This window comes from Labeo rohita, chromosome 6, assembly GCF_022985175.1.
Source record: "Labeo rohita strain BAU-BD-2019 chromosome 6, IGBB_LRoh.1.0, whole genome shotgun sequence".
Taxonomy (NCBI): Eukaryota; Metazoa; Chordata; class Actinopteri; order Cypriniformes; family Cyprinidae; genus Labeo; species Labeo rohita.
Window position 1 is genome coordinate 20,717,746 of NC_066874.1, and position 117,807 is coordinate 20,835,552.

Consider the following 117,807-nt stretch of genomic DNA (forward strand, 5'->3'; position numbering starts at 1 on the left):
TGGGCTATATTTCAACCTCAAATGCGCATGATTACTTAGAGCGAAGTTTGCACACAAGCCCTCTATTATTGTTGAATTATATCCGCGTTTAATCTCTTGACATCTACCTGTAGTGGTCGGAAGCCTATTATCATCACAATGTTGTAATGCAAAACAATAGGCAACTGTTTATACAGAGTATGCTACAGATTTATTATGTCATAAAAAGTTAAAACAACCATTCTTGCTCTACTGACGACGGCCGTCATATATTTGAAGTTAACAGTTTTATGTCATTCATCATCCCGGTCATTAAGACAAATATATATGTATATATAAAAAACTTTCTTGAGATGATCTTAGTTATTTTTGATATCCATGTCTAACCGGTTTTCTACATACCTTCGTTTACTTTGAAATACAAAATTCACATAATCAGAGCTTCTGTTAATTGCTTTCGAATTTGGTGCATAGAATATTAGCAGCAATTAAAGTCCTTGTGTTTATATGCACTTTAGATCGACTAACTATGTCCACCATAACAGCAATTCGATTAACACAGAGGAAAAGAAATGTTATAGAAATCCCAATTCTTCGAATCGTAGTGCAGTAAGCTTCCTTTGAAATTGTACATATTCAATAGGATGAGAATATCTTTGTCATTTGCATGCTACTACATACAAACATCGTATTAAGACGTTTTAAATAATCAAGCAAAAAGGACTTTAAAAAGTTAAATTAACACACCATTTGACCTCTACATATGTACAAGTGGGAATAAATAACTCTGGCTCAGTTCGGTGGGTTTTTTTTTCCTTTGTTCTTATTCAGTACTTCTAAACAATAGAAAAAGAAATGCAAGGACGGATTTCATGTGATTTCGCAGGTACGCATGAGTTCCTTCACATACACGGTTTGTGTCGAGCAGAAGAAACGAAAAAAAGAGAGAAGAGAGAGTGATTAAGGGCCATGCTTTTCATCCAAGTGCTGTATGAGGAAGAGAGAAAAAGGACCTGGCGCGTTTGGAGTACCATACATGTCCCGCATGCAGGATTGGTGGGGTAATGCAGACTTGAGCAATGCTTGAGGGCCCTCAAAGTTCACAAGTCCCCTCAACCTCAGTTCATGACTGAGAAAAGTCAAGGATGTATTGCTATCTCCCTTTCTTGCTTATAAGTGTTTTAATATTAGAATTGTTCCTTACAAAGTCCCTTCACAAGCTGAAGTTTCGTTTCCAGTATGTTCTCATCGCAATTAAGACTCGTCATTCCGTTAAGACGAAAAAAACAAAACAAAACAACAACAACAACAACAACAACAACAAAAAAGGAAGCGGCTGTCTTTAAACATGTCTGACTTTTCAGTTAGCCTACAACTAAAAAAAAGAAAAAAGAAAAAACACAAATTTACAGAATCCAAAACAGATGGGTTTTTGGTGGTTATGCGTGATCCCATATTTAGATCGGAGGTCTTATGAAGTAGAAGGGTCCGTGCAGTATCTGTGGAAGATAATCCTAACATTACACTAACCTTAAGACTTTTATGGTACAGTAATATACACAAATAATGAGTGAAGACTTTAAACATGTAGCTGTAATGTTAGACTCTACACTCTTAAAAATAAAGATTTCTGAATGTTTCCTTTCAGCACTTTAAGGACTTGCTTGTCAAAAACTATTTTGGCGGGTAGTTCTTTGGGAAAGAAAAAGTGCTGGATGTTATGGGTTCTATAGATTTGCATATTGGGTTTTGGGTTCTTTGAAGCACCAGTACAAGGATGTTTCTCTAGAGTTCTTGAGAGTAAATTATCTAAAAAGGTTCTCCCACGGCATCAGATCTTTATTTTTAAGAGTGTATGTTCTAAAATGGACACTGAGTGTTTAAGGTAAGAACTGCAAATTAAGTTCACACTGAAAATCATAAAAATGAAGGTTTAAAAAACGAATACGTTGGTGCGGAAAAAGTCTTTAACAAGAATCACTCTCACATGAAGAATTCCGTGGAAGTGGTTTTGCCGTGAGTGCCGCTGGACGGGTCCCGAGTGTTGCCGCCTCCGCTGCCGCCGCCGCCGTTAAAGGTTCGGCTCGCGAGCTTCTCGTACTTCTCCTTGTACAGGTCCCGCTCTTTGATCAGACGCGCCACGTCTTGCTTGAGTTGCTCCACCTGACTCTGAAGCGTGCACTTTTCGCTCTCGAGCATGTGGCGCTGCTGTACGCGCTTGTAGCGGCACGACTGCGCATAGCCGCGGTTCTTCAGGGTTCGCCGTTTCTGCTTGAGACGGATCACCTCTTCTTTGCTGAAGCCTCTCAGTTGCCGGTTGAGTTCGCGCACTGTCATGCTCACCAGCTGCTCGTCCGAGAAGCGGTCCTCGAGGCGCGCGTGCGCGTGGTGGCCGTGGTGATGATGGTGGTGGTGGTGCACCGGGTGATGGTGCCCGTTCGTGGCCGTCGAGAGGTCTTCTCCGACGTATTGCTGACCGCGGAATCCCTCGTAGGGCTGGTGGTGATGGTGGTGGTGGTGCGCGTTACCGATAAGCGCCTCCACCGCGTCCTCGGGCGTCAGGTTGAGGGCCTCTGGACTGATGTGATGCTGGTAGTTGGGAATCCAGTAGAGATCTTCCAGCTGCGGCTTGCCCGAGGAGCCTTGGTTGTTGTTGTTGCCACTGTTGTTGTTGTTGTTGACGCCATTTCCGAGGTTCTGGCCAGGCTGCGATCCGGGACTGGGGGCGCAGAAACTGGGTGAGGAAGGCACCGAGGAGCAGGGTGTGCTGATTGGGGTGGAGGATAGCGAGCCCGGGGGCAGACGGTGGCAATAGCGGTCGGCCTCCGGGGGCTCTTTCTTGACTTCAAACTTCATGAGATCGAAGTCGTTGACATATTCAATAGCCAGGGGGCTGTTGGGCAAATCTGCGCTCATGGCGAGATCGGTGGCCATGTCAGTCCATGCGACGACACCTACCCTAACAGCCAAAGCGACACGCGTGGGTTTCACTGGGATTATGATGAAAAGGGCTGAAGATGAGTGCCCAGGGTTTAATACATAAGCACGAGTTTCTATTTATAGTGCAGCAAGATATACGTATGCCCATGCATGTAAATGTACTTATACACCTGCCAGTTTGCCTCTTGTTGACAACTTATCCCAGGTCAAATTCACGCGTTAATATCACTGGCCAGGGCGGCAGAAACTTGAGACTCGTGAATTCAAAACCACCAACCTGACTCGTCCTCGCTTCACCGTGACATGTGGTTTCAGAGAAATCGTCCTTTGAGTAAGACTCTTCAAATATCCTTCTTCACCTCCGTGTCTGAAGTTCCGGAGGCAATAAACTTTAAGCTTCTACGTGAAGAAAGCGAGAACTTTCCTCACATGTCGCAGAAAAGTCCGCCACACAACAAGTTCAGAAAGCGTCAGACTTTACCTCGAAGTCCAAAGGAATGATGCTGCTTCTTTTCACACAGTCACCAGCGAATGCGAACCGCAACAATATGCGTGACAAATCTCAGTAGGTATGTAAGTTCCTCTGGTGGGACGCTCCGACGCAGCCCGACGAAGGATGCGGAATTCTGGCTACTAGTAAATTCACCTCCCTCCGCTGCCACTTTTAAAGTTAGCCTATATGGACTGCTGTCACCGTTGCTTTTCGTTAGCTAGAGCTTATTTTTGCACTGTTGTCCACCGCTGACACACAGTATCACTGAAGCACTGAAAGGGGCAATGTACCACTTTATACACATCTGAGCGTCCAGCCCTGAGCACGGAAAGGACCAATGGGAGGAGGCGTAGCAGTAGACATGCATATTTCTATAGCAACGCCTCTGTGGCAGCTGAGCCGAACGCGCAGCAGCTGACAGGGCGCTTTAAACAGATGCCCCCTAGCGACGCCTTCCCTGCAACCGCACGTGGAAGGTGAGCAAGAGGAAAGGCAATCGCCCAGCTTGTCTTACTTAGAAAATGTTTATTTAGAACAGAGCAAACACTTCTTAAATGTTATATGTAATTCAAATGCTTTAGGGATGATTTAAAAACAGATTTAGAAAACGGATTGCACGCGTAATTTTCATGACCAATTTGATTCTACAGTTGATAGACATACATTCATGTATTTTTAAATCATCATATAATTACACTAATTTACGCAGCTCATTTTTCTCAGTTCAAAACAAAGTCAGTCTCACTAGAAATTGCAATGAAAGCAAAAATAATAAAAATCGACAGCTGAATTCACTGTTAGGAAGACAAATATGACGCAATAACACAATGTTTGCACTGTTAACACTTTGCTTAGTCTCTCATTTTAAAATCTCAGTGTGCTTCACTAAACTAGTGCCACGACAATTAAAAGCAATATTAAACTAATTATGCGTATTCCACGCAGCATCACATTTTCTCTCACAACAATGATTTATTAACAATGAATAATTTGTTCTTGTTTATTTGTTAATTTATCAAAAGCGAGCTTTTGTTTAGAATCCATATAGGAGAATTATTCTAAAAAGCCCTAGACAGACCGTTTAAAGTTTAAATTGATTAGATAATTATGTATTAAACTGCATATTTCCTCAATGTGCCGTAACCCCGTGAACAGTCATTCAGTGTATTGATCTGATAGGATAACACACACGCAACTTTCCTCCCCACTTATGACCTATAGGCGGTGATGAACTCAATAACGCGTGATCCAGCAATAAAATCAATCCACATTTCCGCCGGATAGGGAAAAATGCGCAATTTGTGCGGGTGAGTTAATTATGATCCGCCTCGCCAGTGCCAGCCACGCTCCGGATTTCTTTCGCAATTAACCTCTAATTGCATCTCGACTCATCTGCGCGGATCGACAAATAATTAAGCCCCACGCAGAGCGCGCCTTCATCACCACAGCATATGTCTTAATCAGGCGAGCCAGTCTCGCTTTGAAGGAAGTACCCAAAGATGAGGGTCAGTCTAACAACCCTATGCGAGGTCCTTATTGCAGTGTAAGGATACAGAGGAATGTAGATCAATATAAAATGTTTGAAATACTATCATAGTACTTTGTTAAAAATAAAAGAGACAGAAGGATATAATGAAGAGAGACACTTAAAGGAATAGTTCAACCAAAAATGAAATGTGCTGAAAATGTACTCTCAGGCCATCTGAGATGTAGATGGGTTTTTCTTTATCAGAACAGATTTGAGAAATTTAGCACAACATCACTTACTCGCCAATGGATCCTCTGCAGTGAAAACACCATCAGAAACAGCTGATATATGCATCATTTCAGTCCAACAATTAATGTCTTATGAAGCAAAAGTTGTGTGTTCGTAATTAACAAATCCAAAAAAGAAACTTAAGACTGTTGCTTTTGGCTAAAATATAAGTCCTCTATTCATAATATTGGTTTCTCCAGTGAAAAAGTTGTCTCATCTGAATCAGGAGAGAAATATGCACAGATCAAGAACTGTTTATAAGCCAAAACAGTTCAAAACAAATCTGTCTAATGTGAGAGAACAACAGGATCCACTGCAGTGAATGGGTGCCGTCAGAAATCACTGATAAATGCATGACTTCAATCTATTAATTGTTTTGTGAAGAAAAAGCAGTGTGTTTGTAATAAACAAATCCATAAAAAAAAGAAAGAAAAAAGACAGACAGACAGACAGACAGACAGAAAGAAAGAAAGAAACTGTTGCTTTCGGCTAAAATATGAGTTGTCTATCCATAACATTGCTTTCTCCAGTGAAAAAGTTGTCTTATTTGAATCAGGAGAGAAATATGCACAAATTAAGCTCTATCTGCAAGCCAAAACAATTCAAAATTTTTAAATACATTTTAAATACATCAAAAAACAGCTGATAGATACACGACTCCAATCTATCAATTAATGTTCTGTGAAGCAAAAGCTTGTGTTTGTAATAAACAAATTCATAAAAGAAAGAAAGAAAGAAAGAAAAAAGGTTTGAACTTCAAACTGCTGGTTTTGGCTAAAATGTAAGTCCTCTATTCATAACACTGGTTTCTCCAGTGAAAAAGTTGTCTCATCTGAATCAGGAAAGAAATATGCACAGATCAATTTATGTTTACAAGCCAAAGCAGTCCAAAACAGTTTTAAACAAATCTGTTTAATTTCGATTTGAGAGAACAACAGGACCCACGACAGTGAATGGGTGCCGTCAGAAACAGCTGATAAATACATCAAGTCAAGTGTATCAATTAATGTTTTGTGAAGCAAAAGCAGTGTGTTTATAATAAACAAATCCATAAAAGAAAGAAAGAAAGAAAGAAAAGTGTTTAAATTCAAACTGTTGCTTTTGGCTAAAATATAAGTTCTCTATACATTTTATTGGTTTCTCCAGTAAAAAAAGTTGTCTTATCTGAATCAGGAGACAAATATGCACAGATCAAGCACTATTTACAAGCCAAAACTGTTCAAAACTGTTCTAAACAAATGTCTCATTTTGATGTGAGAGAACAACATGATCCACTGTAGTGAATGGGTGCCGTCAGAAACAGCTGATAAATGCACAACTCCAGTCTATCAGTTAATGTTTTGTGAAGAGAAAAAGAAAGAAAGAAAGAAAGAAAGAAAGAAAGAAAGAAAGAAAATGAAAGAAAGAAAGAAAGAAAGAAAAAGAAAGGAAGAAACTTCAAACTGTTGCTTTCAGCTAAAGTCCCTCTATCCATAATATTGGTTTCTCCAGTGAAAAATTTGTCTTATCTGAATCAGGAAATAATTATGATATAAGATCAAGTACTGTTTACAAGCCAAAAGAGTTCTAAATAAATGTTTAATTTTGATGTGGGAGAACAACAGGGGATGCACTTTTTCACTGGATTTCACAGGATTATGAACTGTTATTTTGGTAAAAAAAATGACAGTTTAAAGTTAAAATGCCTTAACAATGGATTTGCTTTTTACAAACACCCCGCATTTTAATTCATAAAACATTAATTGATGGACTAGAGACGCGTGGACTTACTTGAGGATTATTGTGATGCTTTCATTAACTCTCATTCTGACGGCACCCATTTGCTGCAAACAATCCATTGGTGAGGAAGTGATAAAATGCTACATTTCTCCAAATCTGTTCTGGTTAAGAAACATTTCTGTTCTGGTTAAGAGTACATTTTCAGCAAATTATGAATTTTTAGATAAATTATTCTCTTAATTAGTGTGTTTGATAGGTCTTTACATTCATATGCAGTAATTCCTTACTCTCTTAATGCTTAATACTTGTCAATTTGTATTAATGTACAGTGTACATATTTTTTGGGCTTCAATCACAATATCAAAATAAAATCTGCTGTTTAACTTACTACATCTGAGACCTCTGCTAACTTTATGTAACATGCTAAGACTTTCTTTCCAGGTGCCAATGAGTGAAATACAGACACGCTTGAGGCTCAAATCTGCCAACGGAGGGGAAAAAAGAAAAGCCTAAGAGGACGGGACAAATCATATCAAGGTATTTGAAGTTGAAGGTGCGCTAAGTCATTATGGAGGTTTTATCAAATAAGCACGAGTGGACCTCAAAGTCCAAGCTAAGCAGTCCGCTTTGAAAATGCCACATTTAAGAAGATCTGCCATCGTCCATTCAGTGAGCGGAGGTAGGTGGGTGTGGATGTGGCCGAGGGCTTGAGACATAAATTTTGAAGTCAGGGCTTTCATTGTGCCTTTGCATATTGGGAGTTAGCTGCTGGTGCAGTTCTACCGATTTAAGCAAAATGGACATCAGCACGTCCGAGGAGAAAAAAAAAGAAAAAAGTATGAGTATGATAGTGTGAAAGAGAGAAGGGGGGTTTGGACTAGACGTCTGTGGAAATGACTGAGACGGATTTGTCCGGTTAACCCCTCTTTAGCCAAAATAGTTGAGAGGTGCGAGGTGGAGTAGGGGGTTATCGGAAGCAGGTTTGGAAAGGAGGTTTTTGTGGGCCTCGGAATCTCACAAATGCCCGTTCAAAGACTCAGCAGTAATCGTTTGACTACATTCAAACTAACAAGTATACAAAGTTCAATGAAGTTCTCAGCGAAAAAGTGAGTTAGAAAGAGCAAGATGACAGAAAAGAGCATGTTTGGACACAGGAGGAGATTTTACAAAATTTGTACTAAAACTGGGAGCTTTAAAAATGGCAAAAAGATAAACAGAAATAAAGCAAAAGCAGAAAGATGGGGAAAAAGAGCAGTATGAAAAAAGGACAGAGGACAGATATTCTAATGACTAACTACTTGCAGTGGAAGTATGATCTTTATTGATGTGCTGGAGTCTTTGCTGAGCTGTAACAAGTTTGTCTTTTTTATGCCTAGGCGATCTATTGAGGTAGAGAAAAATTACACTTGACCTTTCATTCGTTCCTTTTCTCATTCAAGTGAGATTGTCGTGGAAAAAATGTGAATGTGTTTTCCTCCTTTCTCTCTCGCTCTCCTTCGTTCTCTTTCACATGCGCTTTTACTAAAAATTGAAATATTGATCTTAATTAGAGTTTGCCGAGCTCAGCAGCTCGCGTTGAGCTTTGAGACAAGCGGCAGCAGACATCTGTCTAAGGCACTTACATCCTCGCCGTCAGAGCGAGAGAACGAGAGGGAAGGGGAGGGTGAGAAAAGAAAGAGTGATTGCTCCATGAATTTCTCTTTCTCTTCCCATGCAGATAACAGAAACTGGTGAGTGACCATAGTTGAAGAGCATCATGAATACGAATATGTGCATCACACCTCACATCTTTTTCTGCCCTTCCAAACATTTGAGGGTTATAACTTTACTGTATAAACTCTGAAGTTCTATCTTAATTAATTTAGGGTTTTTTTTTGTCTGACAAAAAAATATTAAATCACATCAACTTATTTTGGCAACTTTAATAGATTTTTTTTGGGGTAAACACATTAAAAACTCTAAAAATTGAAGTTATGGTGAGGCATGATGGATGTAAAATTTAAAAATTTAAAACTAGAGATAAGAAGCTTATCATTTTTTTTAAAAAAAGCCTTTACATTAACTTTGAACTTGTGTATTATTTGAGCTGTAACACTGTTTGAACGGTCATTTTAATGGTTATTTTAGTGTTTAGGGAGCAAAGTTGTAAAACTGAACATAACTTTACACAGCAAAGGTTAGTAAGTGATTAACAGAAGTGAATAAGGCCAATTTTTGGAGGATTTAAAAGTGGAAATACGAATCTTATAATTTTTAAAAAGCATTTACACCTACTCATGTTAAACTGTATACATTATTTGAGTAGTAAGTTTGTTTGAATTGTCATTTTAATAGTTATTTATCATTTTACACATTATGTTCAGGAAACAAAGTTTTAAAACTGGTCAACTTGCAAGTTATTCTGTCAAACTGAAATCATGTTAATAGTGTTGAACATATTCATTCATTTTACAATGATACTTCCTTAAAAAACATTACAAATCTTACTGTTCAAAAACTTTTGACTGGTAGTATATGTGAATTTTTTCATACATACACTGACCAAAATTATAAATGCAACACTTTTTTTGCCCCCATTTTTCATGAGGTGAACTCAAAGATTTAAGACTTTTTCTGTGTACACAGAAGGCCTATTTCTCTCAAATATTGTTCACAAATCTGTCTAAATCTGTGTTAGTGAGCACTTCTCCTTTGCCAAGATAATCCATTCACCTCACAGGTGTGGCATATCAAGATGCTGATTAGACAGCATGATTATTGCACAGGTGTGCCTTAGGCTGGCCACAATAAAAGGCCACTCTAAAATGTGCAGTTTTATCACTCAGCACAATGCTACAGATGTCGCAAGTTTTGAGGGAGCGTGCATTTGGCATGCTGACTGCAGGAATGTCCACCAGAGTTGTTGCCCGTGAATTGAATGTTCATTTCTCTACCATAAGCTGTCTCCAAAGGCGTTTCAGAGAATTTGGCAGTACATCCAACCAGACTCACAACCACAGACAACGTGTAACCACACCAGTCCAGGACCTCCACATCCAGCATCTTCACCTCCAAGATCGTCTGAGACCAGCCACGCAGACAGCTGCTGCAACAATCAGTTTGCATAACCAAAGAATTTCTGCACAAACTATCAGAAACCGTCTCAGGGAAGCTCATCTACATGCTCATCATCCTCATTGGGGTCTCATCCAGACTGCAGTTCGTCGTCGTAACTGACTTGAGTGGCAAATGCTCACATTTGATGGCGTCTAGCACTTTGGAGAGGTGTTCTCTTAACGGACGAATCCCGGTTTTCCCTGTACAGGGCAGATGGCAGACAGCGTCTATGACGTTCTGTGGGTGAGCGGTTTGCTGATGTCAGCATTGTGGATCGAGTGGCCTATGGTGGCGGTTGGGTTATGGTATGGGCAGGCGTATGTTATGGACAACGAACACAGATGCATTTTATTGATGGCATTTTGAATGCACAGAGATACCGTAACAAGATCCTGAGGCCCATTGTTGTGCCATTCATCCACGACCATCACCTCATGTTGCAGGATGATAATGCACGGCTCCATATTGCAAGGATCTGTACACAATCCCTGGAAGCTGAAAACATCCCAGTTATTGCATGGCCAGCATACTCACTGGACATGTCACCCACTGAGCATGTTTGGGATGCTCTGGATCGGCATATACGACAGCGTGTTTCAGTTCCTGCCAATTTCCAGCAACTTCGCACAGCCATTAAAGAGGAGTGGACCAACATTCCACAGGCCACAATCAACAACCTGACCAACTCTATGCTATGTGTCCCTGCAGAGTTTAGCTCCGACCCTGAAAAAAAAAACAAAACAAAAAAAAAAACAACAACCTATATCCTGAAGACCTTGACTAGCTTGTTCAGGTGTGTTTGATTAGGGTTGGAGCTAAACTCTGCAGGGACACCAGCCCTCCAGGATCAATGTTCCCCACCCCTGCTATAAAATAAAAAAAAAAAATCAGAAAGCAAGAGCTGCAATGCAAAAAAGACAAATAAGCTAAGAGGGGTTAGGTGATGTATGACAACTTTAGTTGATTTTACAATACCCATATCAACATGCATTCCTGTGAAGTATTTCTGTCCTGCATGAACGATTAAATAGAAGAGAAAGATAGACAGAGAAGTCAGATGAGGGAGTGTTTTCCCTCCCTCCATCCCTCTATGTCACCATAAACGTGGCTCGCATCATGGGCACGGCCTTTATCTCGTTAACACGGCAGCAGGCTTGTCAGTGCCAGCGAGTGTGTCGTGTTCCGCAGCGAGACCCTCGCCACGGTGTATTAATGCCCCCTGTCGTTGCTGCCGGCGACGGTTAACCAGGTTTCCCGTCGCGACCGGCAGTCGTTTGTCACAGAGCACGGAGCACGAGGCCTTGGTTCAGCGGAGCATTAATAGTCTGAGTATCAGCAGTCTCCGCACAGTGAGGGGCGTTCAAGGGATTACAGCTCCCATCATCCTCTCTGTACCACTGTTTAACACTCAACATACTAATTACATTACCCAACGGAGAAGAGGGAAAAGAGGAGGAGGAACGCAAGAGGCGAATGGATCCTCAATCAAAAGCGCATTTTAGGAAAAGACAGGGAGAAGAAAAGGAAAATGACATTGTCAGAAATTAGTTGTGATGGATTTGGTCAGACAGCAGTTAGAGAGGAAAAAGTGAGAGGTGAAGAAAAATGAGTTTTGAGCAGTGTGAGGGAAGCGTAACATTTTTTTACTTTCCTATAGATTCCTTAAGACTCAATTACAGTGACAGACATGCAGCCATGAGCGATGTTCTCCACATCCACCTGCCTCATAACAAGTGTAGAGATGCCGATACTTTTTACGTTAAATTATGTCATTCAGAAAACAACCTGGGAGTGATGTTATATGGCTTAATAACTGAAAAATTGGTTAAATATGGTTAAAGAACTTAAAGGAGAAGTCCACTTCCAAAACAACAATTCACACATAATTTACTCACCCCCTTGTCATCCAAGATGTTCATGTCTTTCTGTCTTCAGTCGTGAAGAAATTATGGTTTTTGAGGAAAGCATTTCAGGATTTTTCTCCATATAATGGACTTCATTGGTGCCCTGATTTTAAACTTCCAAAATATAGTTTAACAACAGTTTTGCACATTTCCTACCATAAATATATCAAAACTTAAGTTTAGATTAGTAAGATGCATTGCTAAGAATTTCATTTGGACAACTTTAATGGCGATTTTCTCCATGCTTTGATTTTTTTTTCACCCTCAGATTCCAGATTGTATCTCGGCAACATGTTGTCCTATCCTAACAAAATATACATAAATGGAAAGCTTTTTTATTCAGCTTTCAGATGATGTATAAATCTCAATTTCTCAATTTTGTGGTCCAGGGTCACATATGCAAACACGCTCGCAAATAAAGATGCAGTAGTGCAAATCACAAAGCAATTTTATTTAGTAATTCTCATTTTTTGAAAATACATACAAGCTTACATTTGAAATGATAAAATTTCTCTGCATAACAAACCACTACAGAAATGCCATTTTAAAAATACCTGAGAATTACATATGCATTTGCATTTTGAAACTAACTCCAAAAACTCAGAATGTGAACATCTGCATTTTTGTCAGAGCAGTATTTGATTATAAAGCACAAACTCAGTTCTGTAATAGTGAATATTTATGAACAAATTCTTAGAAATCTTTAAATCAATTCTTAGAATTGCATTTCGAAACTCCTGAAGCCAAACATGTGACTTCATGCCAAAAACCAGCTGTGAACGTCTCAAGCAAACCATATTGTAACAGGAGAATTCTTATTTTTAAAGTAAAAGTTAAGTTAAAAAATGTTTAATGGTTTATCACAGATTAAAACACCCACCATCAGCCCTCCTTTGGCAAACTTTCCGTCTGTGTTGTAGACAAGAATCGTGGCTTGATATGTAGTTTCTTTCCTGTAAAAGAAAGAAGAAAGGAGAGGAAAAATTCCACAAGGAAACAGTGCAGTTTTCATGTTTTTGAGCAAGTGAATTATGATTTGGTTACACTTTAGCTAAAAGTGAAAATAGAGGAAACTTTGATTTGTAAAAACAAGACAGACAGACAAGAAATAAATAGCACCTGCTATATAATGACAGGAGTAGCTACCGCTCTGTTTTTACTGATAGAGGAGTGACACAGTAAAGTGTGATTGTTTCAGGGTGAGTGATAACACAGAGACGGAGGGAGAAAGAGAAGACGCAGCCGGTGATGCATAGAGTCTGGGCTAATTTATGCAAAGCAGAGAGAAGTTTGTCTGGACCGCCACAATCTTTAGAGTGAGAGTTAAACTGTCATTAGTAACAATTAACTGCTCTTGGTGTGACTGTGGTTGTACCAGGAGAATGCAACAGTATAACCTCACCAGGGTGGGGAAGAATATATCAAGGGCGTTTCCTCTGAGGAGGCAGTGCTTCCTCAAAATATTGGATTTGTAGTACAAAAATAAAACAATGGCAATATTACCAAATATAACATTAAAAAGTGTACAAATCACTTGTTTTTCTAAAGAAACATTGTCCAACAGCAGGTGAAATTACACAGAAGTCCGCGTTGAGTTTTAATAGACCTGCTAAAGTGTGAAGTGGGTTTGGTGGGGGGTAACTGAGAATGAATGGATGGGGAAAAGTCATGTGAGACAAGCAATGCCTCCATTGCGACATGATGGCATATGACTGGTTATGACTGGCTGTAAATCCTGCTAAAATCTGTAGTCTTTGATTGCTGGTTTGATATGTTCACCGACAGGTGCAACAATTGCTGTTGCGATCAAATTTGAACTCTGACAAAATTCTGGCAGTGTCATTAAAAATTGGCGCACAGTTCTGCAGTGTAACTTCTTCTACGACAAACATCAAACTCAGTTTTTCAAGACATTCCATGAGCAGAATTAACGCTACAGAGTTCTTTGCATAAACTCCAATGCTCCCGTCTGCCTTGCACAGAAATCATATGATTTGTTGCCTTTGCTATGATGAACTCTGGTTGCGCTGCTGTTTCCATTTGGGTGTGTAGTGCTGCCTACACTATTCTTAAATATGCCGCTTTTGCTGCCATTCATAAACTTAATGATAGCCAACATTTGAGCCCTGCATGTAATGCAGCTTACAGTCATTGAACATGTATGTGTTGATAATGTAAAACTCCGGACAGGTTTTCTTATGCGCACCTGTTTTTAAAGCGTCTTGACTGTCGTACAGTCTGACATTAATGACAACTGAGATCCCACAGTGTGACATGATCATCATGTTCGTAACAGTCTGACAAGCAACAATCGTAAAAGACAATTAAAAAACGCACAGTGTGAGCCCGGAATATAAAAGAATAGCTGGAAATAAGTTCACATATAATAAATATTGTTTAAAAATGCCTTGAGTAGTCAAAATACTAACTTGATGAGATTCATACTTGGCTTTAATAAATAAAATATTGATTATATTGTTAATGTAAACTCAACCTGATCTCATGATGAAAATGCACCTGTGGTAACTTTATTGCAAGATGCAAAATATGTACTGCCATGTATGTTTTGTGACGTATTTGCTGTAAAATGTCCACTGAGTGACGCTAAAAGAGGGTTTGGTTGTTTCCTCAGAACAGATGAACGTACATATGGTACGTTTTATGTGACGTTGGATTTGTACGTGTCACCGCAGTTCTGACTTGAAATGTCTGTTGAGTGGCGCTATACCTGTAATGCTCCATGACGTTTTAAAATAACGTACCATCTTCGCTACACCTAAACTTATCCGATAGTATAAACAAAAGTGAATATAACATAAAAACGCAATTGCAAGCATGCCATTTTAGCTTGTTTTTCAATATCTCATCTTTCAGCTCTTTCATAGGGAGTCATGTCTTCTGCTGGATTCATACCCAAGGATTCCACATCCTAAGTCCAATTTTCTGTTGGCTGAGCTACCGAGCAAAGTTGTTATGTCTGGAAAGCAAAACATATGGAGCTGTAATCATAACTGTGTACGAAACAATTACAAGTGGTCACTGTTTTACCATCTCTATTGTTAATTTCGATTGGAAACTGCAGTGATATATACTTATTGCTACATATTTCGCGTCCTGCGAAAAAGTTACCACAGTTACGTTTTCACCATGAGATCAGATAGGTAAAAATATACAATAGAATTTTTCTTCTTTTTTCTGCTAGTGTAAGTTTTATTTAAGCAAGAAATTGTGACTGGGACATAAATTTATATTTGTTTTACAAAAAAAAAAAAAAAAAAAAAAAAAAAAAAAAAAACTTTAAGGACTTTGTCGATCAATAAATAAATCCTGGCTGAAGGACCCTACTGTTGACATTTTTTTTTATTACTGTTTTATTGAAATCTGAAACTATCTCATACTTTGAAGGACAATAAATGTTGTAAAATTGTTTTCAAAACATTATCCATTTTTTTTTCTCAAAATAACCGAAATAATAATTAATAGAACTGTTAAGGAATCCAAATCGAATCAGAATCCTCAAATTCGCTAAACTTTATGCTACAAAGAGATGAATTTGAGAGCAGCACTTTTCCAGTCCGTACACAGCAGATGATTTCAGACAAGAGGATGAGAAAGTGACATGTGAAAAGCCATGGTGGTCTGGTGGGCACCTGTGCTATTCTGAGACGCAGGGCTGCCATCAATGATCCCGAAGGGGAACTGATCTGGAACTTGGCATGAGACAAATAGGAAGTTGGCAGAGGGATGTGTGTGTATGTATAACAAGCATAAATTTGTCTAAATATGCAGACACGATGCAGAAATAAACTTGCAATCACTCAAGAAAGTTTTGGAAGTAGAAGGAAACCCTGCATGCATGAACATGAGCTAAAACAGAATCAGAAACACAGAAGTATACATGTTTCATGTTTACGTACAGAGAAGAGCGTATACCACACTTATGACCATACACTGTTAGGGTGTAAATTCAAAGGTTAATGACAGCAGTTTCTGTTCTGCAGTAACTAATTTAAGGAAGGAAGCAAGAAAGCATTAAAAAGGAGAAGACTGGACAGTCAAAAAGTGTCAGATGAATTCTAAAAAGTTAGTTTCACAGAACCTTTAGGAGAAGTTGATAATTTCTTGCTGGAAATTGTCATGTGTGTGAGTGCAGTATATCAGGTTTGTCTTATTGAGTATAGAGAGAGTAAGACACTGTTCCATAGGGTGCAGCTGTGTGTGTGTGTGTGTGTGTGAGGATATAGGGGCCCCTCTCCTTTAATCCTCTATCGGTGAGACTGACATGCCAGCTTCAGCTGTGCCTGTCCTTAACAACAAACCTAAATATTAGTAACCCCACAGTAAGTATTATATACCTCATGTAGGCCCTCTCTTAAATAATATCAACCCCCTTGATATTATTAACCCCATCACTGCGTACTAAGTAACTCCATAAATATTTATTACCTCCTTACTGTTTATATATAGTGACCCCAAAAAGTATTTGGACTCTTAAGCCACACTTAACAAGCCTATTTTAAATTTTTATGAATATAGTATTGCAATCAATCAAAACATCAATCAGTGTCATCTGCAAACAAATTTTGCAAGACCTTTTCTAAGAGCTAATATTATTTTTCTTAGAAATATTACTTCAATTTTTGGTGTGCATCTTAAGGAATTTCCTCAACTTTTAAACAGGGGTCCCAGCAGAGTAACAACAAGTGAACTTGTCATTACATGAAAGTGCCCAAAAACATTTTGATCTAATTTTTAAATCAATTATATGGAAGCCTGTTTCTCGCAATTTTTACTTTTTTTCAGAATTGTGAAATATAACCTCGCAATTGCGTGTTATAAAGTCAGAACTGCGAAATAAAAACTCACAATTCTGAGTTTCTAACTGGCAATTCTGACTTTTTTTCCTTGCGATTCTGAATTTATCTCACAATTTTGAATTTTTCTCTGAATAGCGATATAAACTCTAAACTGTGAGATATAAAGTCAAAAAACAAACAAACTCACAATTCTGACTTTTTCCCTTGCAAAAGTTTATATCTTGCAATTCTGACTTTTTTTTTTTATTGAATTGCAAGTTGTAACCATGAGTCCAATTCTGATGGGGGGAAAATTTGTTCTCAGAATTGCGAGTTTATATCTCACAATTCTGACTTAATAACGATTATCAGATCAATTGTCAGAGGTAAAAAAGGTTTTTTGTTTTTTTATTCAGTGGCGGAAACTGACTTCCATATAATTATCATTTAAAACCTAGCAAATGTAAATGAAATATTTGTGACCCTGGACCACAAAACCAGTCATAAGTTTTTTTTTTTTTTTTTTTTAATTGAGATTCCATTGATGCATGGTTTGTTAGGATAGGATTTGAAAATCTATTTGAAAATCTGTTATATTGAGAAAACCACTTTTAAAGTTGTCCAAATTAAATATTCAGCAACACATACTACTAATCAAAAATTAAGTTTTGATATATTTATTGTAATAATTTTCAAAATATCTTTATGGAAAATGATCTTTACCTAATATACTACTGATTTTTGGCATAAAAGAAAAAAATAATTTTAACCCATACAGTGTATTATTGGCTATTGCTACAAATACACTCATGCTACTTATGACTTAATTTGTGGTCAAGGGTCACATTTTATCTTTCTTTGAAGTAGTAAATTTATATTTTACTAATGCAATAACATTTATATATTAAGTGTAGCTTGAAGTGTTCATATACCCTGCAAAGCCAACATATGCATTTTCTGTGTGTTATAATTATTATTATTTATTACTGAATCTGTTAAATCTGAAGTCCTGTAGGCATATAGGTGTGTAGATATACACACCTTTGGCCTGTGGGCCTGCAACAGGAGGGACCTTTGGAGTATCAGGGTTCTCTGATATGTCAAGAGAGCTGGACAAAGAAATGAAGGAAGGCAGCTTCTCAGGACTCGAGGTGGACAAGCTCTCATCTGCCTGTGTGGACTCTGTAGATTGTGTCTGAACTTCCTCTGAACTGAAAAGGCAAAAAACAATTATTAAAATAATGATAATAAGTTTTTTTAACAGTATAGAAGTTTAAAAAAGAACAGTAATTGTGTATCTCTGACAAATAAGAACCATAAAAGCTAATGTTAGATTAGTCCCTGATCCAACCTCTTTAAAATGTCTCTAGTACGGGCTTTCTTGGCTGGTCCAGAGCTTGCGTTAGAGCCAGAGCGTTTCAAGCTCTGTCTGTGGTGCAGCTTGCATTTGGATCCACGTGGACACACGCCGGTACTTGAGAAGTCTGGACACACCAGTGTGTGTTTCTTCTTACACTGTGAAGAGAGCAGAACATTCTTAAAGCTTTATTTCTTTATATTCAGATTCATGGGTTGGCAATGAACTTGTGGGACAGATTAAAAGGAAGTTGAGATTTCATGAGTGCCACACTCTGTAGGAGTGCAGTGAAGTTAGCAAAAGTAAGTGTTTGCGTGTGATCACACATCAGTAGGTGCATGTATCTGATATGTGAGAGAAGGTGAGCATGTGTTTGTGTGTGTAAGTGAGAGTAGGTGAGAGTGTCTGTGTGCCTGTGTAATTTGGGCGTAAATTGGTAGCTTCATTCTTCGGGAGACCCGATCCCTCCCACCTGTCAGAGGAGCTAATTATACCCCACTATGGGGTGAGGAGCGCGAGACGCGTGTATAAGTGAGAGAGAGAGAGACTGGGCGAGCGTGGAGCATGTTGCTCCAGAAATAAACAGAGAGAGAAAGAGAGAGAGTGTCTGTAAGTGTGTGTGGGAGGGAAGGGTGGCTGAGGTATCGTGTGTCCGGGAACAGTGTGGACTCCCTTTCACCCCTTGGGGCAGACCGCCCAGAGACACTTTTCCCAACAGGGATCAGGTCAGAGCCACAAGCGGACTAAAAATTACCAAATTTACAGTTATCAGTTATTATCTTGTGGTGCTTAGAAATGAGATGCAGAAACCAGACACATTTTGTTAAACTAAACACTCAGGGACTGTTAACACTGGAAACATATTTTTGTAATCCAGCTGTGCTAATTTTTTAATTGTTGCACAGATGTGTCAGACTGCTGTTTTTTTCAGTGTCTAGCACCACAGGCACCACATTTTTAGTTTATCAAAATGCTTATCAAGACCCCAAGTAAAGCCTTACGGTAAATGCATCCTGTGTGAACAGCATCTTAGGCACAAGCCATATATAAAGCAAATAAGAAACAAAAAAACAAAAAAACAAAAACAAAACAAAACAAAATACCAAACCAAAAACAAAACACACGAGACAAAACACCAAGCAAAAGACAAAAAACAAAACAAAGACAAAAAAAGCAAACAGCAAAAGACAAAAAGTACTAATTAAACAAACAAACAACAAACAAAAATTAAAATAAAACTATTCAGATCAAAACAAAATACCAAACAAAGAAACAAAACCAAACAAAACAGACACAAGACAAAACATTAAGCAAAAGACAAAATAACAGAATAAAACAAGCCAAAACAGCAAACAGCAAAAAAACAAAATAAAAGTACTAATTAAACAAACAAAAATAAAACTTTATTCAGATCAAAACAAAACATCAAACCAAGGGAAAAAAAACCAGACAAGACAAAACACTACGCAAAATACAAAACAACATATTAAATAAATAAATAAACAAACAAACAAAAAATAAAATAAAACTTTAATCCAAACCAAACAAAACAGACACAAAGCAAAACACCAAGCAAAAGCAAAACAAAACCAAAACAGCAAAATACAAAAAGTACTAACCAAACAAACAAAAAATGAAATAAAATGGCATTCAGATCAAAACAAAACACCAAACCAAGAAACAAAACCAAACCAAAGGAAAACAGACACAAAACCAAAAACAAGCAAACAAACAAACAAACAAAAAAACAAAGTGCTAAATAAATAAATAAATAAAAACATTATTCAGATCAAAACAAAACACTAAACCAAGGAACATAACCAAACAAAACAGACAGGACAAAACACCAAGCAAAACAAAAAACATCAAAATACAAAACCAAACAAATGCAGACAAGACAAAACAAAACAGAAACAAAACACCAAACCAAAAACAAAGCAAAACAAAAACAGACACAAGACAAAACACCAAGCAAAACAAAAAAAAACATAAAAATACAAAACTAAACGAAAGCAAACAAAACTAGATAAAGTGCTAAATAGACAAACAAACAAACAAATAAAATAAATAATCATATTTTCAGTTCACCAAAATGCTTATTAAAATGCAAAACCCCTAGTAAAGCCTTACGGTAAATGCATCCTTGGTGAACAGGACTAGGTCAAAAGTACAAGCCAGATATGAACAAATAAATAAAACTAAAAATAAAAAATAAAAAAAATGACATAACTTTATTATTAAAAAAATACATACATAAAAAACACACACATTCAAGTCTGTGTCATAGACTCTGTCACTAACCGCAAAATGACATGCATAGTGTGGCTATGGCATCTTTAAGTCCAAGATGATAGCTTTTGCTTTATTTAATGTTATACAAAAACACGAAAACTATATATTTTATCTATACACAGTCTAGTGTAACTGGATTATCGTACCCAATGAATCTGGATTTCTAATGCCCCCTAAATCATCCTATAGACAACATCATCACTCACCACACTCATGGCTAATTGGCCCAATTTGCTAAATCCCCTGCCACTTGAATTCAGTCGATTCCAATTCCACCCCATTTCAGAAGAGCATTTGGGACCTTTCTTTTTTTAAACACCCATTTGTTTCTTGTTTGACTGATAACATCCATGTCGAGCTTTAATCATTCAAAGGTCCAGCGCAGGCAGATAGAACCAATGTGTAAATTGTGAGAAATTACAAGCGTTGTGAAGTGGTACAATCTGACCATACTGCATCTGGAATTTTAACTACTCTGATTTCATTATTTATAATATATCCGATCCTGATTATTATTATATAAATGCGTTTCTAGGAAAAATGTCGTTATAATCCCTTTTTTAACCTAAAAAGTCAACATTTATTGAATATTTCCTCCTTTTTATGATATGAGATTATGCAGTTATAGACTGTTAGACAAAGATGCTAACTGGTAACTCACTAATGATTCAGCCAATGATTCAGGTATTGATAATCAGACATCAGATAACTGAAATGGTTAGAAAATGGTTCAGTTGTTTTTAAAAATCTTCTGTGCTGGCCTCTGCTATGTTAAGCCCCTGTGTCATCACCAATATGGTGTATAGGATGGGCCCGGGCTGTTTTGCTGTGAAATTTACCTACTATCACACTGGCATCTCCGGGGCATTTATAATTCAACAACATTGACTCCATCCACTGAGTCTACTCACAGCCGCCAACAAAGTATTTGATGCATATTGACCACTAAGATGGCCAGAGCTGGTTGAATCCACCAATGACTTGTTGGTTGGCTTCTATGCTACACCTTGAATTTATGGTGCAAAGTTTTTAACCAGTCTTTCTTAGGAAGAAAAAGGGTATTGTCTATTAGTTATCAAGCTGCTACAGTGGCCTGCTACAGTTACTATTTCCCAGAGCTTTGTCTAATGTAAATAAACTTTGGAACTCCATATTGCTGTCTGTATAAACTTTTGTAGAGTCTTCTGCTGTATTAAAAGAGCTGACATTTTGTTGCACAGCAGTATATTATTGTGGAAGCACTGACAGATTTACCTGCCTTTTTTTATCCCTTTTCGAGGTGGGAGGAGTTCTTGGCAAGTAAAATCCAACGTCTGGTTTATAAGACCAACTTGAATCAGATCAGCATGATTAGTTCAGCCAAAAAATAATACTGTCATTTACTCAACCTCATGTTATTCCAAACCAGGGTTGGAAATCAATGAGGACTTGTGGCAAAAATGTCACCAAAATGAACCAAAACACCCCAATTTCAAGACAAAGGTGCAAAAAATGCCCTTGCACAATTAAACAACGCATTACGGCTGTCGCGATTAAAATGAAATGTGAAAATGAATAAAAAGTGTCAATTCACAGAATTCAATTTACATTAGCTCACAATGCATCAGATTGCTTTTATGTGCTTTTGTGCAGCGTTGTGCCTTATAACCAATCAAACGCATTGTCAGAGACGCTTAGATTAGTCAGCACTGAAAACATCAGAGTTGTTGTTGTGCGCACGCTCACAAATTCCTTCATCACAAACAATGCAGTGCAGATACGATGTAAATAAAAGGTTTAAACGTCATAGCTTCAGTGATTGTAACAGGAGTTTTTGCATAACTTGTGCTAGACTTGGCTACCATCATGGCCCGATGTGTTTGTCTATCTAGCCAGAATTCGACGTGCCAAAAATGAAACTAAAATGTTTTATATTGTTTTCTATATTGATATTACTAATCATTTATATATTACAATATAAAGAGCAATAATCTACAATATAGATTTGTGTCATAATATTGAGCGCCTGTTTTTTCCATGTATAAGTTAGATACAATTTTAAACAGTCTATTGTTATTGACAACAGTTTAAAATATTGATTTAAGCAATTGGGATTTACATTAAAGACAACATATGGTTTTTATAATCATAATGTGATTACAAAAATTGCCCTCACAAAGGGTAAAAAATGCCCCTGGAAATTAATAACAGGAGGCAAACATTGCCCCTTAATGGAAAAGTTAATTTCTGACCCTGTTCCAAACCTTTCTTTCATCAGCAGAACACAAAAGAATATATTTAAAAAAAATGTTTCAGTGTTTTTTTGTAAAATAAAAGTTAGTTGGGTCCAATATTGTTTTGGATCCCACTGACTTTCATTTTATGGACAAAAACACTTTAAAATATAAAGAGCCTGGGGTTTAACCAAATCAAACATTTCTGGAAAAACCTGAAAATGTGCATCTGCCACCATCTAACCTGACAGAGTTTGAGAGGTGAAGCGGTGAGATGAAGAATGGCAGGTGCTTTAGCAAAGTACTGAGTTAAGGGTATGAATACTTATGCAATGTACTTATTTCAGTTTTTTTTTTTTTTTACCTTTAATAACAAAATTAATTACTAATTAATTTACTAAAATTAATTAATTTACAAAGTTGTGACAATTCTGTTTTTGCTTTGTCATTATGATGTATGGAGTGTAGATTGATGTGGACAAAAAGTAATTTAAAGCAGTTTAACATAAGGCGGCAACATAAAACGTGAAAAAGAGGAAGGGGTATGAATACTTTTGCAAGGCACTGGAATATAGATTTTTTTTTCACTACTAATTTTTCTTGATACTTTTCTTATAATGATCCAGAATAAAGTCCACACACTTCTACCAACATCTAATATTTATAATGAGCGAGAAAATAGCTCTAATCTGATGCCTAACATTCAATTTCTACAAATTAGTGGAAGCTCTAATATCAAATGGGTGACATAAATCTTAGCTAACTTATAAGCTGATTGGCTATTTGGAATCATATCTAATTAAAAGAAACTCCCACTGATGGGAGGTGGATGCAGTACTGAGAAGGCTCATTAACTTTGATGTTCACGGCTGTGATCTGGGCAAAGAAAACACAAAAGCCAGAGTCCTCCCCGACCACGCTCTCTCATACATTTTAATTTACATAAAAGCAGCAAAATAGAGGGAAAAGAGAAGAGTGTGAGAGAAAAAAAAGAGAAGTGGATGGAACATCTTTATATCAGTGCAAGTTAACAATTTTCCACTTGATTTAAGAAAGGCTGGGAAGTCTCTGGGGCCTATTAGAAGAGCTTTCTACTGGCCACAAAGCAGAAAGAGTCAGCACATTTTACATTACTGAGACAGAGAGCAAGAAAGAGAGAGAGACAGAAAGAATGTATGGTGGTGTGAGCTATGATAAAGAGCTAGGAAATGAGAATAGTGACAGAGTGATAGAGGGATGAGAGGAAGAGAAGGAGAACCAAAGGAAGAGTGATCAGGACGAGGTGTGAATGGATGCGCCCGGCAAACAAAAGAAAAAAAACACGTGAAACGGCAGACAGAAAAGAGTGAGCCAGAGAAGGGGAAAAAGAACAGAGGAGGGAGAAATAAAGAGGATGAGAGTGTGCTTTAACCCTTGCTCCGCTGGCGTATCCATTGCTGGCCTCTCGTCTGTTCTGCTGTCATCAGCACTTTTTCACGTCCATAATTATGGTGTGCTATCCATCATATCTAAGACAGTGCTTTTGGGACGGCGCAAAATTACAGACCTAAGCACTTCAGCTAATAGAATAAATATTAATATCTCTCTTCTTATATATTCTCATTCTCACCCCAAATATTTAAATGAGCCCTGACAGCGAGAGAATGCATTTGTTACGATGAAGGGAAAGCAAAGAAGAACAAATGGAGGAAAAAAAAAACAGACCGAGAGACAGACAGAGACAAAGAGAGAAGACGGGAGAAGCAGAAAACACTGCGGAGAAACAATTCATTAGAATGAGACAAATCCAAAGAGGAAGAAACTGATAGGGGCGGCGATGAAAGTTTCTGCGGAAAAAAACCATGAAGGGAGGCGTACTGTCAGTTTAAAATAATAAATCACTTTTGCTCTGGCATATATGAATTATGTTATCATCTCAAAAGCCTCCCGCTTAAAATCTATAGCAAAATAGCACTACAAGTAAAAAAGAGGCACTCAGTTATTTTTTGATTGGTGGATATAGCATTGTCTTGGAAATTGTTTGATAATACAGGTCATGTGATCTCACTTTTTGCCATTACTTGGTAATGAACTGAATCTTAATGTAAAAAAATTTCATAAAGAAAATAAATCATGTTTTCTGAGGAAAACATTTCATCAGGATTTCTCTCCATATAGTGGACTTCTATGGTGTCCGCGAGTTTGAACTTTCAAAATGCAGTTTAAATGCAGCTTCAAAGGGCACTAAACGATCCCAGCTGAGGAAGAAGAGTCTTATCAATGAAACGATTGTTTATTTTAAAAAAAAAATTGTCAATTTATATACATTTTAACCTCAAATGCTCGTCTTGTCTAGCTCTGCATGAACTCTGTGCACTTCGGGTCAAGACAGTTAGGGTAGGGCGAAAATTCCCATCTCATTTTCTCCTCCAACTTCGAAATCGTCCTACATAGCCGCAGAAGTACCGACCCAGTGTTTACAAAGTGAACGTGCAAAGAAGATCAAACACTCTTTAAAAAACAAAGATGAAGGACAATTTTGAAACTGGAGAAGAAAAAATGAGTTTTTCGATCTACCCTAACTGTCATGAACCGGAATACACAGAATTCACGCAGAGCTAGACAAGACGATCTGTTATTTTTACATTTTTTTCAGTAGATAAGACCCTTTATCCTTGGCTGGGATCATTTAGAGCACTTTCAAGCTGTAATTAAACTGCATTTTGGAAGTTCAAACTCAGGGGCACCATAGAAGTCACTATATGAAGAGAAATCTTGAAATCTTTTCCTCAAAAAACAATTTCTGTACAACTGAAGAAAGACAGACATGAACAGTAAATTATCTGAAAATTTAGAACTTCTTTAAGGTTTAACCACTGATGCCACATGGACTATTTTAATGATGTCCCTATGATGTCCAACCTTAATAGTTGCGTTGCTGTCTCTCGGATTTCATCAACAAATATTGAGGGTGAGTGTTAATGACAGAGTTTTCATTTTTGGGGGAACTATCCCTTAAAGCTAACGCTTCTACAATATAATATAGCAAAGAACGTGACTAGCCCAAGTCATGTATTCAAATTGGATACAACATGACTGTGGCTACACCTGTCTCACGCAAGCGAAGGTTTGTATGCTCCTGTACAGCTTAATGAGACTGAGGGACAGGTGTGATGGGGGACAACAGAAGCATGTGTGTGTATGTGTGGGGCAGCTGGGGTGAGGATAGAGGTCACGGATGGGTTAGAACCTGCTAGATTAAGGACATACGAGGACACTTGGTAAATGTGGGTCATGTTGTCCTCTCTTGTTACTGCCCTCAATATGTCACTCTTTCACAAACATGAAGGAAACCAAATGCAAATGTCATAAGCACCCTGATGAAGGTTCAGATTAACATTAGGAACACAGTCAACTTCTAAGAGCTCTATTTAAAACTCTTGCAAAAAGTCATCACCAATAAATGGCATTCATTCATTAAGACCTATAAAACTGTCATCAACTGCAAAGCACTTTAATCTAACAAATGTTATGAATGTCAAACTACATAGACACCAACATAATTATGACCTTAACAGCATCTATGTGGATGCAAATAAAAGGGAGATAAATATTGTTGACAGTGATGACCTGAAAGTTGAACCAAATGTGTTTATTAACCCTTGGAGCCGTGTGAAGTAGTTTTTATGATGGATGGATGCTTTATTAGACATGAAAGTCTCAATGCCCATTCACTGCCATTAGAAAGCTTGAAAGAGCCACAACATTTTTAATGCAACTCTGATTGTACTTGTCTGAAAGAAGAAAGACATATACACTTAGGATGGCTTGAGGGCGAGTAGATCATGGGGTAATTTTCATTTTTGAGTGAACTATTCTTTCAATTGAATTCTTAACACCTATTTACATAGAAATTATCAAACTGTCTTACCTTATCTCCCTGAGGGCAGTAGCCTCGGATGAAATCTTTGCACACATCGGCTTTGCGAGACACATAAACATGGCTGTAGGGACAGTTACTGTTATTACAGATCCCCTTCAGAAAGTACGAGCACACTGGCATCTATAAAGAAAAACAAACAGCGATTTAGAGCTTGAAAATGACTTCAGGGATCTATGCAAACCATTTAAAACCTCAGATAACCACAAACATTAAACCAATCTCCAGCACTAAACAACAGAGTGATTGTGGATGAATATGGTTAGTTTGTAAAACCAAAGAACTTTTGAAAGGATAAGAGCAGTTACAATACAGCTCAGGCTTTAAATTCACTTTCTACCAGATGTGTGTTGATATAAAGTAAATGACGGAAAACGTAAGTGAGTTACACACATATGGCACCAGTATTATATCACATATCTATTGAAGTCCCTGTCAAAACACACATTTATCACACATTGTCTAATCAGTAATTATGTGCATGTGTCAATGACACAGATTTGCACTGACTCCTCGTGAATATAATCTGCATGTATGAATAATCTGAATGTGACGGAGAGCTCTCCGGTCTTAAAATAGAATGTGAGGATCGCGCGCAGGATGAGCGAGAGGGGGGCCACTGACCTCTTAAGTGGAATCTCATTTCCATGGGGGTCATATCATTTCTGCTTAATTAACTGCAACAGAAATATTGACCCAAGAGGGGCGTCGTACCACCTGCATGATGTGTTTATGTGCAGGGGAGGGGAATGGACGCTAGTCACGACTGGGGTGAAGGGGTTTGGGGGTTGGGTTGGGGGTCTTGTTTCTCAGTTATTTGGAGGGGGAACTGGATCGTTTCAATTGCAGGCGTGAACTCAAGCCATGCTTCATGGCATATACACGGATGACACAGGGTGCGGGGTTAAATTGAGCCCCAAGGCTGTGGAGGAACAGGAGAAGAGGGACTTATGGGGTTGGGACTAGCAGGTGGGCCTGTGCTGCGATGAGGTGGCTCTGCTCCTTTAAAACAACCGGACAGCTGGTCTCGTGGTGGACTGGAGGGGTAGAGGGTGACGACTGTCACAGGTGCAGTGATTCGGTGTGTTTGTATGTGTGAGGGACTATTAGTTGAGTAGGGCTTTGGACAGAATACAAGCAGAAGTCTGAACAAGTGTTAGAATATTGAAGGGAGGGAGAGAGTGGAGCAGAGAGAAAGTATGTGTGTTTTAAAGAAAGTGAACACTCAGAGGGGCTTTCTGGGTGTCAAACAAACAATGAAAACAGGTGTCTCACTGTGAGAAGGAAGTGTGGGGAAAGTTTCAGACAGTTTCTTACTGAACCTGGAATGACACTTTAAATTGTCATTTAAACACTCCTGCTGTTATAGAAATAATGTATTATTTCTGTTACTTTCGCAAGGGCTTTAAAGCCCCAGTATATTCACAGCTAAGTTTTTTGTTAAGTACGTTTTTTGTTTTGCTAAGACTTTTTTGTTTCTTGCTTAGGGGTTCAGAAAAAAAACAAAAACAAATTAAAAGTTAAGAAAGCATCCGATCATAGCAATGTGGATATGGTTGCACGAGCTTTGCAATTTGCACTCTGGTCAAGTCACGTTATGTTTATTTATACAGCACTTAATATAATATATTGCTTTACAGCAAGCAGCTTTACAGTATTAAACTGAGAGCTATGGCATTAGAAGGGTTGGATTGAACTATGTAGGTAGTTATTTAAGAAGCAGGCAACAATTTGTTGAAATTTGTGAACATACATTTACATACATGATAACTTGTGGTGTACCGCAGGGATTGGTCTTAGGTCCTAAAGTGTTTCTAATTTATATCAATCGCAAGTGCAGAGTATCAGACATACTAAAATTTGCAAGCGAGCTTCATTTTTAGGACATAATTTAAACTGAACTGTATATGGATTATAGATATTTAATTGGCTTTTTCAGGCTTGATAAACAATAATAATTCCATAATCTTGGAAACTCTGAGGAAAACTTTGCAAATGTAGTGGACCATGTTATTAAAAGTAATTTTCTACTGAAATAAACATATACTGATTATGAAGAATATTTAAAGGGGTCATCGGTTGCCCATTTTCCACAAGTTGATATGATGAAGTGTCTATAACATGGTTTGGTTAAAATTTCTCAATGGTAGAAAAAAAAACACCCTTTTTACCTTGTCTAGCACATTATTAGGAAAGGCGATTTGCAAAAAATCATAAAAGAACCTTACACTCCTTCTGTAGGTGAACCTGGATCATGAATGATTCACGCAAACATAGACACATTTATGTGGATCGGGGGGCGCATTCCCTTCAAAAACAAACATAATCCACTGCGACTTCAGCGGCTCATATGTGGGGAATAAATGACAACTGCTATCTTCATTATTACAACCAACAACAGAACACCTCAATCGCTCATTCAGGGCGGTCTTAGGTAAAACAGCCATGTCAATCAACAATTGTGGGAGCGTCCTTGGTCTGTGTGACATCATACAGCCAAGAAGCTGGGAATGGCTTGATTTGAGAAAGGGGATATTATTTATAGGAATTAAAAAAGCACTGGGATTTTTATCATTATAGGGTATATGTGTACACATACTGCCAACACATATTTATGATCAAACAACATGTAAAAGTGAATTTTGCATCCCCTTTAAAATGAATTGGTGCTAATAGCCTTGTGGGCAGCACACCGACATACAGCGCTGTTGCACTACAGGTATCCCGAGTTCGAATTTGACTCGAGGACCTTTCCTGATTCCGCCCACTATCTCTCTTCCACTTCGCTTCCTGTCAGTTCTGATCTGTCCTATCTTAATAAAGGCAAAAATGCCAAAAAATAAAAATCTTACATGAGACACTTACATGAGATACAGGTTGACTATTTTATTCATGTGGAGTCTACATACAGATGGTCCTCCTTCATGTTTGCTGCCATATTGAGACTGAGATATATCTTGGCAACCCTGCTATTGTCAAAATCTTTGGTTGCAAAATGCATTGCATATCTACAATGCATTTTGCACCCAAAAAGTATCTGACAGCAGTTCTGCAAATATTTCTATAACGGTATTGAAAACTAAATGGGCTAACAAGGTGAGGCGGCACACTTTGAGACCAAAGAATCACGACCATGAAAAATATGACCATGCACATATGTGTGTGTCTGTCTGAGGTAAGTAATGAGATCGTAATGTGCACTTCGGGAGAATCTAGACTATATGATGGGTCACATGTTGCGTCAATACTGATCCCATCTCCACCTGTCTCCATGACGGCAAAGCCTAGGCAAAGACCTCGAAGTATGTAACTCTGGAATCTAGTGGGATTGCCTCACAGATATTGAAACTTTAGCACACCATCATAACCTGAGAGAGGAAGCTAAGAACCTGCTATAGTATCTTTAATTATCACCCCACAGGCCAGCAAGCCCTGACAGTAACCTGATAGCACCACATACGGCCAGTCATGACTTATGTTAAGATTCTTATGGCTTTATGCATAAATCCAACTGTCAATACTGCCCTACGAAGATAAAATACAGTAGCTGCACATTTTATGTTTGAGTTATGACTGAAATTGGGTCTCTTAGTTTATGATCCGCCCTTTGACTGCTTCAACTATTTTTAAATTCAGAGAAAACAATTAAAAAATGTATATCAAATCAAACAAAATTCAAAAATGTGTTTTTGTTTTCTTTGTGCACAAAAAGCATTCTTGTAACTTCGTAACATTACATTTGAACCACTGGTGCCACATGGATTATTTTAACAATGTCCTTACTACCTTTCCGGGCCTTGAACGTGTCAGTTGCGTTGCTGTATATGCAGGGTTAGAAATCTCTCGGAATTCATCAAAAACATCTTAATTTGTGTTCCGAAGATAAACAAAGGAATTATGGGTTTGGAATGACATGAGAGGGAGTAATCAATGACAGAATTTTCATTTCTGGGTGAACTATTTCTTCAGTCATTTTTATGCTTTTGGTGGAAGAACATATAAAAGTTACTCCGTACCTTCTCTTTGGCTACTTTATGCGAGAAAGGACATGTCCCATCTGTCTTCTTACATGTGCCTCGGAGAAACCTGCCAACCAAACAACATTTTAATTTGAAGCCGACTTACAAAGTATTCGCAATTTTGTATAATGTGAAAATGTGCACAGAAACTCTGTACCTGGTGCAGACGGCCACTTTGTCAGGGTCATGGATGTAGGGGCAAGCGTCGCCATGGTTACACTTGCCGAATCGGTTATAGTACATGCAGTACTGCTTGGCCTTCTGTTTCTTCTGTTTAGCCTGTCGTATTATAGCTAAACTCTTCTGCACAGCACGACTGATGTGCATAGAAAAAAATAAAAAAATAAACAAAACCAATAAACAAACTGACATTCATATGTATTGCTATGCTGTGAAATTTAGGGGATAGTTCAACCAAAAATGAAAGTTCTGTCATTAATTACTCACCTTCATGTCATTCGAAACCTGTGAGAACTTCGTTCATCTTCTGAACACAAATGAAGATATTTTTGATGAAATCCAAGAGCTTTCTGACCCTGAATAGACAGCTGAAATGTTCAAACGGCCCAGAAAGTCAGTATGGACATCCTTGAAATAGTCCATGTGACATCAGTGGCTCAATCTGAATTTTATGAAGCTTTGAGAATATTTTTTGTGCACAAAGTACCATGCACGTATATTGGTAGTGATGGAGGCCAGCTTCATAAAATTACAGTTGAACCACTGATGTCATATGGACTATTTTAACAATGTTCTTACTAATTTTCTGGGTCTTGAACATGTCAGTTGTCTTGCTGTCTAAGTAGGGTCAGAAAGCATTTGGATTTTATGAAAAATGTCTTCATTTGTGTTCCAAAGATGAACCAATGTCTTACGGATTTGGAACGACATGAGGCTGAGTAATTATTAACTAAATTTTCATTTTTGGGTGAACTATCCCTTTAGCCATCTATCACAACACTAACCTGGCTACATAACGTGTGGCTGATGTTCTTCCCTGATTACCAGTCGAGGAAACATATGGATTGTACCACTCTCCTGTAGTATGGAAAGAGAAAGAAAAGAAAAGTTTAAGGATTAAGCACCATTTTATGAAGGTGTTAGGTTTAGAAGTAAAAAACCAACATAAATTTCCATTTGTTTGCCAAACAAAACGTATTTCCAAGTCTGATCGACTATTTTCATAATGGATTTGTAATATTTTTATAGCACTTTCATGCCATTCTTGGAACTTGACAGTCCCTGGTCACTTAATACTTTCGATGTATGAATGAAAAGAGCAGCATGAACATTCCACTGAACATCTCTTTTTTTATAGAAGAAGGAAAATCTTAGTTTTTTTGTTTGGTTTGGATTGAAATGAAGGTGAAGAAATAATGACCTAATTATTATTGTTAGATAAACAATTCCTTTAAAAATATCACCTTCACCTAAAAAAAGCAAATATAAAGTAATGTATTAAGTATTAAGTGGCTTTAACTGAGCTGTAGACCAGTGCTTGTTTGTTCCTCATCTCATCTGAGCTTGTGCACAAGCATATTTATTTATAACAAGCCAGACTAATAGCATTTAATTAAAGGTCATTACGTTCATTGGTAGTGACGGAGGCCAGCAAGTACAACCAAGACAAGATGCCATGCTGTTTATTTATATGTTAGGGTCCATCAACCACAGCCAAATGGCAATCGGAGAGAGTAGATATAAACACTGTACTCTATGCTGCACCGAGTGATAGAGCAATGAGGCCAGAGCGCAAGGAATTTAGGATCCGAGTGCATGTGAGAAATGGCTGGCTGGTTATGTGGAATTCAATTGTGAAGTCCATGTGAAAAAGTGAATGAGAGACTGAGTCTGTGTCTATTAACTGTACCAAACTTGAGTGTGGTGAGACCACAGTTGGGGAGATCATAAATAGATGAAATGTGTGTTTGTGTGGAACTCCCGTCACAGAGCAGGAATTGATCTTTAATTCCACTCCAGATTATGGCTTTAGGGTTTAATCTAGGCCATTCACCATCTCTCTTGTTCTCTCTGTGTCCCTCTCTCAACCTGTAGCCAGTGACAGATGACAGCTTTATTATTTCAGAAGGCGACCTGTAGACCCCTTCCACTGGAGTGATAATCTGGACTGTGTACTTATAGACAAGCGATATTTACTGACCCTTGAAAACCCAAAACTGCAATACCTCCAAGGCACGTATTTATGTAAACCAAAAAAGTGGGCAACACATTTCAAATCTCATTTTAGTGCATATACAATGTATATTTAAAAAAGGCATTGATCTCTGCAAAATGGTTACCTTGTCTACTGTTAGGTGTGCAGGTGGTATGAGTGCGAGAGAGCTTATTGGCTGAAACTCTGTATAGCGCTCCGCCTATCCATCTCATGCTTCGTCCCCTCCACTGCCTGTCTGAAGTAGTCCTCAGTCGATTCTGCAAGAGAATTCTGAAAAAAAGACAAAGACAAATTATAGTAACATATACGGGCCATTCTCTAGAATTGGTCCAAACTGCTGTCCCACAACAAAAAAAAAAAAAAACACATCATCTTAGATGTTTACTAAGATCCATCTATTATCTATTGAGACCCACAATAATATTTAAAATATCAGTATATAAAATCATAATTTATTGGGTACTTTCAATTGGGAGGTAGTTGTCCTGAACCCTAGCCCCTAAATTTCAATTTATGAAAATGATATTGAAATAATTTTTGTATTTTATAACGTTGTTTTTTAAAGTATCTTTTTGATTCCGTTAAAAAAATAAAAAAAAACTTCTGAAAGTCTGTGAAATTTAAGGACCGTTACTACTGAACACCTTTTTTCTGCAATTAAGCATACTTTCCTGCGAGTTATTCCATAACATTTAGTGTAAAACTGTTCAGAATTGTGCTAGCTAAACCATGTGCTGATTAGCATTTTTGAGCTGGGTTCAAAAGTGTCTAAAATTGTCACTACCGTGACTAAAACAGTAACAACCGAAACAATTGGTAGTGTTTAAATGACATCTTTGTTTTTTTTAGGCTGTTATCCCAAAAATTGCCACTACCAAACGTCACATCCGAAACATGTCATCGTTTTGGTAGTGACAAAAGGGAACACAAAATCCTCATATCTGAGGGAAATGATCAAAATTTTAGTATGTTTTAGTATGCAAATAATAATTCTGTAATGTGATATGGTCGCTACCAAAGCATTACTGTCATTACTGAAAATGTGCAGTCACTACCAAAACATGGGATGTTTTGTCAAAAATAAAGTATACTGAATTATCAACGAGATGTTATGATAGTTTTTGATTCAGTGTAGTATATTCAAACTAATGAATCCTTAACTTTGAAATCAGTATGATCAACTTTTTGCCTTTTACAAAGAAAAATTGGATTCAAAATACAACAAATCTCATAAATTACACTTGAAATATTGTTAAAATGTAATTGTTATTGATTTATCTCTGAAAAAAAATTTTTTTTTACAATGTATATGTAAGCAAAATCTTAATAGGTCAATATAACCCTTCTAATTAAATTATTATTACTGTGTCTCAAAATAATACAAATATTCCAAAACTTTCTGAAAATATAATATGAGTTAACTGCACAATTATTAGAAATGTGTACCTTGGACATTATACAATTTGCATACATACTTTTTTTTTTTTTTTGTAAAAACACATTTTTCAAGACGTTTCCAACTTTGGACCAATTGGACCAACTTTGGACCAATTCTGTACAATGGCCCATATACAACAGATCATTCTGTTGTACATGGGCCAAATCTGACTTTTTGAGAGGACTGTAATATTCTAGTGATATCAGAACTCCAACCGTTTTACCGTTTATATCACGTTTACAGTATTTTTCACAGCGAGTGTCATAGAGGATGCCCAAATTTACCATAATTTTATAAAGTATACTGTTTTTGTATCACAGAATGTAGTTTTAAGACTTTTTGTGGGGGACTCAAATTCATTGAGGAAGGAAGCATTTTGCAAAAAAGTGGGTCTTTAAAGGCACTCCGTTGTACATTTGTGCTTACGAACAGTTGTGTAAACACAATATCACACTAAAACACTTTTATTCCAAAATAAGACCTGCCTTCTTAATGAAGCTTTTTATTACATTTATTTGGTGTGCATCACCACACAATTCTGAATGAGGGCAGCAAGGCAGTTATTTTTTTTTCCCCCTCTTACTGTCCCTTTTTCAACACCCCTTTCCAATCTCATCCTCACCTTCCCAAACATACCCACACTCTCACGCTCTCTCTATCTCTCTCTTTTTCTCCTGGCTCCTGTGTCACAGCACTCTGGTAAATTGCCCCTTTAATGGAGGGGACGGCCGTGTGGAAATGGAGAGAATTGAAAAGAGGAGGAAATCATTGAGATAATTGCCAGGGCATGAGGCCAGAGCAGAGAGACTGCCCCCCAAACATACTCCTTGATGCTTCCTCTCCCTCCTAAGCACACACACACACACGCACACAAAGGACACATCTCTCACATTATCATTTATTACAAAATTTACATGCAAAATGAACAGAAATAAATTTAAATGCTTAAAACCTATAAATGCAAAGTGCGTTTTCTTGCGTAGTAAAAATTCAATAAGATATATTCACTGCTACATGGATAACAACACTTCCGTCAATTATCATACTCAGTATTACAGACCCAATGCCATATAGTCTCTCCCACCTTTCAAAGTATATATTTAAGACTGATTGTGGGGGAAGTTGTGTGTGAAGTGTATGAGAGTAGCTACTCTGTATTAGGAGACATGAACTTTAGTACAAAACGTTTCGAGAGCCCCACAGCAAATCACCTCCAACATCAATCTACACCCAGTACAAGAGCTTCAACTACACAATCTATTGCCTCGGCCAATATGTCCAACCCCAGCCCACACATACAGCACAGCATCAACATTGAGCCTGAGCACTCCTACACACACAGAAAGTATCACTGGCTTCAATACAAACACACATTGATAACCAAAATGCCCCTTGAACTGCCATGTAATGGTACTCTTAATAGATGCTAATTAGATTTTTAAATAAATTCCTAAATGTGCATAAACAAATAAATATAGTCTGGCAATAAGTCTGACAGTTTAGAAATTAAAATAATAATAGCAAACCTCTTCTCAACAAGCCACATGATTTGAGGTATCATTCAATGTAGTGAGATGAGGAGCCAAAATTTGGTATTTTAAAGGGATATTTCACCCAAATATAAAAATGCTTTCATCTATTATTAGGGCCGAGCACCGATGTGCACAATTTTTTCTTCTTCTCCAAAATGAACCATATTTTTGAGGGCATAAACATGCTTAAAAACTCATGAAACAGCACTTGTGGCAAAAGTGGTGAAAATTTACATCTGATATGGGTTTCAGAAGTGGATGTGGCAAAATGGCTCGATAGCACCACCTATAAGTGCCCCTCAAGCTACATTTAACATACATTTACAAAATTCAGTAGACACATGTAACACACCAATACCTACAAAAAAGTTCCTTGGTATGAATTCTGAAACCCAACAGGAAGTCTGTTTTTTTGAATATTCTCAACAAGTTTTGTGCCGTTTTTGCCATTTTCAGGCGTTGTATTTATACAAAGTCCTCCTAGATATTTAAACAGGTCAACACCAGATTTGGTCAGTGTATTCTAAAGCACTTTGTGACATTAAATTGCGAAGATTTTGAGTTTTCATTGAAGGACGTCTCTGTGGCGACCTGACAAACTTCAATGTTTCGCAATGAAACATTGTGATTCCATGTCCGATCTGCACCAAAATTCACATGTTTGATAAGAGTTACAATCATAGCGCCACCTGTTGGCAACAGGATATGTCATGTTTTATACTAACTCAAACATATCATGTTCAATCTGCACCAAACTTCGTATGTTTGGTCAAAGTCCTGGCTTGAAGACATCTACATGCCAATATTCAGATATGCCATAGCATTACCAGTTGGCAGCAGGAAGTTTGGCACATATAAATGACTTTGACATATTACTCCAATATTTACCACTTTAAATGCATATTGCTCACCGTTCGCTGTTTTCCTGAAGCCACCGGGTGGCGGTGAGCCAGAGTGCGAAGGCCCCTTCAAGGCTGCTTGCAGCTTTAATTCACTCTTGTGTTTCTCTAAAACCCATAAGACTTTCATGCATCTTTAAAACCCAGATGAAGATATTTTTAATGAATCCTGTAATTTCACTTAACTGAAAATACATTCTACCAAAACATTGCTCGGGTGCGGTGCAGAACTTCCGATTATCATATTTGATGACAGATTTTTAAGTTTTGGGTGAATTAATAATCCATTTAACTTAAATGTATATCACAAAATGAAAAAAAGTATATGTTGATTCTTCATTTTATTGCGTCTTTAACAAATTCACAGAGAAGACCAAAGTGCCGAACAACCTGTGCATCTACATCCTTTTAGCTATAAGAGCATATGTCGTACATACATCATAACCCACAAAGGTCCAGAATGGCTCAGAGACGGCAGCCCGGGGAGCCATAATGAGGCGTAATGGGAGAACAGTTGCTGCCCTCCCTGGAGCTCAGGCAGGGCACCCAAGAGCCATAATGGAGCCTAATGTAGCCATGACATGGACATGGAACATGCGAGGCAGTTAACCTCAGTCGTAGTGAGCCCGTGTGACAAATGGATAAAATATATGAAGCCTAAACTCGGAAGCAGAGCATGTGTAATAGCATGCAAATGTTCCTCCACTGGGCTTTGTCTAAGAAGCAGCGAGAGGAAAGCTGTAAACACAAGATGCCTTGTGACCTCTTGGGTCTCTCGTTTTAACTCTGGAAAGAATGGAAATAAAAGTAAGACAGGAAGCAAAGAGGAGAGCTCCATCATCCTTAGAGTTCTCAGCCAGTCGTCCTTGACCCTTAAACGCCGATACCTTATCTTCAGCCAACCGGCACTCTTTAAATCACAGGTCGCCACAATATACGTACTTTCAGTTGCTGTTCTGGTATCAGTTATGTTTGTGTTTCCCGTTACCGCAGTAACTCAGGCTGGAGGGCGTAAGAGCTGATCCGATATCAGAGGCAGAGGGAAACGGCAGTGTTAATACACGGGGTCTGGAGGGACATATCACGTCGACCCATGTATCACTTGAATGGCAGTAGGGAATTATTTTTATGGGACACACGATGGGTTGTAATTGCACTGTTAGAGTAGGACGTGATTTAGCATTTAGGGGCTCTGACCCTGAGGCTATGATATAAAAAGGTCTTTGTGCTCTTCCTGAGGGTCTGCTGGGGGATATGAGAGAGGAGAAGTTTTTAAGGAAATCATTCGGATGAAACTTTGAGGACAGGTGCAATATATAATTTATTTTATGAGTTGTATTTTATATGAGTTGAAAATGCTAAGAAATACTAGGCAATGTGTTTTATTTGGGAAAGAAAGCATTAAAAATAAATAAAAAGACAACAGAATTCACCCAAATGTTGTCAAACAGTTGTATGAACAAAGACTCATTGCTTAAATGTTAAGGTTTAGTGAGTTCCCAGCATGCTTTGCATCATGGATGAATTAATCCTATTTGAAGTTATCCTAACAGGAGTAGAAGGGCAGTTTTTTAAACATATTTCATAAATTAACTGTATTCTGAAGCACGTTATAAACAATTTAAATGAGATATTTGAAAAAAGAACTCTGATCAAAATTAGAGAACACTTAGAGATACCTCGAAGAACTGGTGTTAATCTGGAACCTGGTGCTAATTTCCTTAATTATATGACCAACCCTATTTAACAGGCAGCGTTCCTCTAATTTTCACCAAAACTGCAAGATGGCAGGCTGCTCTAAAGTGACTAAACCCTGCGAAAGGAGGTTGTCCAGATTAAGGCCAAAGGGATGACCCTTTCAGCCACTGCAAGAGAAGTTAGAAATTCCAAATCTGTAATTCCGCAAATATTGTAGGTTTACAATGACAGTAATTCATTCAATTCCCACCAAAAAGGATGGTCATCCACATAAGACAAATGTACGAGAAGACAGGATAACGCAGAGACTCTCAATGGGGAATCGGTTCAGCACTGCAGCTGGAATTGCTTGCCAGTTCAGTGCTGATCAGGTATAGATCTATTTTGGCGCGCTTAAGAAAAGTCGATCTGAAAACGCACTTTGCAGTGATCAAGTGTCTCATCAGCAGAAAGAATCAAAAGGCTAAGCTCACCTTTGCTGAGGCGCATGTTGTGTGGACAGAGAACAAGTCCAAGGTTAACTTTAGTGATGAGAGCAAGTTTAATATATTTGGGTCTGATGGGAAACATTATGTTTGGTGTCAAATTGGGGAAAGACTGAACACCAAGTGCGTAAAGAAGTCAGTAGAAGTGAGCAGAACCCAATTGATAAACAGTAATCTGTAGATGCCATAAATAGTTTAGCATAAACAGACAAATTCAAATTGCTAAATTAAAGTACTGTTACGTAGGCCAATTTTTAAGACAATAGCTAAGAAGATAAAAATCCTAATGCATTTTTTTTTCTTTTTATATTGTGCTCACGTTATGGATGCATGAAATGCAAAGATGTACTGAATATGCTGATGATGACCCATCCCTCGAGGGGCCGTAGCGAATCTGTGTTTTTGTCCCTTTAATTCATTCTGTCAAAATAAACGCTTTTACAGCAAACATCTCTGAGGCATCATGATTTTTATCACTCCCACTAGACACAAATCTCTTTTTTGCTAGTATGTGGCATATTTAGGGGGCACGGTAAGCAACCATCAGCAAGGATGAGCGCGGGGGACTTACACCTGTGTCAAGACAAAAACACATCAGTGCTGGTGCATGTGATGGTCGGGGGAAGAACGCATATTAGTGTGTATGCAAGTTAAAACCTCTTAAAAAAGTTCCACTCAGAAAAGTTAGCCACGATCACCTGCCGTTTTCGATTATACAAACTATTCTGCATTCTCACATGTACAAGCATGTATGTGTGTCTTGTTGCGTTTCGACCGCAGGACGAGCGCAGATGAAGGAGAGGACGAATCAGCACTCCGGCAGGGTGATTAACGATGTGACTTTTGTTTTGGTGACGGGGAGGAATTCACAGGCCGCACGGGCATTCGCAATAATGCTTGTCTTGTCTATTTGGCTGCAGAGAAAGCATTAGTAAGCTCATCCTGAAGAATAGACAAAAAGAGTTACCCTTGAAATGAGCTAGCTGGTTTCACTTAACCAATTTTCCTTGTGTAAATGACTTTTTGCTTGTAGCAAAGTAGATAATGAGAGAAACGTAAGTGATAACCGTATTAAAGACTATTAGAGAGAGAAAACATCTCAAATGTTTGAAGAAATCAACAGCTCAAGGGCAGACAAGTGAGCAAGAGATGAAATAAATGAAAGAGGAGAAGACTGAGGGACAGATGACACGAGGTAAACTAGACAGTTGTCATTAGGGTGGGAAATTAACACTTGCCACTGGCCAAATGTGTCTATTTTTTGCATTGGCGGGCATTTTGGCTTATAATACCAGACACGTGGCACGTTTCAGATTGGCCTGTGACAATAAAGGCTCTTTCTTAGTAGGTCTGTGGTCAGATATTTTCTAAAGAAATTAATACTTTTATTTTAAAAAAATCTGCATTAAATTGATTTTTAAAAATGACATAGTACAAAATAGTTTCTTGAGTACAAAATCAGCATATTAGAATTATTTATTAAGGATAATTCTAGAGAATAATCACTGAAGGGCAAAAACACTGAAGACTGGAGTAATGGCTATTGAAAATTCAGCTTTTCCATCACAGGAATAAATTACATTTTACAATTTACTAAAATAGAAAGCTGTTATTTTAAATTGTAATGATATTTCACAATATTATTTTATTTTTTTTTAAATGTAATTTATTTCTTACTTGAAAATGATTAATTTATATTACATTATTTAAACCAATGATTAAAATGCACATTAAAATAAAATACTTTTGATAATAATATTGCAATCACACATAATAATTTTATATTATTTTATTAGTATTAATATTGTTGATATTAATAATGATTCATGTAATATTAGCAATATTAATTCATACTATATTATTAAAATTAATTAATAAAAAGTACATTAAAATTGTAATAAATCCTGGTTATAATGAACTAATTTATTGCTGTTTTTAAAATAAATCTTCATCCATTCATTCATTTGAGCGAAAACAAAAAATAATAATGTAAAAATACAATTTTTGCATTTATTTTGATTTATTTTACTATTCAAATAAATCAAATAAATGCAGCCTTGGTGAACATGAGATATTTCTTTTAAATACACACACAAAGAAAACCAGACCCAAATGGTAGTGTATATTTATAGGAAAAAAAGAAATAAATAAAATAAATAAATAAATAACTAAAATAAAATGGCAGACGAGTAAAAACATTTAGGGTATTTCCACCTCCATTCTCTGTTTTATATCTCATAAAGCATTATATTTCAACACTGTATTATCAGTCAAACATTTCTGGCTGTTAATACCTAACTCTTATGCTCTACTGCTCTACCTTGTCCTTCAGCACTCTCAATTCACCTCTCTTGTTCCTCCCGTTCTCCCTTGTGCTCCCCTCCCTTCTCTGCCAGGATGGGTGCATGAGATGAATGGAGAGGTGGTGAAGAAGAAGAGAGGAGAGGGGAGCAGTGCTGCAGCATATCCTGTGCTGATCAATACCAGAGCACTAAACCTGATGAGGGCCACGCGGGCCGCTCCACCCACACTGAGAGAGTGCATGACCGCACATGTGAGAGTGCGTCGACCAGAGAAAATAAAAGGTGAAGATTATGATTGTTTTTTGTTGTTTCTTAGACATGAACGGTGTTAAGAGTTCAAGGAAACAGAAGGAAGAAATCTGGCTTTACACATAGCACTATAAAGCACCACAATAAATGTGTCAAAATAATCAAGATTACAACTATGGCTGCTTTGATTAACTGTGTCATTGCTCGCTTTCTGTGCATTATTATTATTATTATTTCAAAATTTGAAAACTGATATATTGCCGTATAAAACAGCAACAAATTAATTTAGCTTAAGTAATTAATAATAAATATTTAAATGTGCATTTATTGATCAATTTGGAAACACTTTACAAAAAGGTTCATTAGTTAACATTAGTTAACTTTATTAGTTAACATGAACTAAGAATGAACTACTTCTACAACATTTATTAATCTTAGTCAATATTAATTTCAGTGTTTACTAATGCATTACAATCACAAGTTTTTTTTTTTACATTAATTAATGCACTGTTAACTAACATGAACAATGAACAAATGTATTTTAATTAACTAACATCAACAAAGATTAATAAACAGTGTAATAAATGTATTGTTCATTGTTAGTTTGTGTTAGTTAATACATTAACTAATGTACATTAAACAAATGACACCTTACTGTAGTTGTGTAATCATTAATTTAAATAATATAATATTAATGTTGATATTGCTAATATTAAATTGTAATAATATTTCACAATATTGTATTTTTACATTCTTATTTTTTGTTTTTGCTAATTCAAATAGTATAAATAATAAATAAATAAATAAATAAAAAGTTATTTTTTATTTTTAAAGTCATAGTAATCAATTAATTCAGTTTTTATTAAGAATTTTAATGTACATATTATTTAATTTCAATAATATAGTATGAATTAACTTTTTTAAATTCATATTTTTAATATTATAAAAAAATCACTATTAATATAAAAAAATAATATAATAAAATTAACATTTATGATTAGAAGAAATATCAATATCAGAAGTATTTTGTTTCAATCTATATTTAATTAAAAATAAAAAAAAAACTAAAATTATATACGCGTATCGATATTAACAATATTATATAAATAAATTATTAATTTATGTGCTGGGCAACGATTAATCGCAAAAAAATGCATCCAAAATAAAAGTTTTTTGTGTACATATATGTGTACAGTGTATAATTATTATGTGTGTGTGTATATATATATATATATATATATATATATATATATATATGTATACACTACCGTTCAAAAGTTTGGGGTCAGTACATTTTTATTGTTTCTTTCTTTCTTTTTTTTTTTTTTTTTTTTAAGAAATTAATACTTTTATTCACCAAGGATGTATTAAGTTAATAATTAAAAGTTTATTAAAAGTTAATAATAAATAATTTACATTGTTATAAAATATTTATATTTTGAATAAACACTGTACTTTTTAAACTTGTTATTCATGAAAGAATCCTGAACAAAAAAAAAAAAAAAAAAAAAAATATTGGCAGCACAACTGTTGATATTATCCAAGATTGATCATTCCAATAATAAATCCGCATATTAGAATGATTTCTGAAGGATCATGTGACACTTAAGACTGGAGTAACAGCTGATAAAAATTCAGCTTTTCATCACAGGAATAAATTCTATGTATATAGTACATAAATATATACACACACACATGCATGTACATATTTAAGAAAAATATGTTATGTTTATACATTCAATATATTTATATATAATATAAATGATTTAAATATAAATATATACATGTAAATATTTTCTAAATATATACTGTAATATGTGTGTCTTTATACATACACAATAAATATACACAGTACACACATATATATATATTATATAAACAAAAACCTTTTTTTCGGATAAGATTAATTGTTGCCCAGCACTATTAATAATATAAATTAATTAATATTCCTGTTTGAAACATCAAATAAGAGATGATCTTAAAAGGTGGTCTGGGGAGTCAAGACCAAGAAGAAAAACAAACTCTGCATTCACAATAACAAATGAGAAAATCTAAAAGAAAGAACAAAACGGAGAGTGTGCAGTGGGAGGAGGGCAGTTTGTATGCGTGTGTATGTATGTGTGTGTGTGCGCGCACAGACTCGTGTAATTTATGCCCAGGCGTCCATGCTTTACGGCTTTCTTAATTCAACTCCTGCTACTATTAATGTAGTTAATGTTGAGATTATATCTATTTTCTGGTGGCTGCCGGGGATTTACGAGGGCCTTTCCTCCCCCACCCGGTCCCCTCGAACACTCAATCACCAGACACAGCCGCACTGCTGACTACACACTCCCACCGCTCTCCAGCTCGCTGCGCCGGACACCGGGTCACTGCACGGAAGGGTGAGGGGCTAAAGAGCCCCGCGTCTGTCTGCTCATGTGTGAGACGGAGAGGGGCTCCGCGCTTCTTCTGCTTGAGCTCTTGGGTGGTGGACTGTGATCGGCCATCTGTGTGTGTTTGCTAACTAACTAATACTTAGATTGTGGCTTTTTTTTTTTTCAAAGCATGCTGTGCAGCCGTGTTTTAGCTTCACATAACAAGTTCGATTCCTAGGAAGTGCATGTATTGGTAAAAGCATATCTTGAATGCATTGTAAGTCGCTTCGGATAAAAGCTTAAATGTAATCTCTGCCAAATGTGTAAATATAATACCAATGTGGCAGATGGCCATACTCTAAAATACTCTAAAAATAAGCATCTCCAACAAATGAATGAATGAAAGAGATGGATCGTTAAAAATCGTCCCTTATCTTCTCTCCCCCCCAATGCTATCTCTCTCTCTTTCTCATTTCCCTCTCTCTTGTAATATTTCACAATGCGTCACAGAGGTTCAAATTGAAAATCCCTTGATGAATCAATATTTATTGCAGGCAGCTAAATGAATGGCGGTAAGTCACCACAGCTCAAAGGCAGTCTGAAGCCAAGCACGCGTCTCACAAAATCTGCATTACACAAATGAAGCCCCACAAACACACACTCGCTTATCCATTAAAAATCTGAGAGCATTGCCCTAGCAAATCTAAATCGCATGAATGAAGCATCACTGACCTGCACACAAAGTTGCAAACATCAGTAGCACTTTATGTGCACGTTTCATAATATTAAACATTTTAGGTTTCAGTGTAAAATTTGGACCCGTGCAAAAAGTGTGCAGTCTTTTGTACACTTACAATGCTGTAATTGGTCCAAATTTTCTGATTAGTCAGTTATCAGCATTTTAGCCACCTTTTAGAGAGAGAATACACATAAACTTTTGTATGTTTGAAAATAAATTGAACTGCAAATAGACCTGCAGAGTGAATAAGTCTGTTATAAGTCTGCTTTCATTATAATTACAAAAATGGTAACAATACATTCATTTTACTATTTATTAATTTTTTTAAATGTTAGTTAATAAAAACAGTCATTCATTGTTTGTTCATGGTAGTTCACAGTGCATTAACTAACGTAAGAATAATAAATTCTGTAGAAGTATTGTTCATTCTTAGTTCATGTTAACTAATATAGTTAACTAATGTTAACTAATGAACCTTATTGTAAAGTGTTACGACAAAAATAAATATGCATATATACATGTACATTCATCCATGCACACACACACAATAATAAAATAAAAATGTTTTTAGTAGCTATCCCACAAAGCAATTGAGCAATTCTGAGTACATAACGGTATTTTTATCATTATAGTTCCCGAGTTGCTGGTTCGAACAAGATAAAATATTACTGCTCCATTTATTCAGAAACAAAAATGCTATTTATGTATTTAAATTTTCATTTTATTGGTCTATTGCAAATGTTAATACCCTCAGTGCTATTTATTGGCGCTGTCAACACTGCACTCTGACAGCTGACAGAAGAGCTGCAGATATTCAAGGCACTTTGATTTCCTCATCCATTTGACACAAAATTATATTATATATAATTCAACTGTATATATGTGACCATGGATCAGGAAAAACAATATTTGGTCAGGATACAACTATTTGAAAATATTTAATAAAATATTTAGAACAATATTTAGAAAATTGCCTTTAAAGTTGTCCAAATGAAGTTCTTAGCAATGCATATTACTAATCAAAAATTAAGTTTTGATATATTTATGGCAGGAAATTTACAAAATATCTTAAATGGAACATGATCTTTATTTAATATCCTAATGATTTTTGGCATAAAAGAAAAATGCTACATACTTGTGTTACATAAGACTGGTTTTGTGGTTCACATTCATATATAAAATGATTTTATTGTGGTAACACTTTACAATAAGGTTTTTATTTACAGGTGTCACTGTGATTTTTCTGATATATATATTTTTTTATTTCCTTTGAAGAATAGCTATTTGCTATATTTGTTTATTGGTTATGAAGAAAATTCGTTATGAAGCATAGCCTATTATGAAGTTGATTTAAATATTCTCCTTAACGAATTTTAAGATAAAGTTAAAAGTTCAGAAAAAACAGAATTAGCCTGTAGTCTATAGATTAGAACTTAGAGGCTAATTCTATTTTTCCCCTTAACTTTTATTGGGCCGCAGATTAAAATAAAATTATTTTTGATAATATCTTTAAAATGAGAGAACGACATTCTTAATTTGTTTTGCTTTCTTTATACTTCACAGTATAACTGAAAGCGATCAATTAAAACACTTACTAGACTTTAAAAAATAACTTCTAATTTAAGTGAACTTAAAACAATCTTCACATAAACCCTAGCTCTGTCCTTGCGTTAATATTTTTAACGCCGTTAAACTGGAAAAATTAAACACCTGCATAAACACATCTCCACTGCATATAGCCACATATACAATCACTGGCGTCAGTCGCAAATATCAAACGTAAAAAAAATCTTTGTAAAAACCACAATGGCTGTTTTTTCAACTCTAAAATTATAATCTTTACACACCACACACTATATTAAATTATATTCATATTCCACCTGACAGTCATGCAGTGTGTTTTTGGCTTTAGGCTACACTTTCTGTGTAATATGCATTACTTACTTATTTAGTATGTGTCATGTAAAGCACTGTCTCAAATTAATTACACATGAATCTGAATGAAGCTAGAAACTCAATTGCAAAAAAACCTATACATAAACAGTGTTGAATACTTGTGTGCAGGCCACTGAGGTCAAAATGTCAGCATCTCTTCAGTAATGAGCTCAGATGAGAGTCTGACCTGTAGACCTGTTAATCATCTATTTCAAGAGCAGCTGTTGCATGTCTGTCGGCCAAAATGTTCTCAACCGCCACGTGATGACTACATATACCAGTAGTTTTACTAAATCGGGCATAGCATTATGTTTCCTTGCTATGTAAAATTCAAAAACATATGTTTAAGTAAATATATATATATATATGCATACAGTTCAGGTCAAAAGTTCCCCTCTTTTAGCTGGGGGGTGAAAACTTTCTGAATTTTAAGATCTGGGTAAATTTTACTTTTTTGTCTTCTGGGAAACATGTAACTGTCGTCTGTAGCTTCTGAAGGTAAGTACTAAATGAAAAAATATGACATTTAGGCAAAATAAGGAAAATGTACACATCCCCATTCTGTCCAAAAGTTTTCACCCCCCCGGCTCTTAATGCATGTTTTTTCCTTCTGGACAATCAGTGAGCGTTTGAACCTGTAACAGTTGCATATGAGTCCCTCAGTCGTCCTCAGTGTGAAAAAATGGATCTCAAAATCATACAGTCATTGTTGGAAAGGGTTCAAATAGACAAAAATGCTGGAAAACCAAAGAATTTGTGGAACCTGAAGGATTTTTTTTTTTTTTGAAGAACAGCAGGCACTTTAACTATTCTGGAAAACAAGGGACTCTATCACTAAACTATCACTTTATCATTTATGTGAAATATCTAATTCAGGTCAGTACTAAATAAACAATAACATGCATTTTGTATGATCCCTCTTATTTTGGTCAAATAATGAACATTTTGCACATTCTGAAAGGAGGATGTAAACTTTTGACCTCAACTGTATACATATACATGTCCATCCTAAATGAGAACAATGAGCTAAGATAAACACTATTAGAACTCGTCCCTAAGAAACTATTATCAGCTCATACGATATGAACAAGGATCACTACATTACTAGATTTAAACCCAAAGACATGAACAGATCAGCTCCCTCAACTTACTCTCTCTCCATGAAGACAGTTACAGCTGCTTAAGCAGCCAATCAGATATTCACAGTGATATCATGCACCGACCCTGCTTGAAAAGAGTAGAAAGAAGTGATTTTGTTAAGCGCTATCCACTCAAGGCAGTGTAAAGCAATCCTCACTAAGGCAGAAAAGCCCAGAAAGACAGTAAAAGAGAGCAAGAGAGATAAAACAGAAGGTTATTTTGTTTAATGTGGCACCCTTCTTAACATATAACACCTATAATCCACACTCTCTTTTTTTATACATGGCTAAGCCAGGCCCACACAGCAGGGGGATTTATGAAGATCATTTTAACTCTGTAGATAAGAGGGGGAATAAAAAATTTACACCCATACGCATGAGTGCTTCATTTACACCCTTAAGTGAATAGGATTTCTCAGTGGCCTCCTATCAGACTAAAGCTAATGCCATACAGACACAGCAGTGACCCCTCTTCCGTCTCTGTCAACCTTTGCTTTTCAACCTCTCTTAATTTTGCTTTTTCCCCACTTACCTGTGTCTCACGTTTTTAAATTCAAATACAAGCTTTATGTGAATGGCGCCTTATACTTACAAAACACTTAAAGGAGAAGTCCACTTCCAAAACAAAGATTCACATATAATGTACTCACCCTCCTTGTCATCCAAGTTGTTCATGTCATTTTTTCTTCAGTTGTAAAGAAATTATGTTTTTGAGACAAACATTTCTGCCTTTTTACTCCATAAAATGGACTTCTACAGTGCCCCGATTTTGAACTTCCAAAACGTAGTTTAAATGCAGCTTCAAACGATCCCAAATGCGGTTGTAAACAATCCCATCTGAGAAAGAAGGGTCTTATCTAGCGAAACAATCGGTTATTTTCATTAAAAAAAGAACAATTTAAATACTTTTTAATGCCTTTCTCTCCCTGAACTCTGTGTATTCTGACTAAGACAGTTAGGGTATGTCAAAAAACTTCAAAAATCATTTCAAAATCATCCTACATTACTGCAGAAGTACCGACACAGTCTTTGCAAAGTTAACATGCAAAGAAGATCAAACACCCTTAACAAAAAAAAAAAGGTAAAACACTGATATATGGCGATTGCGAAGTTGAGGGAGAACATGAGATGGGAGTTTTTTTTTGCGTACCCTAACTGCCTGGACTGTTTTTTTTCCGGTTCATGGCAGAGTAAGACAAGACGAGCTTTTGGCATTAGAAAGTATATAAATTGTATTATTTCGATTAAAATAACCATTGTTATGCTAGATAAGACCCTTCTTTCTCGGCTGGGATTGTTTACAACGCATTTGGGATCGTTTGAAGCCGCATTTAAACTGCATTTTGGAAATTCAAACTCGGGGCACCATAGAAGTCCATTACATGCAGAAAAATGTTGAAATGTTTTCCTCAAAAACATAATTTCTTTACGACTGAAGAAAGAAAGACATCATGGATGTCATCTTGGATGACAAGGGGGTAAGTACATTATATGTGAATCTTTGTTTTGGAAGTGGACTTCTCCTTTAATGTTGTTATATAAAAAAACTATTTCAACTGGCAATTACAAGCTTCTGTCTCAGTGGCTACCCTTATGTCCACGCGAGCATGTGGGCCATCCCGTTGAACATCTTTATGGTGTAATATTATGGTTCCAGTAATAGATTACCATGACGAGCGGCACCTTCTCTCTGTCATTATCAGTGGTGATGAGGCAGTTAGTTATGGTTCTATGTGGCGTTATTAAGGGCCAGGCGGTTATTTAATGTTTTATTAGGCACGGAGACACTGATAAAAACATTGAATGTCAACAGAGAGGCTTTAATCAGTCTGGTAATTGGTTGTGCCGGGCTGAGATTGTGAGCGGGATGCACGCACACATGCAAACGCACAATTTATGATAGAATAAAGCCATTGAAATGAGCTTTGTTCAAGTGGAGACAAACAGGAAGTGGATTAAGTGCTGGTTATTTCCACCTCCACCAGAAAAGCACTCATCACTTACCTGGCAGAATGCACTCTCTTGACCCTGTAGGAAAGAGCAGGGTTGTGGTGGATAGTATGCGCTCTGCGTGTGTCGATCTTGTATCGTGTTTTGATGACCCTGTGCGATGCCGGGCTTCGCACTAACGAAGAGGAGGGGCCTGCAAAGCAACAGACAAATCACGGAAGGGAATTAATGGTTGACATGTCACTTCACTGATCAATAACGCTTAATCACCTAATGATGCCCGCATGAGCTATAACTGAGTTGTTAGTTGGTCAGCCTATGTTTTGCATAAACTCCAGTTAGAGATAGATACTGTTTGTACTACATGTATTTGGTATCATTAGGTAACGGTATTTACATAGAAGTTGCTTTATTTTGACAGATAAAAAATATCTTGGTTTCAGTGATTCAATCGCCGTGTCTTGGGTGCAATTATCCTTGGCTTTTAATGTGGTTAAGTGTTATCGATTGTGATTTGATCACTGAAAACTCTTGATATTAATGCCAGATCTAAACAGAGCCGTTGCTAGACATAAAAACACAGCAGTGAACACAGACAGAGGCAGAGAGGGTGTCATCTAAACTGGCTCTGTGAGGTCTGAGTCTTCCTACTCTACGGGACACACACATTTAGACATACACCCACTGGCGCACACAAACTCTTCCTCTGGCAGGTGCGCTCCTTAATAAGCTGCACATGGAAAAATGACTGAATAACAAAGGCTGAATTTTTATCAGCCTAATAAATCATATCCGTCTCTCCACCCCGGCCCTTTCTTTCGCTCTCCCTCTAAGTCTTATTCCTTATATCATTTCACAGATCCATCAGAGAGGCGGAGGAAAGGATGTGCGGGAGAGAATAAGTGTGGCTTTTATTTATTTCTTTCTGTATTCATTTATCCATCATGTTGCTTTATGAGTGGCTGGGCTGAAGTGACACATGCATGCATGCGGGCTGAGTAAAAGATGGACTCGGCATGGCGGCTTTCGCTCGTTGCCGCTGTACACCAGAGCTAAAAACCCCAAAGATTTATTCTCAGCAGCTACAATTTAGCATGTTAGACAAGCCAACGGGAGAATGGAATTACTTAAAGATCTTAAGAAAATCAGAGAGGGTTAGTGGAGGAAAGAGACAGAGCACAGAAAGGCTTTGGCTGAAACTTTATTTTAATAAGTCATTTACAACCGTTTATGAAAAGGTTGTATTTGTAGGTAGATGGTAGTTATTTTTTAAAACTAATTATAGATGACACCGATTTGGCAAGAGTTAAATCAAACTTAAACTCTTGGTTGAGCTTCTCTAAAATGTAACAATTTCATTAAATGAATTAAAAGAATCGTTTGAATAAAGGAAGGAAGGAAGGAAAGAACATATTAACAAAAGCAAAGTAGGGGAAGGAAAAAGACAGAACATGAATGAATGAATGGATGAATGAATGAAGGAAGGAAGAAAGGATGAAAGGAAGGAAAAAGAAAAGACTGGAAGGTGGGAATGAATGAATGAATGAATGAAAAAAAAAAAAAGAATGGAAGCAAACAAGGAAGAAAGGATTGGAAAGGTGGGAATGAATGAATGAATGAATGAATGAATGAATGAATGAATAAATGAATGGGGAAAGGAAAAAAGGATGAAAGAAGGAAGAATGGATGAAAGGAAGGAAAAAGAAAAGACTGGAAGGTGGGATTGAATGAATGAATGAATGAATGAATGAATGAATGAAAAAGAAAAAGGAAAAAAGAATGGAAGGAAACAATGAAGAATGGATGAAAGGAAAGGAAAAAAGTACTGGAAGGTGGGAATGAATAAATGAATGAATGAATGAATGAATGAACAGGGAAAATGAAAAAAGAATGGAAAGAAAAAAAGGAAGGAAGGATGAAAGGTAGGAAAAGGAAAGGACTGGAAGGTGGGAATGAATGAATGAAAGGGGAAAGGAAAAAAGAATGGACGGAAATAAGGAAGAAAGGAGGAAAAAAGGAAGGACTGGGAAGTGGGAATGAATGAATGAATGAATGAATGAATGAATGAATGAAAAGAGAAAGGAACGAACGAAGGAAGGAATAAACGAACATTAACAAAAGTGAAGTGGGGAAGGAAAAAAATAGGAATAAATGAATGAATGAATGAATGAATAGGGAAAGGAAAAAAGAATGGAAGGAAACAAGGAAGAAAGGATTGGAAAGGTGGGAATGAATAAATGAATGAATGAATGAATGGGAAAAGGAAAAAAGGATGAAAGAAGGAAAAATGGATGAAAGGAAGGAAAAAGAAAAGACTGGAAGGTGGGATTGAATGAATGAATGAATGAAAGAAAAAGGAAAAAAGAATGGAAGGAAACAATGAAGAATGGATGAAAGGAAAGGAAAAAAGTACTGGAAGGTGGGAATGAATGAATGAATGAATGAATGAACAGGGAAATGAAAAAAAGAATGGAAAGAAAAAAAGGAAGGAAGGATGAAAGGTAGGAAAAGGAAAGGACTGGAAGGTGGGAATGAATGAATGAAAGTGGAAAGGAAAAAAGAATGGACGGAAATAAGGAAAAAAGAAAAGGAAGGAATGAAAAAAGGAAGGACTGGGAAGTGGGAATGAATGAATGAATGAATGAATGAATGAAAAAAAAAGAAAGGAGGAAAAAAAGGAAGGAAGGAATGAAAACGAACATTAAAAAAAAAGTGAAGTGGGGGAGCAAAAAAATAGGAATAAATGAATGAATGAATGAATAGGGAAAGGAAAAAAGAATGGAAGGAAACAAGGAAGATAGGACGAAAGGAAGGAAAATGAAAAGACTGGAAAGCAGGAATGAATGAATGAATAGGGTAAAGGAAAAATAATAGAAGGACAAAAAGTGAAGTAGCAAAGTAAAAGATAAATAAAAGAAAGGAAACAAAGGAACGGGAAACAGGGAAAGAAGGGAGAAAAAAAAGGAAGGAATAGGAAAGGACTAGAAGGTGAGAATGAATGAATGAATGAATGAATGAAAGAAAGAAAGAAAGAAAGAAAGAAAGAAAGAAAGAAAGAAAGGACTACATCAATCAACAAGAAGAATAAAAAAAGGCAAACAAAATCAAATACAAAAATATGTGTTGTGGTAATACTGCTTTTCCTGGTTATCTGAACAGCCACTCTTCTCAGGGTGCTTTTAATGGCCATTCCATAATGTTCTAAAAGAAACTTACATTTCCTGTCGCAATAGAAAACCTTCCTCCTCCTATTTTTCCCTGTCTTCTACTCCAGGGCGCCCTTCTCCATTTATCACTGGACCCATTCACGCACACACACTTCAGTATCAGCCGGGGAATTCATCTTCGACAAACATTTACCAATGATCAAATCTCAGCCCAGTACAGCACACAACGGAGGGATGTGTCCGACTGTACGACCGTGTGTAATACAGAGGACCCTTTATGAGTGTTTATGTGTGCTTTATGTGATGGAGTGTTTGAGCTGTGAAGTGTATGACCAGACTGCATAAGCGAGGGAGCAAACACACTTGTGTGTGGGCCTGCAACAAGGGGTCGTGTATGTGAGGCTGCGAGATTAGTTGTCTGGCTCAAAGTCACTTTTTCACACACCTCTCATCTGTACCGCAGATGTCGGACCTGCCTGCGTCCCAGCGGATGACAAATATGGCTTGTCAGAGAGCTTGTGTCTTACACAGCCAGCCGTATACTACGCACTTCGCTGTATTGTTCCACCTTACCTATTGTTTAATGATAGCGCCACAGAATTGATGCCACCCGTGTCTTTGTGCGCGTGTGTGCGGCCGGTTTAGTGTAGCACTGCATGCTAGGTACCAAAGCTGAGGCTGTGGTCCCTGTCAGGACACTTTTATTGATGTGTGTACTCGCAAGTGTGTGTATATGTGTGTGGTAAAGGCCTGTCAGTGGCCTATTAGAGGGAAGATTGAGACTCCACTCGGCACAGACTCACTCAACCAACACAACCTGCTGGGCTTTACAATCAGGCCTGGGGACTCATCCATCGCCTGCTGACACACCAGCCCCGCACCCGCGGCTCCTCAGACGGCCGATTATTTACTCAACTCACTTCGGCTTCAGCGCTGCGAGCTCACACCTTTATCTATCCCTCTCTGTCAAACACACAGACTCATTTTTCTGACAGGTTCCCATGTTATTTTTCTGTCTACTCTCTGGACTTTACGTTGGGGTGCTTGGGATAACTGAGAGGTGATGTTAATGTTAAAAGGAAAAGCTTTTTTGGAAAAGCACACCTACAAAATGCAGTCCATGGGAGGTCTTGGAAATTACACGATTGTCTCCTATTTTATGCTGGCTGTTTTTACAATGCTTTTTACATGATAAAAAATAAGACTACAAAACTAAAAAAGAATAAAAAAAATGGCATAAAGCAGGTAATTCCTGGCAGGAAGGAAGGAATGTAGGTACAGATGAAACCAAAAGTTTACATACACCTTGCAGAATCTGCAAAATGTTGATTATTTTACCAAAATAGGAGGGATCATATAAAATGCATGCTATTTTTTATTTAGTACTGAACTGAATAAGATATTTCACATAAAAGGCATTTAGATATAGTCAACAAGAGAAAATAATAGTTAAATTTATAAAAATTACTCTGTTTAGAAGTTTATATATGATTCTTAATACTGTTGTTACCTGAATGATCCACAGCTGTGTTGTTTTTTTTTTTTTTTTTTTTTTTGTTTTTTTTTTAGTGATAGCTGTTCATGAGTCCCTTGTTGTGTTCTTCAGGTCCCACAAATTCTTTGGTTTTTCAGCATTTGTGTGTATTTGAACCCTTTCCAACAATGACTGTATGATTTTGAGATCCATCTTTTCACACTGAGGACAACTGAGGGACTATCACTAAACTATCACTAAACAAAATAAACAAAGAAAGAAAGAAACAAAAAACACAGCTGTGGATCATTCAGGTACCAACACAGTATTAAAAATCAAGCGTATGAAAACTTTTGAACGGGGTACTTTTTAAACTCAACTGTTATTTTCTTTTGTCCACTATATGCAAATGCCTTTTCTGTGAAATATCTTATTCGGGTCAGTCCTAAACAAAAAATAACATGCATCCCTCTTATTTTGGTAAAATCATTTTGCAGATTATGCAGGGTTTATGTAAACTTTTGACTTCAACTGAAGGTAGGAAAAAATGAAAGATGGAATGCTAAGTAAGGTAGATAAATAGGCAAGAGGAAATTAAGCGAAGGAAGGCTAAGTAAGGTAGGTAGATGGGTAGGAAAGGAAGGGAGGGAGGGAGGTATGTAGATAGGTAGGAAAAAGGGAAAGATAGAACACTAAGTAAGGTAGATAAATAGGCAAGAGGAAATGAAAGGAAGGCAAAATAAGATAGGTAGCTATAGGTAGGAAAGAAGGGAAGGAGGGAAGGCAGGAAGAAAGGAAAGAAAGGCAAAATAGGTAGATAGATAAGAAAGAAAAAAGGAAAGGAAGGAATGGTAAAGTATAGATAGGAAGGAAGAAAAATGAAGAAAGAAAGGATGGAAGGCAAAGTAAGGTAGGTAGATGGAGAAAGAAGGAAAAAAGAAGGTAAAAAATGAATAAATGTAACAGGTAGATAGGCAGTGAGGAAAAAACAGTACGTAAGGTGTGCAGAAAGAAAGGGTGGAAGACAAAGTGAGGTAGGAAAGACAATTAGGAAAGGAATGAAAGAAGGAAGATAAAAAATAAATGAGGTAATGAAGGTATGTAGGAAAGAATGAAAGGAATGATGTAAGGAATAAACAGAAATAAAGAAATGATAGAGGGTAGAAAGGAAGAAAGGTATTTAAAGCAAAAATAAAAGGCCATTTTAAAGACCAGAAGGAAGGATGAAAGGAAAGGAAAGAAGTATGGAAAAAATTAATCTGAGAGGAAGTAGTGAAAGGGAAAAAACAGGAAAGAAGGCAGAAAGGTAGGAAAGAGTCATAACCAACAGGCTTGGCGACTGCACTCCGACAGGTAGTGCAGTTGCTCTTCGGCCATCGTAAGTTTGAGTCTTGTGGTTATAGGGTCCCCTTCTCTTTCCCACTTCACTTTCTCTCAACTGTCTCAACTGTCCTGTCCAGGTAATAAAGGCAAAAATGTCAAAAACACATGTTTAAAAAAGGACATGAAGGAAGAAAGGAAGGAAGATCGGAACAAACGGAAATACATTCAAGTTATCAAGTGTACTCCTTGTCCTAACGTGTTTTCTGTAACTGAAATGGGGATGTTCATAGTGTGACAACTGATATAGTATTTATTTTACACTTTCTGGAATGTTCCCTGCACTCCTCATCAATGTTATGACAGGGCAGCAGTGACACCCTGCATCCTCTTAGGGATTATCAAGCCGTGTCATCTCATGTTCTCTGATCCCGTCTCCAAATTTGACAACTAATTCCGTTTAACAGCAGTCCGATTCTCCACCGTTCCATCTCTGTCACATCATTAATCTCATTATTGACAGCGAGAGATACCCCTCCTGCTTCCGCAGCAATCCCCCAGGGGCTCATCCTCTGATTCCCAGTGGGACGGCACAGCTGCCATTAAATGCTTCTCCGGTAAACCAGCAACACTTAACACCGCTATCAAACTAGTGTTAAGGCAGCGCAGAATCTCAAGGGACAAAACAAGTGTGCCAGAAATGGAGTGTGGCATATCTCCGGAACGCTCTCTTGGCAGGGACTGAATCAAAGGGATTTGTAAGTTGTGGACTATTGTCTGGTTGAACTCTGCATGCCTAACTTTCTTTAAACAATTCTGTCAATGATTCTAAGTGCCAGTGCTTTGGGCCAGCTGTTTAATAGGCATTCTTGAAGCCATATGTGACCCTGGACCACAAAACCAGTCTTATGTTGCATGGGTATAATTGTAGCAATAGACAAAAATACATTGGATGGGTCAAATTTATCAATTTTATATTGTCCTTTCCTAACAATCCATGCATTAATGGAAAGCTTATTTATTCAGCTTTCAGATGATGTATACATCTAATTTTTAAGAAATAGTATACTAGTATAACAGAATTAGAATACTTCAGTCAGCTCAGGCCCACAAACAGTCAGTGTGACGTAATTTGATGTCCACGCACTAAATCCAAAGTTCTGTCATGAAGCTCGAGATGGCGCAGTCCGATTTTATCTCAATCTGACATAATGACATTATTATTCACATGGTGCAGGTGATTGGTTTCTTTTCGTATCAGCAGCCAATGATCATGCTGTCCAAAATTAAATTACTCATCTAGTGTTTGCTGTAGCAGTTGCAGCACGCTTCAGAAACCCGGCTCCACCTGTATAGGTACAGCATGAGCAGCATGTCTGTGGATGGATTGGCAGGAGAAAGTCTCGCTACTTGCACATCAGTGAGGTGTGTGTTCACACACCATAAACACACCCAGAGAAGTGGCAGGCTTGGAAGTGCCAGGATAAATTTTTAATATAACTCCAACTGCACTCATCTGAAAGAAGGAAGTCATATACACCTTGCCCTACGCCTTAGGGCATCCTAAGTGTATATAGGGCTAATATTCATTTTTGGGTGAACTAACCCTTTAAGATCAAATGCGTGCAACTCTGTAACAAGCCATAATAGGCACTGGTCTCAGCCTCGGACGTCATGCCCACGAACCGTTGGCTGAATGTCTGATGCATACATCACAGAAAAGTATAATTGTATAATAAGGAATTATACAATTTTGACAATTGTGAATTTACAACTGTGACGATGAGCAGGATCAGGATCAACTACATGCTGGACTTTTAAAAGTATGTGAAATATTTGAAGTTTGTGGCACAAAAAGAGTTTTACACACCGGTCTGTTGTTTTTGGGACATTTCCATACCCCTAAACATGACGTGGCACAAAATGAAATGTGATTGGTTGCTTTACCTGTCAGTCATATTGACTCTTGGGTCAAAGCCTTGGCCATTCAAAGCGGCCAGGGTTCCCATACCTTCTGTCGTCAGACTGAGGGTCTGGCTACACGAGACTAAACAGGCATAGGCCTATGCGAGCGAATTGAGAGCTCGAAAATAAGTTCAACTAGCTAGTGCTCATGTGCCAAAACCTTTTGCGTACACTTTCAAAGGAGTGTACTTTGAATAGGCGCTGGAGCTCAATTGTGTGTTAGACAAAGCAGAACATGGAAAATTAAGTATACCTGGATCTTGCGGTTTAAGTTTTGGGAAAACATTGTGTGAGAAGTGACCTTAGGTGAGCTGTATTTAAAAATGTATAAGGGTAGAAATAAAATTCAAACTCAGACTTTATCTGGGAGTGTCCCTACATCTGTTATACTAGTAAACAAAGCTGCTCCCTTAAGTTGAGTATGAGGAATTAATAGGAACAGTTAGTGTATGACTGGGAAAAGGCCACTGTACCCCAACCCAAAATTACCGAGATGCCTCTTTTCAATCCTGGCACAAACTACAGAGCTGATCTGAATGTACGTGTCTGTGGCTTTTAGGTGAAGTGTGCCAACAAAGATCTCTGCCCACCTCTGAGACCTGTTGTTCAGCCAAGTGTTTGTGCATGTGGAATGGACAGGATGTGACCTTGGGAAGTTTTAAAGTGCAGAAACATAAGAAGAGCCCTCTGAGTCTCAGAGGATCTGCTAATGCAGACAGACACATAGCAAGATGGGCAGCAAGACTGTTGATGTACTTCGGAGAGATCCGATGAGAGACAGGGTACAAGAAGAACCTCATCACCATGAACCACGGACCAGCGGACAGCTCCGTGGTGCCATACCAGTCAAAATCAGGCAAGGCTCAAGTGTCGCCCACAAGGCCAGGCCTCATCAGTCATTGGTGTGATGCTATCGTCACAGAAACCAACACCACATTAACACACATAAATACTCACCCTGATTCTACATCATCTGATGGCTTGACCCAAGATGGCTAGGAATAATGAGAGCAACACGATCTCCACTGAGCATCCCTGACTGCTTATAAAGCCAGAAATGGAGGTTGACAGTCGTAATTCACACGTCTGCTGCAATTTAACTTTGTGTTAACATTTAAGTTACTTTTAGATTCATGCTAGAAGCCTTTCATAGGTCGTCAACACCATGGAAATGTTTCCATATTGCTAATGTTTAGACCTTTGGGATTCCAGCATTGCTTTCTCTCCACATGCATGATGTTGTGTGTCACTGTTGGTTGGAGATCCAACAGGAAAAACTTGAATGCGTAATGACACCAGCTTCCTTACATACAGTACTGCTGTTTTCATGCAGTTATGGCATTGAAGCCATGAATAAGAGATGAGATGAAAGCATTATGACCTTGCCCTTAGCCTGAGAGGACTGGACTCATATCAAAACTGGGCAATAAACCATATGTTTGACAGGATACTGCACTAATTTAAAGGGATAGTTTATTAGTTCAAAAGGAAAATTTTGTCATTAATTAATCACCCTCATATCATTCCAAAAAGACAAACAACATATGCTGACCAAAGGCTACAATCTGATACAAAAAAATAAAAAAAATGCACAGATGAACCCAATGAACTTGTAGGTGACCGACTGCATGATTTGTTTCTTTAAGTTATATTTTTGGGCTTTTTTATGCCTTTATTCAGACATGACAGTGGAGAACAGATAGGAAAGCACTGGGTGGAGAGAGGGGAGTGTGATCGGCAAAGGACCACGAGACGGGATTCGAACTCGGGTCGCCGCGAACACATTTGCGCTGCATGTCAGTACACTAACCGTAAGGATACTGGCAGCAACGACTGTATGATTTTTTTATGATTTTATTTTATTTTAAATTTCTTAATGGATTAACAGATCCAAACAAAGAAATATAGCAACTTGTCATTGCCTCATATCCTTATGTAGTAAAGTCACATTAAATCCCATGAGATTTAAATTCAAAGGAAGTGCCTCAGGGCTGTGACTAAGGTCAAAAGCAACAAATGTTGAGACGAAGATTCAAGAAGTTACACCTTTATGGCATGTGCCTATAGCACAGGGGCACTTATGAAGGTTAAGTGCCCCGGGGCCTAGCACACAATAAAGCACTGGGGATCTGAAACTCTGCCCGTCACAGCTGAGAGCTGTATATCTTTTGAGTGATAGAGGCATGTTTATAAAAACATGGAAGAATGAGATTCTAAAAGAGACAAAAATAGTGATAGCAAATTTAGCAGACAGAAGGTTATACTAGATATCCAAGGGTGTGCTTATGCCATGTGTTGACATTAGAACTACATATATTCACAGAATGAACATGGGTAGCATACATGTGTGCATTTGTGTCGTGTACACGTCCTGTGTGGTGACAGAGCGAATAAACTTGACTGATGCATTCTGGGTTAAGTGAGTATGTCCGCTGAGAGCAGAAGACGCTCTCACAAACATACACTTCACCTGTCAGCCACCTGTCCGCCACCAAGGGCACCTAAGAGTCTGGACAAAACCCTGGGCGGCAATCTCCTTGCAGGGCCTCATTAATCACTGGGTGTGAATAAGTGTGTTGCTAAAAGGAGCTGGTGTTTGGCTGTCCATGCTCAATCAAGTCTGAGCATTCGACTGACTAAAAAACTTGGGTTCCACTCACTGAGTGAGACATTGAGCGCGACCGAGCAGTCACTAACCCTGCGCTTGCGAGTGTCGATGGCTCCCTGAGTGACTTATGGAGGTTGTGAAAGTGTCATTGTGGTAAACACTCACCTAGTAGGAGGGGCAGAAGCTTGAGATGGTCTTGTTGAGGGCTGAGTTTCAACTAAGCAGCACCGTAAATTATGGCAATTGGACCCTATGTGACCTGTAATGCAATGATATCTGTCCTTCTTTGGAGTTTAAAACATTCACTCTGTGTCACACCAAGTTTGATATTAATTTATTATTTTTTTGTGCGACTAGTCAACTAAACAATACTGCTGCTAGGTTTCATTATATATGCATTATTTATATTTTTGGAGAAAATGAAATCTTTCATTATAGTGCATTTTACAAGCGTTTGCTCTGTGTCACTTGATTCAGAGACATTTTTACTCTGAAGATGAGGAAGGTGAAGGAGAATTTTATTTGGAACAAATAGACTCAGTTAAACAATAGGTTTGTTATACTACAAGGTTATGAGTGACAACACTAGTATAAAATTTTATTTCAGCGGCATTCAGTACAGGTTACGACTGTTTGATTCCTAGATAAAATAGGCTATAAATAGGCTATTTCAAATATATAACTAGACTGTTTTTTGACTGTCTTTAGATGTAGACTACACTCTAAGAAAAGTTTGTGGAAATACAGCCCTATTGCATTGCATTGCGTTTTAGGGTTGAAGGAAATGTCTTTAATTTTAACAAAAAAAACATACTTTTTTGTACTTTTTGCCAGGACATTATTCCTTTTTCTACAGAATTTTTTTCTTGTGTAGTTGACTAGCCGGTTACAAAATTTCCATGTAATGGGAGACACTGCAGGCAAAAATGCATGTACCTGTCAAGTATGAGATTATGGGCTTTTTTTTTTGTTTTGTTTTTTTTAAGAATAGTGGAAAGAAAACATACAAAAAACACTTAAGTGTTTCTTTTATAGCACTTTATCTATTTGTGTCAATAGATTTCAATTACAAAACATATTTTTAAAGGCCATTTTCTTAAAATGAGTTTTAATATATAAATTTTAAAATGAGATTTGTTCATATATAATTTGCTTGATTATATACAACACTTTATTCCACAAAAAAAGTGAAAATATTGTTTTCTGAATTATGGAGTGACAAAAATGTAAAAACATTTGATACTAATGTCAAATAAATAAATAAAATTTTATAACTGACTTAAACCAGTGTTTCGATTTTTGCACTAGAAATTTGTGCAAATTAGCACATATTTCATAAAATAATGCCTCATTTGCATACTGAAACCTAACATTTTAGAAAACTTGTAATACAAAATAAGGTTTGCAATTATCAATGTAATCAATAAACTGGGTAAGGCAATAATTAGTTAATTTTTTTTCTTTGTTTACCTTCAAGTCAAAAGTCACAGCACATTCCTATTACTAATCAGAAATATTTTAATGGTAGTTTTTAAAAATTTAAATATATGTAATCTAAAATACAGAAAAATTAAAGAATAAACTGCACTGTAAAAAAATTCTGTATAATTTACGGTAAAAAACTGGCAGCTTTAACTTACATTTTTATTTGAATACTGTAATTTTATTAACTGATATTTACCAAATGAGAAATGTAACGCATTTTCATCACTACGTTCACCTATCACATCTGCTGGAATGCCACTTTCTTGTGAACATGCATACAACAGTTAGCGAAAGCTAGATAATACATTTTATAAAGTTTTAAATACAGAAAGCCTTTATTAACCCCCTGGAGCTGTCTGGAGTAGATTTTTATGATGGATTTATTCACTTTTATTGAACCCTATTCACAGCCATTATAAAGCCTGGAAGAACATGACATTTTTTTAATATAAATCAGATTGCATTTATCTGAAAGAAGAAAGTCATATAAACCTAGTATGGCTACACTGTACATGTGTGTACAGTATAACCGTATCAGAATTATCCTTCAAATCCTCAAGAAGGTGGCGAAATCTAAATCCACCTTGGGTCACCAAAGATCAGAGCTCACAGGAGAAAGGTAACTGGTGGACCAGCCAAGTTCGGTGATTGCAAAGACCTGTCTTCACACCTAGACCTTTAAGTGTCAAGCAGGACAGAAAGTACAAGACGCTGTAGCGTCCCTCACGTCTCAAATCCCGTCACATCTCTTCATCAGTTCACACTCCTCCTTCCGCTCTGACTGGCACTGATGCCAGCAGCTGCTGTAAGCTTAATTGGTCCCTCTGGGTAAGGCTGGCACGAAAGGGAACAGGCATCTGTTCAGAATGGGCAAAGAGGAGAGCACCGAACCGCTGGAGCAGCTGCCCTCAATGTCACCAGGACAACTGCAAGGGCGCTGAAAAAGGGTAAGCCGCTGACCTTCAGTTTATTCACACGGCTAGCCTCAAACGTGTCATTCGGGAGGGGTTACTACCAGATTTCTCACCAGGGCACCTGCCAGGCATGGGATCTGTGCCAGGCAATGACAAATTCACCACCTTTTCATAACGGCAACGTGAAAGGGAGGGAACAAGAAAGTGTGACAGTGTCTGTTGTAAGCTAAGAGGCTTCACTTCAAGTTGGTCATTAATATCCACAAACTCGTTAAGTGGAGAATGCCATGAAAGGGGATCCGGGACATGACAAGTGCCCTGGCAGGGCAGCGAGAGGGACAAATCACTGGCGCTTAAAATAGGGCAGCTGGTATTCACTAATCCTAACCGCAGAGCTGCATTAAGGAACACTATCGTTTAGACCATAAAAAGATCTTATTACACATCACACAATCAGTGTGTCTTTAACACTTTAATTCAATATGCAGCATGACACAAAATAAAAATTTCTATTTGTTATCCCACCCTATACCCGCACAGTTAAGTCCTGTTATAAAAGACTATGATAAGCAGTGTTTCTCTTAATGGTTTCTTATTATCTCCGGTCAGTGTTTCATTCGAAAAGGCCATGGCTTATGCAACATTAGGTTGGGTGTCTGTTGCATGCCATAGGACTTATGATGGGACAGCCTGACTATATTTATTAAACAGCTCACATGTAATATGAATTGATGCTGTATACACCTCACACACACAAACCAACAACAACAAATATACCAATTCGGTGTTTGCAAACACTGATGACGTTTTTTGTGGGTGGATCTGATGGCAGAAAATTACAGTTTTCAAGTAGCAGTCTATGGAAACCATGGGATAAAATAATTTAAAAAAGGTACATTTGAGTTTATATTAAAAAATTCAGACTTTAAGTTTATAACCCACATTTCTGGCTTTTTACCCCTCAGAATAATCATAGCAGGCTTCATCCATTAGATTATCCGTTTATACATCTGCATTTAGCTTCACATGGTGTCTTTGAGGACAGTATACAATAAATATGATTTGCATTCCAATTTTGACACCCAAAGGCAAAACAATACGATGTATCTTTTATTCAGAGAGTTTCACTCCACTTGTTACCAGTGTTTTTTCTGCCACCACAATGCGCGCACAGCTGCAAGTGACGTAACTGTGATGTCTACTCCAAATTGGTATATGAATAAAAATAACTTCATCTGATAAAACTGAGTGTTTATGGACAATAAGAATGAAAATAGCAATTGGACAGTGATGATTCTAACAATGTAAAAGCACACCAATGGTGTGAGGAAGGAAAACGGAAAAATGCAAAATGTTTAACCACTGAAGCCACTAGTGTTTAAGACCGATTGACCGCTAAACACAATCAATACCACGCCGTCCACTGTCCCTAAAAGCGAGACTCTTCGCCTCAGTGCTTCACACATGGGAACCTGTGTTAATGTTAACATGGGATCCTGCTGTCACTTTTTAAACATACAGATGGCCCCAACATATTGAATAAATGCTTCAGTTAGCCAGACTATCAGTCTGTGTCAGACAAAAACTGAGCTGATCAATGGTGTACCATTCACCAGTATGATTCATGTCACACAAATACATACCACTCTACAAATATAAGAAGAAGTGGACAAAGACTTTGTTTCCTTTAAAGGAACTTGCAGTTTCAAAGGGCTCTACACGATTTCAGCCGAAGAATAAGGGTCTTGTTTAGTGAAACGATCACTCATTTTCTAAAAACAATAAACGTTTAAATAGTTTTTTAATGCTCGTCTTTCTCTAACTTGACTTCACACATTACATAGTCACTTTGGAACGGTCACACTTGGCGTACGTGAAAGTACCGACCCAGTGTTTACAAAGTGAATGTGCAAAGAAAGTCAAACGTCCTTTACCAAATAAAAGACAAAACAACGATGTTGGACAATTTTGAAGTTGGAGGAGAAATTTTATTTTTCTCACTACCCTACCTATTTGAACTGGAGTACACAGATAAAGAACTAACCATGCGTGACTCTTCCAACATGATTACATAATGCATGAAGTCGCAGACGTGCATCGCAGAGCTAGTGCAAGATAAGCATTTGTGGTTAAAAAGTATATACATTTTTTTAATGCAAGAAAATGAATGATCGTTTCGCTATGGTAAGACCCTTATTCCTCGGCTGGGATTGTGTAGAGCTCTTTGAAGCTGCACTGAAAACTTTATTATTTTTTTTAATCTATAAAGGTGAATATGATTTATATAACTGCAGTAACTTCATATGTAATGAGTGATGTGAGTAAAGTTATTGGTGATTTAATAATAATTTATTAATAATTTATTATTAACCAGCCCAACAATAATAGGGACTTTAAGAAGCAACCACGGATGTAGCTTACTTCCAGCCATCGTAGCCATTCCATTGGAAGCTGTTGCTTAAAGTCCCCAGTGAGCAGACAGTAGGAGGAGGAGACAGTAAAGAAAGTATATTTGCAAAGCTTTACCAGATAAGTGACTATCACTAACCAGAATGGAACCCAGGTTGCTCTACAACCACCGTGACAGGAGACAAACTAGCTATTTCCCACAGAGCAACTCACCGGGGACAACAGAAAATGAACTGGCCCTGATCAATACCATTCAGCTCCCTCTCTCTCTTTCTCTCTCTCTCTCTCTACTTCGGTGCTGCTCACAGAGGAAATGGGGAGAAAAAAAGCACACATATTGTAATACACAACATGATGTGCAAAAACACATATAATTATGTCATGGTTTTCTACATTAAAAGTAGTTCACCTCAAAAAAGGTTTATTTTATTACTATCATGTCAGTATTTATTGTGATATTGCTCCAAATCTGTATGACTGACTTTCTTCTGTGGAAAAAAATAGATATTTTGAAGAATCTTCCAGCAGATCTTTTAAGCTTTAGGCCTATCATGGCTGGTTCACCTTTTATATTCCACAGAAGAAAAAACAAAACAAAACAAAAAAAACATGCAGGTTTAGAGTGACATTAAAAGTGAGTGAAAAACAGAACTCACAATTTTTGGGGTGAACATTCTACAATTTTAGAGAAAAGCATGTACTTCAGGAAACATTATTATATGAGAGACACCAATATACACTGTATTTAAAAAAAAAAAAAAAAAAAAAAAAAGATTTAATCAAAGTTAAATAAAACCAAAAATGATTAGAGTATGTTTTACTAGAAAATACTACTACTTGTGTTACTTGTTGATTCTTATTTGTGACCCTGGACCACAAAACCAGTCATAAGGGTCAATTTTCTGAAATTGAGATTTATACATCATCTGTATAATTAATCTTTCCATTGATGTATGGCTTGTTAGGATAGGACAATATTTGGCCACGATACAACTATTTTAAATCTGGAATCTGAGGGTGCAAAAAATTAAAATAGTGAGAAAATCGCCTTTAAATTCGTCCAAATTAAGTTTTTAGCAATGCATGTTAGTAATCAAAAATTTAATTATATATATATTATATATATATATATATATATATATATATATATATATATACACACACACATGCATACGGTAGAAAATTTACAAAATATCTTCATGGAACATGATTTTTACTTAATATCCTAATGGTTTTTGGCATAAAAGAAAAATCGATAATTTTGACCCATACAATGTATTTCTGGCTATTGCTACAAATACACCAGTGCTACTTAAAACTGATTTTGCAGTCCAGGGTCACATTTGTGAAACTTAATAGCAATTTCTCAGTGAAGATTGTTCTGCATAAAAATATTTTCAGTTTATTTTAAAAGGTGACAAAGACTATTTAGATCACAATCTCTAAATTCCCGTGCATGCATGTGTGCTTCAGTAATGTCTTTCTCTAATTACTGAGACTCTTTATTTGGATGGTGCATAAGTGTGTGGGATATGAGAGTGCTGTCAACAGAGAGGAACGCTGTTAGTCCACAGGTGTGGGAAAGACCTTCGGCACAATTCTCAGCCAGAGACAGGTGCGTTTACGACACACTATTGCCATTTACATTGCCGCCCTGCGACATTTGTCCCGTGTCTCAAAAATCAGTGTAAAGAAACTTGTCTGTTAACACTTAAAAAGGTTACTCTTGAAGACAAATCTACTCAAGGACACAACAGATGATGCATACAATCTTTGTGTATGTACCGAGCAAATCATCAAGTGGTTTAAATGATCAATGGGCCCTTGTAAAAGGGCTCCCTCTGCAGGCGATGATCAGTAGTGAACAAAATAAGATCTCTCACATATTAAGTAAAAATACTGTTTTTTTTTTCTAAATATTAATAACAATGTTTGCCACAGCTAAGTCTTGATGTAATACTAGATAAAATAGAACTACACAACACATTGTGTTTTTAGCTAAAAGAGAAGTACCTATGACAAGCTTAATTTCAAAAGCAGAGAAAAGATATCAAAATGGAGAAAAACTACACCTAAAACAAGGCTCAATGTATAGGGTCATTTAAAGTGCAGCATGGCGACAAGTGAGCATAAAAAGAAACGGATAACCAACTCGGAGACACTCAGAGAAATGAAAGAGGATCTGGAATTGTTTTGGCAGATTTCCCTGACCTAGTGTATCCCGATGTCTGCATGCTGTACAGCGAACTGATACAGGTGCAGAAATAGCAGCAGGAACCATTCGTAACGCTGTCCTGAGACAGGTGCAGTGATTTTGCCAATGGGAATAAAACCAATAGATGAGCTACATAAGTGGCAAAATCACTCTAGCACCCAGTTTGCCTTTTAAAAAAAGTGGTAAGAGAGACGATGAAGTCAATGGAATCCGGACATGATATATGTCGGACTCAAACCTCCATCCCCCTAAACACATGCGCAGGGAGTCCAGTGCAAGGCAAAAGTGTACACAAACCCACACTGTAACATCAGAACTGGCCCTTCTATTAGACTGGACTCAATTACTCTCTTAGTTCAGAGCAAATCTTACTAATTAAATACGCTAAGCATTAATTATGTAGCCTGAGTGGGAGCCTATAAAACTATACCCACCAATCCCAGCCGATCGATACTCCAGGAGTGGAATTAGCAGTTATCTTAAAGTCCTTTAACAACAGTGCAGGCTGACAGACCAACACAAACAATCATCCATAATTAAACGGACACTCTCTCTCTTACACACACACACACACATACTGTAGTGCGTTTAAGTAAAATAAACAAACTAGGGATGAACTAATACCATTTTTTGATATCAAGTATGAATGTTACACATTGTATTGTTCTCCTCGACAACACGCTTAAATACTGGAGCCTTACTAATACTAAATGTGGTTCTCAACTGGAGGGTCACAACCTGATCTCATGACAAAAACTTACCTGGAAACTGTGACAACAGCCAATCATATTACTTTCTGACGTTGCATGAACGCAATTGGGTAGCGTCTGCACTTGTATATTTGCATAAGATGATCTATTTGGCTGATTGCCACTTGAAAAGTTAAAAAGTTGGCCAGCAACGCCAGTGACACGACGCAACGGATCTCGGCAACGTTTGACGTCACTCCATTCAAACTAAACGAGAGGCGTTGACGCTGACGCTCTGTGTGGCTCAGTGACGTTTTAAAATAACGTACCAACTGCACTACACCTAAACCTACCCAGTAGTATGAACAAATGTGAATGCGACGTAAAAACGTGATTGCAAACATGCCGTTTTAGATTGTTTTTCTATCTCTCATATTTCAGCTCTTTCATTGTGAGTCATGCTTTTCATGGGATTCGTACCCAAGGATTCCGCATCCTAAGTCCAATTTGAAGCCGGCAGAGCTACCAAGCAAGCTTGTTACATCCGGAAAGCAAAACATATGGAGCTATAATCATAACTGTGTACGAAAACAATTACAAGTGCTTGTTGTTTTACCGCCTTTAGTGTTCATTTTTGTTGGAAACCGCAGTGATACTTATTGGTATGTATTAGAAGCTATGCAAACAACTTTATTATTGCGGCACAATTTGATAATATCAATGTATTATATCGCTGACATTGTTTGCGTGGTGTTGTGTAGCTTGTCTGTAAACTATGGCTCGGTGTAGTAAACGCTGCTCCATCTGAAAGCACACACGTGTTGGAAATTTACTACAGAACCGCCTTTACTGACAAGACGCGCATGGATATTGCATGTGATTGGTTCACCAAAAACCGGTTCAACCCTAGTTTTATGCAGCTATGTGAATACTTTTTGTGCAGAAAGAAAACAAATAATGACTTTACTCATTAATTTCTTCTTTACTCAACAATTTCTCTGTGCATTGTGGTACTCCAGTGAACGTGCATTGACTGACATGGAAAACAAGAAATTGTTGAATAAAGCTGTTATTTTAGTCTTCTTTGAGCAAAAACAGTATTCTCATAGCTTTATAAAATTAACGTTTAAATACTGATGTCACATGGACTCTTTTAATGATGTCCTTACTACCTTTCTGGCCCTTGAGCATGGTCATTTCATTGGTGTCTATTTAGGGTCAGAAAGCTCTCAGATGACAGAATTTTCATTATTGAGTGAACTATCCCAGATCAAAAGTCATAAATTACAATGTTAAATTTTAAGAAATATATTTAGTTAATTCTGTATGATAAACATTTATGATACAATGTCCAGTCACCATTTGATGTTCAATGTAAAATTGGTGTCCTGAAGAAAACAAGTCGTTAATCACTGCACTGAATAAAATTTATAAACATGCAATTTACAAAACTGCTCAAAAGAGTAAAAATCAAAAGAAAAAGAAACCAAAAATAAAAGATTAGATGAAGAGAAAGTGAAAGAGAAAGCTTGGGGCCTTCAATTGACAACACTCACTTCCCAGATCTCATCTGTCCATCAGTCTGTGAGCTTTGTGTGTTAAACAAGCTCCAACACATTTCCCAGGACAACACACACACACGGCCTGCCTGTGGTTTTAAATTTGGACAGCCACCTGTGAGGATGACTAAGATAGCTTGTCGGGACAGACTGTGTGTGTGTGTGTGTGCGTGCAGGGTTTATGGAGCTTACTTGGATAGGGGGTGTTGAGCCGGGGAACTTGCATGCCAATCGTGGCCAGGAGTCTCTAAGAGGCCTGAAGGTACTTAACTGCTCCCTTGAGAGCAAAATAAAGATTGAGTCCAAGAGAGAGAGGAGGCATAGGAACGGTATGTGATGAAGCGAAACTTTGGGCTGTGCCAAAAAAGCCCATCACAAACAAAAAAAAGCAGTATTACGGACAGAAAATGAAGTGGGTTGGACACTAAAAACAGTGGGGAAAGGGAAAGGCGAATGAAAGGATGCCTGCATGGTTTGCTGGCTTACTTCTCAAGCCCAGAATAGAGCGTGAGCTCCAATGTCTGGGCCACTTCGACAGAAATGGAAAGTTGAGAGTGATTAGGGTCGGGTTTCCCAGTTCACTTCTCCGTCATGGGCTGTGGGCCAGGTGGAGCGGATTGTGGGTTTGGGAGGTATGTGTGTACTCTAGCCCCTGGATGGCCTCTCTGGCCAGCGTACAGCTACAGCCAGCCAGTTAATTAGGAGAATTTCATCACTCCGTCATAGAGAAGGAAAGATAGAGGGAGAGGAAGGGACAGAAATATACCATTAGTCTATGGTCACAGAAGTTGATTCAAGCCCATATGGATGGTGTTGAGAGTAACACAAGCTCTGCTTGAACTGATCTGTGGTTGCTTTATTGACATTCCCCTATTGATTGTTTAGATTTTTCTTTTTCTCTTCCACAAGCCGTGTAATTCATATATGCAGTGAAATGAAGCAATTCTAGATAATGCTTAGGGCCACAGGGTCAAGTTTGTTTAGCGTAAACAAGTCAATCAGCCTCTTCATATGCACTGTAGATTGGAAGTACATATTTATGATATTTTGCATATGGGAACGCAAGCCTATATGCACACTACCATTAAAAGGTTTGGGGTCAGTAATGTCTTTTAAAGGTTTTTTTTTTTTTTTTTGTAATACTATGAAATAGTATTACAATTTAAAATAACTAATTTAAAACATAATTTAATCCTGTGATGCAAAGCTGAATTTTCAGCAGCCATTACTCCAGTCTTCAGTGACACACAATCTTTCAGTTCAGTGCTGCTTAATATTTTTGTAGTGCTTTTAATTCTTTGATATGTAGAAAATTCAAAAAGAAATATTTTCAAACATTTTAGTTTTAACTTTAATGTATCCTTGCAGAATGAATATTTTAACTTAATATAAACAATGTGTAAAAAAAGAAAAACATTATCACCTACATATCAACTGCATCTAAAAATAAAATAAAATAAAATAAAATAAAATAAAATAAAATAAAATAAAATAAAATAAAATAAAATAAAATAAAATATGTTTTATTTACAATATGTACAAGAGAGTGGTTGTATGTTTTAAAAATCATTATTTCTGCAATTTCACTTGGTCACAAGAGGCACTGATAATGACACTTTAGCTTTAAGAGTCATAATTTCATTGGCTTCTGGGTTTGTAATTAGTAACTTGGAAGGTAACTTGGCAACTTGGTAACTACCAACTTGGACAGAGTGAACAAGGCAGATCAAAGGCCAAAAAGTGAGACTGCATCAGTGAAGGTGGTGTAAATGGCTATACCTTGCCTGCTAGGCTTGTAATTGACTGCAATGTGTTGAAACTGTTCTCGGATATGGTTACTAAAAATGATATGAACATATGCGGGCTCACATAACAGCCGAAAATAAAAATGGATATTAATCAGTCTACCTAATTCTTACACTTCATCTTCTTACCTCATACACCTGTCATCTGAATATTCTCTCATATCCTAAAAATGAACTAGTGATTTTATTATAAATTGCAGAATTTAGAACTCGACTATTAAAGAAGAGGTGAAACTTAAAGGGATAGTTCACCCAAAAATTAAAATCACCCCATGATTAACTCACCTTCAAGCCATCCTAGGTGTATATGAATTTCTTTTTTTCATACGAGTTATATTAAAAAAAAGTCCTGCTCTTCCAAGCTTTATAATGGGAGTAAATGGGTGTTAAACATAAACAAATCAGGATTAAGATGTTACTCTATTTCTACAATAAACGTGAACATATTCATTTATCTCACTCACAAAAAAACAAAACAAAAAAAAACAGATTCAGTATTCCTCAAAATGAATAAAGACAGTGAAATGCAACTCAGAATATGATGCAAACCTGCAATAACTAAATGTAAAATAACACAAACATCCTTTATGTATTCAATCCCATTTTATTAACCAATGTCCTTATTCCTGAAGTGAACTTTCTTCTTCTGCATTCTACTGTACAGACATGAATTTATGAATTTACTTTTACCTTCAGCTTGAGACTAATTCATTTCACTTTTTGTGTGGAAGGGCTTTTTACGTTTGCCAAAAACGTAGATTTAAAAAGTAATGCAAAAGTAACGTCACGCATTACTTCTCATAAAAGTAACTATGTACTTAGTTACTTTTTAAGGGAGTAACGCAATATTGTATTGCATTACTTTTAAAAGTAACTCTCCCCAACACTGTCATAACTACAAAAATGCATCAATTCACTTCTCTGGGGAAGTGAATTAACCTCCAGAGTCATCTGGAGCACTTTTTATGATGTATGGATGCACTTTTTTGGACTGCTCTCAACACCCATTCACTGCCATTACAAAACTTGGAAGAGCCAGGACATTTTTTTTTAACATAATTCCGACTGTATTCGTCTGAAAGAAGAAAGTCATATAAACCTAGGATGGTTTGAGGGTGAGTAGATCATGGGGTAATTTCCATTTTTCCTTTTAAGGCTACAACCCACTCCCCAACTTTTAAAATCCAAATAGATTTTAAAACACTAAGCATCATACACCTGTCAACTTTGTAAATGGTTACACATAAATACTGGGCATCATGACAAATAAAAACAATATGTGTTCTAAAATTAGTTTTGATATCTTCTGACTTGATGGAATCATAGTATGTGCACTAGACAATATACACCACACACATTTCTATAAAATAGGTCAACTCTGACTGCCAAAAATCTGTAGACTGGTTCTTACTTTCGACAACTAGCAGGGGCTCCTTCAGTATTCCTGCTTTTAGTTACATGTTGAAATTGCATAGATGTTAATCATTTTACAATAATAGTGATACTGTCAAAAATTTTCCAAGTGACCAGGATTCCTTGTTAATTTAAGCACAGAGTGACAATACATCTAAATGGCTCACCATGGGTCGCCTTTAAACCATAAAATAATTAGTTAGTAACATGTTGAGTAGAGTCCAAGAAAACCAGATTTGTGACTGACATATCTCTTTTCCTGGAAGCACACCCCCCATAAACACGACCTCTACAGCTTCACCAGCTTTCCTCCTGAGTGTCTTACTGGTTTACAGTAAGGCCTGAAGACCACTCTTAATGTTTATTCAGTTGGAAACCTTTGACCCCATGAACCTGTCCCACTCCAATCCACTCTTAGAGAGGGCCAAAAAGCCTCATTATGGATGTGTTTGGCTGGCCTTAGACCGCAGAGTCTGCTTCCCACGCAATGCCAATTTGCTGTGATTATTATGGTAACACTTCACGCCGTGTGGACAGATGAAGGGTGTGTGGGAGGGGCTGCTAAGATCAGATTACTGGAAAAGGGAAACTTAAAGGGCTTGGGCAAGGGGTAATATTATAACGTGCCATTTGTAGGAACCCCGCCATGGTCTTAAAACAACTAAGTGAACTTTATGTTGTGCTACATAAGACTGACGCAAAAGCAACAGTGTTCAGTGTCCAAAAAGTACACTTGAATAACAGTTACACAAGGGGAGCAGTGTGCTCTAAATATTAGAGCTAAAAATTCAGTTTGAAAGAAGAACAAATTCTAAAAAACACACACACACACACACATACACACACATGTGAATTGTGAATTGTGGGGACTTTCCATAGACTCCTATAGTTTTTATACTGACTAAACGATATTGTTTATCCCCTAACCCAACCCTAACTCTAAACCTAACCCTTACAGAAAACATGTTTGCATCGTTACATTTTCAGATAAACATCACTGACTATTTTTAATAATTTTTTTTAACATTTTTAACATTGTGGGGACCGCAATTTCAGGTTTTACTATCCTTGTGGGGACATTTGGTCCCCACAATGTAGCAAAAACAAGTACACACACACACACACACACACACACACACACATATATATATATATATATATATACATATATATATATAAGAGGTTGCTCTAATTGCTTTTATTTTTGGTCACATTTTCATTTTTAATCATGAACCTACAGGATGACACCGTAGTGTTTATAAACAACAAAATACGCTGGGTAAAAAAAAAAAAAAAAAGATTTCTCGATTTTAAATAGATTCTCATTTTAATGAACCAATATCGATTCTTAAATCACAATCAATCTTTTGGTCTATGCTGTTTTCAGCTGATGAATGAACAGTGCATTGTGCGTCTTCCTTCCAATAAATAGCAATAGGCTAGTCTTTGTGTTACTTTTGATATGAAACAAAGTCTCACATTTCAAATTCTGTCCATTTCATTAGGAAATTCAAGCAATAAATACCGTTTTGGCACTCTTTATTATGGCGTGATAGATCTTTGTAGTTTTTGTGTACTCGCCTGCGCCTAATCTAACACATAGGAAAACATTTGTGACAGTCTCGTTTTTGTTCTAGATCCCCTGCTCTGCTGCCACACTGGAGCGCACTCGCCACCAACTGGAGTGGGATTGCAGCTACAATTTACAGTAGATCACCCTCGGTGCAATCTTTCAAAATGACGGACGGCCTTTAGATTTTTCCGTCACTGATAAAAAAAAAATTCTGTCAATGATAATTTTCGGTTAACGCGACATCTGAGATATATATATATATATGATATGATGATATATATATATATATATATATATATATATATATATATATATATATATATATATATATATATAAAATAGGCTTTGTACTTCAGTGGCGTTCCAACGCTGAAACAAAGAGGCGGGCACGTTTGGTTCACTGTATTTTATTTTGATAAAGTACCAACTGCGCTGTCAAGTTAGCAGTGCTGGAAGCCTGGAACTGATATATTTTGTGTGCGTGTGCGCCGGCGCGATTACTTTAACTGTTTCCTTATACCAGCAAAGTCAACTGAAAAAAACTCTGTCATTAATTGTCTTTTTAATAATGCATCATTGTAAAATGTATTTTGTAAATTAAATAAAAAACAAATAGGATGTTATTTTCTGCCATTTGAGTTTCCTTTCCGTCACAAAAATGAACTAAAAATCTGGATATATAGGCTACGTTACATGTCGCACTGTTTTTTTCCCCTTGTTTATCTGTTAACTAAATCAAATATATTTCAAGTATTTATTCCTTGTATGTATATATGTACTGCAGATTATATATATATATATATATATAAAACATTATAATATGATATAATATTTAGTATTTTCACATCTAGGTGTAATTTTTTTTTTTTTTTCAGTATTTTTTTACTCAATATTTTTTGGACAATTTGCTGAGTGGAGAAAATATACTTTAAATATAAACCTAAAATCATCAGTAGGTGGTGGCAAATCACTGCATGAGTGAGTTGAGTCATTCATTCAACAGATTTGTTCGAATGGCTGATTTAGTGATTAAACACCACCGTGTGTTGCTCAGAGATGCAAAAAAGTTCTGCTGTGACTTTGTTTGGAACTATTTTCATTGTTAAAATTCAGGAAAAACAAGAACTGTTATGTCTAAAATATAAGTAACTTTATATTCAGTTCTTGACTGACTTCCTATTCAAGTCACTATCACGTTTGCAATCGTGCTGATATTTGGCAAAAACCTGTGCTATGCGTGCACTCTCTGGGTTTGTTTTTTTCTGGGTTTGACGATTACACATGTCAGCATTAATTAGTCAAAGCTATAACTGTACTGGCACACCATAAATCATAAATACAAGCATGTTTTTAGGTTCCAAGAACCTGTACGCATACCTACACAATGCACGTATCGACGGCGGTAAATGGTGTGTATGTTCTTAAATAATTAGCAGGTGTGTCCTAAGGTTTCTGATTTATTCTGTCCCTTTGGTTACCGGAGACCCCTTAGGATACCAAGAAAACATTTACCCCCAAAACGGGGAAGGAAAGAGTGTAAGTGCAGTGTCCCATTTCATTGGCGTTTGGATTACACTTTTCATCACTTACCCTTCAACTGCTGGCACAAACACTCAACAAATGATCTCACACATCAACCCTTCACCGCACCAACTCAAAACTAGCTTCAATGTGAAAATGTGCGCAAACAGTTTGACAATAAACACATTTTCTATTTCTATACATTTCCCTGTGAGTGTATGTTAGACGGGCATCTTCTATAAACTTCATAGAAACTGAATCGCCTCATCTCCTTCTACTAAATCTGCAGGTGCTCTCATGCAGTTTACACATAAGCACATGGGACGGGTGTGCCTGGCAGGTGGCTGTTAGTTGTGTTGCTGCTTGGGTGTGTCACGCAAGGCAGAGCAGTGAGAAGCTTTAATTATGGCCAGCTGACAGTTTGACAAGAGAGCAGCCAAAGGCCTGGGTGAGAGAAGCGAGGCACAAGAGCAATGGATAATGTCTCTCTACATCTGTCAGTGACTGTACACGCATTACACACTGGGAATCCATGTCGAGCACAGAGGCCTTTTCGTTAAAGGGTTGGAGGTTGATCCGTTGTCCTGTGGTTACTGGGTGTTGTTATGGTACGCTACTACATTTTGACCAAATGATTTGTAAACATCTATTTATATATAGAAGCTGCCCCTGCTAAAAAAAATTCTGTGCTGTAAATTGTCCATTGACAAAATAACCAATTCCATTCTTCAGATTTTTTTTATGTCCTAAATCAAACTGATTTAGCTTTAATTCATTAATTAACACTAATAATTATAATTATTCATTATTTCCCACTGTAATAATAGATCTATGATATGCCAATCAGCACGCATGCAACAATGTTATTATTATTATTATTTTTATTATTTAAAAATGACATCAAATAATCAAATATGATTAAAAAAAATACACTTTCATTCAAATGTGTGGGGTCGGTAGGGCTGTGTGATAATGACAAAAAATGAAATCTTTTTTTTAAATATTGTCAATAGCGATAATTAAACGATATTTTGCAGAGTGGACAAAATATTCTTTAAATATAAACCTAAAGTTGCCAGTAGGTGGTGGCACATCACTGTATTAGTGAGCTATTGAGTCATTCATTCAAACAATTTGCGTATATATAAAAACACTACATATAAAATAAATATATTTCTTCTTATTAAAGTTAAATAAAGTGATTTAGTCAAGAGCAGTGAGAAATTTTCTCTCTTTTGTGATTTGATTAACATGAATGACAGACAGCAGGAATATTAGACTGCTGTTACTTTAAGAGCTGCTCGGATCCAATATACTGTTACATGTGGGTTTTCTTTCTCAGCTGCTTGCTTTCAATTAAGACCTAAATTACTGTGCTTACAAGGATACTTGCAAAAACAGGCATTTTGACACATACAAGTGTGTGTTTTTAACTGTTCAAGGCCTATAAATCTCAAAAATAAATCCATTTATTAGTCTTGTGCTCTATGAGCACCGACTTCACATGCACATGCCTCTCTGACAGCGCTTAGAAACAGTCTTTCAAACAGACAAATTAGTTTTCTTTCACTGCTGATTGCATATCAACAGCTTAAAATTACTTTTTTTAAACCACAATGCTTAAAAACATGAGCAAACTATATGTTTTCCTGACCACGTAACAGCTACATCACATGAGTGTGTAACCGTGATAGAGACAAGAGTCCAAAATCTCTACCCCTACATCACACTAAATGCAATTTATGTGTCAGTGGGCTTTACAATTATATTTTTCCACATTAGTTCTAGCAAAAGCTTGTTTTGATCTGTGGCAAACACCTTTCAGGCAAATTAAAACAAATGAAGGTGGACAGAACATGGTGAAAGTTATTGGCAGTTGTACCAACAACAACCAGGCAGAGAGAAACTGACAACAGACAGCTGAGGGACAGACAAGTTGAGATATACTGAACATCCACACACACACACACACACACACACAATAGCTGTTAACAGGTGGTGGGTGGTCCTCCCAAAGACAGGCCTGCTGGACACATTATGAACAGGTTGGTGTGTGCGTGTTGGGACCCGTACAGAGCACGAATTTGAGTAGTTGGATGTTTATCCAGTGGACACTGGTGGAGGGAAGATATTACACCCCATTAAAGTGCGAGTTGGCCCATCTGCTTGACATGCAGGGCCTGAGAAAGTGATGTGGAATGAGCAGAATGTTCGTCCTGGAGACTGAGGGTCGACGGTGTGCGAGTACAAGCGTGACTGACGCAGTTGATGAAACCACTGTGGCATTGTGGTATTTAGAGCAAATATCTCTCGGGTGACAGTTGAGAGAAATTAAGACACCATGTTGGCCCTCATAAATATCTAATATTTATTTTGCATTTGGATTGATCTGCCATTCATATTATATTTGCTTTAAACATTTGCTTTGCTTTTATCTCCTTTTACACACAAATTTGTCTGTAAAAATCTGTTGTATTCATGCAAATGCAATACAACCGCATATCCATAATTAACAATACTACCCCATAAAGTTTCACAGGAGGGTTCCCGTTTTGCACCACAATGCTAACCTAGAATCAGGAGGGCATGTGGATCAAGTAAACCAGGGCCGGCCGACAAACATTTGTCATAAACAGGGTATTTATTACCGGACTGGAGCTGGGATGCGCACTCAATATGGCAGAGGCGTATGTAAGAACAGGAGGTGGGGGGAAGCGGGGAATGAGATCCAGCAGATGAGAGAGCAGCGGTGGTGTGAAAAAAAGTGGCAGAAACTGAAGGAAGTGTGAACTAGTGAGTGATGCAAAAAACAAACTAAAATAAACAAACAAACCACATAAGGAACGAACGCTTAAGGACAGAAGGAGACTGACGCATTGGCTGTCAACTCTAAAATTTACAACACGTGTATGGTTGCCAGTAGGGAGAGGTAACTTGGTCATGATAATACAAAACGGCATTCCAGCACTAATGCTTTAAAAATTATTGGCAGTTTGTTTGACAGTACCATTGCATTTCCTGAATACTCCAGCACCACCCATTTATACAACAGTTCTTTCTGGTCCTCGAATCTGATTGGCTGAGAGGAGTGTGATATTCTGGTGATATCAGAACCCCCGTTTCACCGTTTGTATCACTCGGCTTGCGGTATTTCTCATGGCAAGTGTCATGGCAAATGCCCAAATCCAATATGATTTTATAAATAATGTTGCTTTTCTGTCACAGAATGTAATTGTTTTTTTAGTCCAGAATGTAGTTGTTTAGTCTTCAAATATGCGGTGTCTTAATAAAATACTGTCAATTTGAAAATTTATACAGTATACAGTAAGTCTCTTCTGCTCACCAAGTCTGTACTTATTTGATCCAAAATTCTTAAATATTATTATTATTATTATTATTAAATAACTGTTTCCTATATGAATATATTTTAAAATCTAATCTATTCCTGTGATTTCAAAGTTGAATTTTAAGCATCATTACACCAGTCACATAATAATAATAATAATAATAATAATAATAATAATAATAATAATAAATGTTTTTTTTTTTTTTTTTTTTTTTTGAGCAGCAAATCAGCATATTAGAATGATTTCTGAAGGATCATGTGACACTGAGGACTAGAGTAATGATGCTGAAAATTTAGTTTTGATTACAGGAATAAATTAAATTTTAAAATATATTCTAATAGAAAGCAGTTATTTTAAATGGAAAAAATCATTCACAATATTACTGCTTTTGATGTATTTTGGATCAAATAAATACAGGCTTGGTGAGCAGGAGAGAATTCTTTAAAAACAGTAAAAATCTTTTGACTGGTAGTGTATAATACATTTATTTATTTATAATAAATAAAGTGACTGTGAAAGACAAAAAAAAAAACAAAACAAAACAAATAATAATAATCCAGAAATGATTTCTGAAAGATCACATGAAACTGACTGGAGAAACAGCTGCTGAAAATTCAAGTTTGTTTTTACAGAAATAAATTATATTTTAAAATATATTCAAACAGAAAACAAAAATAAAAACAAAAAAATATTAATTTTAAACAATTATAATATCTCACAATATTGCTTTTTTTTTTTTTTACTGCATTTTTAGTCAAATAAATGCAGCCTTTGATGTGCATAACATATTTTCTTTCAAAAACAAATTCAAAATTGTACCATTCAAAAGGCTTGCCAGATGTTAGTGTTTCCCCAATTCCAAAATCCCAATTTAACTCCCAGTTGCCAGGATATGTGTATGTTTATTTACAATGACCGAGTGTGCAGTTGTGCCCTGAGGGGTGAGGCATTGTGTTAATCTATGGAAATGATACTTTCTGCCTATATAAAGTGACAGAATGCAATGCATGATGATAAAATGAGAAAAAAAATAGATGATACAGGATGGACATATACACAAACCCTTCATAAAACATTACACTGCACTTCACAACGAACATAATACATGCTAAACTTATAAGATATCACTTGCTTGTTGTATAGGGAGCAATAAACACTATAGGGATCCTGTGAATTAGGCTGCAGCTATAAATAGATTAAAATACCTCTGCACACCACCTTCAAATTGTAAAGATATTTTGTGAGTTAATGATGTAAAAGCTCTTTTATATAAAAATACAAAACTTACACAACAGAAATTGTAAAACCTAAAAGATTAACATTGCAAGCCTATATTTAGGTGCTGTTGACACTTGCGTGTGTGGCTACCGTCTGCATGTGTGTAAACTTTACGTGAGCTGGTGAGCGACGGCACCATCAGATCGGGTGGAAAATGACAGGGAGATCAGAGCTGTGAAAGCCCAGACAATGATTTATGGGCAAATAAAAAGGTGCAAATATTGTACAGTAACAGGACTCCTGTGGAGGTAGTCAGGGATAAGGTGTGTATATGGGCGTGTTTGTGGAATTGCGGTAACATGACTATGCAAGCATGCATTTATGAGAAGAGTGATGTGTCCGACTCCAGCCTAATCGTAAACCTTCCATATCTATGCCAGAGCAGGTCAGCATGTGCATGCGCGTGAGCTGAAAAAGATACGCTGCCCTCTGATTTGCACATTAAAATACCAATCGTTTGCAGAGGAGAAGTTAAAACTTTGACCTGAACAGTGTGTATTTGTGTGTGTGGAATGGGAGGGGGTAGGGTGGAGGTGTACATACATCAGACTAAATAAAGCCACAGCAACTCTCCCTCAAGTTAATCACTTAAACACATGGGAGAGTGGCTGCCTACACAAACACGCATGGAGGGAGATGTGAAGACACAGTCAGTTAGGTATACCCACGTAACCCACGTATATTTCAATTTCAATTTAATTTTTTGTTTTTCGATTTTGAATTGAGGAAAACAAAATAAATTGTTTGTTAATATGATAAATTGTCCTCTGGGCAGCAATTTTGATTTATAAATAATTATGCAAGTAAGTAAAGAAATAAACAAACAAACACCAGGAGTTCAGTCTGTCCACTCTGAATGCAAAACTGCTGTGTGACAACAATAACAGCCACTAAGAACAGAAATATGTAGTTATATGGAGCAGGATTTTGTACGAATGATATTTTGAGGCAACCCAGTGAAAAGCCATAGCAGTTCAATACTGTGAAAAGAAAATAATTGTTTTAAAATATTTTAAACTGCAATTTATTTCTGTGATGGCAAGGCTGAATTATCACCAGCCATTAGTCAAGTCTTTAGTGTTACATGATCCATTAGAAATCATTTTAATATGATGATTTAGTGCTCCAGAAACATTTCTAGTTATCAATGTCAAAAATGGTTGCGCTGCAACCCTATTTTTGTGGAAACCATGAGACTTTTGTTTTCACAGGGTTCTTTAATGAATTTGAATATGAAAAGTGAAAGTGTTTGAAAGAACACTAGTTATTTTCTAACTAGTGCTGGGCAATGATTAATCGCAAAATAAAAGTTTTTGTTTATATAATATGTGTGTGTGTATATTTACTATGTATATATGGGTTGATGATGTGACATGGAATTTATAATTAATATTGATGTAATAATTAATATTACAGTAAATCGTTAAACATTTCTTTGTCCTACATGGAACTGTTGTTATAAAAGCTGCAGTGTTATTTGATTTTTTTTTTTTTTTTTGAGCCAAATGTTACAATTTTCTTATGGCGTGACTGTCTCAAGCATGGTTCAATAAATTACAACTTTTATAAATTAAAAAGAAAAGCATAAAAATATTAATAAATACCTCTGGCATAATTGTACAAGTGTCTATTTTAGTAAATGGCAATCATTTTTTTATCCATACATTTCTGAATGCATAGGAGCTTGATACAGTTTGTCTCTGAAAGCCATGTCCAATAATGACACCATGTCCTGATTTTAAATCGGCCAATTCCTGTACTGTCACACCACAGGACAAAGTCTCTTTAAGAAGCATTTTAAATAATTAAATAAGATTTGTTTAACTCCTTTTTTATTCTTTTTTTATCATTTTCAGTGTTCTTAATTGCAATAATTACATTAATTAAACTATTTTGTATGTTTTTGCAGAAAACTTGTACTGTTATAAAGTGTCATGAATTAAGAATAAAATGTGATACTTTAGTGATTAGTGGAAGAGAGAGGACACAGAAATATACATGGGGTTAGAAGAGCTTCAGTAACATACCGATTGACTAAGAGACTGAATTTTGTTGATGAAAATTATTTTGTTTTGTTTGAAAAAAAACATGTTGATATTGTTCGTATCAAAATTACATTTTCTTTCTCCTTTGACAAGTTTAAAATTAAATAGAAATATTTTAGTAACTACTATTTCTGTCCTTTAGTGTGACATAATGTCCTATGGTGTGACACACACAAAAGAAGCACAGATTTGTTTTTATCTTAAATATATATATATAACAGTTGAGTATTGCAATAGAGGAGATATAAATATCACTCATCTTAAAATGGTATAATTTTTATCAGTTATGAACGGATGACAGCAAAGTTTGTCTTGTCAAAGTTTGTCTTGAAATTGTCCAACAAGTCATGGGGAAAAAATTATTAAATAATTTAATATTTAAAAAATAACACTATATAAAAATAACTGTCTAACAATGAAGAATAATCACTCTAATGCTATTTGTATGATTTAAGAGGTTTTTTTTTTTTTTCCTTAAATTTTGACATGTCCCACCATAGGACAAGTTTATTTTCAGTAAAAATGTAAAAAAAAACAAACAAAAAAAAACAAAAGTTAGTGACCCCTTATATTTTCTCAAATATCAGACTTCACACTACATATATAAATATGTGCATTTCTTCTTCAAAAATGGTCTTTTACAAAAAAGTATTTTTACTGCCTATTAGTCAACCATATAAAGACACGCACATACAGTATTTTGAAAATATTTAAATAAATATGTATATATTTATATTCATATAATTAATATTATATAAAAATATATTAAATATATAAACAACATATTTTTCTTAAATATATAAAAATCTTTAGTTAGCTTGCAATCAAGTTTTCAAATATGTTGAAGATTAAATAAATAATCTGAACGTTGCTTGATATTACTGATGAACTCATCAGGCTTTTCTTTTATGCCCTGTTTACTTACTACTATGCAAAAATGAAGAAAAAAGGAAAATCGTGCAACTACCGTTCATGATTGCGAAAGCTTAAAAATTGCATAGTGCAGCATGCAGCCACAGCAAACCATGGTAAGACCTCATACGGATGTAAACGCTTTCACAAATATATGAAGTTGTTCCGTATGGACTATAGACTAATCAGACCACCCTACTTATTTGTGTATGAACCCTCAAAGGTCCTAAGCCAAAATTCCGTTGAGACGCTTCAGGCGGCTTCATTTCCTCTCTTCTCCTTTTCTCTCTCCCTCTCATCTCCTCACTATTGTGTTCTGTCATTTATCTATTTTATGGGATTATCGAGGCGCTTCTCCCCTGCCCGCAATTCATTACGCTCCTAACTGCTCACTTAGGTTTATGCCCCTTTAAATCCCCCAACAGATAACCAACCAGCCTCGGTAAACAGATAGAGAGGGAGGGAGAGAGAGAGAGAAAGAGAGACATGCGGTGGGCACTCATCAGAGAAGGAATTAAGAGATGTCACGCGGCGGTGGCCATGGCAGTGAGCAGAGGCAGTTAGTGGCGGTTTTTAACGCGGCTGCCCTCTTTCTCCTCATTAGTAATTCAATTTGCTCTTTATTAGCCACTCTTATCTCCTGCACAGAGTCCCTCTGGCTAACCCCTCCATCACCCGCCCTGTCTTTCCCCGCTCGCCCCCTCTCTTCACACACAACCCCATAGAAGCATCACCTGGCTGGTACAAGACAAAACTTCCTATTAAAAGACCTTGGTGGGAATAATATCAAAGAAACACAGGCAATTTACAGGTATGCAAAAGGAAGGCAGTTTTATGGTAATACTGCTACTCTAATGTGCGCAGAAACAGAGCGCAAGCGATTACAGTGAGATTGTGGATGGGGCGGAGGGGGTGGAGCTGGCTGTAAAAACAGTGATTGCTTTCCATCAGGTTGGGCTTATATTCTCCAGTTCGTTAAAACAATCCAATTTGCAAAGGGATAATTACGCATTAGCTCCTTTTTATCTACTGAGCGAGAGCGCTGGCAGGGTTTGATAGTGTAGCCGTATTCGGCGTGCCACTGCTGCAAATTACCCGCTATCGGCACATGTACACCATCATGGCCCGATTGGGCAATTAATTAACTCCTCCTATCCCCAGCGGATACGGGCCATCACACCCAAACCTACTAGCTCTTAAACCAATCAGGCTGCTGAGAACATACTGCCCTCTATTGGAGGTGTTTGGTCAAATCCAATAGACTTCATTCATGATCTTCCACAATTAGGAAATGTCACACAATGGAAATACCTTTTCAGGAAATAAATAAGATAAAATGTGTTAAAAAGTTAATTAAAAGGCAAATGAAAAAGCTACCTGAATCAGACAAGCTGAGTTTTGAACCAACAACATATAACATTCTCACAATACTGCCTGCAGGCCTAGCGATAGCTGATAATCTAATGGCTCTCAAAGCACAGTAACATTTCTGATCAGATTATAACATTTAATAGACCAGAGTAGCACTATATTTAATTTTTGACATAAACAAAAATGAGGCTGTGAGGGACAGAAGTACAGGGTGTTCGACGGGTTGTACTGTTGTTTAAAGGAAAACTCCACTTCTAGAACAATTTACAAATAATTTACTCACCCCCTTGTCATCCAAGATATTCATGTCTTTCTTTCTTCGGGTGTAAAGAAATTATGTTTTTTGAGGAAAACATTTCAGCATTTTTCTTCATATAATGGACTGATATGGTGCCCCGATTTTGAACTTTAAAAATGCAGTTTAAATGCGGTAAACGATCCCAGCTGAGAAAGAAGCGTCTTATGTAGCGTAACGATCGGTTATTTTAATAAAAAGAAAATTATATATTTTAATACTGCCAAACTCTTGTTTGAAGAAAGAAGACATGAACATCTTGGATGACAAGGGGCTGAGTACATTATATGTGAATCTTGATTTTGGAAGTGGACTTCTCCTTTAACAACATATAGATTGTTCAACTAATAAAATTGTTCAACTAATAAAAAAAAAAAAAGTTATGAAGTTGTGAAAATGATATGATCGACCTTAAACAGATTTTAAAACACTAGGCATCATAACTTTGTAAATGGTTAAAGAGGAAAAACTGGGCATCATACATTATAACAGGAGACCACACACTGCGAAACTTTCACGTAGTTTCAAACAACAAACTCACACAGAAATGTGCGCTTGGTTGGTAGAAAATGCATGACAAATGAAAACAACTTGTATGGTAAAACTCAAACATCTTTGATATTCCTCCAAATGGACAGAATCTATGGAAGCCAGTTTCAGCCACTGAATTAAAAAAAAAAAATAATTGCTTATCTCACAATTCTGACTATTTTTCTCAGAATTGTTAGGTATAAACTCGCAACTGAGAGATATGAAGTCAGAACTGTTTGTATCTTGCAATTCTGACTTTATAACAACTGCAAGTTTAAAATCACAAATTCTGATGGAAAAAAAGTTCACAATTGACCTTTTTTTCTCAAAATTGAGTGAAAAAAAATTGCAATTGTGAGTTATAAATTCAAATTCTGAGAGGGGAAAAAAGTGACCTTTTCTCAGAATTGGGAGTTATATCTCATTATTTTGACTCAGTAACTCGCAATTGCCTGTTATAAAGTCAGAATTGTAAGATATAAACTTCCAATTCTGAGAAAAAAAGTCACAATTGCAAGATATAAACTTACAATTCTGAGAAAATATATTTTTTTCCCTCTCAGAACTGGACTTTATAACTCGCAATTGCAAGTTTTTACCTCAATTCTGAGAAAGAAATAGTCAGTTGCAAAAAAAAAACATACACTACGCAATTTTCTTTCAAATCTGTCAACTCTGACTTCCTAAAAATCTGAAGACTGGACACATTCAGACTGCAAAACAAGCAAAAAATTTGGTAAAAATCTGTGTAGTGTATTTCAGCCTTAAAATGTGTAAGTAGTAAGAATAATTAACACATAATAATAATAAAAGGGTAAACAAATTACTGTAGTGTGCACACTACACGAACAGTCATAAGGGCCTTTTTTTTTTTTTTTTAATTGAGATTTATACATCATCTGAAAGTTTGTGTGTTCCAGGGTCACATATATAAAATTCCAGGGTTGAGCTATACCAGTACATTCAAGTCTCTGAGACTGACAGGAAAATTTCCACAACCTCATCTACATTAAGACTTTATTTTCACAACAGTACCCAGTGTACTGTTAATCACTGCCTCAGTTTTGTGTTTCCATGGGAACATAAAGCCCATCTTAACCTCTCTCAGAGGAATACAAACAAAGCAGCGATAATTAATTTTCCAGAGACTGTTTTGTGTTAATTACTAATTAAACCAATTAGTCACAGAGGGGGTAAAAACAATCAGTTCATTTAAAAAGCCAGAGGTAGATTTGCATTGTGTTTTGAGAGTTGCAAAGCATTTTGTGAATGTGCAGTCATAGTAACTGACCTGATCTTGAGGTCCCGAGCGAGGTGGAGTTGACAGAGAGACGGCGGAGCTTGTGTCTACCAAATGAAACCAGCACTTTGGGCTGTGCTCGCCTGACATTGGTTGGTGTCTTCACTTGAGCGTGTATCCGTCTCCGCAAAGAATACCGGCTCCTTACAGTCTGCACAACGGGGCTGTATCTTCTCTCTAAGGAGGGACTGCATATAGACATATATGAAAAAAAATAAAATAATAAAATAAAAAAATAAACATGAAATGCTGTAGGAATTTTTATTTTTGGTCATTTATTATGTTTTAGAAGTACAAATTTGCCTACTTTGTTCAATTAAAGTGCAAAGGAAATTTAAGGAACTATGTGCTGCCATCTAAAGGACAGTTTAAGAACAATATTGCCACCAGCTGTAACATTTGCAACCACCAATCATTCTACATTTTAAAGAGCCTATACAATATACAGGGTTCCTACAATTTGTGATAAAGACATTTCAGGACATTTCCGTGTATTAGATTTTTTTTAGAATTTAGATTTTTTAGAATTTAAAAGTACTCTTATTCATCTCTATCTCAGGACAGATAACTACTTCTACAAGTGGAAAAAATATATATAAAAAAAAAAAAATCTGACTTTTCACATTGCCTAGCATAATGGTATATACAGTTGAGGTCAAAAGTTTAAATACACCTTGCAGAATCTGCAAAATGTTAATTTTTTGACCAAATTAAGAGGGATCATACAAAACGCATGTTATTTTTATTAGTACTGACCGGATTATGATATTTCACATAAAAGATGTTCACATATAGCCCACAAGAGAAAATAATACTTGCAATTTATAGAAATGACCCTGTTCAAAAGTTTACATACAGTTGATTATTAATACTGTGTTGTTACCTGAATGATCCACAGCTGTTTTTTGTTTGTTTGTATGCTTTTGTTTAGTGATAGTTGTTCATGAGACCCTTGTTTGTCCTGAACACTTGAGTTCCACAGATTTTTTGGTTTTTCAGCATTTTCTATCCATCTTTTCACACTGAGGACAACTGAGGGACTCATATGCAACTATTACAGAAGGTTCAACCACTCACTGATGCTCCAGAAGGAAACACAATGCATAACTTTTTGAATTTGAAGATCAGGGTAAATTTAACTTATTTTGTCTTCTGGGAAAAATGTAAATAGCTTCTGTAGCTTATGAAGGGCAGTAATAAATGAAAAAATAAATAAATAAATAAATAAATATATTAAGGCAAAATTAGAAAAATGTACACATCCTCATTCTGTTCAAAAGTTTACACCACCAGCTCTTAATGCACTGTTTTTCCTTCTGAAGCATCAGTGAGCGTTTGAACCTTCTGTAATAGTTGCATATGAGTCAAAATCATATAGTCATTGCTGAAAAAACAAAGAATTTGTGGCACCTGAAGGATTTTTCTGAAGAACAGCGTCAGTTTATCTGCTCAGGACAAACAAGGGACTCATGAAAAACTATCACTAAACCAGGTTTATAAATCCAACGTCTTTTATATGAAATATCTTTTTTCAGGCCAGTACTAAATAAAAATAACATGCATTTTTGTATGATCCCTCTTATTTTGGTCAAATAATTAACATTTTGCAGATTCTGCAAGGTGTATGTAAACTTTTGACTTCAACTGGACATTACAATTTTAGCAAAGCAGAACTCTCACTTGTTAGCAGATCTTCTGATGATCTTGGTTCGGCTCCTGAGCTTGAAAGCACCTGCTGACAGCGTTGTGATAGCAGGGTTCATGTGGGTGGCGTTTAAGGACAGAGCAGATCCCTTTTGGCCATTTTTGTTAGCTGTCCATCGATAGACTGTGCCCTTATGTGCAGTCCTAGAAGTTGCGCTAGATGCATTTGCTGTTGTGTTTTGTCCAGCCGCCTTCCAGCGATAGCGGCTGGCATGGCCAGAATGGGATGTGGAGGCACCTGTAGCTTTAGGCTTTTTTGATAAAGTTGTTAAGGTTGTGGCACATCTCTTTTCTTTCTTCAGTCCCTCCAGTCCAACTTGACATGTTCTTACAGGGACTTTAGTAGATTTGGGTGAAAGGGGCTTGCGTGGCATTTTCGTTGAAGTGCTTGTTTTTACAGCTGTTGACGTGGAGCAAGAAGAAGACACCCAGGTGTACTTTGAGGTCTTAGGAGCTCCAAGGGAAAGATTAGGCTTGCGAGACACCTTCTTATTGGAGCTGGAGACTCGTTTGACAGTGGCTGTCCCAGGAGAGGATCCAGAGGTCACTGGCTTAGGTGTGTTTTTTATGTTTACCGTCTCTTGGTTTTTTACCCAAGTAAACCGAGATTTCTTATGACATGGCGAGGCTACATGTGTCTGAGTTGAGTCTAGCTTAAGCTGGAGCTTTGTGGGACTAGAGGAAGCCTGAGACTGAAGGTTAGAGGCAGAAGAAGCCAAAGTACAATCTCTGTTGACTGTTGGCATTACGACAGTCCTATTAGATAAGGCAGCAGTGGAAACGTGGGGTTTGACTTGAACTGGAGCTGGAGGTTTGACAGGTAAAGGGATAGAGGGATTGCTCACAGCTGAGGATGATTTCAAAGTGGGTTTTAACTTCATTTCAGGGTCTGATGTTGAAGCAGAGCCAGTTAGTTCATTTGTGGATGAGCAGCCATGATCGTTTTTTCCTGCTGAAGATATAAGCACAGTCCTTTTTCTACTTGCTTCACTTTTACTCTCTTTTGAAGTCTCACTTTGGACATTGAGTGAAGATGTTGTAGATTTAGGCTTGGTTTGTTCAGCTGGTAACTTTTTTAATAAAACACTACTGTTTCCAACAGGTCCAGAATTATTCCCGGTAGCAGTAGCTCCAGATGTAGCGATGTGATGGTGAGGCTGGTTCAGGTGGTCCACAGCTGGGTGAGACACGTGCCTCCCAACTGCCGTGTTGGTCTTGTTGTTAAGTGAGTATGTTTTTCTCCAGCTGGCAGAAGAATTAGGCACATACGCTTGTGGCAGTGATGAATATGACTGTGAGTAGTGTGAGGTATGACCCCGGGTCTGACCCCGGCCCCTCCTTGAACCATGTCTGGGACGACCCCACTGGGTGGAACTTGAGGGAACGTCACCATGAGTACTTTTATAGTCATTAATGAGGTCTGCAAAGTAAAGAAGAAGCATATGAGGTTAAGGTGAGACTAATCTGAACTGACACGATTATTAAAAAAAAGTGTAAAATGGACTTCAGTAAATGCTAGGTCTGTAACAGAGGTGCCACCACTTCTTTTTGCTAAACTGGATTTCAGAGGAAAACTTAATAAATAATAAATTAACTAAAAATAAATAAATAAAAACACCTTAGATTCCCCTTTGGGAAAAGAGAAAGTCTGATTAATTTTAAACCCATAGACCAGACCTCTTCAAAACCATGTGAGTAGTTGGGTAGCTGACAAATAGCCATTTTTGAAAAAGAAATGCATATATTTATGTAGTGTGAAGTCTGAAATTTGAGAAAATATAAAAGGTCCCTAAATGTCTTAATAATATACAAATAGCATGAGAGAGATTTATCTTCATTGTTAAACACTGTTATGAAATTATAATTAACATTTTTGCCCCATGACTTGTTGGACAATAACAAGACAAACTGCTGAAAATGATACCTTTTTAAGATGAGTGATATCTATATATGCCCTATTGCAAATTTTAAGATATTTAGAAATAAAAATAAATCTGTTTTTTCACACCATAGGACATTACCTCACACTAAAGGACAGAAATGGTAGTTATTAAGGTATTTCTATTTCATTTTGAACATGTCAAAGAAGAAAGTTTAATTTTGATACAAACAATATCAACATGTTTTTTTAAAAACAAAACAAAATATGTTTTATCAACAAAATTCAGTCTCTTAGTCAGTCAGAATGTTACTGAAACTCTTCTAGCCCCCCCAGCTGCATGTGCGGCACAACTAAATATGATTGATATTCAAACTATATTCACCCCTTCTGTTTCAGAAAACAAGGTATCACATTTTATACTTATTTACATGACACTTTATAACAGTACAGCAATACAAACATCAAACTGAAAATAATCAAAAAAAAGAACAAAAAGGAGTTAAACATATCTTATTTAATTATTTAAAATGCTTTTTAAAGAGACCTTGTCTTCTGGTGTGACATCTTTGTCCTGTGGTGTGACAGTAAGCATCATACTGGAGGACATTATCTGTCACATCACAGGACGTTTCAGCCTTTTGTGTCAATTAATGACCTTGCTATTCCAAGCTAACCTGTCACAATTCTGAGGCAAACATGTACCAAGTGCACATGTCATGGGCTTGACAGGGGGTTTCAGTAACATGATCATGAATGGGGTCCTTTAACTAATTTAATTTTTCTCTGGAATTGGCGGATTTAAAATCAGTATATGGTGTCACACCAGAGGACATGGTTTTCAGAGACAAAATGTATCAAGTTCCTACGCTTTCAGAAATATATGGATGAAAAAAATGATTGCCATTTACTAAAATAGACACTTGTACAATTATGCAGGAGGTATTTATTGTTAATTTAATGCTTTTCTTTTTAATTTATAAAAGTTGTAATTTATTGAACCATGCTTGAGACAGTCACATCATAGGACAATTTTGACATTTGGCTTTTAATTAATTAATTTTTTTAAAAATCCAATTACACTGTAGCTTTTATAACAACAGGTCCATGCAAAGAAATGTTTAACGTATTACTGCATTTTAATTAACGACAATATTAATTATATTCATTTTTATCTTGTGGGACAGTGAAAATGCCATGTCAAGTCAAAAACTCTACACACACACACACACACACACGTCTGGTTTATTATCTTTGTGGGGACTCTCCATAGGCGCAATGGTTTGTATACTGTCCACACTATATTTTCTATCCCCTTACCCTAACCCTACCCCTAAACCTAACCCTTACAGAAAACTTTCTGCATTTTTACTTTCTCAAAAAATCTCATTCTGTATGATTTATAAGCTTTTGTACCCATGGGGACCACAAGCCGGTCCCCACAATGTCAAAAATTTCAGGTTTTACTATCCTCGTGGGGACATTTAGTCCCCACAATGTAGCAAAAACAAGTACACACACACACACACACACGCACACACACACACACACGCACACACACACGCACACACACACGCACACACACACACACACACACACAGCTGTTAACAGGTGGTGGGTGGTCCTCCCAAAGACAGGCCTGTTTGTTTTTGTGAATTGTGGGGACTTTCCATAGACTATAGATTTTATACTGACCAAACGATATTGTCTATCCCCTAACCCTAAACCTAGCCCTCACAGAAAACATGTTTGCATCGTTGCACTTTCAGATAAACACCATTTACTATTTTTAATCATTTTTTAACACTGTGGGGACCGCAGGCCGGTCCCCACAATGTCAAAAATTTCAGGTTTTACTATCCTTGTGGGGACATTTGGTCCCCACCATGTAGCAAGAACAAGTACACACACACACACACACACACACACACACACACAACTATTAAATCAAATGCAAGGTATTTGTAATCATAAACAAATATTTAAAAATATATGCATATCCTAAAACAATAAACATTTTTCTATAATACATTGTTTTACATTTGCTGGCTTTATCTCCTTATATAGGTCTTCACCTTATGATTGTCATAGAAGATTTTGGTTTCTAAGTTGGAGATTTTGGAAATCATTTTTGTTCACCCCTGAATTGATTGTAACTTTTCATCAAAATCAGTTTATATTAGCTATTTAACAGCAACTAAAAAAGAATCTGGAATAGAATATTATCAAACACACCCAATTTAAATAACAGATGAACGAACAGAGGCATTTAAAATGCACTTAGATAAAAATGTGGGACATTTCTGTCACTTTGGTTGTAATTTTTTGCCCAAAAATTGGTTGATTCCTGAACCTGCTCTACAACAACCAGCAAAGAACCAGTACCGACAACCAGGAAAATAAAAATGACCGATCTGATATGCGTTAAATCAGAAATTACATTCAAACATCTTAAAATCAGTGAATATATTAGCTTTAACGTTAATGAATAACTGTTAGGTCAGCCACGGTGTTACTGAATATTTCATTCACAAGGTAAATATGGACAATAACGAACGTATGGTTTATGGAAAGGCTTAAAACCCCTGTTGAATTACGCTAGAAAATCGCTATATGAATAAAGCAGTCACACTTACTTTGCAATTCCTCTATTTCTCTCTTTAGCGCTTCACGTTCAGCCATCTTCACACCAAAACACAGATGTCATAAAACCGCGACGACGCATAGAATGACGTTTACAGGCAACATCCGATCACAACACGCCTCTCAACAGATGATTCTATAGTTTTGGTTTCTAGGGTGAAGTACGTCTGGTGGTTCGAAACTTTCCAGACCGACAGTATGTCGGAAGAGTAGTTTCATGTAGAATAACATTATAAAGGTCTGATAATCACACCATCATCTTTATCCTTATAACCTTTTAAGTGTCTTTATTTAAAAGAAGACGGACATTTTTGTATTTTAACGAGTTTCGTTTTTGGATACAGAAATCGAAAGTACTCCTGACATCGGTAAGAAACTGGCATAATCAGATATATTTTATGAAGGCGCTTATGAGTGGTAGTTAACTAATTTAAAATTTGGTTTAATAAGCTATATAGTCTACCAGGTCAATATATCAATAAACTAATAACAAACAGAGAGTAACTCTATTACTAACTTAGATTCTAACTTACTATCACTAACAGTTGACTGTTTTACATTTGTCTATGCAGCTCTTCCTGTCTACCAGCGCAGTTGTTTTAAATGGTTTCATTACAGAACCTGACGGTATTTAAATGGCGAAGAGGAGGAATATGTATTACTCAAAGAAAGTGAGCAAGTAATATAACTCCACTGCTATAGGCCCATGTCCACACTGGAAACACTGGTGTCAACCTAAAGCCTGACGTACTTCAGTTTTCCAAGTGACCTGTTCAAGAAATGGCTTCAGCTGACAACAAATTCTACTTCATCATAACTACAAAACATGGGTACATAAGCGCTGGTGAAATATGTTATATAGATAAACAACGTTTTTTTGCATTGGAAAAGAGAAACGACGCAAACATTGTACCTGTAGTTCGTATGGGTCTATTCTCTGATGAACATCTTGATAAAGCTCTCCTACAGCCATTGTCACGCAGATCAGCAGAATTACTGCTGGCTCTTGAATCCAATGAAAAGCGACTGTCGGCACTGAAAGATCCTGAGGTTTTAGAGGAGGCTTCACATCTGTCTAAAGACACTCAGGTTTACGTGGAGTATAAAGAGCAATGGCTCAAAGGTGTGATTCGATACATTGGCAGTCTCACATCTTATAGTTCTGATCCTATAACAGGAGTCTACTTTGGAGTGGAACTGCAGGTGAGTAACCTGTTTGCATGAGTGAGATTGTGTCTATTGCTAAAGAGAGAACAGAGGTAGAGTAATAAAAACAACCCACTAAGGGTAATACGATTGTACAATAAGTCTTGTATTCTCTTTTATTTCTAGGGGGAAGATAAAGGAAAAGGCCAAAATGATGGTTCCTACATCAAAACTCACTTCAAATGTCCCAAAGACTCAGGTGTTTTTGCCCCCTTTACAAGAGTCAGACCAATGTATCAGAAACCTTCAGCACCACCGCTACATTCTCAGTCTTCCCTGTCCATGACATCTACTGAGCCTCTCAAACCTGGAGACAGAGTAACCTTTTTTGATGACAAAAATACTCACCATGGCATGGTTATGAATATAACAGACAGCCAAGAGGGAAAAATGGTTCTCATATCTACTGTGAGTACTGATTTCTGACTTCTTAGAGTGGCCTAATTAACATAATTATTTCACCTAAAAAATGAATTTGTTCACTGTGGTTCAAAGCCAGTATGACTTTCTTTGTATAGTCAAACTAAGAGGGGGAAAGTTTGAAGGATTTTCCCTTTTTTTGTTCCACAGAAAGAAAAAAATAAATAATAATAATGATAACAACAACATACAGGTTTGGAATGGCGTAGGAGTGAATAAATAATGACAGAAATTGTATTTTTGGGTGGTTTTGGGTATTTTTGTTTTCTTTAATCACTTTCCTTAGATCTAAAGATCCAAAACTGGCTTGGTAGGACACTAAAGAAAAGTAAAAAAAAATAAGAAAATAAAAACACACTATAACGATTTGCTAAAGAAAAGTTTTCCTTTGCATTTTTGGCATACAGATGACAACATTGTCAAAGCAAATCCCGTTCACACGGATTCATAAAAACGACTTAAAATGCTGCATTATCCATGCAAGGCCAGTAGTTGGTGTTGTCACTTTGTGAAGAAACACTGCAAACATATAATACACGTGTTGTGTAAATGCCCCCTTAGACAAGGTCAATTGCTATATCAAAGCAGCATGAAAATAGCACTAAAATTACACATCAGTGTAAATTAAAAGAAAATTGCAGATCTGCAAAAACATTCCTTATGATGTATGTACAAGAAGAACAAACAGATGTACAGATTAGTGTGTGATAGTGTGTTTACCTATAACACAAAATGAGCTATTGTACAATGTTATATTAAGTAAAAATACTTTTCTAAAATGTTCCTTTATTCAGGATAAAGATGAAGATGGGAAGCAAGGAGGAGAGATAAGGCTCCCACTGGATTGTGTAATTAAAGAGGAGCTGTTAAATAAAGGTAACATACATGTATGTGTACTTAAAGCATAGAAGAACACATAGTACAACCTTAGTATAGGTATTTGGGTATGGACACTTATGCAAACAATGATTTCTATCTTTTCAGTGCAATGGAGTTAGTTTCATAACATACGTTTTTTGTTTTGTTTTTCTTTTGACCAGATGAAACTGAAAAAATGGACACTTTTCCGAGCACAGAAATGGGGGGTGTTGCTAATTCTGATGAAATTACTGTTGGCTCCCTAGTGCAGTTTCTGGGAAAAACACTAGTTTATGGCACTGTCCGCTGGATTGGATATTTACCTGATAAACTTGAGAAGATTGCTGGACTGGAACTGGTATGTTTTCTATATACAGGTTCAAGTGTTGCCATCTTTTAAAAATTCCTGTAGTTGTGAAATGAAATAAAAATTTGTTAAACTACTTGTAAACATTCTAATATATGTCTTGTTTTGTTTTTTCTTAGGAGGACAGCAGTGCTGGAGTGACTGATGGAACATATAAAGGAAAACAGTATTTTAACTGTTCTCCTCATTGTGGTGTATTTGTGAAACTGTCATCTTGTCGGCCTGATGATCGGTTTTCTGGTGTAAAGAAGCAGTTTAATGGACACTCTGGTAAGACCTGGTAATCTGGTTAAGTCCTTGCCTACAGTTTTTGTGAAATTACAGTGTACTGTACCTAGTGGGTGTGTCAGGTGTTTAGCAGGAGAAAGTGAAACTTTCTCTTAAACTGTGATGGTAGATTACACCCACAAATATTATGTTGCCACCTACTGTAGTGGAACTTGTGGAATTCTACTTGTGTGCTTCATTCTTCTTTTCTGTAACAGATCTTGATGGGACATTTGTATCTGTGGAACAGGAGAATGTACCGCCTATTAGAACAGAAGATGTGTCAAAGCGATTGATTGGTAAGATGAAGGGCATTCAGGGTCACTGCAACTCCTGTTATATGGACTCCGCCCTGTTCAGGTTAGAACTCATCTTAGATGCAGCAGTAAAATCAACTAAAAAATGAACACAATTAAATTGGGGTTTTTTTGTATTTTTTATCCAGTGTGTTTTCCTGTTCATCAGTTCTGGATTCTCTACTTTTTAAGTCGACAGAACATGAAACCATTCAAAGCATTCTGCTAAAGAACATTGTCAACCCTCTCCGCAAGTAAGCTTGTGGCCTGCATTTGGCTTTGTATTGATATAGTTTTTACCTAGTAAAAGTGAAATTTGAAAGTCATTCTAAGCAGAAATTTCGGTCACCCTTAGTATATGTAAAGGAGAGCTTGAATAACCTAATTTTCTCTCCTAATTTACAGACATGGTTTTGTATCAGAGCGCAATGTGATGAATCTTCGGAAACAATTACAGAAACGGGAACACTGCCCCACTTACACCACAGATGAGAAGGGTACGCTGTCTTCTTGATGTCATAGCCATATTCAGCTTTGTGTTTCAAACAGATTATTGATGGAAAATGTCCAACTTTACATTTCTCTGCAAGTCATCAAAATGCAGATCCAAAATGTTACACAGCTGTTTCCACAAATTATTTATATCTCATTATCTATAAAAGATCTCTTGGCTGTTTTATAGAATCGCACTAAGCATAATGTTTTTCCTGCTGTGTGCAGATCCTGAGGAGTTCCTCTCTCTCATCATGCAAGAGATTCTTTTTCTGGATCCACTACTCAAACTCTGGTAGGGAACTTTTTCATTGTCTTATTTGGCAGTAGAGACAGGAGTCACAAGAAGCTTAGCCATTTTAGTTACTTCATGATTTCATTGTTTATTCTTAGTACTTTGAGGAAGTACCAAATTTGAACAAAAATGAGAAAAGGAAGTTCTCATGAGAGCACCTGGAGAATGAGCGGTCTGAACTTATTTACCCAGCACATTTTTTATTTTGGTCATGCATGCACACCTGCAAATAATTGATCCTAACTACTATACCTTTTAAAGGGTTAATTCACCCAAAAATTAAAATTCCGTCATTAATCCCTCACTTTTATGTCCTTCCAAACCTGTAAGACCTTCGTTCATCTTAGGAACATAAATTAAGATATTTTTGATGAAATCTGAGAGCTTTCTGACCCTGCATAAACAGCAATGCAACTACCATGGTCAAGGCCCGGAAAGAGAAAATTATGATTGAACCACTGATGTCACATAAACTATTTTAACAGATTTCTTAATACCTTTCTGGGCCTTGAATGTGGTAGTTGCATTGCTGTCTCTGCAGGGTCAGAAGCTCTCAGATTTTATCAAAAATTTCTTACTTTGTGTTTCAAAGATGATTGAAGGTCTTATGGGTTTAGAACGACATGAGGGTGAGTAATTAATGACAGAATTTTCATTTTTGGGTGAACTTTCCATTGAACCCACAGACACACACGCATACACATTAACTACACATTGGAAACACTGTCCAAATATTTTTGCATGAGGATCTCTTTGAAAATGTGAAGCATCATAGAAATGATTCTGTTGTAAATTTTAGGAAAAGGGTCTGCTTCTTCATTCCTACCTTTAATTTCCAGAGATTACATCTGCTAAATATGGCATTTTAACATTCTATTCAATATACGTATTTTTTAGAGTTTATGTATTAATATATGTTTATCACCTTATCTGCCCTTTATTTGCCTTTAGCAACCAATCAGGACGTATGCAAAAAGAGCAAAGCTGTTACTACTACCAAATCTTTATGGATTATAACCACCATTTAGTCCTGCCGACAGTTCAGCAGCTACTGGAACATTCATTTTACAGCAACAGTCTCAAACTAGCAGAGGTAACATTTTTCCCTTTGTTTGTTTTGTATATGAGTGTATGAGATTCTGCTTTCAGTTCTTTATTTGTATTATTCGTTTGGACATTCCATGATTGACCTGCAGATGGTACTGTTTCTCTCTATTTAAATATTTCTGATGTGACCCGAATGAATATCCTGAGCACAATGTGTGTTTCTTAATATCTAATAGACATGAATCCACAATCTATATCTATAAGTCACTATATGATCTATTTTCTTTATGCCTCCAGGTGCCTGCCTGTCTGATTCTTACAATGCCTCGCTCAGGGAAGAGTTTCAAAATGTTTCCAAAAATCATTCCTTCTACAGAACTGGACATCACAGGTCTTCTCGTGGATGGTAATTTGTCCTAAATGTCTATACAAATATTAATGTTGTGGGGTTTTCCTAGTAATGTACTTCCCTCTTTCTATATGTTCTATTAAGTCACCTGAGGTGTGTGTCATATATTTACTTGCTCATTAGGTCCTCAGCAGTGTGTGTTGTGTGGTCAGCTAGCAAATGTGGAGTGTGCTGAGTGCTTCAGAGACACAGTGTTTAGTGATACAGGATTCAAATATTTCTGTGAGAAATGTTCCACTCAGGTAGGGTCTTAATATACATTCTGCATTTATTGGAATATTCTGTATACATTTAGAATGTATAAATGCAGTTTTTTCTTAGGGGTATTTTTCACAGGCTTGATTATTATTAAATTCTTAGACTAATTATTACAGGGATTATATACAGTAAAGTAAATCATGTACTGTAAATCATTATGCATTTCCTACATTTTATTTTGTTTGTGTAGGTTCACTCTCACCAGCACCGTCGATGCCACAAACCCAACAAAGTGCTTCCTCCTCAGGGCTTCTTTTCCTCACAGAGTTCAGGGTCTGATCGCCGCACTCCTCCACGGGAGAAACTCGAGCTGTTTGCTGTGCTGTGTATAGAGACCAGCCACTATGTCTCTTTTGTCAAATATGGACCTAAGGATACTGACTGGATCTTCTTTGATAGTATGGCTGACCGTGTTGGTAAGTAAACGTGTACAATGTGTGCTTGGTTTGAGTTTAAAGGATAAGTTTACCTCCAGAATAAAAATGTCTTGATAATTTACTCACCCCCATGACATCCAAGATGTTCATGTCTTTCTTTTTTCATTCGAAAAGAAATTAAGGTTTTTGAGGAAAACATTCCGGGATTTTTCTCCATATAGTGGACTTCAATGGTGGCCAATGGGTTGAAGGTCCAAATTGCAATTTCAATGCAGCTTCAAAGGGCTCTACACGATCCCAGCCGAGGAATAATGGTCTTATCTAGCGAAACGGTCATTTACAGTTGAAGTCAAACGTTTACATACACCTTGTAGAATCTGAAAAAAGTTAATTATTTTACCAAAATAAGAGGGATCATACAAAATGCATGTTATTTTTTATTTAGTACTGACCTGAAGAAGATATTTCACATAAAAGACATTTAAAAGAGAAAATAATAGTTAATAGAATTTTTAAAAATGACCCCATTCAAAAGTTTACATACACTTTATTCTTAATACTGTGTTGTTACCTGAATGATCAACAGCTGTTTTTTGTTTTGTTTTTTTTTGTTAAGTGATAGTTGTTCATGAGTTCCTTGTTTGTCTTGAACAGTTAAACTGCCCACTGTTCTTCAGAAAAATCCTTCAGGCTCATCAAATTCTTTGGTTTTTCAGCATTTTTGTGTATTTGAACCCTTTCCAACAATGACTGTATGATTTTTAGTCTTTTCACACTGAGGACAACTGAGGGACTCATATGCAGCTCTTACAGAAGGTTCAAACACTCACTGATGCTTCAGAAAGAGACACGATGCATTAAGAGCCGGAGAGTGAAAACATTTTGAACCTTTTGTAACAGTTGCGTAACAGTTGAGTCCCTCAGTTGTCCTCAGTTTGAAAAGATGAATCTCAAAATCATACAGTCATTATTGGAAAGGGTTCAAATACACAAAAATGCTGAAAACCCAAAGAGTTTGTGGGACCTGAAGGATTTTTCTGAAGAACAGCAGGCAGTTTAACTGTTCAGGACAAACAAAGAACTCAACTATCACTTAACAAAAAAATAAAAAAATAAATAAACACATGGCTCAAAAACGTGGCTCATTCAGGTAACAACACAGTATTAAGAATCAAGTGTATATAAACTTTTGAACAGGGTCATTTTTAAAAATTCAACTACTATTTTCTCTTGTGGACTATATGTTAACATCTTTTATGTAAAATAACTTATTCAGGCCAGTACTAAATAAAAATAACATGCATTTTTGTATGATCCCTTATGTTTTGGTCAAATAATTAACATTTTGCAGATTCTGCAAGGTGAATGTAAACTTTTGACTTTAACTGTATACTTTTTTTAACCACAAATGCTCATCTTGCACCAGCCCAACCTCATGCACCACGTAATCATGTTGGAAAGGTCACGTGTGACATATGTTGAAGTACTGACCAAGTGTTACAAAGCGAACCTGCAAAGAAAGTCAAATGCCCTTTACACGGAAATTAAAACAATGAAGTCGGGCGATTTTGAAGCTGAAGGAGTTTTTCGCTTTTTAAAACTTTTTAAAGTACACAGAAGAAGAACTAACCACGCGTGACCTTTCCAACATGATTATGTAATGCATGAAGATGCACTAGTGCAAGATATGCATTTGTGGCCAAAAAGTATGTAAATTGTATTTTTATTTTTTTTTTTTGAAAATTACCAATCGTTTTGTTAGATAAGATCCTTATTCCTCATCTGGGATCGTGTAGAGACCTTTCAAGCTGCACTGAAACTTAAATTCTGACCTTCAGTCTGCTGATCCCCATTGAAGTCCACTATATGGAGAAAAATCCTGGAATGTTTTCCTCAAAAACCTTAATTTCTTTGGAACTAAAGACATCTTGGATCACTTGGGGCTGAGGAAATTCTGAGGACATTTTTGTTTTGTAAGTGAACTTCTCCTTTATTGTTTGGTTTTGCACATGTAGATCATACACTTATCTGTTTGTAGGTGAAAGTGATGGCTATAATATCCCAGAAGTGCGTGCGTGTCCTGAGGTTGGCCAGTACCTGCATATGCCTCTGGCTCAGCTGGCTAATCAAGTGCCTCGAGAGATGGAAGGTGTGGCGAAGCGACTCTTCTGCGATGGTTATATGTACCTTTATCAGAGCAAGAGCATGTCTCTATATCGGTGATGAAATCATCACATACACCTTAATAAATGAAAATGTGCAATCTGATTATCTACAACTAGGTCTGCATCGTAATGGATTCTAATAATGTTCTTTTCAAGGGAAATCATAAAACTGTATGTTTCTGCTCCATATTTGAGCAATTATCAGTCAAATATGTGCACTTTCTGGTGAAAATTTGTACTTTCTGTATGGAATTCCCATAATGCGATGCCTGGGTGGGCGGTACATGCTCTTTTAAACATTCTGGATGAAAATGACGCAGCTGATGTTCTTTAAGTGATTTAGACTTGAATAAAACTACTCAAATTCAAAGTGTATAAGAAATAATATAGACGTTTTCTAATCTCACCAAAATGGAAATAGTTATATTTTCTTTTTAAAGTCGTATCGCTGAACTGTAAGCAGACCTACTGTAGCTTGCTGCCTAATTCATGTTAATATAAAAGGAGCTGAAGACATTTTTGTTCACATTTACAAGATAAAGATTTTGTTTCAGAACTTAATTTTCTATTGGATTGGTTGTTGAGGTCCTTTTATTAATTCTTTATGAAGCTCTCTGGCTACTGAATAACACTGTGAGCAATATTGTATGTAATCGCAGTGTCATAAATTATCTGTAAAATATTTAGATTTATTTCACTGGACATTTGTTCATTATATATGCTTTCTCTTGAATTTGTTTGGTGTATTTGATTTCATTCCAATGAAAAAGAACAGACAAAAATAAATGTTTTGACAGGAGTTACATTTACATTTCTACGTCCTCTTTTTCTCTCCCTCCGTGTGCTTACTTACTTAACTTTATGTCCTTAAAAGGCAATTCTTTATGTGGACAGCAGTATACATTCACATATAGATACAGCAGCAACACCAACACACATTTATAATTCTTGTGTGAGAGTCTTTAATCTCAACTCATTACATTCCACCCTTTACCAAAACAGGGATGTATCTTTGCCTGTTTGTGTTTTTCATTACATCATCGTAAACTAGAACTGATGGAACCGTAGTTGTTTAGACTGCAAGAGATAGAAAAGACTCACAACAGCACTTCCACTGAAATCTTTCCCTAAGACTGGATAAGAAAAAGTGATTTGGGATAATCTGTGCTGTGATACTGCTAGTACACTTCGATTTAGATTCTTTGGGTGCTTTAAGCAACAGGCTGTAAACATTTACACTAAGTTATAATATTTATTTTCTTGCCATACAGAGATAAATGACTTCCTGACTTGATCTGTTCTGCTGCTTTATGTGGACTGCAAAGTGAATTTAGGCATCGTTATGATGTACAGCATGGAAATTAGATTTTTTTTTTCATTTGCTGATTTGCTATAGATTACATGCAATTACAACGTACATTACAGTAAATGTAATCTAAATTGTGGGTTCCAAAAAACAAAACAAAACAAAAAAATACTCTCATACTAATAACTGATAAGGTATAATGTGCATCCCAAATTTTTCCACTACAAAATGCATTATTGTGTAAAAAAAAAAAAAATTGTGAATGCCAGTTTATGACTGTTGTGTGCAGCTACAAAGAAAAAATTCAAACAAAAATGGAAAAAAAAGGTAATGCTAGAAAATTTCATAAATTAGTACATAGAAATGACGTAAAACAGAATTAAATGTAATTTTTTTTACGTAGATATACTGAAATCGTATTTTCTTGTAAAACATACTCTTATAATAATTTTCTTATCTATCTATCTATCTATCTATCTATACACTTCCAGTCAAAAGTTTTTGAACAGTAAGAATTTTAATGTTTTTTTTTAAAGAAGTCCCTTCTCCTCACCAAGCCTGCATTTATTTGATTCAAAATACAGCAAAAGCAGTAATATTTTGAAATATTTTTACTATTTAAAAAAAAAAAATGCTTTCTATTTAAATATATTTTAAAATGTAATTATTTTCCTGTGATCAAAGCAAACATTTAAGCATAATTTCTCCAGTCTTCAGTGTCACATAATCTCTCATAAATTATTTTAATATGCTAATTTGCTGTTCAAGAAACATTTTATTGTTGTTATTATTATTATTATTAATAATAATAATATTTAGAACAGTTAGGATATTTTTTCAGGATTCTTTGATGAATAGAACTTTCTATTCATCAAAGAAACCTAAAAATATTCTACTCAGCTGTTTTTTAACATAATAATAATGTTTCTGCGCAGCAAATCAGAATATTAGAATGATTTGAAGGATCATGTGACTGGAGTAATGATGCTAAAAATTCAGCTTTGAAATCAGGAATAAACTACATTTTAAAATGTATTCAAATAGAAAACGGTTATTTTAAATAGTAAAAATATTTCAGAATTTTACTCTTTCTGCTGTACATCAAATAAAAGCAGGCTTGGTGAGCAGAAGAGACTTCTTTAAAAAAATGTTCAAAAACCTTTGACTTTTAGTGTATACACACACACACACACACACACACACACATATTTTACAGTGTATTGTATATAAGAGATGATACGTTAATTTTAGTTAAACTAAAATAACTTTTTGTCCTCCAGAAAACCTCATCATGCTCTTATATGCACTTCCTTTCTCTTTCTTGGTCTCTTTCGATGAAAACTCCTTCCTTTTTTCTTTCATATCCATGCTGTCATTGTGAGTCCTCTTGACTTGATTTAGAACAAAGAGAATGCGTGAATACACAGCCAACACATGTTGAATTCACAAAGCATTGTCAAAAATACAGGAAAGAGCAGACCTATGATCAGCAAGCACTGCTTTACAGGCACAGGAAATGCTCGGGTCTAAATCAATAAAGCGCTGCCTGCGTGATGAGCTCATTATGCAGACAGAGCCCAGCGGTGTGGGTGGAGTCAACGTCAACTGATGTCACCTGACAAATCCGGTCAATCAGTTAAATAGGATTACCTGTTAAGAATAGTGCCAGGATATGAAAATTTTCTCATTTGTGTCATCAGTTCATTGCATTAAACAAATGTGTTGTGACATTCTTTGCCATAATTGAATCAGAAGTACTTTTATACACTATTTGTCTTTTTAATGCATAATGGAGAGAATTGGTCCCTGGTGCTAAACATTTCCAGAGTTAAAAATTAATTAACGGTTACTGAATATGGTTTAGTGAAAAGAAGTTACAAGGGAAGCCACAAGGGTTGCACAAGGCCATTAGAAGATGCTCTACTCACATATCAATGTCAGTTAGGTTCCTATATGCATGACCGCTGCGACACTAAAGAATTATTTATGAGTAAAATCTGATCTGATTCTATCATGCAACCCATATTAGACAACAAGGTAGATGTTCTAGGGCTAAATCTGTTTAGATAAGAGATCTATGGTTTGAGGGCCTGAGGGGACCCAGAGGGGATTATGATGCTCAAAGAGGGAAAATATTGTCAATTTAAAAGTAATTGAAGAAGCCGTGCAGTGACCAGTCCAATCACCCTTACGCAATCCAAGATGTAGATGAGTTTGTTACTTTATTGGCACAGATTTGGAGAAATTTAGCAATACTTCACTGACTCACCAATGAATCCTCTGCGGTTAATGGGTGCCGTCAGAATGAGATCTGATAAAAGCATTACAATAATCCACAAATAATCCACACAAATCTAGTTGATCAATTAACATTTTGAAAAGTAAAAAGCTGTGTGTTTGTCAGAAACAAATGCAATATTATGGTGTTTTAACTTTAAACCATTGCTTCTGACCAAAATATTGGTCCATAATCCATAATAAAGGTTGCTCTGGTAAAAAAAGTTCCCCTTTTGTCCTCTCACTTCAAAATCCAGCAACATATTTGTTTAGAACTGTTTTTGCTTGTAAACAGTGCTTGATCTGTGCATATTTCTCTCCTGATTCAGATTACGTTTTCACCAGTATTATGGATAGGGGACTTATATTTTACTAGTTTGACGTTAAAATGTTTAAAAGATGAATTTGTTTATTACGAACTCACCAGCTTTTCACTTCACAAGATGTTAAATGATCGAATGGAGTTGTGTTTTTATCAGCTTTTTGGACTCTCATTCTGATGGGACCCATTCACTGTAGAGGATCCATTACTGAGAAAGTGATGTAATGCTAAATTTCCCCAAATCAGTTTCAGTTAAAGGGAACCCCGGGTATTAAGACTTGATGATGATGTCTCTTACTGAAATATGTAGCAGAAAACCCATGAAGGACTTAAATTATTTTAAAAATCCACATTGTTTTATACATATTTTGGACTATGGGGGGCACCAGTTATTTTGATGATGTAAAATGGTTGCACTCTGTGAGCTGCTGGTACTACCTGTTGCTATTTTTTTTTACCACAACACAACTCTGAAAATAAAATGCTGATACAATGCCACATTGTGTGGCTTTTGGTCGTAATTATTAGTCGAAGGGCAACAAGAGAAGTAATGTAAGTCTTTACTGCTTTTCATAGCGATAAGAAGAAGAGAAAAGGATGGGAAGATGCCTATGGACGATTAAAACTTCCTAAAGAACCACGTCTTTGTTCTCTCCACTTTAGCCCTGATGCCTTTCAGGCTTTTAGTAGACCACAGCTAGTAGAAGAGCTTACAAACGGCAGAGACAAGAAACGCTAGATGCAATTATCATGACACCACAGCCACTGAAGGAGTTTCTCAGCGTGGATTTCACTCGAAATCCTGAGACGTTTAGACTTCTTGTGGGGAAAATCAATGGTACAACATTTGGTTTAAGCCTACACTAACATCCTTTGCAATCTGTAAGCTCTTTCAGTATCTGTGGTCATTGTATCTGTACACTGTAAAATAAATAAAAAATAAAAAATAAATAAAAATTCTGTAAATTTTACTGTAAAAAAACAGCAGCTGTGGTTGCAGGACTTTTTCGTAAGAATATGGCAGCAGTGTTTTTGTTTTAAGGTTTTAAATTAGATTTTACATCTAAACACTGTAATTTCATTAACTGATATAATGTTAATAAACCAACATATTGAAGTACTGAAATCTGTTTTGTACCTTAGTAATACACTGACAACCACCAAAAGCAGGTGGTGATGAGTGTCACATTATGAACCAAAACCCCAAGCAGTTTTTAAATAATAACATACAGAGAAGGTGCACAGTGTCATTCACACAAACACTAAACACCATCATGGTAACACACATGAAACTGAAATAATACAATAAATATTAATTTAACAACATTAAATGTAAAATACAACCCTAATGAACAAAACTGATCAGAAAAAACTAAGAAAAAACAGTTATTTCAACAAAAAAAACATAGAATCTGATATGTAACACAGTGAATTCTGGGAATGTCAATTTACGTTATGCACCGTAAATTTTACGTTCTTTTTCCACTTGCAAAAACGGTATACTACCGTAAAATTACATACAATGTCCAGCATAGTTTTTCACCATATATAGTAGGGGAACTTACCGTTAACAATTTAACAGTTTTTTACTGTAGCATTTTTTACTGTTAAATTCACGGCCATTTTTTACAGTGTTTTTTATTTTATTTTTAGAGTTGTGTATTCTGAATTGTGTTGTGGTAAAAATGGCAACAGATAGCAGCAGTACCTCACTGAGTGCAACAATTTCACGTCATAATGGCGCCCCCCCATAATCCAAAATATGTATAAAACAATGTGGATGTGTTTGTGGATGTGGATGTGTTTGAAATAATGTAAAACTTTCATGGGGTTTCTACTGCATATTTCAGCCATAGACATAATTTATGTTGTATTAAGCCATACATGTCATGATACCCAGGGTTCCCTTTAAGAAACAAACTCATCTATATCTTGGATGGCCTAACAGTGAGAACATTTTTAGCAAATTTTAATTTTGGGGGTGAACTTTTTTTTTTTCTTTAAAGGGGTCATCAGAAGCCCATTTTCCACCAGTTGATATGATTCGTTAGGGTCTTAATGAAAAGTCTATAACATACTTTGGATAAAATTTCTCAGTGGTAGTGTAAAAAAACACCCTTATTACCTTGTCAGAATCAGCCCTTTACAGAGCGAGCTGTTTTGTTGAATTTGCCTTTAAATGCTAATGCGCTCTGTCCACCCCGCCCCTCTCTTCTGTGGGGTTACGAGCCGTAATATCTACTTTAGCCATGTTTAGCCGCTAACTAGCACATTATTAAAATATTATATTATATTATATTATTATTGCAAAGATGCATAAAAAACCCTTATACTCTTATACTCAGGTGAAGCTGGATCACAAATGATTCGCACAAACATAAACACATTTAAGTAGATCGCCAGGCACATTTGCTTCAAACACAAAAGTAACATTAATCCTCTGCATCTTCAGTGGCTCAGATGTCAGGAGTAAGTGACAACAGAACACCTCAATCGCTCAGTGAGACATTCTTGTCTTCCCCTGCACCGGAGTTAACACAATGGCGGTCGGACTACAGCTCAGGGCGGTTCTAAGGTAAGATGGCCATGTCAGTCAACTATCATGGGAGCAGTCTGGGTTTTTGTGACATCACACAGACAAGAGGCTGAGAATGGCCTGATTTGAAAAAAGGAGTTATTACATATAAAGATTTAAAAAATGCCACTGGGTGGATTTTTATCATTATAGGGTGATTGTGTACACACACTGCCAACACACATTTATGTTCAAACAACATGTAAAAGTGAGTTTTGCATCCGATGACCGCTTTAACATAAAATAAAATAACATTTTAACACAAAAAAGTTCAGCTGGAACAGCTGGTCTCCTAAAGACCCAAAAAAGCAGGCAGACTTTTTTTTACAAGTCGAACGTCTGGCTATACAAATCTGTGATTTAGTTAATAACCTGCTTTAGGGTTTCCGAACAAAACATAAGATGAAAACCCCATTAAACCCTCCACATGTTTAACACAACAACTCACCCTTATTATTCACCAAGGCACTGTTGTGGCTTCTGTTCTATGAAATGAGAAGGTTTGAATCTTTTCAGAGGTTATGTAACAGGTTATGCAGAGAAAGCAATCATTAATGAGTATGACACTTTCTACACTGCACACCTGGTATGTGCAAATACCGAAGCAGATTGTTGCTTCAGATCATGGCTGCTGTGTTGGTGTAATTGAGAAACATAGAAACAGGATCTTCCCTTTGTGCTATGTCAACAGCTTTGTAATAATTGCATGTGTAGGAGGGAGGATGAGCAGGTGTATTGTGCATATTTACTTGTTTCGATTCTCATCCTTGGTCAAGTCATTAAATTCTGTCTTTTTATTCCGAACAGTCGCAGTAGAGGAAATATTCTAAATCTGTTATTTTTAGGGAGTCGGTAACAGATTGAAAGAAAGATTTTTTTGAACTCTTAATCATTTAAATCTTTAAAAATCAGTAGTAATATAAAAAATATAGAGCCAAACATAGTAGAGTTAAATGCATTATTTCAATCAGCATAGTTATTTATTACTATTGGGTAGTCAATACAGCAGCACAGTCATTATCAACATCATGAGTTACATAATGCATTATATATTAAAAAGACTGCTCCTTTATTAATCAAACAGACCCTTAAGCAGAAGACAATCTGTTCCATGGGAATTTTTACGTGGTACAAGATAAACACAGGTTGACAGCAGAACAATTTATAAAAGCACACCTATGCACTAAGTGCATTTCCTTCCATCTCATTTGATGGTTTCTATTGATTATGAAAGATTTAGTAGATTGCTTTCTCCAGGTTCTTCATTTTGATTTTGTTTGCGCCCAACTTGTGTACATAAACTTTGCTGCAACTCCACAGGAACGTATAATTTATGGACAATTACCTTGTGTTACCATGACACCATCAGCACTTCAGGCATGAGACTTCACTGATGTCCTCATGTTCTTTCATGCATGCATCTAATAATTTAACTTACAAGATATAATTACATTTTACCTAGTGAAAGGCCTCATACTGTATACACATCAACTGACATTTTACTTTGCTGGTGTTCAATGCATGTTTTAATACATTACTACTGTGGAAGCACACAGCTGTTAGTGTCCTTCAAGTTCTCCATCAGAAATATAAGAGTGTAAATGTCAGAAGTGCATGTATGTGAGTCTGGGTTACAGAAATCAAATTAGTGAACTGTAATAGGAGGTAGTGGCCCTTCTAATGTCACCATTGTGTGGTTCACCTGGTAAGTGAAAGGCCAGTGGCTCCATTAGCCTATGCCTTTCTGTAAAATTAAGCTCCTTCAAAGACACAGTGAATACATGCTGCTCAGCCTCAGAAAACAGATTTGTAGAATGACATGTAGGATATAAATATCAGCTTGATGTTAAATAGTATGCAATTACAGCTATCATATAATTTGTACAGATATTCATGACTTTTGTAAAAGATTGACTAGTGACTATATAGTTATACAAGCTACTGTACATTCTTGTTCATTTTCTTTAAAAAATATATATAGGTAAAAATATATGTGGCCACATCACCCCCTCGGGTGTGTATTTTCTAATACTTCAATGGCCCGATGTCAATTATTCCGCTATTTTATGTGTCTGTGTGAGTGTGTGCGTTTGTGGGAGTATGCTTTTCATATATAATGAGATGTAATTTTGTGGCAAAACATGTAAATATCGTTTACTACATTTATTTGTTTGGTCAGTGTCGTTGTGGGTTTGGTTCTTTTATCGTTGTAGGCTGTAAGAACCTTTGAAATAACTGAAATCATTTGGCGAAGTGATATGAACGTGCAGTCAAGACCTGCCTGGAACTACTTTTGCCGTCAGAACGTTCGTCAGTCATCAGCCAATCAGATTCAAGCATTCAACAGCACTGTATTATAAATATTTATAATATATTTGATATGCACTTATCCACAATTAAGATTTTTGTCCTGCCATTTGAGGCGTATCTTGTACCGCAATATACTTTGACAGGTTTAAACTAAATGTATTTTCAGCATTTACAGCATGTATTTAAAATATATTAGAAATGCAGATTTTGTTTCCAGTAAAAGTCTGAATAAAGTCATGTATTGTACATCACAATCTCCCTGAGCACAGCAGAGGTCACTCATCTTGCTGATCGTAAGTTGAGATACCTAACGGACATCAAACACATCCTCCATTAATGTGCATAAAGAATAACTCCACAGATGAAGGAAGATGAAAGTCAAGAGACTGATAAAAGGAGCACATGCATCGGTTTGTAGCACACATCCCAATAAATGCTGACACTTTCTAACGGAAAAGTGCTGATTTTATGGTAATAGCATATTAGTGCATGTTTGAACTGTTAACAAAGAGAGAGACTCAAAAAGGTTTTGGTTTTAGATGTCACAATCCACATATTTTCCAGACTCTGATGATGAGAACAGGTCAAGGACATCAACAGAAGACATACTTCTTTGGAATAGCATGCTTTTTAGAGTCAAAACGTGCATTGTTCTCATTTTAGGGGGTTTTCAAAGTGCTAATGAAGCCTCCACAGAACTGCACTCTCATTTTAGATGATTTCTTTTTTTACCACAGATGAACTGACTCATTAGGTCGCAAACATACGAAGAATACTAAATAAAATCTGTCCTCTTCTCATTAAGTAAAGGCATCATTTTAGAGTTGTTTTCCAAATCCTTGGCCAAGTTCCACTGTAAGACATCTACTTAAAATATATGACAGTTGTTGAGGTAGCTGCCTATTTGCAACTTTAATCAATTTAATTATCATCTCTGAGATGTTTGTTATCTTGTACGGAAAACAACATCTTAACTGTGTCCTGGTCCACTGAATCTCTTCTGTGTGCCACATATAATTTATACATGCCACAATTTATAGTCATAATTTATAGTGTTGCAAACCATTATGCATAATTACAGTTCATATTAGATCTTAAATTATTTGGTTAAACAAGAAATAAAACCTCAATCCTTCTGCACTTGCTATTAAACATTTCTTAAAACATATCTATTGTTTTGTTCGTCCATCCATCCATCCATCCATCCATCAATCAATCAATCAATCAATCTACATTATTTTAACAATAAATTTTAACAACAAATTCTGAAGAAACAGGAAGTACTTTCTTTTAAAATTTGCTCTATCTATCTATCTATCTATCTATCTATCTGTCTGTCTGTCTGTCTATCTGTCTATCTATTTCTATAGAAATTTAGAAATTAACAAAGTTATAACTATCGGCATCCTTTTCTGAATATTCCCCTATAGGGGAATATATACGAAAATTAACCATGGTTTAACTACAAATAAAAACAAGCAAACAAACAAAACCCTATAGTTAGACCATGGTAACCACAAATTAACCATGGTCGTGCTACACTAACCATAGTTTAACCATTGCATATGTAGTAAAACTATGGTTATACAAAAGGTAATCAATGTGCCAAAAAAACATGGTTACTACACTTTTACTATAGTAAACTCATGGTTAATTTTTGTAAGGGGTATTGTAGCAGAGGTGGACAAAGTACGCAACTCCATTACTTGAGTGAAAGAACAGATACTGCTGGTCAAATATTACTCAATTACAAGTGAAAGTTGTGAAGGTTTTTACTTAAGTAAAAGTAAAGAAGAACTTGCTAAATTTCCTTTTTTATGTCAACACACTTTTATAATTGTTATTTGAATTATTTGCAGTGCCTTATGCCTTTAAAGCAACTTACAAAACACTACGCCTACTGAATACACTGACTAATAACTGCTGCTCGGATAGAGTTGGGCAGGTCATTCTGCCAGGAGGGAACAAGGTAAAAGTCTGTGAAAGTGATTTTGTGCCTCTTTGGGATGGCACTATAATGTGCCGTTCACTTGCAGAACGCAAGCTTCTAGAGGTCGCTTAAGTCTGAAGTAGAGAATTTAGATAAAGGGGTACAAGAGCCAGTAGTGGTTTTACAGGCAAACATCAATGCCTTGAATTTGATATGATCTTTTTGGCTCTTAAAAACTGATCTTGCAGCTGCATTCTGGATTAGTTGTAGAGGTTTGATAGAACTGGCTGGAAGACCTGCCAAGAGAACATTTCAAAAGTCCAGCCTGGAGAGAACAAGAGCTTGAACAAAGAATTGTATAGCATGCTCTGAAAGAAAGAGCCTGATCTTCCTAATGTTAATATAAAGCAAATCTGCAGGACCAGGCAGTTTTAGTTTGGTCTGTGAAATTCAGCCGATCATCAATCACAACTCCAAGGTTCCTGGCTGCCCTTGAAGGATTTATGGTTGATGCGCCTAGCTGGATAATGAAATTATGAAGTGATGGGTTTGCTCAAACCACAAGCAGTTCTGTCCCGGCAAGGTTGAGTTGAAGGTGATGGTCCTTCATATAGCAAGAAATGTCTGTTAGACATGCTTAGATGCAAGCAGCTATCATCGGATCATCAGGATGGAATAAAAGGTAGAGTTGAGTGTCATCAGCATAGCAGTGATATGAAAAGCCATGTTTCTGAGTGACAGAACCTGGTAATGAACCATACAGACAGTATATAAACAGAACCATACAGACAGTAAAAAGAAATGTGGTCCAAGAACTGAGCCCTGAGGCACCCCAATATCTAAATGCTGTGACTTGGACACCTAACCCTACCAAGATACCTTGAAGATACCTATCTGAGAGTTAAGACTCAAACCACCATAGAGTGCAGTTCCTAAGATGCCCTTTGCTAATAGTGTTGATTGGAGGATCTGGTGGTTAACAGTGTCAAAAACAGCGGACATATCCAAGTGGGTAAGTATTGAAGATTTGGAAGTCTTCAACAACAGAGAGCATGCGAGAGTTAGACGAAATGTTAAATTTGTTGTGGTATGTCTTTTTAGCAGTGGAGGCATTAGCAGAGAAGGAAGAGAGAACTGACCAATACAGACTAAGGTCAGTAGGATTTTTTTATTTGCAGAATTTGCACCACACCCTCTCTACAGCCATGAATTTAGAACGATGCTCACAGAGAACATCAGATAGCCTAGGAGCAAAAGGGGTTGTGTGGGCTGGCCTTGAAAAGAGCGGACAGACAGTGTCTAAACAAGACGTCAGAGTAGAGGAGAGTTAACATCAAGTGATGATATCTGTTTAGAGGGAGAAAGCGAAGATGAAACCATAGCAGATAGCTGAGAGGGAGCATAGGTTACATCAAAAGGTGACATGTAAGGTAAGTAAGGTATAGACACTCAAAAAGTGTACTTAAATACAATACTGAAGTAAATTACTGTCCACCTCTGATTATATATAGTAGTGTACTGAAACAAATTCAGCATCCCCAAAAAACATATTTCTTCATTCCTCTACATTTTTTTTAAATGCGTTTATGTTTTTAAGGAATCCTCTGATAACTCAGAATCCCTATTTTTTCCTTCCTCTGACTGAGATGTTATTGCTCTATTTTTCGATGTAAAAGTCTGAAAATTGAATCTGGGCATTAGTCACAGAACTGAGTATTTATCACACAGCACAATGGGTGTTTACTGCACAGTCTTATTGGTCAGTATGTTTAAATCAGGTATCTTTTAAGGACAGCTGTCATGAAAATTATTGTTTATGGTGATCTGTCCTCAAAAGTAATTCTCTCATTCTTTCTCTCAGCATGACAAGGCAGCTGGAAGCAATGGGGGTCTGCTGTCCAGCTAAAAAAATATTTTCCCAAGCTGGATAAAAACATCAAATACATATTGTCATTTCCCTAAGGGACAGCCTGCTGTTCATTAAATATGCAAAATGACCATTCAAACAAGACAATCACAATTCAGACAATGAAATTTAAAAAGGCTAAATGAGGGCAATGAAAAGACCTGATAACTGAAAAGAAATATAATTTGGGTATGGAGGGAAAAGACAATAGGGACCATCATTAGGAATAAAACTGTGAGAGGCATGCATAATTTATCACAATATGATATTATATAATTAACTGACCAATTACTGAGTTGAGGTGAAGGATTTATCTTTCATCTTTCTTGTTCTAACCCGAGCTTTTGTTACGAAATTGTGCTCTCATTTGGTCACTCTTCATATTGTTCATGAATTTGAACCTAATCCAGACCCTGCGGTGCATCAGCTTGACTGCACAAAAAGCCTTCAATCTTTTAACCTGGGAATATATCAGTGGGCAGTTTTTAGAGGAATTCAACAGTTATACTAAAAGGCAAAATTTTTTAAAAAGCCTTTGTCCTACAGCGTGATACATCTACAATGTCCGCTTTCTTCACTGCTGGTGGAATCACAAGTCAGAATATTCAAATAGATTTCTCTATATGATTCACACAAGTATCACAACATATTTTTTTTTCTTACTGACGACTAAAACATCTCAAGTCCCTCTCACAAATATGGTGTGTGTTTAAACTCAAAAACCTATTATAATTCTTAAACTGATAGCGGAAGTCTAATATTTCTCTTTTTTTTTCTTTTTGCATTTTTAAACACAAATAACATCCGTGCAGCAACATTTCTCAATAGTTAGGTGAGCAGAGCACAGCATTTATACAGTAAAACCATATTAACATATATTTCCAATTTTAAAAATGAAGTATAGTCAAAACATTGATATGTTTTTCAGTTTCTAAAAATCTATACAATTTGGGAACAACTTAGAAATGACTTTGTATTGTAATGTAAATATGGACTATGTAACAGTGTAGCTGTAAACAGTATGTGTCATTTCACAAAACAAAACATTGTACTTTGTTTTGAGTGACAAAGTGTGTTTGTTTAATGACTTAATTTTAGACATGACTAATGACTTTCATTTAGTGTTTGTGTTACGGGATGAACGAGACGAGAGGCAAGCGGATCCAATTGCGAACTTTTATTTAATGGACGAGGCAAAGACATGGTCAGACAGGCAGGGTCAAAATCACAGCAAACAGGTATGTTGGGGCGATGCACAATAGAAGTCCGTGAGTCAGGCGTGGGTCGATCCGTGGCGAACATAATCCATAAAGGGGCTGAGCGAAGGGAATAATCAGTAAACACGAGCGAGGGTTCAAAAGGCAGGCGGCTAGACAGACGAGAACGAGAAGACCAGGCGATAGAACTAAACACTAGGAACTTGGAACCGGGAACTAGGAAACACAACAATAACAACAACAATACTCCGTGAGTGCACTGAGGGGGAGCGGGGTTTTTAAGGATGCCTGATTGGTCACGGGGACTGACGCAATAAGAGCGGTGGAGGATGGGAGATGCAGTCCGAGATTGATAGTGACAGTCAGAGTGTGTAAGTGATGCGAGAGTGACATCTGGTGGTTGGTGGACAACGAGACACAGACCAGATTCGTGACATAGCCCCCCCAAGGAGCGGCTTCCAGACGCTCGAGGGAAACAACAGTCCAGGGAGCGGTGGGGTGGGAGCGAGACAGGGCGAGGGCTGGAGGACCAGGTCCATGAGGGAAGCCCAGAGATTGAGGCAGGACCGACAGAGCAGGTACCCTCCAGGGTGGGGCCGGAGGCGGAGCAAGAGCCCTCCAGAGCGGAGGTGGAGCAGGAGCCTTCCAGGGCGGAGCCGGAGGCAGAGCAGGAGACCCCGGGACCTTCCAGGACAGCACCGGAGGCAGAGCAGGAGGCGCCGAGGCCCTCCAGGGCGGAACAGGAGGCGCCAGGGCCCACCAGGGCTGAGCAGGAACCCGCATAATAGACTGGGACCTGGGGAGAACAGTGACAGAGGAGGCAGACAGAATGAGGGAAGAAGCAGAGAGTTTGTAGGGGGGCGCCACCTTCAAGGGAGGATCCACAGCCACGGCTGACACCTCAGGAGGCATTGGCGCGGCTTCTCCAACTGACGGGACCTCTGGAGCAGACTTGGGACCAGACGGGGCGTGACCTGAGTCTGGGCCGTCAGGCGGGGCGTGACTTGAGTCTGGGCCGTCAGGCGGGGCGTGACTTGAGTCTGGGCCGTCAGGCGGGGCGTGACTTGAGTCTGGGCCGTCAGGCGGGGCGTGACTTGAGTCTGGGCCGTCAGGCGGGGCGTGACTTGAGTCTGAAACCGCTTCGGGAAGACCGGCCATGATGGGTGCCGACTCAGGAGCAGAAAACATGACGTGACCAGGCTGTGGCTTGACTGAGATGGCCTGAGCAGGCTGTGGCTTGACTGAGATGGCCTGAGCAGGCTGTGGCTTGACTGAGATGGCCTGAGCAGGCTGTGGCTTGACTGAGATGGCCTGAGCAGGCTGTGGCTTGACTGACGGGGCTTTAGCAGGCTCTGACGTGGCGGCCATCTTGTGCGGTGGCTCTGGCGTGGCGGCCATCTTGTGCGGTGGCTCTGGCGTGGCAGCCATCTTGTGCGGTGGCTCTGTAACTTCACTTGAGACAGGAAACACAGTTTTAACCCGACTTGACACAGGAACAACAGTTCTAACTTCACTTGCCTTAGGAAGAGCAGCTCTGACTTGACTTAACACAGGAAACACAGCTCCAGCTTGATTTGACACAGGAACAGCAGCTGTAGCTTGACTTGACTTGGAAACTTGACTTGAATCAGGAAACGCAGCTGCAACTTCATATGGCTCAGGTATAGCAGCTGTGACGTGACGAAGCTCCGTTCTCGCCGCCATTTTGCGAATGAGCTCCAAGTTCGCCATCATTTCGAGAAGCCGATCCAACGCGGCCACCCCTGCTTGAGCGTGCTCCAGCAGAGCCGCCGTGTCGTTACGGCGTGTTCGTGGCGTCGCGCTCCGGCGCGGCCGCCATTTTGCGAGCCGGCTCCACAGTAGCCGCCATTATATGACCGCGCTCCGACGCGCCCGCCACTCCGCGAGCGGGTTGCGCGACCGGCATCACTGGGGTATCGCGTTCCTCATTAGCGACCCCCACCGTGAAAGACGAGCCCACAGTCAAATAAGTACAGTCCATACCTGGATGATGTCCGTGAAAAAAAGTTGCTGGATCCTTGTATGACGGAGTATTCTGTTACGGGATGAACGAGACGAGAGGCAAGCGGATCCAATTGCGAACTTTTATTTAATGGACGAGGCAAAGACATGGTCAGACAGGCAGGGTCAAAATCACAGCAAACAGGTATGTTGGGGCGATGCACAATAGAAGTCCGTGAGTCAGGCGTGGGTCGATCCGTGGCGAACATAATCCATAAAGGGGCTGAGCGAAGGGAATAATCAGTAAACACGAGCGAGGGTTCAAAAGGCAGGCGGCTAGACAGACGAGAACGAGAAGACCAGGCGATAGAACTAAACACTAGGAACTTGGAACCGGGAACTAGGAAACACAACAATAACAACAACAATACTCCGTGAGTGCACTGAGGGGGAGCGGGGTTTTTAAGGATGCCTGATTGGTCACGGGGACTGACGCAATAAGAGCGGTGGAGGATGGGAGATGCAGTCCGAGATTGATAGTGACAGTCAGAGTGTGTAAGTGATGCGAGAGTGACATCTGGTGGTTGGTGGACAACGAGACACAGACCAGATTCGTGACAGTTTGAAAGTTTTAATACTTTTTGCTCATTTTGCTGCTTGATATTACAAATTAGTGTGTGTTACCATATTATTTTAATGTAATGTCTTAATTGTAAACACACTAGTTTGAATTTTACCGT

General features: G+C 37.0%; 3 protein-coding genes across 4 annotated transcripts in view; 1 reads left to right on the forward strand and 2 right to left on the reverse strand.

Annotated features, from left to right (window-relative positions):
- mafaa (v-maf avian musculoaponeurotic fibrosarcoma oncogene homolog Aa) overlaps nucleotides 1-3,659 on the reverse strand; it is a 4,175-nt gene extending 516 nt beyond the window's left edge. The window contains exon 1 of the mRNA XM_051113427.1: nucleotides 1-3,659. This exon is cut by the window's left edge and continues 516 nt beyond it. Within this exon, the coding sequence (XP_050969384.1) occupies nucleotides 1,963-2,913 (951 nt within the window). The 5' untranslated portion in view covers nucleotides 2,914-3,659 and the 3' untranslated portion in view covers nucleotides 1-1,962.
- Nucleotides 3,660-12,317: 8,658 nt separating this feature from the next.
- Nucleotides 12,318-92,908, reverse strand: zc3h3 (zinc finger CCCH-type containing 3). Its single transcript, XM_051112258.1, has 12 exons — nucleotides 92,799-92,908; nucleotides 88,260-89,703; nucleotides 86,571-86,767; nucleotides 49,438-49,576; nucleotides 32,784-32,929; nucleotides 31,449-31,521; nucleotides 30,641-30,799; nucleotides 30,481-30,550; nucleotides 26,456-26,587; nucleotides 18,035-18,198; nucleotides 17,725-17,894; nucleotides 12,318-12,840 (listed from the first exon to the last, which is right to left on the reverse strand). Exons 1-12 carry the CDS (start codon nucleotides 92,842-92,844, stop codon nucleotides 12,770-12,772), a joined length of 2,811 nt encoding a protein of 936 aa, XP_050968215.1. The 5' UTR covers nucleotides 92,845-92,908; the 3' UTR covers nucleotides 12,318-12,769.
- A 43-nt stretch (nucleotides 92,909-92,951) lies between these two features.
- Nucleotides 92,952-102,071, forward strand: cyldl (cylindromatosis (turban tumor syndrome), like). 2 transcript variants are annotated; one of them, XM_051112259.1, is made up of 15 exons: nucleotides 92,954-93,173; nucleotides 93,378-94,008; nucleotides 94,138-94,419; nucleotides 95,226-95,307; nucleotides 95,472-95,647; nucleotides 95,776-95,926; nucleotides 96,142-96,283; nucleotides 96,369-96,473; nucleotides 96,625-96,716; nucleotides 96,940-97,006; nucleotides 97,958-98,099; nucleotides 98,351-98,459; nucleotides 98,586-98,704; nucleotides 98,911-99,136; nucleotides 101,136-102,071. In XM_051112259.1, exons 2-15 carry the CDS (start codon nucleotides 93,586-93,588, stop codon nucleotides 101,318-101,320), a joined length of 2,301 nt encoding a protein of 766 aa, XP_050968216.1. In that variant the 5' UTR covers nucleotides 92,954-93,173; nucleotides 93,378-93,585; the 3' UTR covers nucleotides 101,321-102,071. The 2 variants fall into 2 exon arrangements, with proteins under 2 accessions (XP_050968217.1, XP_050968216.1); XM_051112260.1 differs by lacking the exons at nucleotides 98,586-98,704; nucleotides 101,136-102,071 and having other exon boundaries at nucleotides 92,952-93,173; nucleotides 98,911-99,130.
- The last annotated feature ends 15,736 nt before the right edge of the window (nucleotides 102,072-117,807 follow it).

Coding starts and splice junctions, on each gene's coding strand:
- zc3h3 (XM_051112258.1), bottom strand. CDS start 92,844: ATGGCTGAACGTGAAGCGCTAAAGAGAGAAATAGAGGAATTGCAAA. Junction 49,577..86,570: donor GCTCGGGACCTCAAGATCAG/GTCAGTTACTAT, acceptor GTTGCTTTGCAG/GCCCCTCCTCTTCGTTAGTG. Junction 31,522..32,783: donor CACACCTAACAGTAGACAAG/GTAACCATTTTG, acceptor TCCATACTACAG/GAGAGTGGTACAATCCATAT.
- cyldl (XM_051112259.1), top strand. CDS start 93,586: ATGGCTTCAGCTGACAACAAATTCTACTTCATCATAACTACAAAACAT. Junction 94,420..95,225: donor AAATGGTTCTCATATCTACT/GTGAGTACTGAT, acceptor TCCTTTATTCAG/GATAAAGATGAAGATGGGAA. Junction 98,460..98,585: donor CACAGGTCTTCTCGTGGATG/GTAATTTGTCCT, acceptor CTTGCTCATTAG/GTCCTCAGCAGTGTGTGTTG.